The 121,948-nt window shown below is 47.3% G+C and overlaps 19 protein-coding genes across 30 annotated transcripts; 12 read left to right on the forward strand and 7 right to left on the reverse strand.

Annotated features, from left to right (window-relative positions):
- Positions 1 to 5,123: 5,123 nt before the first annotated feature.
- On the forward strand, positions 5,124 to 5,786 carry LOC118505382. Its single transcript, XM_036041084.1, has 4 exons — positions 5,124 to 5,284; positions 5,353 to 5,414; positions 5,485 to 5,599; positions 5,670 to 5,786. The coding sequence occupies exons 1-4, from the start codon at positions 5,250 to 5,252 to the stop codon at positions 5,728 to 5,730; spliced, it is 273 nt and encodes a 90-aa protein (XP_035896977.1). The 5' UTR covers positions 5,124 to 5,249; the 3' UTR covers positions 5,731 to 5,786.
- Positions 5,787 to 6,322: 536 nt separating this feature from the next.
- Positions 6,323 to 9,422, forward strand: LOC118505380 (zinc finger protein 708-like). Its single transcript, XM_036041082.1, has 6 exons — positions 6,323 to 6,536; positions 6,668 to 6,815; positions 6,889 to 7,723; positions 7,792 to 8,211; positions 8,298 to 8,498; positions 8,566 to 9,422. The coding sequence occupies exons 1-6, from the start codon at positions 6,417 to 6,419 to the stop codon at positions 9,119 to 9,121; spliced, it is 2,280 nt and encodes a 759-aa protein (XP_035896975.1). The 5' UTR covers positions 6,323 to 6,416; the 3' UTR covers positions 9,122 to 9,422.
- Positions 9,423 to 9,624: 202 nt separating this feature from the next.
- Positions 9,625 to 12,769, forward strand: LOC118505379 (zinc finger protein 17-like). Its single transcript, XM_036041081.1, has 5 exons — positions 9,625 to 9,894; positions 9,972 to 10,104; positions 10,181 to 11,171; positions 11,243 to 11,863; positions 11,951 to 12,769. The coding sequence occupies exons 1-5, from the start codon at positions 9,769 to 9,771 to the stop codon at positions 12,501 to 12,503; spliced, it is 2,424 nt and encodes an 807-aa protein (XP_035896974.1). The 5' UTR covers positions 9,625 to 9,768; the 3' UTR covers positions 12,504 to 12,769.
- A 379-nt stretch (positions 12,770 to 13,148) lies between these two features.
- On the forward strand, positions 13,149 to 16,277 carry LOC118505377 (zinc finger protein 23-like). Its single transcript, XM_036041080.1, has 5 exons — positions 13,149 to 13,353; positions 13,489 to 13,606; positions 13,688 to 15,242; positions 15,325 to 15,525; positions 15,619 to 16,277. Exons 1-5 carry the CDS (start codon positions 13,228 to 13,230, stop codon positions 16,169 to 16,171), a joined length of 2,553 nt encoding a protein of 850 aa, XP_035896973.1. The 5' UTR covers positions 13,149 to 13,227; the 3' UTR covers positions 16,172 to 16,277.
- Positions 16,278 to 16,781: 504 nt separating this feature from the next.
- On the forward strand, positions 16,782 to 18,486 carry LOC118505381. Its single transcript, XM_036041083.1, has 2 exons — positions 16,782 to 18,058; positions 18,126 to 18,486. The coding sequence occupies exons 1-2, from the start codon at positions 17,622 to 17,624 to the stop codon at positions 18,268 to 18,270; spliced, it is 582 nt and encodes a 193-aa protein (XP_035896976.1). The 5' UTR covers positions 16,782 to 17,621; the 3' UTR covers positions 18,271 to 18,486.
- Positions 18,487 to 18,581: 95 nt separating this feature from the next.
- LOC118505376 (UDP-glucose:glycoprotein glucosyltransferase) lies at positions 18,582 to 24,185 on the reverse strand. The gene is made up of 6 exons (XM_036041079.1): positions 23,583 to 24,185; positions 21,426 to 23,512; positions 20,603 to 21,351; positions 20,397 to 20,517; positions 18,885 to 20,328; positions 18,582 to 18,794 (listed from the first exon to the last, which is right to left on the reverse strand). Exons 1-6 carry the CDS (start codon positions 23,851 to 23,853, stop codon positions 18,760 to 18,762), a joined length of 4,707 nt encoding a protein of 1,568 aa, XP_035896972.1. The 5' UTR covers positions 23,854 to 24,185; the 3' UTR covers positions 18,582 to 18,759.
- A 547-nt stretch (positions 24,186 to 24,732) lies between these two features.
- LOC118503614 (glypican-6) lies at positions 24,733 to 86,600 on the forward strand. Of its 3 annotated transcripts, none has more exons than XM_036037095.1 (9): positions 24,733 to 24,880; positions 26,420 to 26,934; positions 72,729 to 72,896; positions 81,663 to 81,897; positions 81,961 to 82,117; positions 82,222 to 82,488; positions 82,554 to 83,305; positions 83,388 to 83,560; positions 83,632 to 86,600. In XM_036037095.1, the coding sequence occupies exons 2-9, from the start codon at positions 26,616 to 26,618 to the stop codon at positions 84,063 to 84,065; spliced, it is 2,505 nt and encodes an 834-aa protein (XP_035892988.1). In that variant the 5' UTR covers positions 24,733 to 24,880; positions 26,420 to 26,615; the 3' UTR covers positions 84,066 to 86,600. The 3 variants fall into 3 exon arrangements, with proteins under 3 accessions (XP_035892988.1, XP_035892987.1, XP_035892986.1); XM_036037094.1 differs by having other exon boundaries at positions 24,734 to 24,912; XM_036037093.1 differs by having other exon boundaries at positions 24,734 to 26,934.
- A 720-nt stretch (positions 86,601 to 87,320) lies between these two features.
- Positions 87,321 to 88,421, forward strand: LOC118503623 (probable E3 ubiquitin-protein ligase ATL44). The gene is made up of 2 exons (XM_036037110.1): positions 87,321 to 87,683; positions 87,759 to 88,421. Exons 1-2 carry the CDS (start codon positions 87,496 to 87,498, stop codon positions 87,898 to 87,900), a joined length of 330 nt encoding a protein of 109 aa, XP_035893003.1. The 5' UTR covers positions 87,321 to 87,495; the 3' UTR covers positions 87,901 to 88,421.
- Positions 88,267 to 90,253, reverse strand: LOC118503621. Of its 4 annotated transcripts, none has more exons than XM_036037107.1 (4): positions 89,750 to 90,253; positions 89,548 to 89,669; positions 89,427 to 89,456; positions 88,267 to 89,353 (listed from the first exon to the last, which is right to left on the reverse strand). In XM_036037107.1, exons 2-4 carry the CDS (start codon positions 89,631 to 89,633, stop codon positions 89,155 to 89,157), a joined length of 315 nt encoding a protein of 104 aa, XP_035893000.1. In that variant the 5' UTR covers positions 89,634 to 89,669; positions 89,750 to 90,253; the 3' UTR covers positions 88,267 to 89,154. The 4 variants fall into 4 exon arrangements, with proteins under 4 accessions (XP_035893000.1, XP_035893002.1, XP_035893001.1 ...); XM_036037109.1 differs by having other exon boundaries at positions 89,548 to 89,702; XM_036037108.1 differs by having other exon boundaries at positions 89,737 to 90,253.
- A 139-nt stretch (positions 90,254 to 90,392) lies between these two features.
- Positions 90,393 to 94,017, reverse strand: LOC118503617 (60S ribosomal protein L3). The gene is made up of 6 exons (XM_036037102.1): positions 93,875 to 94,017; positions 93,291 to 93,483; positions 92,880 to 93,048; positions 92,008 to 92,143; positions 91,224 to 91,613; positions 90,393 to 90,975 (listed from the first exon to the last, which is right to left on the reverse strand). The coding sequence occupies exons 1-6, from the start codon at positions 93,875 to 93,877 to the stop codon at positions 90,613 to 90,615; spliced, it is 1,254 nt and encodes a 417-aa protein (XP_035892995.1). The 5' UTR covers positions 93,878 to 94,017; the 3' UTR covers positions 90,393 to 90,612.
- A 241-nt stretch (positions 94,018 to 94,258) lies between these two features.
- LOC118503615 (multiple inositol polyphosphate phosphatase 1) lies at positions 94,259 to 96,068 on the forward strand. 4 transcript variants are annotated; one of them, XM_036037097.1, is made up of 4 exons: positions 94,259 to 94,353; positions 94,412 to 94,620; positions 94,697 to 95,654; positions 95,724 to 96,068. In XM_036037097.1, exons 2-4 carry the CDS (start codon positions 94,416 to 94,418, stop codon positions 95,917 to 95,919), a joined length of 1,359 nt encoding a protein of 452 aa, XP_035892990.1. In that variant the 5' UTR covers positions 94,259 to 94,353; positions 94,412 to 94,415; the 3' UTR covers positions 95,920 to 96,068. The 4 variants fall into 4 exon arrangements, with proteins under 4 accessions (XP_035892990.1, XP_035892992.1, XP_035892989.1 ...); XM_036037099.1 differs by having other exon boundaries at positions 94,412 to 94,614; XM_036037096.1 differs by having other exon boundaries at positions 94,260 to 94,620.
- A 734-nt stretch (positions 96,069 to 96,802) lies between these two features.
- LOC118503620 (transmembrane emp24 domain-containing protein eca) lies at positions 96,803 to 97,897 on the reverse strand. Its single transcript, XM_036037105.1, has 4 exons — positions 97,649 to 97,897; positions 97,418 to 97,549; positions 97,112 to 97,347; positions 96,803 to 97,031 (listed from the first exon to the last, which is right to left on the reverse strand). The coding sequence occupies exons 1-4, from the start codon at positions 97,782 to 97,784 to the stop codon at positions 96,882 to 96,884; spliced, it is 654 nt and encodes a 217-aa protein (XP_035892998.1). The 5' UTR covers positions 97,785 to 97,897; the 3' UTR covers positions 96,803 to 96,881.
- A 252-nt stretch (positions 97,898 to 98,149) lies between these two features.
- On the forward strand, positions 98,150 to 99,336 carry LOC118503619 (DDRGK domain-containing protein 1). The gene is made up of 3 exons (XM_036037104.1): positions 98,150 to 98,310; positions 98,378 to 98,877; positions 98,969 to 99,336. Exons 1-3 carry the CDS (start codon positions 98,217 to 98,219, stop codon positions 99,236 to 99,238), a joined length of 864 nt encoding a protein of 287 aa, XP_035892997.1. The 5' UTR covers positions 98,150 to 98,216; the 3' UTR covers positions 99,239 to 99,336.
- Positions 99,260 to 100,680, reverse strand: LOC118503618 (SET and MYND domain-containing protein 5). Its single transcript, XM_036037103.1, has 2 exons — positions 100,175 to 100,680; positions 99,260 to 100,100 (listed from the first exon to the last, which is right to left on the reverse strand). The coding sequence occupies exons 1-2, from the start codon at positions 100,585 to 100,587 to the stop codon at positions 99,341 to 99,343; spliced, it is 1,173 nt and encodes a 390-aa protein (XP_035892996.1). The 5' UTR covers positions 100,588 to 100,680; the 3' UTR covers positions 99,260 to 99,340.
- A 73-nt stretch (positions 100,681 to 100,753) lies between these two features.
- Positions 100,754 to 102,467, reverse strand: LOC118503616 (chitobiosyldiphosphodolichol beta-mannosyltransferase). The gene is made up of 3 exons (XM_036037101.1): positions 101,814 to 102,467; positions 101,170 to 101,730; positions 100,754 to 101,100 (listed from the first exon to the last, which is right to left on the reverse strand). Exons 1-3 carry the CDS (start codon positions 102,362 to 102,364, stop codon positions 100,887 to 100,889), a joined length of 1,326 nt encoding a protein of 441 aa, XP_035892994.1. The 5' UTR covers positions 102,365 to 102,467; the 3' UTR covers positions 100,754 to 100,886.
- Positions 102,468 to 102,770: 303 nt separating this feature from the next.
- LOC118503613 (titin-like) lies at positions 102,771 to 110,917 on the forward strand. 4 transcript variants are annotated; one of them, XM_036037090.1, is made up of 9 exons: positions 102,771 to 103,090; positions 103,173 to 103,483; positions 103,813 to 105,552; positions 105,626 to 105,721; positions 105,802 to 106,479; positions 106,552 to 107,968; positions 108,008 to 108,069; positions 108,141 to 108,233; positions 108,324 to 110,917. In XM_036037090.1, the coding sequence occupies exons 1-9, from the start codon at positions 102,905 to 102,907 to the stop codon at positions 110,764 to 110,766; spliced, it is 7,026 nt and encodes a 2,341-aa protein (XP_035892983.1). In that variant the 5' UTR covers positions 102,771 to 102,904; the 3' UTR covers positions 110,767 to 110,917. The 4 variants fall into 4 exon arrangements, with proteins under 4 accessions (XP_035892983.1, XP_035892982.1, XP_035892985.1 ...); XM_036037092.1 differs by having other exon boundaries at positions 102,772 to 103,090; positions 106,552 to 106,789; positions 107,018 to 108,069; XM_036037089.1 differs by having other exon boundaries at positions 106,564 to 108,069.
- A 797-nt stretch (positions 110,918 to 111,714) lies between these two features.
- LOC118506162 (solute carrier family 35 member F6) lies at positions 111,715 to 114,481 on the forward strand. The gene is made up of 5 exons (XM_036042934.1): positions 111,715 to 112,340; positions 112,423 to 112,570; positions 112,851 to 113,004; positions 113,456 to 113,743; positions 113,811 to 114,481. Exons 1-5 carry the CDS (start codon positions 112,264 to 112,266, stop codon positions 114,293 to 114,295), a joined length of 1,152 nt encoding a protein of 383 aa, XP_035898827.1. The 5' UTR covers positions 111,715 to 112,263; the 3' UTR covers positions 114,296 to 114,481.
- A 284-nt stretch (positions 114,482 to 114,765) lies between these two features.
- LOC118506161 (MMS19 nucleotide excision repair protein homolog) lies at positions 114,766 to 118,212 on the forward strand. Its single transcript, XM_036042933.1, has 3 exons — positions 114,766 to 114,957; positions 115,031 to 117,645; positions 117,705 to 118,212. The coding sequence occupies exons 1-3, from the start codon at positions 114,870 to 114,872 to the stop codon at positions 117,906 to 117,908; spliced, it is 2,907 nt and encodes a 968-aa protein (XP_035898826.1). The 5' UTR covers positions 114,766 to 114,869; the 3' UTR covers positions 117,909 to 118,212.
- A 358-nt stretch (positions 118,213 to 118,570) lies between these two features.
- Positions 118,571 to 120,922, reverse strand: LOC118506163 (MORN repeat-containing protein 4 homolog). Its single transcript, XM_036042935.1, has 4 exons — positions 120,675 to 120,922; positions 119,219 to 119,586; positions 119,129 to 119,148; positions 118,571 to 119,057 (listed from the first exon to the last, which is right to left on the reverse strand). Exons 2-4 carry the CDS (start codon positions 119,402 to 119,404, stop codon positions 118,790 to 118,792), a joined length of 474 nt encoding a protein of 157 aa, XP_035898828.1. The 5' UTR covers positions 119,405 to 119,586; positions 120,675 to 120,922; the 3' UTR covers positions 118,571 to 118,789.
- Between the last annotated feature and the right edge of the window lie 1,026 nt (positions 120,923 to 121,948).

Genomic DNA, 121,948 nt, shown 5'->3' on the forward strand with positions numbered 1-121,948 from the left:
AATGAGAGATAATCAAGATAAAATTAAGGAGAGAAATGAGAGAGAAACGAAAGTGAAATTAGAAAAAAATGAGAGAGAAACGACAGTGAAATTAGAGAAAAATGAGAGAGAATCGTGAAAGAAATGAGAGAGAAGCCAGAGGGAATCGAGAGGGAATTGAAAGAGGATCGAGAGAGAAATGAGAAATAATCGAGAGGGAAATGAGACAGAACCGAGAGAGAAATGAGAGAGAATCGGGAACAAAAACACAGAGAAATGAGAGAGAAATGATAATGAACTGATAGAGAAATGGGAGAGAAATTAGAGAGAAATCAGAGAGAAATCATGAAGAGAAATGAAAGGGAAACGAGAGAGGAATGAGACAAAATCTAGAGAAAAATGAGAGAAACTTGTGAGAGAAATGAACGAGGAATGAGAGAAAATTGAGAGAGAATCAAAAGAGAGTCGCAATGGAATCGAGAAAGAAACGAAAGAGAAATGAGAGAGAAATGCAAGAGAAATGAGAACGAAACAAGAGAGGTAATGAGAAAGAAATTCGAGGGAGAAATGAGAGAGAGTTGGAACAAAAATACAAGAGATTGATTCAAGAGGGATATGGGAGAGAAATGAGTAAAAATCAGGAGAGAAATGAAAGAGAATTGGGAGAGAAATGAGAGAAAAACTAGACAAAAACGAGAGAAAATCGAGAGAGAAATGAGAGAAAATCGGGAGAGACAGAATCGAGAGAGAAATGAGGCAGAAACGACAGAAAATCGAGAGAAATGAGAGAAAAATGATGCAGAAATGAGAGAAAAATGAGAGAGAAAATCGAGAGAAAATTGAGGAAGAATCGAGATAAAATTGAGAGAGGGAAATGATGGAAAATTGGGAGAGAATTGAGAGAGAAACGAGAGAAAAACGAGAGAGAATTAGGAGAGAAATGAGAGATTAATGAGAAAGAAATGAGAAAGAAATGAGAGAAAAACGATGAGAAGAGAAATGAGGGAAAAATGAGAGAAAATCGCGATAAATTAATAGAATAATGAGAAAGAAATAAAACAGAAATCAGAGAGAAATGAGAGAGAATGAGATAGAATTGAGATTAAATTGAGAGAGAAGCGAGAGGGAAATGAGAGAGAAAAAAGGGAAAAATGAGAGAGAAATGAAAGAAAAAAGTGAGATAATCTAGAGTGAAATGAGAGAGAATCGAGAGAGAAATGAGATAGAATCGCAAGGGAAATGAGAGATAAATTAGAGAAAAATTGGAGAGAAATGAAGAGTAATGAGAGAAAATCGACTAAGAAATGAAAAAGAATCTAGAGAGAAATGACAGAGAGTTGGGAGAGAAATGAAAGAAAAAAGAGTTCAGTTAAAATTGATATGCTTTGACAATACGGCATCAGTTCGTAATACTAAATAAAATAATAAATAATAAAAGTGATATGAGAGAGAAACGGGAAAGAAATGAGAGAGTAAAGGGAGAGAAAAATGTGAGTGAACGATGTGGAAAATTACAGAGAGTTGGAAGAGAAAAAAGAGACCAGAGAGGAAAATGGGAGAGAATCGAAATAAATGATAGAGAATCGAGGGGAAAAGAGAAGCAAATCAAAAAGAAATGAGAAAGAACTGAGAGAGAAATAAGAAATGATAAAATCCAAGAGAAATGTGAGAGAAACGAGAGAAGGAATCAAGAGAATAATTACAGAAAGTTGGGAGAGAAATGTGAATTCAAAAAAAGAAAAAACGAGACAGAAATAAGAGAGAATCAAAAGAAAATCGGCAGAGAAGTGAGAGGAAAATTAGAGAAAGATGAAAGTAGATTGAAAGAGAATTAAGAGAGAAATGCAAGTGAAATGAAAAAGAAAATAGAGCAGATTGAAAGAGACTGAATAGAAAAATGATAGATAATTGGGAGAGAATGAAGAATAACCAATAGCGGATCGAGGAAAAAACGAGAGAAAGATGAAAGTGTAACGAGAGAAGGGAAGAGAAATGCGGAAACATGAGAGAGAAATGAGAGAGGATTCGGAGAAAACTAAAAGAGAAATAGAACAGAAATGATAGAGAATCGTGAAATAAATAAATGATAATTGGCAGAGAAATAAGGCAAAAATGGAAAAAAAATACGAGGCTCGATTCCCTCGGCTCTAAATCGTCGTCTGAACATCTCACAATCACTGAAGGTTTGGAAGCTACCTTTATCAACTTCAGTCAATGTTTCAGTCAGCGTACGATGTCTCAAAATTCTAATAGACTATGTAAATGCTATGCATTAATGTAGAGAAATTATTTTTACTTGCCTAGCTTTTTTTCCGAACCATCACCTCCCACCCCTTGATGAAATGTTAAACCTACCAAACAATTTTATTACCATAAGGAGAATATATTAGCGTACCAAATCAATTTCGCCTCACAGTACTATCGTACAGCTGCTCATTGAGCTATTTCACTATTTAAAAAAGAATGCACATTTCATCGCAGCAATTTTCTCTTACGCATCTTTACTTGCAATGAATAATCATCGCACCAAACTTTTGAGCATAAAACTCATCACAACAGCAACAAAAAAGGCGTCCGCTAGAAATGAACGCAAAGTAAGTAAGGCCAGTAAGGCTGGGGAAAAAATGACGAACCCCCCAACTACGCACCGGCACAGTTTTTAAATGCGGCGTGTAAAACATTAACCCACCCAAGACCGGCACGTCATACTTTAATCAACTGGAAGCCTAGATGCATTTTACTCATTCATGGCGGTGTGTTAGCACCGTCTTAACAGTCTTTAGAGAGTTTAATAGTGCCATTATTTCTGCGCGCTCGACAGTATCTTGATTTCCATCGTCTCCCGGACGGTACGTAATCCCGGCGAAAAATACCGCCCCGTACCCCGTGGTTGCATGCAAACCTTCCGAAGGGATCGTACGGTACGGTACGGGTGTGTCGCCCGGTAATCCTCTGCCATATCTCGCGGGAAGCATTCCGTCCGTGACAGCAGAAGGGTCTGTCAAAAAACCGACAGCTTCCCAGGGCGAAGCGGGATTTGGTTCGTCGGTCGGTTAGGTACCGTGCGAATGGTACGCATAAAGCTGCTCGCCCCGCATGCAAATCCTACCCCGCGGCCGTTGGAATAAATGCCCGCCCGGTTGCGCTAACAAGGGCGAGAATCGAGCCCACCAGCGTCAGGGCTGAGCCGAGAATAATATATTTCATTTTTTTAACAGCCATATCATAACGTACACTTTTCTACCTTCCTCGGTAGCGAGCGAGGACAGACGATGGTGGCCTGCAGGCCGTACAGGCTTCTTCCACCGCCCAGCTCTGCCACCCTGGCGTGTGCATCGCACGATGTCTGTACGATGGGATGTGTCCTACGTAGGTGTTACGGCCGGATTCTGTAGCTGGGCAGCAGGGAAATTTCTTTACGCCTGAAGCTTTTCGGTGTTTCTGAGCTGCCTAAGAAACTGCTGTTGAGAACTAAAGGTGTAGGTTTGGTATTCGAGCTATCTGACATAGCTGTCTATTCTATACTTACTTAATGTAGACAGATAGTTTTACAAAATGCTAATGTTTGATAATATCTGTCCCACTTTGGCCACTTCCGCTTGTCTTTCATCCTATTTTATATCAAAACACTCCCGACAGTTCCTCTTAACCACTTCTTTCACAAAAGCGGTACAAAAACTCAAGATGTTCATCATCTCTCGCTTCGCCCTTCCCAACCCGAGAGCTGAAAGGAACGCCAATGAGAAATGAATTCAAACTTGCCTAGTTTTCATTACTTCAGCCCTCAGCCCCTTTGGCACTCGAAGAATGGGAAGTGTAAAGCTAGAAGAATTTCATTCCAACTTTCGGCGACCCTTTACTGGGGCGCAGCATCCTCTGATGGAGACGCGCGAAGCCACCTGACGAAGGGCGCCGTTCGGCCGTACGGAATAGTCCGGAAAGAAGTACGGAACCGCGCCACAAAAAGGAAATAGTTTGAAACCGCGCTCTTTATACGTCATATCCAGGCGCGCGTGCTCGCTTTTACACTGCTTAAACATCCCTGCAGCGTATCCCAACCCAACCAACCGACTCACTTCCGCACTCACTCTCTCGCTAGCCGGTGAAGCCGAATCGTCGTCTGTAGGTCACTTTTCCAAATTAAAATGTTCCACTGGAGAGTTGAAATTCATTTCGAAATTATGTCTCCGTCCTGCTGCAGCAGCACTACGGCCAGGAAGAATCGGCAGTGTGCTAACGCCCCGCAACGGGTGGATTACGACGGGGTGCCATTTCCTTTACGGTTCTTACGGTGGGCAAATCGTTTCGGATTCTTACTCATCGCACCAGCACCGCCACCGAAGGTAATATACATAAAATTTTACTGAGCTTTTAGCATGAGATATGACACTAGTGGTCATGCTGGTTGGTGTGCTGGCGCGCCAGGACGGACGAGTTGAGGAGCTTTCTAAAGCCATTATAATCATTTGCTATTAAACACTGTCGCCAGGTTCGACAGGTTTTACGTTCGCCGGGCATCGATCGTTTCTGGTGCTGGGAATCCTCCAGCATATGTCGGCTTCGGTGAGTGACTGAGGCATTAGCTATTTAATGGAGACTTGGTAAGGCGACACGGTTAAATGGAATTGTGTTCTACCCAGAATATTTTCACTATTAACAAAGAGTAGGTTGCAAATAAGGCAGTTAATGAGTTGGTAATACAGCGCTATCTAGGATTATACTCCCAAAATTGTGCTACTTTAGTTCAAAATTTAGGGGACAGCAGCGAGTAGCCGAAGCAACAGTGGCTCCGATCTTCACAGGGTGGTGCGACCGAGAATCGAACCCCGTCCGATCCGGTCTCCACGGACGCTGGAGCAATTCAAGCGCAATTCAGGTAAGCAATTCAAGCGAACAGGACAAGAATGCAGAAAACACACCTTTTTCCACATTAGAAATAATTTCTAATGCGTTCTCATGCGGTAATGAGCTATTTCGTGCGTTTGATGGTAAAAAAAAATCTCATAATACACAGCTTAAACTATATTTTGAACGCCGGGATAATTTAACGATCAAGTCAAATTTCACCTAAAAATCTATTCTCCTCGCGTATGTTGCCCATCTGACATGTACGCATCTCGGTAGACATTTGTTGACATGTCGTTCGAATGTTTTGTTTTGATTATCATCACGAAATCTACTGCAGGCATTCCACTTGTGTCCGTACTGGAAGTCTGCCGGAGTAAAAGCGAAACAACGATTCTTCGACCACTGATAAGTTATCAAGCGCCATGGAGCATCAGGTAGACAGCCTGCTGGATAAAATGTAAGTGAAATTGTGTCGATAATGTACAGAACGAACTTCCTGAGCGTAAGATTGAACCATCTTTTCAGCATGGATGTACCAGGCAACGTTGGATGTCTGTTGGCGAACAACCAAGGACTGTGTCTGGGAGGTAATTGATTGGCTCTCGCGTAGAATCCTACCAGCGTCCTAAGTAATTCAAACCTTCTTTCCCTCAACAGCTAAAGGTACCGCATCGGAACATTCAGCTGGAATAATCGTGGCCATATCAGATCTAGCCTCCAAGCTAGATCCTACCAGCAGCAGTCCAGTCATTTCACTGGAATCGAATGACAAGTAAGTATCCTTTGCATACTCATGGCTACGAACCACGCTAACCACGCGTACGTGTCATTTATGTTTCCAGAATTTGTATGATTCACAAACACGGAATCACAGGTGCCATTTACAAGCAGAAAGGAACCTAGATAGAGCCTTGGCGCTGGTCGTGATAAATAAATGCTATTTGTTTAACGTAAACGTGCCCTACTTCTTCACGGTTGAAATATACTATCAAGGATTCATGAAAACGGTAAGAAAACTGGCAGGGATAGCTGCCGCAATTCGTCAATTGCGCGGTCGAGTAAAAACATCGCAAAAACAACATCGCCAGAGTGTGCTCGTTTCCGAAGATGATCGTACGCTCATGAAACCTCTTATTACTTCTCTTAATCATTTTTTGTATAGTCACACTTATCATAAATAAGCTTACATAACATCGGCATCGGCCACTATAGTTGCGTCTTTAAATTCCTGACACAGATCGAAATTGAAATCACAAGTGAGTATTCCTTCGTAGCAGCCTGAGAAAAAACATCGCAAAGGATATCACCATAGATTTTGTTTTAATGAATTAAATTTTCCTAGTTTGCTATTAATACAACCTATTTTGGGTATAAAATGAAGCTTTTCCAGCAAATACGAATACCCTCTTGTTATCTTGCCATTTTGCTCTGCGATGTTCTCCTAAAATGTCCGCCACGTCATCCCACCGTGCAGCACAGTGCGCTTGCAACAAACCGTCAAACGTCAAACGCACTTTTCCCGTACCTTTTGTTGTTTGTGAACACAGTAATGCTAAACTAACAAAATAATCGCGTTTACTGGCTAAAAAATGGACCAATTCGTGAAGTGCGTGCTGTGCTTGACCACCGAGCCCGAAAGTTTTCTCAAAGTGTACAGTGATGAGAAACCCAACGAAGATATAGCAGCGATAATAACAAAACATCTTTGGGTAGGTACCACCGTCGCCCGCCATCCCCCTTGCGGCCCACAACAACAGTACGCTGATAGCATTTTCGTAAACACAGACCCATTTTGGCCATTCTACTAAAGCACCCGTACCTTTTGTGATGTGTGTTGCAGGTAAAACCGACCAACGATTCGTACGTCTGCAACGAGTGTTGGAACTGTCTGAAGGATTTCCACGACTTTTACGTCCGGCTCGAGAACATCCACTACACGCCAGATCCGGAGGATGCGTCGTGCAACGCAAAAGACATCAGACAATACCGTAAGTTGCCTGCTCTGGTGCTGGCTGGAGCGAACCCCGCACTCAAACCACCCTTCTGACGGTTCCGTTACAGTGTTCGAATTTCACCCGGTGGAAGATGTAAAAATAGAAGAACTGTCCCAGGACGCGGAACAGTTGGAAGAGATCGAGTACGAGTATTTGGAGGGCGATGAAAGCGTCGAAAATGAGGGCAAGGATCGGGGCGCTAGCAGGCGTCCGAAACGGGCCAGTACTGCGCAGCCAAGCTATAAGCTGGAAGCGGAGGAAGCCGAATGGGAAAAGGATTATCTGGCGACCAACGATGAGTACGAAGATGAGGAGGATGACGCGGACTATGAGGCCAACGTGAAGGACGATGTTGACTACCTGGAGGAGGACAATGATGACAGTGAAGTGATTAACTACGACCAGCAGAACATCAAGCAGGAAGCAAGCGATAAACCGGATGCCGCGACACCCACCGCAACACCGAAGCGTGGTAGAGGACGGCCACCGAAAGTGAAAGCGGATGCCACGGTTAAACATGAACCGCGTAAGTTGCGCCAGCGAGGTCGCAAAAGGAAGGCTTCAGTTACGAGCAGCGAATCGGAGCTGGAGTCGGACTTTGACGACATCATCGACAGCGAAGACTGGAAGCGGTATCGCAAGTCGTCGAAGGGGGGCAAGGCGCGCAAGGCACTCGGCTTTCGGCAACTGCAGGAGAAGATTTTCTCGTACGTGGATGAGTTCATCTGCTACTACTGTCCGGAGAAGGTGGTTTTCGAACGTTTTCATCATGCAAATCTCCACTACAAGAAGGTGCACGACGAGCCCGCCTTTTTGCGGTGTCCAAAGTGTGGCCGCAAGTGCTTCACGCCTGGCGGTTTCGTGAGCCACATGGAAACGCACGAGGATCCGGAAAGAAACAAGTAAGTAACGATGCATGAAAGCAAACGGCGCACGTTAAAATTCCGCTCTGTCCTCTGTTCCGTAACAGGTGTAAGATATGCGGTAAGGTGACGGATCAACAAATCACCCTGAAGAAGCATATGCGAGCGCACCAGGATAAGCTGGAAAAGGACTTCCCGTACCCGTGCAGCCAGTGCACGCGTCGGTTCGAGCACGAGGAAAAACGCGACAAGCACGAACGTCTGCACGGGCGGAAGGTGGTCATCAAGAAGGAGAAGGGCCGCGATTTGGAGCTGCTTAAATTCTACAAACGCATCTACTGCGATGTGTGCGAAGAAATCACCCCCGAATCGACCTCGTTCGATAACTTCTGGGATCTGAAGGTGCACATGACCAACGAGCATAACAAGACGCCGTATCTTAAGTGTCCGATATGCTACAAGAAGAATGCCTGCCGCCAACAGTTGATGGTGCACGTTGATGTGCATGACAATCCGGAAAATTACCGGTTCGTAATGGAAAACCCATCTCAGCTCGGAGAATCGGTGCGAGTGGTAATGAAACCGTCTTTTGGTCCTTTTTTTTTTGTTGTAGATGTGAAGTGTGTAAGGAAATTCATCAGAATCTGGACAAACACATGATCAAAGCTCACACGGCGGAAACGTCACAGCCGGACGAGAAAAATTACAGCTGCGAGCATTGTGGCAAAATGTTCAAATATCAAACGAACCTTCGCAGTCACATCGACCGTGTGCATGGTGTGAAGGATGTGTGTTGTGATATCTGCAACAAATAGTAAGTACTTGGACGTATTTTGTGCCGATTGGCTATTAATAATGCTTGCCCGTTTATTTAACCATAGCTTCAACCATAAAGCGCTCAGTGCCCACAAGCGTTCGGCCCACACGGACGAAATGTTCATGTGCGAACACTGCCCGAAAATGTTCAAAACGCGCAGCGGTCTCGAATCGCACAAGAGCGACCACGACGAAACGTTGCGCAAATCGGTCAAGTGCGAGGTGTGCGGGAAGGAGATGCGACGCGGTGCCAGCATGGCGAAGCACATGAAAACGATCCACTCGCAGGAAGATCCGGTCAAGTGCGATCTGTGCGGCAAGATGTTCCGCACCACGTTCCACATGTTGCGCCACCGGGCCAACACGTGCTCGGCCACCATTAGCTCCCGCCCGTACAAATGTGAAGTTTGCGGTAAAGGATTTGCGATGAAGCTTACGATGACCGAACACATGACGACGCACACACGCACCAGCCTGTATCAGTGTGCGTTTTGCTTCAAAACGTTCGGCTACATTTCGAATCTGTACAAGCACCGGAAGAAGGCGCACCCGCTCGAATGGCAGGAGGTGCAGGCGCGGCCCGAGCAGGGCATCGCCACCGTCATCGAAATTCGTAACTGAGGTGTTTGGTACACGCTTGGTGGTGGCAATGGAACGATTATAAGTACATTTTTTAACAAGTCTGTAGTCGGTTGGAAAGCTAGGCTAAGAGCGATCTAGCTATAGGGTAGAATAGTTTTCTAGCAGTAATGTACGCTCTAAGCTTCCCGGCCCCGAAAGTTGGGGACGTGTAAAGTGAAGGATAGTTTTTCACAGTTTTAAAAATCACATCAGATCTAAATAAACTAAGCTAGTATGTTGTAGAACATATCTGTAAAGAAGCTACACTACTTCAACAATAAAAAAAATGATAAAATTTGAATTTCCATCGGTTCGGGATAATTGTAAAGCCGGAATTTCACATTATTTACGTGAAATTAACGATATCCGCTCGTGAATCGTTCTTCCACCTTGATGAAGCGTGTTTTTGTTTTCAAATTGCCAACGGCTTTCAAACGCTTCAAATATCAACACACTTTGCTGTCAAAATTGGTAAACGTCAGATCGAAACGTCAAATTGTTTACAATTTTCAATCCACAACAAAAGCACCGTCGCTATTGAACAACAAAGCTCAGCGTCTCTGCTGCACTATAAATTATCCGATTTAAAATATTTTAAATGATTTAGTGTCGTTTACTGCTCGCCTCCCACACGTACGCCTCGCAAAATGACGCACAACAACAGTTGCGTGCTTTGTTTAGCGACCGACTCACGATGGGTTATGGAAGTGTTTAGTGAGGCAAACAGGACGCTCGATATGGCATTCATCATATCAAAACATTTGTGGTTCGATGTGAGTTTGTATTTTGGTTGGCATTTTGGCACCCGGCCCCAAATCTATATCCACTCTCCTGTTCGCTTTCCTTCCAGCTTAAACCGGCAGCTAACCCGCGGGTGTGTAACGGATGCTGGACAAGTGTACACGATTTTCATCTTTTCTACACTAAGCTGGAAAGCATTCACAGCGAAGATGCTGAGGAAGAGAACACTATCGAACAAGAGAGTAAGCAACCCTTTTGTACATTTCAAACAGAACGAATTAGCTCATATACCCCGGTATGTCCCCGATCTCAAACAAGGTGAAAACATTGACGAACCGGAGACAACAATCGAGGCAAAGCCGGAGATAAGTGAGCTCAGCATAGCGAGAAGACCGTCTGGCAGAATTACGAGCGTTCCAGTCAGATTTCAACCCGATGCTGAGACAGCAGCCAAGGACGAAAAGAAACATTTTGTCGAGGTGAATGATTACATCAGCAACGATGACGAGTTTGATGACTATCAGCATTCGGAGGACAATTTGCTCGAGGATGATAGCCTCGAGACCGAACATATCGATGATTCGCCAGCGATAACGCAAACGAAACCCGAAACGAATGATAGTGCTCCCGGTCCTGAAGAACAGCCAGCAAAGCGTCGTAGAGGCCGTCCACCCAAAGTGAAGCTGGAGCAAACAACAGACACGCCGAAAGAAAAGTCTCCCCCAGTTGCAGTAGAACCGACGAAGCGACCCCGAGGCCGTCCACCGAAACAGAAGCCGAGCGTACAGAGTATGGAACAGAACGATAATCAGGTGATCGATACAAGTCCGCCGGCACAAACAACATCCACCACCGACACGGTACCTGTTAAGCGTGGCAGAGGACGACCACCGAAAAGATCGTTAGAGGGTACGATAAAGATTGAAACTGTTGATGGAAATCAGTCGGAGACGGGGCTGGTGGTGGAAAAAGCTAAACGGAAAACGGTACGCGCACGGAAGCCAACGTACGAGAGTGAAAGCGATCAAGATTATTCGGATTGTGACGAGTCGTTCGGTCGAAAGAAATCCGGCAAGCAACGCACGAAGAATGATCGCGATGAGCGTATATTCAAGTACGTGCAAGAGTTTTGCTGCCACTACTGCGTGGAGCATGTGTCCTTCAAGCGCTTCATCGATGCCGACCGGCATTACAAGCTGGTGCACAATGAGCCGGGCTTTTTGAAGTGTACCAAGTGCGAGAAGAAATGCTACACACCCGGCATGTTTGTGAGCCACATGGAGACGCACGAAAATCCGGAAAAGAATAAGTAAGTTGCTGCCTCGAAATTCTTTTGCTGATATTAACAAGAAGGGTTGTTTTTTCTTTCCTCTGTTACAGATGTGAAGTTTGTGGAAAAATTACAGACTGCAATATCTCGCTCAAGAAGCATATGCGCGTACATCTCGGACAGCTGGAGCAGGACTTACCGTTCCCGTGCAGTCGTTGTAAGCGAAAGTTTGCTACGGAGGAGCAGCGAAACAAGCACGAAAAGCTGCACGTTCCAAAGCCTCTCGTCAAGCGCGACAAGGGCCCGGATCTGGAGCTGCTGGCGTTCTACAAACGCATCTACTGTGATGTGTGCGAAGAGCAGGAACCCGACTCAACCTCGTTCGAGAACTTCTGGGATTTGCGGGTGCACATGGAGCAGGAGCACAACAAGGGTGCGTACCTGAAGTGCCCGCTGTGTGGCAAAAGAAATCTCTACCGGCAGCATCTGATCACGCACATCGATCTGCATAACAATCCGGAGAAGTATCGGTGCGAAGTGTGTAAGGAGATTTATCAAAACCTGGACTCGCACATGATTAAAGCGCATACGCCGACCACGGCCATTCCGGCGGACAAAAAGTACAAGTGTGAGCAGTGTGGCAGGATGTTTAACTTCTTGGCAAATTTGAAAATGCACGTTGACTGTGTGCACGGTTCGAAGGACGTCCGCTGCAACGTTTGTGACAAATAGTGAGTGCACACACTGCGAACACTTCCGAAAGGAAAGATTTTCTAGAATTTAAAACTAATCCGCTTTTAACCGTTTATCTTTCCCAGCTTCAATCTTAAAGCATTCCGAGTGCACAAGCGAACAGCCCACACGGACCAGATGCTCATGTGCGAACACTGTCCCAAGATGTTCAAAACGCGCGGTGCGCTGGAAGTACACAAAGCCATTCACGACGACAGTCTGATACAGTTTACGACCTGCGAGTACTGCAACAAGCAAATCCGATTAACAAACGTCAAGAAGCACATGATTTCGCAACACTCCCAGGATGGACCGGTCAGCTGTGAGCTGTGCGGCAAAACGTTCCGCACGATGTTCCACATGAAGCGGCACCAGAAAAACACGTGCGAGGCAACGATAGACTCCCGGAAGCACAAATGCGAAGTGTGTGGCAAAGGGTTCTGTTTGAAGCTGACGATGATCGAGCACATGACGACGCACACGCGCACCAACAAGTATCAGTGCGCGTTTTGCTTAAAATCGTTTGGCTACATCTCGAACCTGTACAAGCACCGGAAGAAGGCACATCCACTCGAATGGCAGGAGATACAGGCGCGGCCCGAGGATAACATAGCATCGGTTATCGTTGTACGAAACTAACGTACTTTCGAACCCATTTGTACGTAGCGATAGGGTGTTGAAGGGCAACGAATGCATGGGGATAAAGTTTAATGCAAAAAACAATTCCAGCATAGTTTGCGTAATCAAACAAGTAGCTCATTTTCTTGATTGATTCAACGTTGGCTACGTGTAACTTGAATTACCCACAAATCGGACTGTTTCAAGTAGCTTTTATTGTGTAAAGTAACGAATAATTGTTTAAATATAAAGTAATAGTATTACTAGTAGCAGTACCCAACATCCAATACTTACGCACTGCAGTGTTTTATTGCATCTAAATGTATTTGCATGATAACGAATGACGAACAGACAATTAAAAAAAATGCAATGCACTTTGGCGAAACGCTTAACCCTATTGATTCAAAAACGCTTAATCAAGGTACGATTGAAACGCTTTACACATTCCCTTGAATAATCGGCCTTCACAGTTTCCAAACTGAAGCTACATTTACAAAATTAGGCCTTAAAAAAATTGAAACCATTTAAAGGACAACTAAATATTGTGTTAATATAATTTGATCAACAAAAGTAAACACGAAGCGTTTCATTCGTTGGCAATTTTGCATTAGCTCACGTGACGTTTCTGTGTAGCCGCGACCTATCCGCGCGTCATGGCTGTTTTTGACAGCATTAAAACACAGCAAGCCATTGCCACCCGTATTCCATTATCCAAGCTTGGCGCATCAACAACGAAGCCACGAAAATGACCAACGATAGTAATTGCGCCCTTTGTTTAACAACGGAATCGAAATGGTTTTTAAGTGTGTTCAGTGCGGCGAACAAAAATCTCAACATGGCAACGATCGTACAGAAACACCTGTGGTTTGATGTAGGTCTCGTCCTTAGGCTGGAAGGTTACCCTTTCCCCGTAGGAGACGCCTTGTGGCGATAGCCTTGTTTTGTTTTGATCTCAAGAAAAGCAGCATCGACTACATCTACCTTTCCTGTGCCCTGTGTTTTGCAGCTAAAACCCTCCGACAAACCGTACATCTGCATCGACTGCTGGACCACTGTGAACGAGTTCCATCTGTACCACACAAAGCTGGAAACCATTCACAGCGAAGCCTTTGACGACGACACGGGTAAGTGTGCAGTGCGTGCAATTTTATTTTTTCCTACGGATGGTCCTTCTTCATGTACCCTTTTTCCACAAAACCTTGCAGTCCTGGACGATCATATGACGCAGCTGAAGGACATTGAATTCCTGGAGGAAGATGCCGAGGAGCTTCGCGAGCAGATAGCACAAACATCCACCATGCCCACCAGCACAGAGCGCACCAACGCTAAACGATACGAAATCCGCGCCAAATACGACGAGAGCGAAGGTGGTGAAAATGTGATGGATTGGGACGATTACAGGGTGGTGGAAATTGTGGTTGAGGATGGTGAAGAGCGAGAAGCGGATGCCACCACCTACGACACGTACGACGAAGATCAAAGCGACGGCGAAGCGCACGGATCAGACCGGCGCAGCAGCAGGCCAGTGATCCTGAACGGTAAGGCGCAATCTAGCGGTACGGCGGAAAGTTCAACCATCGCGCTCGATGCCCTGTTGCCGCCGGAACAGCCGGTCAAGCGTGGTAGAGGTCGTCCTCCGAAGCGAAAACCAGAGCAGGAAGCGGCGGCTATGAAATCGGCTAGCGAGATAAAGAAAGAATCCCGCCTAAACGATTCCGGAACGTCCGTAGACTCAACAAGTGGTGGTGGTGGTGGTGGTACGCCGGCAACGGACGTGCCCGTCAAGCGCCGCCGGGGTCGTCCGCCGAAAAATCCAAAGCCACAGGAAGCCGATTCAAACGAGTACACGCCGCGTGCGGTCAAGAGGGAGATAAAACCCGAACCGGAAGAATTGGACAGCAGCTCGGCCAGACCGGAACGAAGATCGACCCGCAAGCGCAAGGTGAAGCAGTACAGCGATATGGAGCAGGTAAGCGACGAAGAGAGCGAACAGGACGAGATGGAGTACATGCTCGGGGAAGGAGATCCGGACTACGAAGCGCGGCTGGAGCTGCAGAAGCAACTGAACATGGACGACTATTCCTTCTACGAGTATCAGTGCAGCCTGGAGTCGGAGCAGTATGCGCGCGACACGAAGATATTCCAGTACGTGGACGAGTTTGCCTGCTACTACTGTCCGGAGAAGGTCACGTTCAAGCGCTTTGCCGATGCGCACATGCACTACCGGGTGGAGCACAACCAGCCACCGTTTCTAAAGTGCCCCAAGTGCGACAAAAAGTGCCACACGCCGGGCATGTTCGTTAGCCACATGGAAACGCACGACGATCCGGAAAGGAACAAGTGTGAGATCTGCGGCAAGCTGAACGATTGTAACATTTCGCTCAAGAAGCACATGCGCGTGCATCAGAGCGTGCTGGAGGAGAATCTACCGTACCCGTGCAGTCTGTGCAAGCGAAAGTTCGAGACGGAGGATCTGCGGGCCAAGCACGAGAAGCTGCACGTACCGAAGCCTTACGTGCCGAAGGAAAAGGGACCCGACCAGGAGGTGTTGGAGTTTTACAAGTGCATCGTGTGCGACATATGCGAGGAAGAGTCGCCCGACTCGACGTCGTTCGATAATCTGACCGATCTGCGGGCGCACATGGTGAAGGAACACAACAAGGGCATGTACGTGCGGTGTCCGGTGTGCTCGACGCGACAGGTCAACCGCCAGCAGGTCATCACGCACATCGATATGCACAACAATCCGGACAAGTATCGGTAAGCTGGTTGAACGATGCCTCGAGATTCGCGGCATTAGGTCGATTCTCACTCATTTCCACTCGCCGCGTTTGCTCCACAGGTGCGAAGTTTGTAAGGAGGTGCATCAGAATCTGCACCATCATATGATAAAGGCACACACACCGCATACCGCACTGCCTTCGGACAAGAAGCACAAGTGTGACCAGTGCGGTAGGACGTTCAACTTTATTGCAAACTTGAAAATGCACATTGACTGTGTCCACGGGCTGAAGGACGTGCGCTGTAACATCTGCGACAAGTAGTAAGTAGAGGCGGCTTTCGTTGCTGGTGTGGTGATGTGCTGACTGTCCGACTAAAGACTTCCATTCCCCCCCCCCCCCCCCCCTTGCTGTAGCTTCAACTATAAAGCCTACCGTGTGCACAAACGGACCGCCCACACCGACCTGATGCTGATGTGCGAGCACTGCCCGCGCATGTTCAAGAATCGGAAATCGTTCGAAGCGCACAAAGTTTCGCACGACAGCTCGCTGCTGCGGATGACGCAGTGCGTACTGTGCGGCAAACAGATCCGCACCTGCAGCATGTCGAAGCACATGAAAACGATCCACTCGGAGGACGATCCGGTGAACTGCGATCTGTGCGGCAAGATGTTCCGCACCCCGTTCCACATGAAGCGGCACCAGAAAAACACCTGCGAGGTGACGATGGACTCGCGGTCGTTCAAGTGCGAGGTTTGCGGCAAGGGTTTCTCCACCAAGCTGACCATGGTGGAGCACATGACGACGCACACGCGCACCAACCAGTATCAGTGCGCGTTTTGCTTCAAATCGTTCGGCTACATTTCGAATCTGTACAAGCACCGGAAGAAGGCGCATCCGCTCGAATGGCAGGAGGTACAGGCACACCCGGAAGAAAACATTCCGTCGGTCATTGTGGTAAGGAACTGAGTGCTGCTGCCGTTCGCATAACCGTTTTCGTATCGTTTATTTCGAAATAAGACGTTGGTGGGTCTTGTGTAGCAGATCAATTTTAAATATACGTTAGCACCTGGCACATTTGGCGTTGGGACTGTTGGGGCTGTTGTCGGAGGGCAGAAGGTAAAATATGAGAAAGTTTTTAAGATCAGCCAGTGCCACACCGTGTGCCTAATGTCCTTCCACTCATTGGCGGCTAATAATCCATCTTTGTTTTGTGGTGCAGTTTCGGCTGCTGGCTGTAGAGTAGCGATGGGTCACACGGCTCTTTTCACTGGTCGATCCGAAGTCGAGTTTGTTCCTATAGGAATCAAGCCCAACCCGTGGGTGCAACAAGTTCGGATCGGCCCGTGGGTGCAATCAGTTGTCTCGTAATGATTTCGGAACGACTCGATGGATTAAACTGAACTCGTTCGGCCCAACTCACTGCACCCACGGGTCGAACACGCGTATGTTTTGCTGAACGATTCCAGGGTCGCTGACGGATGGCTTCGACCCGGTAGGTTAGGATTGATCCGACCATCACTACTCTTTCTCTCTCTCTCGCTCTCTCTCTCTCTCTCTCTCTTCTTGGCCTAACTAATGATACCACACAATCAGTCCTCACTACGGGGGAACAGTCCGAATGAGATTTGAACACCGGTGCTACCGTCACCAGAACTGTAGAGGCTTAGTTTGAACCGTTATGAAATCTCCCCTTGTGTGCTCTAATTGTACTTTATAAGCTGTATTTTTCTATACTATAAGCTGAACGGGAACACAATTTAGAGGAAAGAAAACATTAAATTCAATGCTAAATTTAAAAAAAAATTGTTGAATTTAATATACAAATAAGAAATTAGTTATGTAAAAATCGAAACAATTTCATAAACATTTTCCTTCAAAAATGCATTCGGTTCCACTGTGCAAGAAGTGCATATTTCAAATACCAACGGTCAAACCGACGGTTCGCCTGTGACGTGCGGCGCTTCGCACACACCAACGCAGAGCCTGCTTTATCAGTAGCGTCTCGTGTCCGATATACCTCCACACTCGTACAGCCACGGTACACTACACACTATTGGTTGTATTTAGCTTACGAACCGTGTCGAAAAGTCGGTCGGTAATCCTTCCGCGATGCAGTTGCGCCTCCGAGGGGTTGCAGTAGGCAGGGTTGGCATGCTAGTCGAATTGCTAACCAGTATTCGTGGACTTGCCAAAAAAAAACCGTTCGACTGAGAATACTGATTTAATACGAGAAACATGGATAAGAACGCAAGGCTATTAGGCGATAAGACTATCGGAGACGACCGCCGACAGAGCTATAGTACGCTCCCTTTATGCCCCCTTCGATTGACCTAATCGCGCAGTCATTCGGTTGCTGTGTGCATTTCGCTGGCAAGCCGCACGTTAAGCATTATATTCCGTGTGTACCACATCCCGAATGTCGTCAAGCCACCGCGGTTTGATCGTCGCCAGTGAAGAGATCATCCGTGTGTTCATCCCAGGGGTAGAGAGAGAGAGAGAGAGTGGAGTTCATTCGCAACGAAAAAAGTGCATACAAAGAGAGAAGGCATGCATGCAGCGGACACAACATCCTACCCAGCTACTGTCGAGGGTGGTTTGTCTCTGTGAGCTGCTACCTGCGGACAACAACAACCAAAAAAAAAAGGGATTCCCTTCACGGCAGCGAATCCTTACCGGCCAGCAAATCAATGCGAAGATGAACCGAAGGGATGCGTTGCTGAACATGTACGCCAACGACGGTGATGATGCGCAAAGGCAGCAGCAGCAGCACAACAGCAACTGGTTGGCGTGGATTAGTGCGGCATTTTTGCTACAAACAAAGCACAGCACCATTATGCCTTGCCTGGAGTTGAGGTAAGCCTGGTTGAGTTTGGTTTGCAAAGAAAAGGTCACTAAACGCACGCCCGCTCCTCTGTTCCAGACGGAACGAGTGTTCCATTTGTCAGCACGCCATTATCGAACGGCAGCGGCTGGAAGCGATCTGTGGCCATACCTTCCATCGGCACTGTTTGGTGATGTGGATGCGCACGTACGCCTTCTGCCCTGACTGTCCGCGAAGGATGTAGCTTGTTACGAGACGCGCTTCATTAAGCTGAACGATGATTCAACGAGGGCAAACGATACGAGTGGACGACAGCCGAACCTGCTTTCTCCTGGCCGCCGCATCAACAGCCTTTCCGTTGCAAGTGTTACGTCCTACCGTACCGTTGAAGTATTACACGCGGGCTATTAATATTATTTACAGTGTACGGGCGAGATAATAAACTACATGACAAACCATTTGCCCAACGATTCATCTCCCTCAAAGGGGTTTTTTTCGCGTGTTGCTAACACAACCGATTGCAAGGTCTCCGAACCGAACAGGGACTCCAGCGTGTCAGCAGTATTTGTTCGCCTTCATTTATTCCGTAAAACATTTGCCTAGATTAGCTGTCTCTCTCTCTCGCGCACACACACACACACACGCTCACAATCTCCGGATGCGGATGCTTTTTCCCCTTTTCTGTTGACACGATCGACGGAATGACACACGATCGGCGGGGTCCATCCACACATCACAGCTCGGTGTGTTGCCTTCCCGCATTAGATTCTTTAATTCAATAGAAGAGGGGGAAAACCGGCGAAATGCATTTAGTAAAATACTTCCCTGCACCGTACCAAGCGCCAGAATGCCACTTACCTTCGGTGGAATGTACATTGCTCGGGACGGCATCACGCCCCAGTGCTGCCTCCTCATGCTCACTGTCGTCGACCTTCGCCTGCAGTCGTTTAATTTCCGCATCGTAATCCTTCCACTCCGGCACGATGCGCTGGGCTGCGGTTAGCTTCGCCTCCTTCGTGAGCGGATTGTTGCACAGGTCGATCGTTTTGGCGTACGGCAGCGTGTCGCTGCTGCACCACGTTTCGCACCACAGCCACTCCTGCGGCAGCGATTTGATCGCCACCTGGTGGATCATATTGTTCGGCAGATCCTGATCCAGGTTGGACAGACTGTTCGGATCCTGGCTGAGCGCCTGGTACTGGCCGCGGATCCGATCGCCGGCAGCAATTTTGCGGAACCGCTTCAAGTCCACCACGTACAGCGCGGAAATGTGGTACTTGCGGCCCTGCAGATGGTTCTTCCAGTAGCCCTGCTTCCAGAACCGGAAGCCCTCCATCTCCTGGCGCGAATCGCAGAACGGCGTGTACCCGTACGGTGCACCGCCGAGCTCGAAATCGTTCAGCTCCTTCATGTCCGCCCGCACAATCTGATCCGCGTCCACGAAGATGATCTTCTTCACGTCGAGCGGGAACAGCACGTCCAGGAACAGAATCTTGTAGCCCCAGATGATGCGCTGCTTCTCCGTCTGCTGATGCAACCAGCGGGGCCATTTGTACTGCACGAGCTCGTACTGGAACCCGTACTCCCCGGCCATATGCGGCAGAAAGTCGATAAACTGCGGTGACAGGTAGTTCTTCAGGAACCAGAACTTGACCGGCGTTTTGGTGTGCTTCAGCAGCGACAGCATCATGATGCGCAACAGCCGCTCGTACAAATGGCCCGAAGCGACGGAGAAAATGTTCAGCACGTCTGCTTCGCCCGCCCCGCCAGCCGTACCGCCGCTATCGCCACCGCCGGTACCCACGATCGAGCTGATCGAGTCCCAGATGCCACCGCCGCCCCCAGCGCCATCCTTTTCGTCGCCCAGCAGATCGACACCGGCCATGCCCGGCTTTTTCGTCACCCGCAGCTTCAGTACGTGCGAGCGCAGCGAGCTAATGATTACGCGCGTACTTTCCGCCGTATGTACCGTGTTCGGTCCGTCGGCGCTGGTGATGTCGTACAGTTCCGCGCTCTTTCCATGCCGTAGCTTCAGAATCCAGGCGCCGGGGTTCGCTTTCAGCTGGAAGTAACCCAGATTGGCCATAACGATCGTATCGACAATGATCGGCCGATCTTCGGTGCCGAGTGTGATCTGTAGCCCTCGGGGCGGTGAACCGGTCGTGCTGTCGAAACAGTGACCCTCCAGCAGCAGGTACTCGAGCTCGTACTCCGAGTGGACTGGGCCGTTAATTTCCGACAGCTTTATGTTGTCCAGATCGTACACGGAGCGAACGACTTCTACCAGCCAGTTTTCAGGCACCTGTCGAAGGAAGGAAGGAAGAAGAGAGATAAGGATCATCGGTGTGCCGTTGATGGTAGAATGCTTACATTTAGGCTTTGTGTGAGTAGCGGATTGGCGGGTAGTCCCACGAATTTCGCCGACGGTCCAGCCGATAGTCGACCATCCTTGGTGAAGTGCAGTTCCGGCTCAACGACAAAGCGATAGAATCTGCAACAAAAAAAAAACGAGGCAGCAATACATCATTCATTGGGGGTTTGGGTTTCTGGCGATCGTTCGCCTTCGCGTTTCGTACGTTTTAACCGGCATGTCGCTGTGCTTATCGATGGCACAGAAGAAAATCTTCATCTGACAGTTAACCACATCACGCAGCAGCAGCAGCAGCGACGAAAGCTTCTGAGCACCGCGGGACGCTGGATCGAGCACGGCCACCACCTCGAAGTACGGTTGATCGGTACGCTTCGGTGCGAGCTTCACCACCGTTCGGCTGTCCTGCACCTCCGACGGGATTGTGTACCGCGATTTGGACTGTTGCCGTGGCACTAGTATCGAAACCAGCTTCATGATGGTGTCGCTCGTGATGGCTGGCGTATCGTCCGCATCGGACTGGGCCGCTTGCCTCATGGCGGACCGTATTTTGTCCGTGTACTGTAGGGCGTTAAAGCTTTCCAGCAAACCGTAGTCTTCCGTGTCGAAGAACTCTGCCGCATCGAACACACCGAGCTGCCGTCCGTTGGCCAGCACGGTGCTGGCGGATGCCCGCAGCTTCAGCACACGCTGACAGTACACGCGCAGCATCTTCAGATGCATCTGGGTGGCGGGTAGGAAGCCTAGGACCGAATCCGGCACGGAAGAGGCAACGGTGGCTGGATCGGCTTCGAACGCTTCAAGCAGCTTCATCACTAGCTCGTACGATTCGTCCGCTTCCAGCGTGTTAATGGTGGCCCACACTAACGCATTTAGATCCCGCTTCAACTCCGAACGAGCCGCATCGTTTCCGTCCACGTTCGGGATAAAGGCGACCCGGGTGCCGGACGATGATTTCTGGAAGGTACAAAAGAGCACAACAATCTTATCGATTCATCTGCAGTAGCTGGAAGTGCAGCGGGAAAACGTACCATAAATTTGAGTGCATTCTTCAGCTGCTTTCTCGAGGCCGCTTGCCGCAAATCGCCAACAACCCACACGGTAAGGAAATGTACCCGGTACCCGAGGAACTTTTGGAATGTGGACTTGCCACCGAAATATTTCAGATTTTTCATCAACGTTGCCGTAAGATCCGGGTTGGATAGTTGCCCGAGGGCAGTGATATCCTCCAGGTCCGGATGCGCTCGGCCTGACATGTCGATAAACTGTGGCTCGTCCTGGGCAAGGATGCGCTGATTCAGCCGAGGCATCACGTGCGGTTGCTTCATCAGATAATCAATGACTGGTTCGCCCTCGTGCAGATCACCCATATAGACGGCCTTCTGCAGGGTTGGCGTTTGCTGCATGATTTCCGTCAGAATCGTTTCCTCAAACTCATCGCTCGTGAGTGCCGTTTGGGGCAGCAGGACACCGTTCAGCAGTGCCTGCGGTACCGTTTTCAGCCCAAGTCGATCGATAAACTCCTGCGCCAACTGACGGCCATAATCGAAGTCGGAATCTTCACCCAAAATTTCATCCACCTCTTCCAGCTTTAGGCGGTTGAACTTTTTCTTCAGCACCTGACGCACGTCCGCGTACCGGATAACTTGCTGGTCGGCGGTGGCCGCGTACAGGTCGGTCAGAAAGCCGAGCGCTTCGGTGGACGATTTCTTTTGCTGCACATAGTTAAATCCACACGCCAGTGCCCGATAGTCCTCGCCCTCGCCCGTCTTAAACACCAGCCCGATGCGAACCGGTGCCATGTGGACGACGAAGCTTTCCGCCAGCTTCACAATATCCCTGCCGGCACTGTCGCCCTCCACCGGATCGACGATCAGCACCAGGTTGAACAGATTCTTGCGAATGTTGCGCAGCATGCCGGGGAAGGTTGGGCGAAGCAAATCCTTCAGGCTGCCCGGCCACCGCCGATACTGTGCATCGTTTTCCAGATCGTTGATCCACGTAATGGCCGAATCACGGATGTCGATCGCAAACTCCTTCGAGCTGGACGAGAGATCCAACCCGAGCAGTGGCGTAGCGCTTCCGCCACGAATGTTGATGCGGTTCAATCCCTCCAGCACGCGCATCTCGGACCGCAGCGTATCGAGCAGCGTTACCGTGTCGATCGTTTCGGCGTCGAAAAACAGCCCGTTCAGGAAGAGGGCCGAATCGGGCGGCTGAAGGTTGAGGTTGCGTCCAAACACTTCGATGTTGTGCCGCATCTCCTTCTTAAAGTCTTCCGGCACCGTTTGCGTGAGCAGCGATTTGGCTTGCGTGGGGAAGTTCTGGGCAATGAACTGAAGCATTTGCAGCGCTTCATCGCCCTGCATTTCGGCGATTCGCTGAGCCGCCTGCAGGCCAAGCTCCTGAAACTCCCAAGCCTTCAGCGGGGCAATTTCTTCGTGCTTCTCCAGCAAAGCATTCCGGAACCGATCTAACGGATGGCTGAGATGGGGAAACCGTTTCTTAAGCTGGGTAAAATCGAATCCTTCCACCTCCACCTCGAGCTCGTCGGTAGCATCCGAGCCTCCGTCCGCGCTGGTCGATGCATCCTGTGCCCGGGGCGAATCATCTTGACTCTTGTACTCGGTCGACTTAAGGTGCAGCTCAACACCGTACCCGGAGAGGCGTACCTTACGCGAAGACACCTTGCGCACGTAATGTCGCAACACGTACCGCACCGTACCGCGTTCCGTTTCCGGTTTAATGGCGTCGTGAAATTCCTTAAACTCTCTCGTACCGACCTCACCGTACAGTACCACGGTGAGGGAATTGTTTTCCGACCCGGGGTAGATGTGATCGATGGCAAACGTTTCGACGGCGGGCGCATCCTTTGCTCCCGCCCGCAAAATGCTCACCAGATCGTTCACCTCACACGCGACCTTTCCGTTTACGCTGGCAAATATCGTTGTCTCGCAGTCACCCTTTGCCAGCACCTCATTGGCCACCTGCAGATGGGCCTGCACCTTGGGCGAGAAGCTGTGCAGCGAGAGTGCCAACTTTAGCAGCCCGATTTGTCCATCGCCGAGAATATCGGATGCTAGCTCGATTGACTTTTGGTAGCGTTTTTCTTCCGTTTCTGCACAAATAAAAATCCGTGTAAGATATCTTTTATCCAAAACAGGTCTACCCGCACAAAGGATGCTTACCCAAGTGGTACAAACCGGCCGGCACTTTGTTCAACAGATCCACGTAATCCCAGAACGAGTTGGCACTTTCCTCGTCGATGAATTCGGCAATTTCTAGCTGCACCGGAGTGATACCCCATTTCGCCGATAGCTGCGTAGTGATGGGATGGCTTTTCGGTTCGCACTGGACGAATGCGATCCCGGACAGGCACAGGACGCCCGCGACGGCTACGATTGGCCCGAACGAGGGGGCCAGGGAAACCTTACGCATCGTGAACGGCAACGACACCATACGAAAAGCCGTAAGTAAATAGCCGCGCACGCCTATGCCGTGGATGCCCACGTATTCTCTAGTCTTCCGCTCTTCCTGTCGCCTCCTCAAGCTAACCTCAAACGTGCCGGACTGCTACGGGACCACGTAGCACTTTATTGATTACTTCGAGTGTACATGCTGATAAAAAAAAAACGGATGATCACGAAACAACCAACGAACAAGCTCTTCTGCTTTATGCTGCCCGTTGTTTGGAAAAAGGAAAGCAAAATGCACTTTATCACCGCCGCGAATATTGTACGCTTTGTTTCGTTCCGGCAAACGAAGAGTTCTTTCCGATTGTTTTGACACATAAGCCGAAACTTCCAACATGAAGGAATGGCAGGTTAGAACATCACTACACAGGCATCCAACGTCCGCCATATTGGATTGTAAGCTAAAATTTGAAAAAGCCGGATTTTGGTGGTTATGTATGTGTTATTTTCATTAAAACTATGTTTTTTGAAGAGCTCAGGAGTGTTTACAAGAGCAGTTCATAAATATATTGGAAAATGAGCTACAATTTTCTTAAAATAAACGTGAATTTTGTTGCTTTTTTAACATTTTTTCGGTAAGATATTATTCCGTTTTCATCAAAATACTTTCGGTGAATATTTTTACTCGTAGCTTCATTTTTTGACTTAAAGAAAATAAATCAAAATAAAACACTAAAAACATAAAAAAATATCCCCAGCCCTTGTAGCACCTCTAAACAGACCTTTACCTTTATTTCTCTCTCTCACTCTCTCCCTCTCTCTCACGTTAAGCCAATATAGAGAGCGTACAGAGAATGGGAGAGAATCGCCATGCTGACAGCCGCGGAGCACGGCAAACAGCATAGCAAAGCATAAAACGTTTAAAAACCATTTCTCTTGAACTAATCGAAGTGTGCGGACGTGCATCACATTCGTTCGTCGTGGTTAGGTGTTCGGTCGGACGTACCATCGGAACGAGCGTACGCCGTGTGGCCGTATGCGGCTAGTTGCATTTAGTTTGCGTCTTTTGTTGAGTTAGTGAAACGTTCCACACTTTAGTTGTAAGGTTGGTAGAAAGTGCCGAATAGCAACGGCCACCGTTTGTATTTACACCTTATCGTCCCCGAACCATCGTGTGTAAAGTGTTGGTTTCCCCGGCACACCGCCGTAGGAGAGTGAAACAAAGTGGAAAATTGGCCGGTGCCAAATTAATAGCAACGGCAACAGTTTACATACGGTCGTAAAGTGAACAGTAACCGCACAAAAACCGCAACCAGAATCTCGCCGCTGCGCCGGAACCCTCGCCATTCATTGATCGAGAAGCAATCGAAAATCCATTCCATCAAAGGCTGCTGGGTCGGCAAGTGCGCGAAAGAGAAACAGGAAACGAATCCGAAAGACGCGCACGTGAAAGAGTTGGCCGACGACGACATTCTTCGCTATAAATCGTACCTCCCGCGAGACATACACAGATATCCCAACCACTTTGCCTTCACCCAGCTACCCTTATTTTTCCCTGCGCGAAAAACGAACCGCCGCCAAGAGAGCAGCAGCATACAGGCAAAAAAAGTGAGAGCGAGCGAGAGAGAGCCGGTTTCGCTCACATTCGGAGAAAATATTTGCAAGGTGTACTTGGACGAAAAAAAATCGGCAGTGAACCACCAACACACAAAGAACCAACCGCTAGCGGCAGCGACGGCGGCGGCGTCGTCGGTGAATGTGTGTGTGTGTGTGTTTTTAGTTTTTTTTAATCGATCAGGAAGATAAACCGCGAGACAAAACCAAACATTCGGTCCGCAGAGGTAGACGCGACCGAGTAGCTGCATTCCCTCTGTATCAACAGTCGGCGCGTGTGTGTGTGTAGTGGTGCGCGATTGTGTGCGTGTGGTGGTAAGCAAAACACCATCAACGAAAGCGGCAGCATTTTAAGGGTGAAAAGTTCGTGCACCTAGTGCCGGTGTCTTTCGAATGCTTCTCGCCGATAACAACCCCATTTTGCGGATGGTTCCGAGTTGATGGGGATGATGACTGCTGAGCCCATTTGCCTGACCGTTTGATGTCGTGGTTTAGTGCCATCCATTCAACACCAGTACCAAGGGAAAAGAAAGCATAGGAATAAAAAGGAAAACCCCCAGTAAGAAAATCCACCGTTTCCTTCTAACCGACAATATCCAGGTTTTGGACACGGAAGCTATAAGGCGGTGTTGTACTGTCAACGCTGTTTTTTTTTTGTGTTCCAAGGAAGAAGGTCATCCTTCTCCTGCATAACGCGAAATGGTCTAATATCACAGGCACAAAAAACGGAAATGCGGTATTGCATGTGATATATGACAGCCAGCCAGCCACCAGGAACACAGATATCCACAGGACGTGCCGCAGATACCGTCGCGCGCAGTGCCTGGTATTAGAAAACACCTCAGCAGGTGGAGAGAAAACCAAGGTGGGCCTAGTCCGGTGGGTTCGCTGAGGTGTGCTGTGGTGTCGCAGGATATGCGAGAATCCCTGATATTCGTCTAAAAGGTGTGCATGCTATATAACAGTGAATAATAGTGGCAATTTTTGTGTTCATTTAGTGTCCTCAATTTAAAGCTGGCATCTGGTGATACTTCAAGTTGTTTCATTTGTGTTGATGGCTTACGTTTGAGGAAGCCACAAGTGTCGGTCCGTGTTGAGCGCGCGCGTGTCTGTGTGTGTGTGTGTGCGAGTGTTTGGTGTGCAGATAGTTCGTAGCGCGATTTTATCGACGTGCGAATTAACGTCCAGATCAGAATGCCTTCAACGAGGAGCAGTACGACGGTGGCACCAAGCCAGCGGCGGACGATGAAGAAAATAATGGCCACCGGTCGTGTACCGGCCGGTACGGTCATCAACTTGTTGCTTACGGTCGTGTGTCTGTCCGGTGCCTTATCGGGAGTCGGTATGGTCAGCGCCCTCCCGTCGGCATCGTTTCCATCCAACAGTAACGGAGTACCGAACAGTGCCTCGGCGGACGGCATCGGCCATCGGCGCACGTCCTGCGTTGCGGTCCACCCGATCCTGAAGCAGCGCGGCGTTGACCCGATTGACATGCCAATCGATCCAATTCCAGGTGAGTGTGCTATATTTTTCTTCCAACTTCCTCATAGTCGGACTGGCCACGGTCAGTCAGTCGCCAGCAAGCGGCGAGCGGGTGTACACATTCCTGACGCCTCTGCCATCGTTGGCAACACGCGTCCACTTCAAATACCGGTCTGCCGATCATGTCTGGTGTTTATCTTATCACCAGACTCGCGAGTACTGCTGGAGAGCACGTTACGCCATAACCCCACAAACACATCTAAGGGGTAACCAGCTAAAACCGAGGTGAACATAGGGCAGGGAGACTTTCATTCACATTCCCCATTGATGACAAACAACGAGTCGTTTGAGGTGGGTGCAAGAACATGCATTAACTTCGTCAGAAGGCGCACCGTGTTTCACAATGTATTGATGCGCAATCACTCAAAGTGTGTGCACTGGAGTGAAGGTGCTTGGAGACAGCGTTTGTTGCGGTGTTTAAAGACCGATCGACCGATGCTCACGTTCTGCGGGACCTGTTTTAGCTTGTCCAATTGCCCAATTGCCGTGCGTCAGTGTCGAACGCCTGTCTCCAAACGCTTCTTGCCACTACCTCTCAAACGCCGGTGCCAAGTGCCTGTTCGTCAATGCGTGTCACGTACTTACAGAACGGCCGGGTGACGGTGCATTAATTCATCCCGGGGAGTGATTTATGCCTCGGCGAATTGTGAGTACTTGCACGGTTACCGGAGAACCCCTGGCGCATCATCATCATCATTCGATATGCCGAAAGACGCGTACCGGTACCGGGCTTATTTGTATGGCAATTTGAACGTTTTCCATCATTAACGTTTGTTAAGAAGTAACGAAGTGCTCACGCAAAATCATCATAAACCATCAACACAACACGGGAGCGGTTTTCTGATGTTCGTGTACTGAATGCGATGCTCGACAGGCCTGAGGTCACAGAACTGCTCATTCATGTTGGTGAATGATTCTGTCCGGTTGGCTCTTTTTTGTTGTTGTTGTTGCAAGTATAAAATTTACATTTCTGCTAGATCAAAAGATGTAGCGACTAGCTCCCTTTCCTCCCTGCTTCTGCTGCTGCTACTCCCTATAACACCAATTGCGGTCTCCTGCAGAGTAGTTCACCCCGTAGGTTGTGGTGAAGAAGGAGCAAAAAATCACTCTCCGCAAAATGTCACAAGAACTGAAAATGACTTGGCCAGCAGCTATTTGCTCACTCAAGTGAATCGGCTGTGCGATGTTCTCTGCCAGGGATGTTACAAGTGGGTAAGCTTTCTGGTCTCGCAGGGCAATAGGGTATTTGTAGGCTTGTGTTTTTCTTATACTTCGCCATGACAAATTCCTACCCTTGATGGGTCCCTTTCAATGGTGTTGTAGCTCAGGTACGTAATGAACTCGATTAAATATTAATCGCAAGCAAATGGCCTATTGCCGATGGCGTCGACATACGAGAAGAAGCAAACAAAAAATCATTCTAACCTGTAATTTAAAACTTTACAGCCCAACACTGGCTGACTTGGGGGAAACATAACTTTGCTCACTGTTTTTTTTTGCTTTTTGCTATTTCATCTTCGCCGAAAAATTCTTACCAGACAAGAAAATTGATTATGATCGATTGTATCAACTTTCCTTTAAATAAAAGGACCCAGCCAGTTGTTTTTTTGTTGGTCATAAAATTATCTAAACTGCTTCTTCGCACAGCTTTATGTGCTATACTTGACCGATCTCTCTCGATTAGTTACCGTACCATTTTTCCGGTATCTAACTTCGTAAACACGACTTTGCCACGGACGGGAGACAAAAAGAAGGAACGGTACCAGAAGCTAAAGTATCTATTTTCTTCGGGGCAATCGAGATTTTTGGTAATGTCAAACGATCCGTTAAAATGTGTTTTATTTTTCGGGAAGCCCCTAAAACGCACTGTCATTTGGCAAAACCGATGATGATTCGGTGGACATTGGTGTGAAATTTGATATCGGTCGGAATGGGCGGTAGTGGACGTGGACAAAGTTACACAGGGCTAGTGCTGGTAAGCAAAAATCGATTGCCACCCGAACCGGGTTTTGGGTGTCCTCCGGGTCGAAAAGAAGGGGGGGGGGGGCGCCCAGCGAACAGGAGAAGCACAAGCTGGGCACAAAATCTACTTACGTTCCAAAAAATTCTTCAGGTGGAAAAAATCGTGTCATATAAATCGTAAAATAGCGTTTAGACACACTTCGTTAAAGGTGCATGGGCCTATGACTAATTTCAATCCCATGTGAATGTATGTTGGTCCTTCGTACTCTTAAGACTTGTGTTTAAATTAAACATTTAAAGTTATGCAATAAATTGGGTTTGACTATTTTTACAAATAAATACCAAAAAATTAGATTGATTTTTAATTTCCCACAACATTTTCGCTTTGATCCAGCGGATTAGACCTAATTTGTCGGGTAATTGTAAAGGCTTTCAGCAGGCTCTTAATAAGAAGGTAGAAACAAAAATCATCCACCCTTCAAATCCAATCCTTCGGCGACAATGCACTGTACGAATCGTTTGGTAAACTTTTGCAGGAGAGTTTCCTTTAAAACAGTTCAAAACAATTACTGCAAAGCACACTGTCATCATCACCATTATTCTGAGGCCGTTTTGTCGTTTTGTGCGGCATGGGTCGGAAGGATTAGCTGGGCAATTTAATGGTGGTTGCATGTGCTCGGGACACATTTAAAAGCTTTTAAACTTTTTTTTTAAAGTACACCTTAAAAACCCTATTAATTGTATCCGAAAATAGGCTCTTGAGGATTTCTGACCTGCGGGATTTACGTCTGAAGAACATTTGATCATTCAACATAATGCACTGACAGCATTTTGTTTGTTCTCCTTCTTAGGGCCTTATCTCAGGACGTATTAATTCATCCTTTGTTATCATTGTAAGGGTGGGAGTGTTTCTTTTGAAGCTTTTTCGAAGGAGAATGCCTTCCTTTAGTCAGTCACGCATAAAAGCTATCGTGCTCGGCGTTCTCAAACTCAACCGCACTGTGACCTAGTTTAGGAGAGATTCTTATGTTTAACAAAGACATCTGCTGCGCCTGTTGATAGGTTTGATGTTCTGGCAAAAAAAAACGAAGTTTGCTAAACAATCACAACAAACAGTTCTGCTGCATATTACTTTCGCTAATGGTTGCCTTAAACTAGTCCCTATCCGCATGCATGCGACATTTGAAACAAACCTCCACCACGTCAAACATCAAACGATTCTTTCTTGGGGTTTTTTTTTGTATCCTTTTGATTCTGCTGGCGTTCCTTTCGTGTCTCTGCTACATCCGGTTGATTTAAGTGATAAAAAACTTTACTACTTGACGCAAAGGGATCTCATCTATTGGGCTAGCCACGATACCCTTTTTTTGTTGCAGACTTTGGGTACGTCTCTGTGTGTGTGTGTACGTAAGAAGCGATTAACTTTCCACCTTGCACTGGACCCTACCCTGGTCCCTTTTGGCTCTGTGCGACGACTCCTCTCCACGGTGGTATTGGTAGCTAAAAATAATAATTAAGAGATTTACCACTTCATCTGTGAACGTTCGAATCGTGTCGAGACGTGTCGATTCCACCAATGGGCAATAGCCACACTCGGACGGACTTTGTCCCTTTCGCTGTCCCCTTAGTTCGCCCTTTTTTCTCTCTCTCTCTTCTCCCTTTTGATTCCTAAAAAATTCTTACCATTCACGAAACAACAAAAAAAAAACACGTTGGCCCACCACTGCATCACAAACTAGACGCTTGGCCCAAGGCTCAGGAAGGTATGGCGTGGCCCCGTTGCGTGCGATCTCGTTCGGCGTTGGTAATGATTTTTCGAAACCCATCCATATATATATATTCCTTTGTGCAAACGGTCCGAGCGAGCAGGCCGGATAGAAAACGGTACGCCGCTTCCATTATCGGCCAAGACACTAAGAGACGTAAAGAGGTTTTCCTTTCTATTTGTCTCTTCACTTCCATCCCATACTATGTTCCTTGATCGGGAAGGCGGTAAGAAAATAGAAGAAACACAAAAACATACGCTTCTTTTCTTCTCGGACCATTCTCGAGTGATTTGAACAGCAACGTTAAGGCGCCTTCTCAATACTAGTTTCCCTTGGGGTCAGGAGGCATCAAATCGGTTTGGTAGGTAGGTGCAAAAGAGGTGGGCAACACCAGCAGTAGAGAACAGGAGAGGCCCTGGAACGCGCCTGTATATCATAGGTGTGGTGTGCGTTTGCTTGTGTGAGGAACATAATAATCACAGTATAAAAAATCCTTGAAACATTTCACATCGGGACCCAAAATCTAAATAAGCCAAACGAAGAGAACGAGACAGATCAGTTCGGTGTACCATTTCCATGGTCCGCTGATGGGATTGAAAGTGAAAGAATGCGTGGGAATGGGAAGGAATGTTGTGGTGGAAATTATGAGAGAGAGAGAGAAAAATTTATGATCATCATTCGTTCATCTCCTTTCCAGCATCAGCTTCGAGAGCCGAATACGCTTCCCAACCCAGTACCTGTTTCACACTAATTTTCACCAACGTATCCTTGGTGGCAAAGAATGTTACATGCACACACACACGCACCCCGTACCTGGTTTACCTGTGTTCCTGACGGTGGACCAGCGCTTTATGAACCATTTTTCCTAATGTGGTTGTTCCATTTTTCCTCCACCCGGAGGACGCTGCTATCGAAAGCTCTTGCCTGGTGCTGGAGCGAGCAAGATGGAGATAACATGTTGGACAAACATAGCAAGGGGGAAAAATAAACAGCCCTAAAGTAAGCACCAGGACGACAGCATCCAATAGACAGAAAAAAACGGAAAATCCTTAGCGCGCTAGGTCCTTAGCTTAGCTATGATTAAAGTGGCACAGGCCGTCTCTCCTCGGGTGTTCCCGAACGCAGGGCGCACAGGACACTGGAAGCTGCTGAGTTGCTGGAACTGCACTGATTACGACATAGTGCTGCCGTTGACACTCTCGTGCTGTATGTTGGGAACCGGGAGCTGAATGCAGTTTCGTTGGGCTGTTTAGTCATCTCGTGATTGGAATTCTGTCGTTGAATGTGTTTTGTTTCGGATAGTTTTGCTTTCGCGAACAGAATGGAATGCTATGCATAGGCTCTTAACGCTATGTTTGTGTGCTTTTTCATGACTTTATTGTGATGCACGTGGTTCTAATACTGTGTTGTTGCTATTTATACCATAGAGTCTACAAGCTAGCTGGCCACTGGAATAGGTTTGTTTAATCTGGTGTTTTAAATTGTTTAAATCGAAACTTAAGTTTGTCTATTCTTTTTGCAATAGCTAGGAGTTCGTTTTGTTAATATCTTATGATTAGCCCAAAAATTTTCATGATGTTTAGCATTCCAATTAACATTCCACAAAACACTTTTCTTGTCTTCAAATTTTATTATCTAATTTCATTACACCCACTTTTCTTCCTTTCCCTTTCCCAAATAAGCTACAATCTATTTAAATGCATGCAGAGGCTGGTGGTTCTCTCCCAGGGCGAAAGCTTTTCGCAGCGCAGAAACTAGCCCTCTGTGTTATTGTCTTGCTGCACGTTTAACCGTTTATCTAAGCGATGGCTATTTCTCTCGCGAAGCCTTTTGGCTCTGGCATTTGGAGTCGCCTGTTCAAGGTTATGATTTTCTTTCCAGCAGCACCACGTTAAGGTACAGCGTACGTCTAAAGTGGTAAATTATGTTTAATCATCGCCGCCGTACGTTCACACGAAAGTCGCGGAAAATCACGGGAGTCGATAAGTGAAGGGAGAGGGAATAGGAGGAAAATCGTTTTGTACAGTAGCCTACGGTTAAACAGATTTCTTCTGGTTTGTGTGTGTGTATGTACATCTAATAATTGTGTCAACAATGTTCGGATTCGGAACACACAGTCACAGCATAAACAGTTGACGTAAAATTCTCCTGCTGCTGGAGCGCTACACAAACAGGGCACTAAAGATGCTGCGTGGTGCATGAAAAGTCACGGTTCTCTCCCCCTCCCACTGACACGTCATGCCGGACGGGTTTAAGACATTCTTCAAGGAGCCAGCGCATGCAAAGAGTTTGCCTCGACGCCCGAATAATGAGCGCAGTTGCAAACGTAAACACCAAAGCATTTCCTCGCTCTATTTTTATCGTTCTCTTTTCTTGCTGCCCCTTTCAGAGCGTGCATTAATTTGCATATATGTACTTGATGTCGTGGAGATCATTGGAGTATATGTAAGACTATGTACGGCGTTCGGATTGGGGGGTCTTCATGAGGTCTTTGAGTATTACTCTGGTCAGAAAATTCAATGCGGAAAAGTGAGGACAGCTCATGCCTGTTTTGCAGACATCAAAATAAACATTTAACCGAAAGTAAAAACACAAGCGCGAGAAAACTAGTGATCTAGAGAAGAAAGATCGAAAGCTCGTAGTCAAGATAATACTCTAAAATTCGGACGCGTATTTTTCGACGCAAAAACGCCATTATCGCCATTCGTGTGGGCGTTCTCTGAGCGCGTCAATGCTCACATTATTATGCCTTATTTTTAACCGCATTCGTAAATATTTGTCTGTTGTTTTAAACCTAGCCTCTTAACTGACGTATCTCCTTGGCTGCCAGGGTTTATCACACCCAAGAGATAATGGGTCACTTCAGACTCTGGTCTAGTGTGCACACTAGCAGAGCGGGTGCAAATAATTGTGGTAATTAAACGATACGTTGAGCTTGCCAAATCTTCACCAGTTTGAGGATGTTTTCGCACCACGAGTTGACCCGTGTTCTGATGTTGCCAATCATACTTTGACCCGTGATCTTCTTCACGGCTTATAATCAATTGCAACATTCTACTGATCGACTGTTGGGGTTAGTAAAAGGGAAAACCCTTTCCATTACATAAAAAGTCCGCAGATGCTGTGCTCCATAATCGTAGCGTGAATTCCTCGTGAAACCCTCCACATATCAAAATAATATTTGCCATAACCATAATTCCCCCTTGCGCATGGGATGTTCTCTTTTGCCTTCTGTTTGTGCTACCTTAAACTCGCCTGATTACTGCATCTGGGTGGGCCCTCGTATGTCTTGTGCCGGGGGTCGGTCGTTTGCAAACGTGCATAAATCTTCGTGGTATATCCCTCCTGTCTAGCCGTACAGAGTGTGGCTATAAGAAGGGTAAGCGACTCGTTTTGCATCGACCAAGAAGAATTCAAAGGAATTGAAATTACTTTCTCTCCCTTGTTGAAATGTTTTATTCAACTAAATCAAACGCCTTTTTGTGGTTGGGTTTAGGTATTTTGTTTTCTTTTCGTAACCCCTTGTAACCTTTATAACCCCCGAGCTGATCAGATTTCAATATTTTGTTTGTCTCGTAAGCATCGTACTATCGATCGCTCGTTCACGTTCAGTGTCTGAACCTGATATCAAATTAATGATCGAATTATCCGTGTTGATATTCACATAAAGCATACCGTAATCGCCTGCGTCATGCCACTAAGAGAGGGAGAGCGAATCATATCAAGACTGGTGGACACTGATGCTGAAATCGTGTCATTGAAAGTATTAAAATAAAGAGTTCGATCACGAACCCAGCAGAAGATCTTACTGTTCTCTGTAAGTCGCTTTTCCCAGATATTCCCTCCATCTTTACGTCACCAATGTATGGCAAATGCTCCTGTCGATTCCCAAACCTTCGTATGACGGACGCTGGTCACTTCTTAGTCAGTTTCTCACTTCAAATCAAAACCGACACTCTCCTGGCACGTCTCCCGACATTTAAGGCAGAGTACACGGAATGGGCAACGGGTGGTGTTGTCCACCAACTTCACCGCTACATCTTTGTGGTCGTCGGTCTGTTTAAAATGAAAAATGAGATCACATTAGATCGATCGATGACGTCCATAAACGACTGGTGTCCTCCAGCATGTTTATCGAGACGATGCGTATCTTTTTTTTCTGTCCGTGTAGCTTTGTTAGTCGCGCTTTAAAGCCCGTCCGGTCCCTGTGGCCCGCCGAACGGCGGGGATTGGAAGGTTCGGAGTTGCTTTATTGCTGGTGGCAATATATCTCTTCAGGTCGGATACTTGATTCGGGTTTTGTTGGTCGAGCAGAAACCCAATATTCCGAAGTGGAAAGTAGCTTCCCACCCGTGTAATCTAATGCATGCGTACCGCAGTATCTAAAGAAGGATTATGCTAATGAACACGCAAGAAGAACACGGTAAGAAGCGTGTGAGCTCGCCCGGGCTTTGTGGGAGCTCATTGTGGGGTTTTGATTGTATTGGCTTTTAGTTTTGCAGTACGACTGTGTGGCCGTTGTCGAATAAATATAAAAGGTGATTATTATGAACGTATAACATTAAAATTTATTCACCCACGTGAACAATATTCATACATCATCCTAACGACGCGTTATGAGTGGGGCTGCAAATCAAAATTCGGTCACAGAAACACTACCGGAAAAGAAAAGCGTCCAATATTTTACGGAAAGCATCAATAGAACAAACGACTTACAAATCATTTTATTCTGGGCCGAGATGTTGGCAGAGAAAGTTTGACGGTCCACTTCATTGGCCAGCTTCGCCGCGCGATACACTGCGTGCGTCCGACTGGCTGGCCATGAATGGATGGATGCCGCATGGAAGAATTCCAAAAACCAGTTAATGCGACTGTTCTTTCCCATTCTCTTCAACACCCACCAGGTTCGGGACGGTTGTGCAACGCTTCAGCGAACATAAACATGTCGAGTCTCTTAATTTTCACCTCTTCCGGCCCAGGGCTACAGGGCAGATCTTCCACTTTCTTCCACTTCGCCCCCTTCCGTCCCACATTTTCGGGCCGATAGTTTTGTTGTCCTTTTGTTGTACGATCGGTTGGCGCTTTGCTAAACACCAAAATTGACCGAAAACATCCGAGACAATCCCGGGCGGGCGGCAAGCAAACAAGCACAGCCCAAAAAGGGACATTTTTTTGGTATTTCTCTTGGAAGTTCTCCAACTATTAAGCGAAGGAAAGGAGACCGAGAGAGTTCCACTTGCACGCTGTGTGCATTCAGGACAAACAAAGTTGGAAGGGAGGAGAAGGATATCGGGAGGACATATCGGGAGAATCACGGAACCTCCGAATCGGTACCGTTTTTAGTGTGAGAAGTTACTGATGCAGTTGAACGGATGGACCTCCTCCGAAATTCCTTACATTTGCTCACATCCATTTTGCTCACTTTTTTTTTGTCCGTTGATGCCCGTTTCCCATTCCTGCGTTATTCTTCGTGTGTGTGTGTCGAGACGTTCTTTTTTTGGTGTTTTTTTTTCTACCACATTTGATCTGGCCTCTCCGTTCACCTCCGGGTGATGATCAGATATCGGTGTTTCACAGAGGTATCGCCGGGCTTGCAGACTCCGTCCTCCGTCAAAGTTCTGCTGAGTCGGCTTCCCGTCTCCCGTTGAGTTCCGGTGATTTCTGGTTTCCTAGACGATCGGAGGCCGGGCACCGGTGAGTCTTATCTGAACACTTGATCGCTTGTCTCTGCTCAGTTCTTTAACTAGTTCTGGATAAACACCGCTATCTTTCGCCACAAAGGTGAAGTATTCGCTTATGCGACGGGCTGCTCTATTCATGAAAGTCATGCAATCGGTTTCGTTGGGGAAGATTTCGTAGGTCTTGAGATAAGAACGAGCAGTCTTTTGGACAATTTGTGTATTTTAAGGGTGAATTTTTGAATAAAAGAGTATAATCGCGGCGTTTATAATAATACGCAACCAATATGAGATTGCTTCTTGGATAATAAAAATAGGATTAACAATACGCACGGGGAGAAACAATACAAAGCCTCAACCACCAGCTGAAACGTCATTAGCCCCGAAGGATACGGGAAGGAATTTCTATTGACAGCATTTCATTCAACAGAACGGTCGGTTGTTTCAAGACCGGGGGGTGCGTACGAAGAATTTATCAATGTCCTAATGTGCTCCTTCTCCGGTCCGGGGAATATCGGGAACACAGGATCACAAGAAGCTCATCATTCGGATCAGGAATTTCATGGTTGGCACCGGAGAATTCTCGCCCAGTGCCTGACTTTGTTTTGCCGTCAACATCGTCGACGAGATATCCTTTGAAGGATCTATTCCGAATTCCGATACATGAGTCCTGTTTGCCGCTCGGGGGACTTCATCAGTTATTGAAGAAGGGCTGGCTGCAGATACCACCTTCATTTGTCAAGTGTGTGTGTATGTGTGCAAATGCGATTGTCTTTCCTTTCGCTGTCCGGTTTTGTACGGTGTCCTTTTTGTTCCTTTTGCTCCTTCGGTCACCCATAGCGCTATGGCCAGTTTTTGTTTTTAAAGCTCGTTTTCGTAAGCTGCTGTACTTCGGGTTTTTTGTATTTTATTTTAATTTCTGTTTTACCACCCGGCCAATAATAATACTCGGGCAGGTGCTCGGTCGGTACGATGATCGGTTGTTCGCTCACCCAGCCAGCCAACCTTCCAACCAGCCCTAGTGGACCATCGGAGCCGCCAATGTCAAGGGTTTGGTTGTGCAGCTTTGTTTTTACACGCATCCGTTTTATGAGCTGGTTTCAGGAATTTACATGCCTGTGTTAAACTTCTCACACAATAAATTGGTGCCCTTCTTTTGCTGTCTCCATCGGTGTCGCTTTGCCTCCCGTTGCATTCATAAAAAAGCAGTCAAGTGTAGGAACTGGCCCTATGCACCAAAGCGCCTTGAAGCAGGAAGTTAAGGTAAAGCAAACAAGGACATACGAGTGGTGTGTCGGAATCTCCGTCCGAGAATAGGCCATAAAATTGGTAAGTTTTCCTCTGCTCTGTTCTTTAATTATTACATTCCACTGTTTTCCCATTAGAAACGGTGTTAAACAGATAATTGTACCAAAAATGCTGTGCTTTTTAATAGTTTGTGTGTGTGTGTGTGATTTAAGCACAAGGAAACATTTAATAAAGCTAACAAAGTCAGCTTTAGATGCAAGTTGCCAGGAGCAACTGTGTTGGCCACAGCCCCAATAAAGCATGTGGGAAAATTATGCTTCACAGCCAAGCCTCGTATATGTATGTGTTGTCTTCACCGCATCCCATCACATCTTGCCACATCGGGCCAGCCAAACACAACCACCACCGGCCGATGCTGACGCCACCGATGGTCAGTGTTCTCCTTTTTTTTTGTCTGCCAGGCTCGCTGGCTAGCTGGCTGGCTGGCTCAACACCATTCAACACAAGAAACCGTGTGAATGCACTCTTCGAACGTGTCTGCATTCAAAAGAAGCCGCACTATCTCCATCCTTGTCCGACGCTGGAAGCGTGGATGTGTGAAAGAGGATTCTTGTAGTTGTTGTTGTTTTTTTTTCCTTTGTTTTCTTCCCTCTTTCCACCCCACCCTCTATCCCTCATTACCTCTACCATCTCATTTTCAGGATTCTTTTCCTTCGAGCAGTATTGCACCCACTATCTACACGCGTACTCTCCGGCCACAACAGCGCAACATTCATTGGCGTACTATCATCATTCATTTGCAGTTGATTCCTTTTCACGTACGCTTTATCGTTCGTTCCAACAAAAAAAGAAAAACACACCAGGCATCTTTTTCCGCCCTCTTTTTGCTGCGCTTGCCAGCAGCACATTGACGGGAAGGTGCTTGCAGCGCGGATTTCATTCACGTTCCGACATTTTTCCCATAGATCGAACGAGATGGAATGAAAATAGCAGCAATAATGACAGAAACAATAATGCCTATGGGTTCGTGGCGACGGCGGTGGACGGCGAGAGCCAGAAACCGCAAAAAAAGTCATCCCAACACGCAAAGAGCAACCAAGGCGCCACCAAGAAGGAATAAGGAGAGTTTCACACACTGGTCGAAAAAATAAACCAGCCAAATCAAGTATCTCTTACAAAAGAATCAGCCAGGAAAAAAAGCCTCCGGGCTCCTGTTGAATGTCCGAGGACTCCCTCTCTCGTTCCCTACCCTGACACATCTCCTGACGAGATTTACAGTTTGTTTTTGAACCGCAGGGCTCGTCGCCGGTTCGGCGAGGTGCGCCTAAGATTTTGAGCAACCGATTAGCGCGCATAGAATGCAATTTTCGTCCTGCGGAAAAGCCTTACCGCTTGTGTGTGAGTTTAAATGCGTGCCGAGCGTTGAAGAAACTGTCGGGGCCGGTGCACCCAGGAAATCGTGACTCTGCCGGAAGTGATGAATGAAAACGGCCGCAATCACCTGTTTCCGGAGTAGGTGAAAATCGTGAAAATTGGATAATGAAGCGGTCGAGGCGAGTGAAGGATGGTCGGTGCAATTGAAATGTGGAGTGTGTGTGTGTGCAGTTGTACAAAATTAGAGGCGCAACAATCAGATTGTTCGAAAAACTTTCCTGTATCTGTGTCTGGTGTTGGTGGGAAAATTAGAAACCGACTTGGCCCCTCAATTATGCGGCGGAATGTGTTAAACTTTTGTTCCAGGTGAGTAAGAGAGAGAGACCGAGACCCTGAAAGCTCAATTTTACCTTTGATTATTTCTTTTACTGGCTGCTATTAAAAGCAAATGGTTACTGTGAGGAAGTTAACTAAACATTCTGCAAAGGAACACAAACAAAGCAAAGGAAGCGTATCAAATGTAATAGCGAAAGGGCGAATAACAGCTTACCGATCTGCACAGCCACACACACACACACACACACTGCCATTAGCCGGCCGGTAAAAGCGTTCATCAGTCACGGTGCTCACCCTCGGCGAAGGTGTGCCAGCGAGCGTTGCTGCTGTCGAGGGCGGTCCGAATGCTCGTGTTTGCGGTGCAAAAAGGATCGCCGTTGACTTCGAAACAACTGCTGTCAGGATAAAATATCGCCCAAAAAAGCAACCTCAACAGCAGCAACAACAAAAAAATGCTCAAAACCAGGCCTTGTGATGAAAATCTGTGTTAATTTTCGGTTCTGTGCAGATTTTCATTCCTTTAATCTCGATGCCCTCTACGCCAGGTCGGAAGAACGTGTTTGTGTTGTTATTATTGTTCTTGGTGTCCCTTTTGTGTGTGTGTGTGCCTCCTCTCAACCTGGCGGCCCTTTTCGGTGCACCCTTTTGATTTGGCAACTCATCGTGTGCCACATTTATGCTTCGTTCATTCGTTCACCGCCCTCTTCACCAAGCACGCGAGGACGCGAGACCACCGCCCAGTCTTCCTGCCTGCCTGCCGGCCATCATCATCTGGGAAAGGAATGCTCTGGCTCCGGTCGGCCACAACAGTTGGCTGGTGGCGCGGGATGATCTGTGTGAGTGTGCGAGATCGCGTTTGGGCAAGTTTGGTTTGTGCTCTTCCTTTTTGGCAACAACTTCACTTTCCCATCGAGAATCGGTTGACCGCAGCAGCAGCAGCAGCAGAACTGCGCACGGTTGTTTCGGCCCCGTTCTAAAGCTGTTGAAATTTGAGAAGTTGTTGCTGTGGTCCAAGGGTCCCAAGAAAATGAAGAGGCGAAGAAACTGCAACTCTCGCGAAACGCTGGACGATGGAAAACTGCTTCTAGCCGCGCACGCAGAGCATTGTGTGGTGGTGCCGGGCCAGCCCAATTGGTTGGAGACCCGATCGGTCCGGACGTCGGACCCCGGGAGTGGTGCGAAGCGAGTCGAGCTAAATTCCATCGCTTACCTTCTTTTATCATTAGCTTCTTTCCTTTCTGGATGCTGTGGATGCTGCTGCCGTTGCGCGCTGTGATGCTACCTTGCTGGCTGGCTGACTGGCCTTTCTCATTCGCTGCCCTCCATGCTCTGCATATCTCCCCCCGGGGGTTGGTTTTTCTTGGGAGGGAGTGGTAGTTGGTAGTCGCTGCCTTTCTCGCTCACTCGTCGATCCATTCTCTTCGGTTCGGTGTGCGAAATGTCGATGGAATTCGGATACCACTTTCGCGAGGCCCGGTTTTCGCAAAACCACACATGAATCTCCACCAGGGGCCAAGCAGCTTGGCCATTCAACTAACCAACCAACCAACCAACCACCAAACCATGATCGGGTCGGGTCAGCTCGATCGATTCTTGTCGCTACAAGAGCGAGAGAGAGAGAGAAAGGTTGAAGGGTCGCACGAGAGACATCCGCAAATGGGCGATGAAAGGAGGATGGAGCTGGGAGGAAAAAAGTTGTTCGTGCACAAAAGTTCATTCCCATCAGTATCTCAGCCCTCTTGATTTTTTGTTTATTTTTTGGTATCTGAGCTGAGTGTTGCCGACTCCTTCTTTCGCGCATATCTATGCGGTGTTGGTACTATTGATAAGTACATGTTCTTTTATATCGAAGCAATAAAAAATATATGGATTACCTTTCCCTTGCTGGAGACTTTGGAGACATCAGCAAGTTCTTTTAAAATATCAACCAATCTAATGCTAGGATTCTTTTCACAGCTTATTGGTGAATCATCTGTAGTTTTATCATTCACTCACTACACTTTTTATTTCCGTCGAACCAGCATCATCGGCCGGAAGAAGCGCCATTTTTAGCCGTTGGAGATGAAAGCAAAGTTTCCCATATCCTCCTGGGAACGGACGGGGCGATAGAACTGTTTGGAGCTGTACATTCTCAGATTTCTCACATTAGTCAGCATTTGTTTGCTGGCGCGCGCTGGTGGTGGTTCCCAACAACGGCAGGCAAATTTCCGTCCGTCCGGGTTCGGGATGAGTAACAGCGCGCCCTGGAGACAGGAAGGAAGCAACCTCCGAAAAATAATGTACCAAAAGGTTTCAGCACAACAGCCAGGGAAGCCACGAGGGCGAGGCAACCACTCCGTTATCCATATCCCTTTTACCTACCAACAATCTCCTTTGCGTCCGGCGATAAATGGGTGGGTTATTGTGTGTGTGTGTGTTTTTTGTAGTTGTTGTTGTTCCTGTTCTGCCTGCCGCGCGATGATGATGCTGGCTGCATTCCGATCCTATTGCGTTTTAAACTCCCACCGATCCTTCTCTTCAGAGCGAGGTTTTTTTGTTCGCCTTCGATCGTCATGTTGATTGGGCCTCCCCCTTGTTTCATCTTCGGTCCGTTTTGCTCAGTTTCTTCTTTGCAGCAGCATTTGCCAAATTCCATCCCAATGACTAGGAACATTTTGTTTCGCGAAAGCTTTATCAAGCCATTTTTTTTTTTGGTGGCTGCCTACCCCGGCTAATGCTAGTTGTGCGCGAAGAGGATGCCCTCTACTCCCTGGCTGACGGATGCTGTAGATCAGTTACGGCAAAAGGGCAGCGGCTGCTCCGGGTAATGGCATCGGTGAAATAGAACGAGATAATTATAGCCTGTTTAACTACACACGGGGCCACTATCAGGGGTTTTGGGGTTCGCGAAATCTAACGATACAGCACTTTCAATCATGCCTTCCATGCGTTCCTCACAGACTGCGTGAAGTTTAGCGAAGTGATCATTTTATTTTAATTTTAGACCTCGGCATATTTTTTTGGTTAGTGAGGCCTCCACTCCATCCTCACACACTGCTTTGAGTTCTAAATTAACTGAGAACTAACTGCGCAGCGCTGCTAATGCCTGCGAGCGAAACTGTCTTAAGATGTCTAATCTCAGCGATCCTCCTCACCCTGCCCCCGGGGAGGCGGATAAGCCGAAAGGAGGCGAGCAAGGAAGCTGTGTTGAATTAAGTAATTATACTTCCTGTCGATTGAGCACCGGCGTCACGTCCAACTCGGTGTTGGGGGCTGGGAGCTCGACCAAAAACCAAACACCGCTCGTCCGGTGGTCTGGCAAACCAGCCACGAATTCAAATGTTTCGGATGGTAATTGAATTTCGATTTGGTATTTCGTTCGATTATTATCTCATCACATGGTGTTAAGGCACGCAGGGAGCACAAGAACGATGCACACACCTTGCCGATAAGTATACGGTCCGAAGATTCTTCGTTGGGATGAGAACCGGCTTCGATGTTTACAAGGAAAATGGACCTCATGCCGCGAATTCCAGAGTGAAGCGCATTTATCAGCTCGCTTATATTAGTTCGGTTTGTTACATTTGAAATCTGCACATTAGTTTGTTGAATCAATGGACTTGAGCATCTGCAAGAAAATGATATTTGAATAGTCATTTAATTCCTCGATTCCTTCCGTGGCAATTGAATAAATATCGATGAAACAAATTTGGACCTCTGGGCCATTCCTTATTCCTCCAACTCGCGTTCGTTTTCTTTGTAGGTTCGTTTGTATGATCGTGTATTATGTCTCACCAACATTGCCTCCGTTCCGAATCGAATTCCCGTGCACGAAAATGAAATCCATTATAATGGCTCAACGAATCAACTCAATCGGCAGTCGGACGATGGTACCGTGGCGCTGGCGGTGGCAGCGGTGAATGTAATACGTTCCGGGGGTTTTGTGGCCGCTCGATGAAGAAGTCATGAAGTCATGCTGCAGCAAATCGATACGCGATGCGTTACGCGCCGGCATTTCATGGTGCGTTAGCACGCTGGAAGTAGCTTCTAAAATTAATTCTAAACCAAACACTCGGCCAGCGCTAGCGGAACCCGCAGTGGATCACAAACACAGCCGCGCGCAGTGCAAACACCTTAATGTTTGGCTGGTGAAGAAAAAAAAAACGAACGGACCAGAAGTTGACCGCGGTCCTCTCATCAACATCTCACCATAGGTACTGGCTTCTTTTGACGTGAAGAAACCCCGCTCCGACATGTGACTCGACGCGTGTAGAGTTTCGGCATGGCGAAGGCAAGAGCGAGATGCAGTACGAGAATTTGAATGAGTCATTTGTGTTGGAGCACGCCGCTACACACACCGTTTGAAACGTTCTGGTGGAATTCTTACCGCTCGAGCTTCAGTTCTCGGGATGTACGGGGAGGGTTGGTTAGGCCATTTGACCGGCCAATAACGTTGGCCACGAGAAGCGAATCAAAAGCACTCCAAACGTTCATCAGAAACGAAATCGGAACAGAACGAGAAGAAAGAATTAAGACATTCCTGCAAGCTAAGCAACATCCGCAAGCTGTGGTGCGTCGAGGTAGAAAGGATATCTCGCATCAATACGATCATCACACCATAATCGACGCGTTGATTGAACGAGCAACGCATTACGTTGGTATGGCAAAGCAATTTGATTATTTTCCAACCGCTGGTTTCCGCTCCCAACCCCTATATTCTCATCGGAGAGCTGCTCCGGACGCTTTATCCCTATATCCGTGTGCATCGTATCCCACCAGTTGTCCGAACGATCGATTCCATTCGATTAGTTTCACAAAGTTTGCAGAGTCCACATAAATTGCGATAGATTATGGCATTTAGCGGTTCCGGGCATCCTTAAGCTCCCACAAACGGTGTTCCCACTCGGCCATCTTCACCATCCAGATTACTCGGATACGACGAATAAACAAACACGGCCTCTCGGGAACTGCATTCCTTTCGGTATCCATCGGGGCGGTAGGGAAGTGGGCAGCAGGGAACCAACCCGCTGGGAATATTCAGTTTGCTAAGTCATAACCATTCGCAACGCTTGCGAAAACCCCCATTCCCGATGATGTCAGTGGCCGGAGTTTTGCAAATTCTTTTTTTCTGGGAGAAAAAATATTCGAAGCACCAGAAAAAAATGGCGTTTGGCAAAAAAAGAAAACAATTTTGCATACACAACTTAAACTCGATCGCACTCGATCAGTGCTAAAATCGCAAAACACTGACCAGCTGGTATTGCAAAACTACCACCAAAAAAACCCCGGCTATCTCTCTCTCTCGCTCTCTCGCTATCCTCAGATGCTGCCAAATTGGATGTGTTAATTTATTGCATAAACTTACCTCGCTTACCGTGGAGTGTGCGTTCCTGCTGCCAGCAGCCGCATGGGCGCAAGCAATCACGGCAGCCGAAACCTGCTGCCTCGTCCATTTTGTTTACACGATCGCATTAAATGATTTATCTTTCGTTTTTTGGGCTGTATCAATAAATAAGCGCAGAAATAAATAAATATAGCCGGTCCGAATGAGCCGATCTTCAGCCGCGGGAGGACCACGCGAGAATTTCTGGCCAAAATGTCTAATTTAGTGCTAATTTAGGGATGGCAGACGGGGACGCGCGTGCACGTTCGTGATAAATCCAAAGATTAAATGTTTTTTTGCTTTTCTTTTCTTTCGAAGCGTTTGCTTTTGCGGGATGTCTTCCCTAAAAAATTTGAATAAATTTGATAGTCTCGAGCAAGCGAAGCCTGTGTGCCGGTGGAGATTTGCAAAATTTTTTTTTGGTGGCTGTATTTGGTCATCACAATCTCGAAAGCAACGGACGATCAAGTCATTTTTTTTTTTTGCTGCAAACAATTATCAAATAAAGTCGATGACAGCCGCTTTTTTTGTGTGTGTATTCGAACGTACCCCACTCCCGTACATCCCGGATGACGCACCGTTTTGCTGTTATCGAGAAGATGGCGTCACTGCGCCATGCTGCTACACGCTCGTAAGTCACCGATTGGCCGGTATATCATGGGTGTACTAATATGATTGATAACCGTTTTACCTCCTGGACAAAGGAACAACCGGTGGTGGCGTTCTGATTACGGAAACGCATTATAATTGCCGAGGGGTGTGTGTAATGAGAAATTGATGATAATTTGGCACATGAAGCTCTCGAGATTAGACCGAGGTACAGCAAATGATCGATGTTGTGTGTGTGTGTGAGTGGTTCTTTTACACCACTCTTTACTCGAACGCTCTCTGATAACGTTCAACCCGTTCGGACCTTGGGCTTAGATTACTTGTGTTTGTGGGAATCATTAGTCAAACTTTTTGACACATGCGTTATGTCTGCGCCTAATTTCTTGCATCGAAATCCGCTCCCAGGCGCTGTACATCAAAAGCACAGCGTCGTTCTTATCAATAGTTCCCGTACGGAAAGTGGGTTAGTTCTTACTGCATCGTTATTAAATTTTTATGTTTAATAGACATCAATTAATGTTTAGCTAAACAACCACCAATTTACTAATGGAAACTCCCTTTCTTTCTTTTATTTTTAGGTGAGGATTAAACTGCCCCTTAAAAGGACCACGAATAACTTCAGCTGGCAGTGAAAAGCTGTAAAGGAGATCCTTCTTCTCTACTGGAACCTTTTGTTGAACGAAGATGTGGGTTAATCCAGGCATCTGCAGCTTATTATCCTCTTTTCGAACCTCAAACTTTAATCCGGATCTAGCCATCTGTAAAGATGACGGTAGGGAAAGGAAATGTCCGATGTTGACTTTTTACTTCCTTCTTTCCATACTCCAACTCTACAGCTTTATCCTGCCCATAATTCGAATAAGCAAAAAACTTTCCCCCAGCCGGTTGTAAGCCCAGGAAATACGAACGGCTGGCTAAATCTGGTGCTTTTAATCATCGTGAGAACCACAATACTTCGTCACCTTAATAGCGATAGAGCCGCAAGCATCTTAGCCTACCAGACCTTGTCTGATCCCTGAGCATTGCAAATTTGGGTTAGTAATATGAGATCATTTTACGGTCAGCAGCGAATGTGCTTTGTGTAACCGCACACATACCCCTGCTGCTCATGCAATCAGTGTTGTGATGCATGAAGGCCACCGAAGCGTCGCAGCCTTACCGTGCACTAGCTGTTGAACATGACCCAAGAATGAAGAGCCCTAGAGACTCGGGGACTCGTGTCATTTAGTAGGGCAAAGTGTTTGTTTTTGCTCATTTTCTTTCTCCCACCTGCTGAAGTGCGGCCTGTGGCCCCCGGTTTATGCAACATAAAGAATTTATGCTTCTACATGCTCGCAGCAGCTTAATTCACTCTGGTGGTTGCTTTCCTTTCGCTAATGTGTTCTCGGTTGTTGTGCAGCGCGGTATGGTCCATCTTTGCTTCGCAACTCCATTGCGTCATCACGGACCAGCACCACCACACTGGCCAGCAGCAAAAAATCCACCTTCACGAATTCGTGCCATTCATGTGCTTCTTCTTCGGCGGTGCCTACCATCTCGCCCATTGCTTGCCAAGGCAAAACCCTCCCATCGGGATATGCTTTTGCACTCCAAGTATCACATTCCACAAGGCTGGTGTTGGGGTGGAGGACGGTGGTCAGTGATGAAGCAAGTGGCGAGCCAATGATAAAATAAAAAGCAAATCAAAAGTGAATTAAAAAAGCAGTAACAACCAAAGGAAAAAAAACATAAAAGAAACAACATTCCAGTAGAATAGAGCAAAAACATCGTTAAAAGCACAGCGCTCTTGTTTTTTTAGTTGTTGGCTGCTGCTATACCAAGCCACTGGCAGGACCCAGCACTTGAGGTGGGAACGCAAGTTCTGCAGCAGAAAAGAATGCGGATTTTTCTCTTTCAATTAGGATGCGAAAAAAGCGAGATGGAGAGAGTGTATATGTGTAAAGAGGCTGCATTGATTTAACCTACAGAAAAATGTGAAGCAAGCGAATTAAAAACCCAGTTTAGCTGTGTTCGGTGGCGGTTGCAGAAGTGGCAGACAAGAAAAGGAACGATAGCACACACACACACTATTGCTTTGCAATAATTCTGTAAGAACTGCAGTAAGATAATATCGTGAATACAAGAATGAACCACCTATACCTACTGATGTACCGGTTGGCCATTGCAATGAAAGCATACCCTGCCGGTGCTGCGCTAGGGGTTTGTCATCGCACCTGATGCAGATGGGGACAGACGGTACAGCGCGCAATGCTTCGGAAAAGGAAATAAAATCTCCCAGGAACGTTCTAGCTGAAGATGAAATAAACACACACACACACACACACACACAAAGCCCACTGCACACGGGTAGGAGGGCAGTGTGCTGTGGCACGAACGTCGAGAGGCACAGTCGAGTCGAAATGCATTCTTTGCTGTGTTCCGTTGCAGCGCAACTGCATTTCGCGGACTGGTGGGTGTAATGGAAGGTACACGGGCGGACTACTTGTCCTTTCCGGAACGTGAACCAGTCCAGTTTCTTTCTTTTTTTTTCGTTCCGTTCCGATGTGAAAAATCCTGAAACACCCCTCGTATACCACCGGCGAAAGGGGGGAAATTATGTGGGAAATGATCGGCATCTGGAAGCGAGCATTGCCAGCAGTACCTTTCCGTCGGTGCTAGAGTGAAAGGCATGCAGTAGGTTCTTGGCAAAAAATTTTGGCAAAAAAAAAACTCTCAATCATTCACCGATGCAGAGTCGCTGGAGTATTAAAGCGAGTAATATGAATCTGAGCCCTGTAAGAGCGGCTGCATCGGATTTAATTAGCGGAATGTAAGAGTTTTAATCGTTAACCCCTGCTGACGTCCACAGAGGGTTTACCCAGGCTGGTGGTGTGACCGCACAGCAGCAGCATTATTGGGTCAGTCAATTAAGGCTGGAACTGTTGGTTGAATTTCTCCGTTTGGTCGTGATATTATTAATGTTATTTTTCCCTCTTAGTATTTTTACTGTGCTCTCGTGCATATTGCTGCTGCAAGTTCGCCAAGCGAAGCAAATGGCGCAAGCAATCCGGAAAGGGGATATGTAGCGTGTGTGTTTGTGTGGGGAGTAATCATTGCCAAAAATATGTACATATTTCGAAAACTTGTCTTACCGACAACCAGCCCGAGATCTTGATAAACGTTTCACAATGGTTCGATGGTAGATTTTTGAAAGGCGAACCCTCGTTGCGTTCCTCTCCAAGGTGGAACGATTTTGGGGGCTGTTTTTGCTTGGGTGGGTTAAATCAACGCTTCGATTTTAATTATGCTCGACCCCGTACCGCCAGGGGTCAATGAACCGAGGTGAAGCGCAATCAAAAAATGCATTCTTGTGGTGCAGTTTTTTTTTCTCGTCGCTTTCCGTTTTCCGTTTGCGTTGTGGTGCACCTTTCGTTTCCGTTTGGTGTTGCTTGAAGCAATTCGCAACAGCGTGGCAACATTGTTGAAGTAGCAGCATCCACACGCTACTCGGGTTTGTTCCCGGTTTGCGCCAGTAACAAGCAATAAAAAATCCAAAAGGATTGGGAGTGGTGATGTACGAAGGGAGGGGTTTGGATTGTGGGGGGGGGGGGGGGGTGATAACATTTTATGATAGCTATAATACTTTATCGATTCACCTGGCTGCATTTCGCGACATTAATGAAACGAGAAACGCACAGCAAGAATGCGAAGAACTCGTTTTATGGTATTTCTATGACTTTATTAGTGCTTTGATCAGTGCGAGAGATGCTGGCGTTGCTGGAGTTAGGAGAAGATTGATCGATCTATCTTAGAGAAAAACTCAAGATACAGATGTACAGTTTAGTTATTGCAAGAATTTTCTATAAGTTGAGGACATTTTACCAACAGTTATATTTTTATGAACTCATAGATTAATTTTATATCGGGAAGTAATTATAATAAGAGCTAAATTTTACCGTCGTTAGGTCGCATTCCTTAAGCTCGCAAAGGAACAAGCGAATCCAAAGACACACAGATACAGGACTAGCAGATGGATCGAGAGAGAAGAATCGAAATGGAATACGATCCGGGTGATTGACCAGCAAAAGGAGAAAACAAAAACCAGGTGACTAAGAAGCACCCAAACCTATGCAAATTAACCGCATGCCGATGAGACCTCGGTTCGCCACAAAAAAAAAAATGTGCAAAAGAATCCGAACAGAAAATTGTTCGACTCAATTTGTCCAATTATCTAATATATGCTCCCTATGTTCTCTTTTGCCAATGATGCATCTGGTTTGAGCGGTTTCTCGGTTTTGGAAGAACGCTTTGCTGGAAAAGATTATCGAAGCAGCTCCCATAGGAAACCTGTTGTCAGGAATTGCAAATGTCATTCTACTCTCTATCGCGCAACGCACATTAGCCGTGGCTGGCGAAGAAGCGGAACGCTCGGCTTTTGGGGTGTGATTTACTCAAAGGATGCTCCGAACCCCGGACCGAGTGTAGAATTTGCTATGCGCTCTGGCCGATCTGGCCGTTAGTGAAACGATTTTGCTAATCGACCGCCCGGTATTCCGAAATGGGCGAATCGGAAGATCGTGAACCGACGTCTAAAAATCTATCCTAATTAAGATAGCGCAGTTGACGGCAAAGGAAAGATAAAATGCCAAAAATCTAAATATGTAAGCATCTGGACGTAGAAACAGAAAAAAACCGTCTGACGCCCCAGCACTCATTGGGGGTTCTGGGAGGCGAATGTGTGTGTGTGATCACTTTTACCACCATTCGCTTAGGTTTAGCGATGTTCGGTGTCGCATCAGGTTTCGTCTTCCCGGTTCTGGCCCTCCTGCGTGCCGGTTGCGCTGTACCTTTTCCGTTTGATGTGGAGTTAAGTTTATTAAATTATAAAATTATGCAAAACCCGTCGCTTACAATCGTTGCCCGGGATCAGCAAAGAACGCCCAGGGACGGTGGCTGAATAAAGGGGACAAAAATATGTTTTTAAACTAACTATCAACAGTAAAGTTGCGACAAATATGCGATGGGGAGGCAGCAGAGGGATGGTAGAATTTTTGCCACAGAAGGATATCAACATTATTCTTTGTTTTGCTATCTTAGGTATATCGGTAGATCTTGATGTGATCGGTGGCATGTTTAGTTTGATAAAACGTTTTTCAAACTTATAACTGTCTAATTTGGTGAGCCGGTGTGATCTGGAATTGTTTCACGCTTTTTATGAGAGATCAAACCGCATCTCCATAATTTTATTGTTTTAAGCAAACATTATATGTTTAGAGATTAATACAATTTTTATCCTCAAATTGTAGCAACTGCTAACTAACTCTGGTCTGTGAGATCTCTAATGCAGAAATGAACATCTTGTTGAAACATTCAAAAACATCAGAATTTTACACTAAGCAAAGCACCACAACAGCACCTCCAGCATAACATGAAGAGCAGCCGGAATACAGACATCCGGTGATTGCTTCCTGTGTCCTACTGCCGCATCCGTGCGCTATTCGCGACAGTGAATAGGAACACGATTGACACGTCATGGAAGCGGCACCGAAACCGTCTGCTCGGCTCTCGTTTGTTTACGGCTTTGGTGAAACAAAATAAAACAATTCCGAAACGGCACCAGTTCACCCGTGCCGGAAGTTAGTGTCAGATGTGTCGAAACCCAGGATGTTCGTTTTGGGTTTTTGGTCCTCTTCCGCGGCCGCACGCCTCTCGAAAAGCTGTCAAGTACCCCCCGAGAATCGTGCACTTCAAAGCTGAAACCGAGCCAGTACCGTTCCGAAAGAGATGTACCTCTCACCGGCGGACATCGTCTTTCAGTTGCTTCGTATGGTCTTGCGAGTCTTTTTTTTCCGCGTCAGAAGAAAAAAAACACTTTACCAACACCCAAAAGTTCCGGTCGAGGATACGACGGGAACTTGGCTATTTATGAGGCGACCATTTCGGAGTGAGGAATGCGATCAACAAGCATTAAATATAGGACGGCTAAAGCAAAAATGTCAACCGGAAGAGGGAAAAAAGGGAAATGGCACAAATTGTCAACGTAATCTGTTGACAGATTTGTATTTCTTTTTTTTTCCTTTGCAGTTGGTGGCTTTTCTTCTTGCCGATACGAATCGATTTCGTAGATAGAGTTTTATCGGGGATTATGCTTTGGTACTGGTGCGCAATAAGCGGTTTTTTTCGGCAGGAGCAGCTGGTATCGGCAGGGTATTATTAAAGTATCAAATGAAACATCGATAATGTATGTTTTTATTAGACGCGGAAAAAAGGAGAGAGTATAATAAGAGCTTCCTATATTTAAATGTTTTTTAACAAAAGTATAAAATATTGTAGAGTTAAGGTCCCAGGATGTTATCATGCGCTCGCATGCTTGATTGATCGGTTGTACTACTTTAACAGCGACTGATCGACCGATTACACCCTGTGTCGGGCGTAGGCGGTGACGAAATCCACAAGTTATGTTATCCCACCGTTAATCTCCCACACTCGCCAGGTCGCTCGTTCGCTTTACCACCAACGCGTATCATTTCCATCTGTGGACTAGTTCCAACCGCCATCATCAACAGCCGCGTTATACCCGAGTTAAGATACGATCCGCTTGTTAATGAGACAAAATCATTGTAAATCTGCAACTGATGCTCGAAATGAAATCATTAAGTCTCTCCCGGGCTCGGACCCAAGTCCACCAACCACAACCCGGCCCTGCTTCACCCAGCGCGAGCACATCAGTTTCCTGTGGATCTTGCCAGAGGCTTACACTTTGAAGGCTTTATTTCTATCGAGCTTTAATCTAGATTAACACGCTTCGTGTCTCCTCGATCCCGATCTTGCGATCCTCAGCGTGTAGACTCGTTCTCTCCATCGCGTATCTCGATAAATATTAATCACTGTCGTTTTCGGGCGGTCGGATATATTCTAACCGAGGGCAGATGTGAGCCGCGGGACGACTAGAAGAGAAGTATGGGGTTTTAACATTCTTTCGTCTCCACCAAAATGCGCAATGCGTGCGGAACGATCGTCGAAAGTTTAGGAAGGAGAAGGAATTCCGTGACCACACACGGTCACCACAGCATCAGCGTTCTGTCTGAAACTCTGTGTGTGTGTGTGAGTTTCCCCTCACAGTGCATGGTCGGGTCACCCGGTTCCCGAGCGGTTGAGAATTCCGGCGTAACGATCACGAACTAAGAGGCATCTTCGGATGGGAAAAAGGGTAACGGGGCAACCCTTCAGTACACACACCTTTTAGGTGCATTCTTTACAAGGAGATCAATGATTCGTGGAGGAGGCAGGGGGACGAAACAGAGCGAGATAAAGAACAACGAGAGCGAACTCGGCTGGGGAAGGTGGGCAGCTATCGCAGCAGGAGTAGCCGGGGAAACATGATTTATTTGACTGTAGGTCAGCAACGAAGACTCCCGGGGATTTTGAAGAGCGGTGCGGCAAGTTCGAAAACGCATACCTTCTGCCTTGTTGCGGCGCCCGCACACACCTCTAAATCACCTAAAGTGGACTCATTATTTAGAGATTAGGTCGAACAAAAAAAAAGTTACAACCCTTGGGCGAGGAATAACCCGCGCGACGTGCGGGAAACACCGTCATACGCCCATTGTGCTCCAGTCCTGACCTATGGGAGTTTATCGTCCAGGATGTTGGAGAGCTTGAAAGCGATGTATCGGATTCTGAAAAACTGGTGACTTTTTCCCCGTCCAGCTGACAACGCGATGCATCTTCGCGGCAAGCAACGCCAAGAATAAATACCTTGGGGAATGGGTGATCCCACAAAGGCAACACCCGTCGGATGTGCGGCAGGTGCAGTCTCTGACACCTCTGTGTCTGATGATTTCTCCAAGCGGGCGCCAGAGTGAAAAGTGCGGCCGTACCAAAGCCCACCAAAAAAAGACAGAAGGTCCGTAATGGTTCCGGAAAAAGAGGCAGAGGATAAAAAAAAGTGGAATTGAGCACCACCTCGCACACGAGGTGCGCTTAACGATAGCCAGCTGGCGCCAAGAAAATTATCACCCAGTTTTTCCGTGACACATGTCGTTTCTCCCCTTTGGTGGTTGGAGAGCTGACTGACGTTTATGTTGATGCTAGGCGGCACTCTGTTGTTTCCTCGTCCAGTGTCCATTCTCGTGCGATCATTCTTATCGTAATAGAAATGGAGTTCAAATATGGAAAAAAGATAGCTAAGACCATCTTAAAAGTCAATATACTGATATTGATTCTTTATTGCCAGGCTTGAAAACTTTAAGTCAATTTGCATCTTGATTGTATCTCTCCATAGACTAACGATTAAGTCTCAATACATATGCTGCTTACATAAAATAAGCATAATTTATTAATCGAACCGTTCCAAAATCAGCTGTAGGAGGGAATGGAGCACGGCAAGTCGCACATAAAAACACCCGCTCACAAGAAGACGCACTCACGAAACAATTTCACCCTGTGTTTTTCATGGTGGTCAGCAGCATGATCGAACCCGAAGCACTTTACGAACACTTCAGAAGTTGAAGGCAAAAAAAGCGCAGCCTCTCTGAGGGCCATAGAGAAAGATCGCTGCTCTGTACTTCTCGCTGCCCCGAGACGGAAAACGGACAAAAACGGGCCATGATCGGACAAAGCGGAGGAACCATCCAAAAGTCTATCATGATGACGAGATAACCGAAAAGTAGTGTGTTCACAGAGTAAACGGGTTTGGTCGTTTTTTCTCTCTCGATGTTCGTCCGGAATTTTCACCTTTCTTTGTGTGTTGTGGAGCCATGATAGTGGTATGGCGCATGATCTCTTCACCATTTCGTCCAGTACAGTAGCGAACAAAAATGTTGTTCAAGTGGTAGTTTAGCTCATGCAACAAGGCTTTATATTCAAATACGCGTCTTTTAAAACATAAACATCCCCATTTACACGATATCATTCAATATCGGTAGGCACCTTAATAAACTACCTCAGTAAAATACAAACTTTGCTTTAGCTGCAGTAAGCATCGCGTACGTTGAAACGCATTGTAACGGAAGCGAACGGACCGCGGCCGCTCTCGATCTTCACTGCTGCACGCTGTTGATTTTGAGCAAAAGCGGGATGAAATAGGGTGGAGAAGGAAGAAACTGGGGGTTGGGAATATGTTTGGCTTTGATTGTCGCCGCCTAACATGAGCGGCGATGATTTATCTTTCGAGGTGAGTGTGCTGCAAAAACGGAACGGCAATCGCCATCAAGCTTCTTTGTTCGTGACGGTTTGTATTTTTTTTTGCGCAAGGGAAATTATCGAACACTTAAAGAAAGCACACACTGCAGTGAAGTTCAAACTCGGGTCGAAGATCGAATGCTCGTTTGTTTTTTTTTCGATGGGTTTCATTTTTATGCCTTATTTTTTGGTTTAACCATCAACTCAGCATGCAATGATTCACTGAACTGTCTGTACCTCACTGGATGTTGATCCAAGTTTAAGATATAGCAAGCTCAGCATTTTGTAGCTGTCATTTTGATTTTTTTTATCTACAAATGAGACCCACTTTGAAGGACTGATGTCCTCAAATTTCTTCCCAATACAACCAGATTGCAAAATAGAATTCTGTCTCTATTGACAGTCCTGTCGCATAATTTGGTTTGTCGAGATTTACTCTGCAGATAAGCTTAGAATTTCCTCCTATTGCTTCACATTTGCTATACAAACAACGTTTTGCAACAACGTGATCATAATGACCGATCGAGAGCTGTCCACAAAGTTCCGCCACGCAGACAACGCACCAAGCAAATGAAATGCAAATTCGAACCGAAGCAGAGTATCATCACATTCCGGCATTAAGAGAAGAGCGAACAATCAAATGAATATCAAAACCCAATTCTTCCTTTTTTTGGCACGGGAAAATGCGAGATCTTCGCATACTTTTTTTTTGCCGAACTTCGATCATCGTTCTGTGTGCTTTTTTTGCGCATTAGTGTTAATTCTTGCTGTGCCGCATATTCGTGCCGCGGACCAGGAATGGACAAGGTACAGGGAAAGGAAAAAAAAACATGCCATGCCAAATGACCGAAGCGAAGAGCCATGTGGCCGGAGAAGGAGGTACAGGATTGCAAATTAAATTTTGGATTCCACAAGAATCCACAAATATTTGCACATTGATTGAGTGATGGCCTCCTGTATTAAGTGGTGCAATTATGTCTGTGGTCGTTTTATTCAAATGGGATTTGATTTGATATGCGTGTGCTTTTTCTTTCTTTTTTAGAGAGTGGTGGTCTTTTGATGCTGAAATCAAAGAATGAGGCGGTTGTTTCACGATTGAAAACAGATACACACACAGAGCTGTCATGTGAAGTTGTCACACGATATGCTTCCATGTATATTTCTTTTTAAGGACAAAAGGTGTGTGAAGTAAAGTTTGGTGCATGGAGTTATTTACATGCATTCTACTTTACATATGTTTTTTTTTTATAACTATTGTAATCTTGCTGTAGTCTCTGTGAGCTTTTTCTTCTGGTTTGTAACAAACCTGTTTCCGTTACACTTCCGCTCCTGATTCCACACACACACCAGCAAGACACGATGATTCACGCATTCACCAAAACACGCTGGTCGCTTGGCGCCCGTTTGGGATAAGAAAATAATGAATGAATATATGTTGGGCTGCCAGGCACGCCAATGAACGAAAAAAACGGGGAAAAAGCAAAACAAAAACAAAACAAAAACGAAACAATGCTCGAGATGAAATGAAGACGATTGGGAGCGCTGTTGTATGCTCGCGAACCTGGGGCGAACCTCATCACGGTATGATCAGCACTGATGCTCATAAAACCAGTACCGGCCAGCAAGCCATGCAGTCGAGGTTGCGTTTTGGGGTGGGGGCAAATGCAACGGACTGAAGAATGAGGAGAAAATCCGGATCTATCTACCTTACCGCCCCACCCAAAACGCGCCTCCACCCTTAAGCTATGAACATTCAAAATTCCTCACCCATACACGCACTGGCGCAACAGCAGCAGCAGCCCTATCATCCCGGGGTCCGATCTTATACGATCGTCCATACGATCGACCTCCGTCAGCTCAAGCAGAGAATGGTGCTGCTGCTGCTGCTTCCCGTCGATGAATATTTCAAATCGTTTATTCGAGCGCACACACACGCACACACCTTTCTCGATCGCCGTAATACGCTTGTTGGTGGTGCACAGGGGTCACAGTCCCATCCGGGCCAGCAGCGGAGGATGGGCCATCGAAAAGGATGATGAAAGAATTTTTATTTCCCATGGTCGTTACTTAGCCGCCTGCTTCTTTTGCGCCCTCTTCGCCGGTGCCACCAAGCAGACCATCCGCGATTCCGAGCCCGATTCATATCCCTGCATTCTTGTGTGGTGTGCCGTTCACGTTTCGACTTGATTCGCGATTCCACCGGGCGCTCGGCTGAGTCGGCGAGCGTCTCGAGCGGCTAATAATATATATATCTTCCACCCTGTGGAAGATCAAGACCACGAGCGATTAGTGAAACGGTTCACAGCCACGATCGATTTCGAACCCGTTGGGGCCTGTTTTAGCGCGTTCGAACCTGTTCGCAGCTATATCTCAGGCCTTCATTTACACTTCTTCCAGATGAGCTCCATTGCTCGTTGCATGGCAGGAGCGATTGTTTGGCTTTTTTGGAAAAGGAAAGAATTTGGTGCAATCCTTAGTACATCCTATCTTTAATCCTTACTTATTAATAGTAAAGACTAATTTATAAAAAAGTTTACATCGATTAAAGTTTAGCCTGCAACCACTACATTAAGCCATTGAAGCTCCCAGAAGCACTATATTACCTTTGCCAGATTAACTTAACGGAAATCATGCCATCGCTAAGCTTTACTGTACAGCGTATGATCCTCAAAACGCAAAATCCACCTCCAGTCTTTCGATGCATTGCTCCGATGCTTTTACTGCTGCTGCTGCTTTCCATTTTCCCAGCTCACCAAGCCACCGAAACCGAGTGGTTTCCCCCTCCTATACTCGGAGGTTATAATAATCAACGCATTATTAGGCACTTTGGATTGGGCAAAAGCTGTTGGGCTCTGGAGGAAGTTTGTTTGATATCTGCGGGACGGCGCACCAAAGCTGGAAGAAGATGGGTCAAAATGAATTGGGCCTTTTTTATGGATCTTTGCGAACGATCGTGTCGAACAACGGGACCGAAACGGGGGACCGCACTCTGGGAATGGAAGAGTGAAAAACCAACACGAACAAGGAAAGGCAAAAAAGGCGGTTAGACAAAATTGATGCGGCTCAAGGCGCAGACGATGCGCTGGAGGAGGTAAGATAAGATGTAACTCGCGCGCAACTTACAACGTTTGGATCCGAAGCTTTTGGGTAGAAGCCTCGGAAGAAATTCTAGAGAGAAAGAAAAAGGTGTAGTAAATACACACAATGGTACGAATTTATGAACTAAGAGAAAGAATAACATCAACACCCACCCAACCTTGGACGGGGAGAAATGGTATGGCTAAAGGGGAGCGAAAACCACCAACCGCAACTACGCGTTGGAATTAAATTGAGCGAATAACAGCTGCACAAAAGGGTCAAACCGATCCGGCCCTTTGTCGGAAGTCCCAAGGTGTGAGATGTCTGCCGGAATGGGCGATGTGCCACATTCTCTATCCTCCGAAGCTTAAAGATCACGGAAGGACACATATGGCTTGTGCAGCGAATAGATCTCTAATGTGGTCGTAGTGAGCCATAGGTATAATGTAGCTATAAAGCTGTAAACATGATCCATTTCTCAGAAACTTTTCCTGATGCACCTAACCGTGAAAGGGATGTTGATATTTTGAACTTTTTGTTCCCCCTCACAACTTCCCCATCACCGATCTTTCGACGTTGAAACACTTTGTCTATCGCTCGGTACTTACAGTTTTATTGTTTTATTAGTTGCGGTTGCTCGTTTTTTTTTTGGTCGGTACTTGGCTACCTTAATAAAACAAGGCCGCGCTCCGAGCTGGAACACATCCAGTAAATCGGTGTTCGGTAGCGGTGAGAAAAACTCGGGAAGAAACAGACACTCCAAGCACCTGAACCGTTTGTTATCTTTATTATGATGCGCAAAGTATGGAACAAAAATACGAGAACCCTTTAAGCCTGGTGGAGTCATCGTCGTTTCGTCCCAAAGCACAGTAAGTCGGCTCGACCAGTTTATTCTATGCGTCCCAGAAGAGCCTCACTCACCCAAAACCGTGCTTGGGGGGCGATTATGAGTTGCATATTTTTCTAGCATTAATTCGATCGGAAGATGATTTTTGACCATCGTTCTCATCGTACTCTGCTGCAAGCAACACAAGTCACGGTGGGAACGTTGGACGAGTGAAAAGAAGACGAACTCTCTCCTTCTGCTTCATCCTTCACATGATCGTACCAAATTTCTTTCCTACATTCTCAGTTATCCCCACACAACATAGAGGAGTGTGCTGGTATATTATTTTTTATCCTCTTCATGGCAGATCAAGATTTTGATTTCTGATACATCATAACCATTGTGCGGTTGCGCATTTAGCCTGTGGCTTATTACGCACTCCTAAATTGTTGGCCCGCCTGCAAGCAGTACGGAAGAGTACGAGCAGGGGATGGAGGGGGGGGGAGCTCCAGAGCTCGTTTTTATACAACTTTACACCTTCTCACCTGCTTCCTGCTTCCGATAATTTCCTTCGTCTGTGGAATGCCTATCGTACCTAATATCTTCATTAGGAGCAAAAACCCAAAATCTGAAGCAAAATGGGGTAGGAAACAAAAATTGTGAGAATTATGTGTGTGTGTGTTTACTCTGGAAGAAGGGAAAAGAAAACCCTTGCCCCGTGGCTGACGTCATGCGGCTTCATGAGCGTGGAAAATTTGGCTGCCCCGGCGGCCCATGAGCGCGAACCACACCACCATCACCTATTCTAGCAGTAGTCGTTCGAACCCAATCAAGAAGTTCAATAACTTTTCGCCAACCTTGACGGGTGGGCCGGATAAAGAAAAACAAAATGCAACACATGGTCTCTCTACTCTACACACACACACACCCTTCACTCTAGACGAGCACAGAAGGGTAGTTCACGAATAAAAACTAGGGGACCGACTCCTCTAGGTACGGAATCGGTTCAAGTGGTCACCAGCATAAAAACCCACCCCCGGCGGGGGGGGAAATACTTTTCCGGCGGACGCTTTTCCTACCAAACACCGTTGTACAAAAGAGGACGCTCTCCTTTTCGATTTTATCATCCTTCAAAAGTCGATTATATCGTGAGTGTTTGTTGAAACTGTTGGGTGTTGCAAATGGCCGATGTTGAGGTGTGATTTTGTTTCCTTTTTTTCGCATTAGCGGCTCTCAGCAGGAGTTAAGTTGATGGATTTTTTATTTGAGGGAACTGGGCTGTGATTATTTGCGTTAATGTGATTAAGATTGTACTGTGCCCGAGAGGAGTTCAATTTTATTGATTTAACTATTTAAATTGCTTTTCTCAGTTGGTTAAATATTCTTCTTCTTCTTCGTTGGCACTACAACCTCGAGAGGTTTCGGCCTACCATTTTTGGCTTTCTGTGACTTAATTTCTGGATCTGGTCTGGATGGGATTTGAATCCGGGTCTTGCCATCTGAAGACCGGGGCCGTTATTGCCTCGTCCACCGGACCGCCCCAAGTTGGTCAAAAATTTTTCCAAAATATTCTTAATTACATGCACTTTGCATTCTGTAATGACGTTTGCTCTGCGCAGCATCGGTAATTTGACATCTCGATTGTTGCCATGTGCCACACCTTACAGTGTCCCGATGTTCGAGCGCCAAAAATTGGAACACCGAAGGTGGCAAACGTAATTGCACTCTAAACGCAGTTTTTCCTCTAAATTTAACAATCAATTGTAAATGAGTAACGCTCTTTCGATGCGGGCCGTGCCCGACGTCCTCACCCGGCCGCCGGGCACCGGGGGCACTATAGGCACACTGTGTGGCTGGTGTCCGACCGGGGACTGCCTGCCTGCCTAAACCGCACACCGAGCGTGTCCAATTAAGATTTGTAGCCAGTTTTATTATTATTTCCCATTGTGTACGATTCGTTCCTGTCCCTCTCGATTTCGTTCTCCGTGTTTCTCTTTGCATTCGGGGAACGATTCGTAAGCACAAGACGCTCCACGACAGCTCACAAAGCACAGAGCTATTCCCTTTTTTTTCGAAACGCACCGATTTCAACCAACATTTCAATGCACAAAGTCCCTACCATGCCTGTTAGTGTGTGCGTATTTTACCTTTAAGAACAGAAATTCCACCAACGGATTTTTGGGAGCGTTTTCCTCGTCTCTTTTTTTTTTCGACAGCTCCGCTCAACACTGTTCCTCTTGCTGGTTGTCGCTTCGGTTTGCTTAACCTTTCTTCGGGGAGAGGACCACCCGCACCACTAATTTCCGCAACGGATGATGAGGCTAGAACTGACTTCCGATTCTTACCGGGGTTTTGCTTTCAGTCACGCCGCCAGTCGCCGACTAGCGTGTCAATTACGGCTGCCGTTGTGTGTATGTGTCCTCTGACACCTGAAGGTGTGGAATATTTACACCTTGGCAGCTCCGGAATTCGAGGGCAAGATCTTCGCTCTTTCTTTGCCCCTTGGAAGAAAGTTCTGTTCTACCGAGCAGCCGAGGGTGCAGCTCGCATAGGCACAGGGAAGCAAAGCTTAATTATTAACAGCCCAAAGGTCAACCGGAATGATCGCTAATTATTACCTTGCCTCGCTTCGGTTGGTCAACGCGCACCAGCCGACGGGGTGCAGAATGCGTCCCACAATATCCCTGCTGCCGGCGGATGTAGGTTCGCCTCCCGGTGCATATCTGTAGCTGAACAGGATAATTACCTCTCAAGGTGTCATAATCGCACGTAAATACACAGAAAGGTGACAAACCTCGAATTTTCCCTAGTTTGGCATAAAGAAAGAAGTTTCCAACTTTCACTAAATATTACATGGACCACCCATTATTTCCTACCAGCGAAGTAAAGATGTTGCGGATGATTTATTTCGCACAGTGCGGGTTCTCAAACAAATGTATCCACCGAAACGGGCAAAATTGACTCATCTTTAACGCTTCTCAACGAAAAAGCACTTGTGCGTGGGTAGAATAGACCGGGCGAAGAATAAGCAAGGAGAATATGTTGGTCAGTGGCAAGATGGCAACCAGTTGCACATGACGATGTTGTCCAGTTCCCGGTGCTCTGTTCCGCCCATCGGCGAGTGAGATCGATTTGTGGAGACCGGAACGAAATTCTCAATGGTGCGTTGCGCACTTTACATTTTCGTGCTGCCGAAAGACACTGGAACAGTTTTCCCCTCTTTTTTTGTTGCTGTCCACCCCAAATGGAGACCTACCAGGTGCCAGATGTTCAAAGGGGTTTTTTTTTTGTTGTACTTCGAAATTGTATTTCATGCCAGACTAATTGCTCAGTGAGCACGGTTGCGTGTGGTTCTAGGTGTAAAATAATCCTTAAAGGAAGACAGAGCGCGCGTCAAGTGTAAATTTCTAGCCCAGTTACGATCTGTCGTTTAGTGACGTGTAACGTATAACGTATTAAATAAAATATTTTGCCTACAAAACGCACATGCCCCCAAACGCTTGCACCCTTATTAAGAGTTATTAGCTTTGACGTCATTTTTACAATAAAAATGAACCCAAACCCAACGCTTGGTTGTGGGTCTACGCTTCTTGTGGCCGGCTGGCGTAATGATGTAATGATGCGCGCCCACTGTGCGTTTGCAAATGCCGACAAACGGCGATACGCGAGCGAGCATCGTTTCCTGCATCCGTCGATCAATCGCCGATCAATCGCCGAATTAATCGAGCCAAAGATTGCTCCACGTACGAGCTCCGGCGGTCGTTCAGCGAGGAACGGCGAGAAAGCAAATGTAATTTTGTGGGGCCTTCCTTCCTTCACTGGCCGGCAGCAGCAGCAGCTGGGCAAATGGATTGTACTGTGCGAGAGGTAGAAGCAAATGGAAGGCATCATGATGCTCGATCAATTGATTGAAAGCGAATAGCTGCAGATTCCAGCCCAGCCAAACCGCGCATTCCGTTCCTGAACTAGGCCGACCTCTCGGCGGGGCATGACTGACAGCATTCAAAATTCCCACCGAAAGTATATGCCGCAAATAAGGCCGCCGACTGCCGATGAAAACGCAAATGTACGCACCGGAGTAATTTTGAAGGTATGATGTGTACTGTGCTGGCCGCCGAGACTGCGTCCATCGCCAGCTGCTCGGTACCGATTTCACCTGGACGCCCCCGGCAAGCTTAGGTAGCATAATTGACGAAGAGATTCCACGGCAGCTCATTCGTTCTTCTATTTATATCTTCCTGAGCCTAATCGTGCGCTTTACTATTAAGACCGTTGAACAATATGAGTTATCTCCAGATTCAGAAGTTACGTTAGGCAGTGGTACAACACTGGAAAACCTATTTCATAAATTATTTCATTAAATATCGAACTAACTCTAAGCCTTATCTCGCTACGCAAACTGTGAGTCGAAACCAGATAAAGGTATTTAAAGCCAACAAACTAACATTGGCAACCTGTTGAATTTGGATAATTAGTATAATTAATTAATTTGCATGAAAATATTTTGAATTGTTATTGCATGAAAAATAAACAACACTTGACAACACTACGAGCAGAGAGTATAAACCAGACGCCAATGTAAGAAAAGTGAACTAGAGTAATTGAATTATGTACAAATCTGACGGTTGAATAAACATTACAAAAGCAACTTCCAAACGCATAACACATATTCAATTATCCGCTCCAGTTTTAGAAATTCCCAAATATCACAAGTTTCCTCCCTTCACGACCGGTGTAATTTATACATTTGGTCCTTCGAACCGGATCGGTGAAAGGAAGCATTACGTGCAGTGAAACTTGCAGCAGGACACTACGTGTTCACAGATTTGGGAATAAACGGCACTACGTACCGTTTATGTACAGTGGTGATTCAAAGTGTGATATTTCTCCGTTTAAATCCGTTGTGTTTATCATAACCTTTGGTTGCCCCGCTATCACGGGCAAAGGAGACGTTTGTGAAGTGTTCGTGAAGATTACATCGTGTCACGAACAAGGAACAGAAAAGCGAGTTGTGTAGTTCGATCGGAACGCGTAAGAAAACCGACGCCACCCACGCCATTTCAAATTTGGCACCCATAACTGCAACGACACCCATTGCGTTTTCAAATTTGCGCCATTCGAAATTTGGTTTTGCGTACAAGTTGCATCCAAGTTACAGTGAGATTATCCTACGCGCCAAAAATTCAAAGAGAAAATGGCGAAACAATTAAAAACGTTTCAACTGAAAAAACGCCAAGCTGCCGAGCTAATTAAAACCGTGGAACAGTTCACCAGTGAATATACCGATGATAGAGTGAGTGAAGTATCAGTGTGTCTAGACCAGCTGGAAAGGTATTACGAAGATTTTCTCCAGGCAAGCGCGAAAGTTTCGGAGCTAGATGAGGATGGGGCGGAAACGTATGTGGCGGAACGTTGCGAAATGGACACGCGTTACCGACGCGTGAAGGGTTTCCTTCTACGAAGGCAACCCTCGAACCCGGGTGTGAGTGATTCGGTGTTGATCGCGAATTCAACGATGAATACTACGGGACGATCGAGTGCTGTGAATGTGCGTCTGCCGAAAATCGAATTACCTACGTTTGATGGTGATTCTACCAAGTGGCTTACTTTCCGGGACCGATTTGTAGCTATGATTGATTCTTCCGCGGACATTCCTAACATCATGAAGCTGCAATATCTGCTGTCGTCGTTAAAGGGTGATGCTGGATTGCTCTTCGAGCATACCACCTTAACAGCAGATAATTACGACGTGACGTGGACTGCCTTGCTGAAGCGATACGACAACCCGCGTACGCTTGTTCGCGAGTACTACCGGAAAATTCATCACCTACCGACAGTGAGCCGTGAAAGGGTGGATGAATTGGCGCAGCTCGTGGATGAATTCACGCGGCACGTGAACGGGCTGAAGAAACTCGACGAGCCCGTTGAGTACTGGGATACGCCGCTCGCCAACCTCTTGCTGATGAAACTGGACACGGCGACCATCTTGGCTTGGGAAAACCATTCAGCACAGCACACGAAAGATAAGTACAAGGAGTTAGTAGATTTCCTTCATAGTCGTGTCCGAATCCTTAAGTCAACGCGTGAGTTTTCCCATACTGAACTAAATACGAGAATGGTGGCCGGTAGCAAAAAAATATTCGAACATAGACCAAGGTTGGTGGGTAACACAGCGACGGCAGGAAGAGCAATACCGCATATGTCAGCGCCACAGCCACCACAACCACCGTGCATTTTTGGTTGCACGGAGGCTCACCATTTGCGGGTTTGTCCGGAATTCGCAAATAAGGACGTACCTCAACGGCGGGAAATCGCAACACGAGAACGGCTGTGTTGGAATTGCCTGAATCGTCATCACCAAGTGAGGGATTGCCGCTCGTCGTACCGGTGCACTACGTGCAAGGCACGACATCATTCACTACTACATGTGAATTCAGCGGTGACCATGGCTGCGCAATCCGATGAGGAAATGGTTCTTCTGGAAACGGTCCTTCTCCAGCTCGTGGATGATCACGGCAACACGTATGATGCGCGGGCACTTCTCGATTCGGGATCGATGTGCAATTTCGTTTCCGAAACCATGGCGCAGCGATTGCTGACACCATTTTCAAAGGTAGACGTTGCCATATCTGGTATAGGGCAACAGATGCAGCACGTCAAGGGTTCCATTACAGCGGCCGTTCAATCGAAAGGGGCTGACTTCTCTACAACAATGGAATTCCTTGTACTAAAGACTCCGTCGGCAGATCTTCCAACCACACCGATAAACGTAGAGTCGTGGTTCCTCCCGAATATAAAGTTGGCTGATCCTACTTTCCACGTCCCCGGAAAGGTAGATGTGGTTATTGGCGGAGATACATTTTGGGAACTACACACTGGAAGGAAGCGGTCACTGGGCGAAGGAAAACCATGGTTGTTGGAGACACCGTTTGGATGGGCGATCTCTGGGAATACTTCCCGTTGTTCTGGGCCCAATTTGCGGTTGTGTCACCTGGCAACCAATGAAGGTGACATTGCAGCTTCGCTACAACGGTTCTGGGAGGCTGAGAGCATTTTAGAAGGCCCTGCGTTGTCTTTGGAAGAAGACCTGTGTGAGAAGTATTATGCTTCCACGACTACGCGAAATGCTCAAGGTCGCTATGTCGTATCGTTGCCGCGAAATGCCAAACCGGAGAAAGTCCTGGGTTTGTCAAGGGATATAGCAGATCGGCGTTTGTTGGGAGTTGAACGGCGGCTAAAGGCCAATCCTGTAATGGAAAAGGAGTATAAAAGGTTCATGGTAGAATACGAGCAGTTGGGACACATGGTGAAACTCACCGAACCTGTCGACGATAGTGAGCCGCACTGCTACATCCCTCATCATGCCGTGATTAAGGAGTCGTGTTCTTCAACCAAGGTTCGTGTTGTTTTCGATGCATCCTGCAAAACAACATCGGGCTACTCCTTGAACGACACTTTACTCATTGGCCCAACGGTACAAGATGATCTGCTCACAATCATCTTGCGATTCAGGAAGCATTCTGTCGCATTAGTGGCAGACGTGGAGAAGATGTACAGGCAGATCCTGCATTATGATAAAGATCGAAAACTGCTACGCATTCGATATCGGGAACGTTCAACCGAACCAATAGCAACGTATGAGCTACAAACGGTGACCTACGGTACTGCATCAGCTCCGTTCTTGGCCACTCGTACGTTGCAACAAATCGCGCATGACAACAAACAGGAGTACCCCAAAGCCGTAGACCCGGTTCTGCATGATTTTTATGTGGATGACTTGCTGACTGGTGCAGCAAGTGTTTCAGAAGCCATCGAAACACGTAAACAGATATCATCGATGTTGGAATCAGCGGGCTTCTCACTAAAGAAATGGGCGTCGAACATACCGGCTGCGCTTGATGGTGTTCCAAGCGCCGATTTGGCCATCAAATCAGTTCTAGACTGGCAAGAAGACCAAGCAGTCTCAACACTGGGCTTGGTTTGGGAACCATCCAACGATATGTTTCGGTTTCGGGTGGATTTGCCAACCCCTGCAGAAGAGCTGACACGATGCCTGGTGTTATCATACACGGCCAGAATCTTCGATCCTCTTGGTCTGTTGGGACCAACGGTGATACTCGCCAAGATGTTCCTGCAACGCCTATGGGGATTGAAGCACGAGGGGAAGACGCTGGACTGGAATCGTCCGCTACCAGCGGAGATTCAGGAAGAGTGGAGGAGGTTCCACTCAACGCTCTATGTGTTACGCGAACTGCGAGTACCTCGATTGGTGGCACATAGCAATCCGGAAAGGCTGCAGCTGCATCTCTTCGCGGATGCATCTCAAGGAGCCTATGGAGCATGTTGTTACGTACGCTCGGATTCGACACGGGGCTCGACGATTAGAACTGTGTGCAGCACGGCTAGCAGTACACCTGTTCCAGAAGGTGATTCGAGCACTCAACGTTTCATCGTCGACGGTTATCTGTTGGACAGATTCCATGACCGTCATGCATTGGCTCAAATCATCACCTCGTCGATGGAAGCCGTTCGTCGCCAACAGGGTGGCGCAAATACAAGAGGAGACCCGAATTTCATGCTGGCGTCATGTTCCTGGTAGCGATAACCCGGCGGATGATATATCGCGTGGGTTGAGGCCCGAAGAGTTACTGCAGTGCGAGCGATGGTGGCAGGGGCCACGTTGGTTGTCCTACGGACAGGAAGAGTGGCCGGTGGAACCAGTACTCGCGAAAGAGAACGAGACGGACATCGAGGAGCGGTTAGCGGTGTCCAAAATAGTCATCACCTCTACGACGTGTGACTTTAGCAACACACTTTTCGCACGTTATTCCTCGTACGGCAAGTTGCGAAGGGTTGTTGCTTATTGCTTGCGAATCCTCTCCAACCTCAGGGCGAGCAAGTCAACGTCGATCAACAGCGTCAAGCGGAATACGGACATGAAGACGCTATTGAGTTCCGTTCCACCGCTTACAGCGGCGGAGTTGCAGGATGCGGAACTGAGGTTGTGTCAACGGGCACAACATGATTCGTTTGCGGAGGAGATGGACGACCTGAAACGAGGAAAGCTGGTGAGCGGAAGGTCGAGACTAAAGTGGTTGTCTCCATACCTCGACCCAAAGGGTGTGTTACGCGTCGGTGGCCGGCTTGGTAACGCCAACATACCAGAGTCAACCAAACATCCGATTGTCCTCGCTGCATCACATCGGCTGTCGACACTACTGGTCGAGAACACTCATCATCAAAAGATGCACGCGGGGCCACAATTCATGTTAGCAACAATCCGGCAGAAGTTTTGGTTGATTGGGGGCCGAAACTTAGCAAAGAGCGTGTACCATCGATGCCACACATGCTTTCGGAACAAGCCAACGCTGGTGAAACAGGCGGTAGCTGATTTGCCTAAGTCACGAGTGACACCAACGCGACCGTTTGCCGTCAGCGGCGTCGACTACTGTGGGCCGTTTTTGTTAAAGTCGACCGTCCGCAACCGAAGCCCAACGAAGGCATACATCGCGATATTCGTATGTTTCGCGACAAGGGCAGTCCATATCGAGCTGGTGAGTGATCTCACATCGACTGCTTTCCTATCAGCACTACGTCGCTTTGTCGCGAGACGTGGTAAAGTAGCCGAATTGCATTCGGACAATGCAACGACGTTCAAGGGCGCGGCACACGAGTTGCATCGCATCTATAGGATGCTGAAAATCGATGAGGGTGATAGGAGAGCGATCTTTGATTGGTGCGCAGAGAACGAACTGGTATGGAAGTTTATCCCCCCGCGTGCGCCTCATTTTGGAGGACTTTGGGAAGCGGCAGTTAAGTCCGCTAAAAGGCATCTGTTAAAGACGATAGGAGTTAGAAGTGTGACGCAAGAAAATATGCTTACCCTTCTGGCACAAGTTGAGCTTTGTTTAAATTCGCGTCCATTGATACCAATATCAGATGAGCCAACAGATTTGGAAGCACTAACCCCGGGCCATTTCTTGATAGGGAGTAGCATGCAGGCGGTACCACAAGTAGATCTTAGCAAGATTTCTCCGAACCGTTTGAAGGAGTACCAATTAGTGCAAAGGCAGATGCAAGAGATTTGGGCACGGTGGTACCCAGAATATCTACAGCAGCTACAGGCCAGGGCAAAGCACGCGAACAATACACCGGTGAAGCTAGAAGTGAACCAATTAGTGATCGTGAAAGAAGACAATACCCCACCTGCAGTTTGGCCAAAAGGGCGAATAACAGCTTTGCACCCAGGAAAAGACGGTGTAGTGAGAGTAGTAACTTTACGAGTGGGCACAGGAAAAGAAATTGTTCGAGCCGTCAGCAGAATCGCGTTACTACCCAATCCAATCGAACAGAGAAGTTAGAACGGAAGAAGGATACACGTGGGAAATAGTAAACAACCGTTGTTGACATTTGGGACGTCAAGTCAAGTTTACACGTCGATCACATAGTTTCATGCATTTAAAAGAATTCTCTTTTGGTGGCCGGAATGTTGAATTTGGATAATTAGTATAATTAATTAATTTGCATGAAAATATTTTGAATTGTTATTGCATGAAAAATAAACAACACTTGACAACACTACGAGCAGAGAGTATAAACCAGACGCCAATGTAAGAAAAGTGAACTAGAGTAATTGAATTATGTACAAATCTGACGGTTGAATAAACATTACAAAAGCAACTTCCAAACGCATAACACATATTCAATTATCCGCTCCAGTTTTAGAAATTCCCAAATATCACAAGTTTCCTCCCTTCACGACCGGTGTAATTTATACATTAAATATTTATAATTAAATATGCAAATCGCAATTGAAACTTCTTCCGGCGGTGAATCATACGTTCAACGCTCTACATTGGACCATCGTTTCGCGCGTAAGCTAAAAATATTTCCTTTCAAACATCCCGCCATGCAAAACGTGTTGCTGAAGATGTGCAAAAGAAGGGTTGTTGGTCTGTGCAACAGTCAAACTCTCCGGACGACTACCGTGATACTTTCCAACTTTCCTTGCAACGAGTATCACGGCTGTCGGTACGGTTTTGGCTCATTGACCCAAAATTACTGCGCTTCCTGATTCGAAAATAGCTTCTGTAAAGTCTGTCACAGGGGACAACTGAGAACCGAAATTGATGTGCCAGCACTATTCTGAAATGGATTAAAATAAGGGACGAGTTCTCCAAACTAGCTCTGCGTACACCATGACTTTATCAACTCGTTTGGGGAATGGCTGGGACTATACCTGGAATGGCTGTATTTATGTTGGAGATGATTGTTATAAATAGTAAATGCACCATGCTGCACCACATGCATTATTGGGAGTACGTCCGTTGAGCAAGATTAATGGCGATAAAACGATGGTCAAGACATTTTGATTCTAATGGAGAGGATTTTTTGTTTTTTGAATCTACACATTCCCAAAGCTAACTAGACGGAGGTTTACTTAACCGACCAAAAGTGACCCCGATCGGGTATCGGGATTCCTGGCCCAGTGTTTATTTAACACGCACAACGTCTGGCATCTTCCAGTGGGAAAGACAAGACTCACACACAGCAACCAAAAAAAAAAAAGATAGACTCGCTGAATACTCCAATGTTTCTGCTGTCTGCCTGTTAGTCCCAAGGCAGACGGAACCATTTCCCCATCATTCTTGTTTAATTTAAATTCCCGGAAATTACTTTCATCTCGCTGTCCTGCTCACCTCTTACCAATCTTCGCTTTCTTGCGTGCTTGCCCGCGCATGGGTGCTGCTTCTCAATGCGTAGTTAAATATCATGATAATCATACTCTTGAGAACCAACAACAACTAGCAGCCTAGATACACGGCATAGACCCGGAGAGTCCGGGTGCACCACAAAACCGGGGAACATATGTTGCGTTAACAAAACTCTTCGTCCTCCGTCTTGGAGTATCGTATGGAACGGGCGTGCAGCGGCTGTGTGTGCGAGCAACATAAGACAGGTGTAGCGCGAGAGGCTACATACTGATCTCGAACTGATCGTAGCTGGCTGTGTGATAGCTTTCCTTCTGTATATTTTAAAGCCACTTTCTGGCGTTCGTTTTGCGCACCGTAAGTTCCGATCATAAATTGGTAAAAGCTTATTTGGGTCCTGCTCCCGGACGGAATCCGTCTCCGTCTGTGACATTCTTCCCTGTAAGTGGGATGGATTAAGTATGATAGATTTGTAGCACGATTTTCTACGTTAATTTGTCGTACTCTGAATGCTGCTGATGTAAATTGGGCTGGCGCTGTCATTGATGCTGGTATTGGGGGTAATTTTCCAATCTGATCAGTGGTCGGGATTAAGTAGAATTTAAAACAAGCTTAACGATGACGCATCTGTGTGGGTTGCTGTGTGGCAGAAATAACGACTCTATCAACCCTCTTTTTTGGTAAACCCTTCCTAATCGCAGTGTGGACAAATCCTACCGAACGAATGACGAGCGTCCAAGCTTCCCGGCTTCCTGGCTAATCGATCGATCTTTCTCTCCAGCCGCATATGTCGTAAAAAAGAACGCTCCGGTCGAGTAGTTGGCGCGATATCCGCAGGTTCCCACCAAATTCCAGCGCATACCGGCCTCCCGGGGAAAAAGGGATGGGAAAAATATGTTGCCGCTCCATCGGGTTTCTGCGTGCGGGCGATAGGTTTGTTCGGATTGCCTCCCCCCGACACTCAACGGCCAGGTGTTAATAGGTGCGCGCTGACTTTATTAGGCACACTATCGCCGAAGCTTGAAGTGGTGCACCACTGCTGTCACACACTGGTTGTGCTGCCTTGCCGAAGAGTGTCGAGATGAGTTCGTTTTATACTCCGTCGAATCGAACCGAGTTCTGTGACCACCAAGCGGCGCGAGACGTACGTTTTGGGAGGATACCACGGTAATTATAACCACTTAATGAGGACAACAATGGAGAACTGCTCGCTCGCCACAGGGACGAGAATGGCGCGATGATAGCGCTACTACTGACGGTGGGTTGTGCGTGCCGTACTCCACGAGATGTCCCAGTCACCCTTAAGGAAGCCGTTATCTTTACGATACATGACGGAGAACTTTTAATGGGTGGCGTGGATGTTTTTTGTGCTCTTGCGCCTATGCTAACCCCGTACGCCGAAGCCTTCCGTCTATCGGGACCACCTCACCCGACATGCGTTCTCGTGTGGGAATTCTGTTCATTAGGCAGCTCATAAACACACATTAGACCGTCCGACCGACGCTCTCCGCAATACCTTCCGAGTTCGGCGTTCGAAGATTGCGATGAGTCTCAAAGATTACACTGCCAACCGGTATTTTTGTTTGCGATTTTCTTGCAGCTCCCCAGCACAGTGGTCGACAACCGTAAACGCGCATGTCGTTGCACTTTCGATGAGATAATGCGTGTGGTTGCAGCGCATGTGATAAAAGTCTTTCAACAAAGATTAGCCGTCTGTTTTCTTGGACAGACGTTGCCCGAGGTGTCTAGCTTTCCGAAGCACTTCTTTCCCTTTCGGGATCGACACTGTGCAAACACTCACGACACACTACGACTCCCGGCAACTTGCAACCGCCTTAAAGTAGCCGCCGACAGCACGGAATGTACATCCATTCAAAGTGCCACATCATTACACATGCAGCGAAAAGTGTTGTCTCTAATCCGCCGGCAGAATGAGCATGAATAAATATTAAAAAACGGGCCGCCCCACATAAAATAACGGAAACACTTGCCGGGAAGAAATAGTGCTGTCTTTTGGTGCGGAAGAAGAACATTTCCCTACCGCTTTTTCCCGCTGGCGAGAAGTGACTCAAAAAGGTGACTAAACTAGTAGGAGAAGGTGGCCAAGCTTCTCAAACAGCCGGTACCCTAGTTTATCTAGATGCCGGTTGGGGGGGGGCCGTTACACATTAGCTGGAAGCTTGCACGGGTGTCGTTTCCGCCTTCCGGAGCTGTTTGCACTATGCCCGTTGGGTCGGCGTGGTCTCGTTTGAACGGCAGCATGTTCAGCTGTTGCCGTACACTTACACTTCGTTTTTTGATCGGCCGCTTAATATACCGGCATCGGCATGTGCACCAATTACGGTCTGGCAATGTAAATTGTGTTGTAGATGCCGGCCAAATCAGGGCCGCAACATCCAAGAACGCCGGTATCGTTATCTGGTGCCGGTACGAGATTTGCGTTCTCGCTATTTGCTCTGAGAAAGGCCAGTTCTTGCCTCAGTTGTTATACCAAAAAAAAAGAAGAATCTAAACAACGCGAGATAAAAGCAACCATATTACTTCCCCGCCGTGTAGTTCTCGTTCTTTCGCAGCCTTGTTGGGCCGACGATAATGTATGTTAATTATTAGAGAATGATGTTAAATAATGCATTTCTGTTTTGTGCGCTTTCAGATCTTTCCCTCCGACACTGCGAGGTGCCGCCCGGTGGTGGAACCTGCTGCACGCAGATGACCGAGCACAAGCTCGCTCTGCACGCTAAAACGATGCTCGAGCGCAACACCAAAGACAACATCTCGAAGCTCTCGTCCGTCCTCGGCACCCGGGCCCAACGCTTCAACGGTAAGTCTGCGTGCGGAAAGTCATCATCACTCGAACCCCGCTCCAAAAAGGCTTCGTCGTGTGTGTCCCATATTTGCTCAATGGCACGCGTAATTAATGCACCGGGATGGGGGTGACACTGCCGATGCAACGTATGTGCCACCGGGGGTGGGCATGCCGGTCACATTCCGCCGGCATGTACTTGCTTGCCAGATGGTAACGCTTGTCTCTTTCAGTCCGACATTCCTGGACACGGAACAAGTAAGGCAAATCACACCGTTTTTTATCCCGCGTTAATCCAGATAAGGCACGCCTCCTGCCGTCTCGATACAATATGTATCCAACAGGTGTCCTGATACGCTACCATACCAGCCCCCTTTTGTATCGCCCTAGTTGGAGAAACAATTAATGGCAACCAAATTTGTACAGCGGACACAACGACGGACACATCTCTACGCCGCCCAGTACACTTGTGCCGACAAATGCAGCATGCATGCAAGACATTCACGTCGACCGGAAACAGATGTAGGGGTCGTTTGTTGCAACATGCCCCGCGGTAGTTGCTACCCATAAACGTCAGCATCATCGATCCACTCGAGTCGAGATCAATTGCGGACTAACTGCTTGTTTCGCTACGCCCCGGGTCTCGCATTTCCATGTGTTTCCTTTTTAGTCCACTAATGGCTAAATTAGCGAGCTAGTGATTTCGCATCGCACATGGGAGTGTCTCTGCGCACAAGACAAGGGCGATCGCTTTATTCCTTTTACGACCACATGGACGACGGCGATCAACCTCGACAAAAGGGAAAATCGATCGCGCAGCAAATAACACTGAGCGTGTAGCATCTACAATTTCCATGTCACTTGTACGTCAACCAAGACAACCCAGACCCAGACAGCGGAGAATTTATTCTCCGTGTTTCATCACTGCACTGCACACCGATGAGGAATGTTCTGCCGAAGTAGATAACTTCTCCGGAGGTTGATCTACATTCCGTATCGAGTAACATCTGGTTGCTTGGGCGCGCATGTACATGCAGGATGGGTTCTTTCATCGTGCCTGTCCAACCCGTTACGGTGATGGACGGTCCAGCATCGGACAAGGCAACGAAGATCGCTCGAAGTGTAATCTGTGTTGACATGTTGGCTCACAAAATGGGCACCACAAATTTGCCTGTCAAGCTTGACACCTACCCTGGGCTTTTGAGGATTGAAGGCTTTCGTGCACTTTTTCCGTCGTTTGCAATCGTCCATTGTTAGCTGTCTGGGTGATGTGATCTTGCTTTTCATCCTCTGGTAGATGTGTTACTAAGGAGCGGTTCTGTGTAGATCCGATTGCAATTGGTAGCCTCGTGTAGCGCACATCAGTTGAAGTGTCCGCGAACACTTTAACCAATTCGCGGACCGGATTGCTTCGGGTTGGTGTTTGTCAGCTTCAACGCAGGCGCAGGGATACTATAATTACCGGATGCGCTACGTGAGACAATGAACGTCCAATATCAATCTGTACCGAGCGCGTAGTACGGATGGCTACAACTTAATCCACAGTATCCGTTAACACTTTACGTGGGTCAAGAAGCAGAAAGAGCGTGAGCTGGAGTGGACATACAGTTTGTCGCGTAGTTCGATTTGCTTATCTCAACAACGTGGCCACTACTCAAGTGCCCGTTCGGTCGTGGTTGATCTTCTTCACGGAATTTTGTCCGTCCCTTTGCGTGTGTGTGTGTTCCCCACTGCCTTCGTCCTCTCCTGCCACATATTTGTCCACATCGAACCGTTCGATGGGTGTGTGTTGTTTATCCAAGTGGCCCCTGTAAACTGCACAGAGGAATCCGTTCTTGTGTAATGTTTGGCATTCTACATGGCGTTGTAAATTCTCAACCACCATTATCGCCCGTCAGCAGCGGCACACCTCAACGTACTCGCGCTTCGCTCCCTGCAGGCGGCAGATTTCACCGCGATCGGATGCGATCGACAGCATTCCCGTACAGTGGTGGAAGACCACCACCATGCATAAGTGGATAAGCGAGTCTTTGGCAGAACGGAACGCTCGCACACACACACACACACACACGGGTGAGGTGCCCGTCGACGACGGGAAGACGACTGATCTAAAGTTTGTTTAGCTAACCGGTCGTTGTCGTCTGCCGGTGTGTGGTGTCACCGTATCGTTAGAATAGTCAGGAATGCGGAAGATCGAAGAGGAACAAAACAGCTAGAAAACGGAAAGGAAGTTTGTGTTTTCCTGCACTGATCACGGGGGGCATAAGGAGACTACAACAAAAAAGAACCAGGGAAAAGTTAACCGTCTTCAAAACCAGCAGTTTGTCCAGCATCTCTGTTACATGTATGATGCTCTGGTGATCATATGATCACACCTTTCCGAGTCATCCTTCAATACTCTCCCTCATCTGCTTTGTTGATTCCAACTACGGGAAATGTTTACTTGTTCCTGGTGTGATCGCTCGAAATCTTGCCGCTAAGTTGCATAGTTTTACCAACAAAATCGTACATATGCTCGGAAGCTCAGAACTCCTGCTCTGAGATCTGTCTAATGCGAAGGGACATACACACACACTCATACCTATATGCCGTGGTGACAGAAATTTGAGCATGTGAAAAGAAGAGTGCACATCAAACGCGCCCAAGACACTGGATGGGGTGGGCACCCCGGCGATGGGGTTTATTTGTATTTGGGTGTGCGAGCGAGGAGTGCTGCCACCACCAACCTTCTCGATAACCCGATCCCCCCCCGATTGCCCGAACCTGCATTCCTGCTGCTGTCCATGCGCTTTCCTCCATCGATCCTGACGAAAGATTTATCATTTACTTTCGCCTGGGCGGGCCGGCGGAACGCTTTCCTTCTCGATGATGCACATGTCGGGTTAGCGTTTAGGGTTAACCGAGTTTCTGTTTGTACAAAACCATTTCCCGTCTGCTCGCCTCTCTTTCTCGTGTCCGCACGGGATGGATGCGCCATTCGGTCGTTGTGGTGGGGCGCAGAACGGACACGCTGGGTGTATGCTGGGTGCGTTCACAACGCCTCCCCTCCTCGACCGTGCTTGCGTGCGTGGTCATATAACACCCCCCCCCCCCCCCCCCCCCAAAACACCACTAACCACCGCTGGATGATGCAGTCTTGGACGCGCACAGCAGTCTCTTTGCAATCCACGTGCTTATACGGGTATGGTGATGGGTTGGCATTGTTTACTTTAAGCAGTCGCATCGCGAGTTCGACGGCTCCCGATGCTTCCCGAAGCGATGGTCTCGACCGGAGCCAATTCATGAGCGGTAGCTGCCGCCGTATAAACCAATCGCCATACTGTTGGGCTGAGTGGAACGAACGCAAAGCCATCGCTGCTGCACGTCCAATTTCCTTCTCTCGTCCATGCTGCTGCGTAGGGCGACTGGTTAGGAGGGGGGGGGGGGGTGCGAGTGGTATCCGCCGAACTGGCGACACTCGGATGTCTATCCAAGATTCCTGACTCGTCCTCGCCTTCAACGCCTCCGCGTGGCGAAGAAACTGGGTAGCAGTGCGCTAGGCGTTCGTACTATGGAAGTTTACATTTTCCATGTTTTTTTTATGGCTTCGGTGGAGTGCGCATCGAGGTTCGGGACGGATGTACAGGACCTCCGTCCGCCGTCCAGTTCTGGTTTATATAGTGGTCGTGGTTTATTTATCTACAGACCTCTTCCTCTCCTGCTGGCAGAGGTGGCAGATTCAAACACTTCCCATGCACATAATTACAATTGGAATATATTTTATTGTTTTATTGTCAGCAAATGCTGTGTGATTTAGTAACCATCAACAGGAGCTTGGGAAATTGTTCTTTAAAATTCCTGGCTTGCATTTTAAAAGCTACCACGGCGCACCGATGACACAAAACTGTGTCACCAATGCACTTTTACCGCTGTTTTAAGTCTCTGTATCTGCTGGCTCTCGATGGGTTGGCCGTTATTTCATACCCAATTTATTCATAGCCTATCGTGGTTTTTTTTTACACACTCCGTTTTAATGACATTTCGATCGAGGGCTATTAACCTTCTCCGGGGTGTGTGTGTGTGTGATGCACTTTTTTTATTATTGTCATTTTCCGAACGATGCACCATCGTGTTCCGCGGGATGTGTGATTTTATTATCTGCTCGCCTACTGTCACCGTCCCTCAGTTAACAGGTTCGGACCAGACGGTCTTCCGATAACCTGTTGAGAGTGATGGGTTTTGCTGATGATGCCACAGGCATCAGAGAAACCTGAACGCGGGGGAATATGGACGCCTACGTTCTGCAACATCCGTCGTGCAACGTGTCTTCCCTCCACCAGTGAAGCTCCAGCTGAAGCCACGGTGTCCTACTATACCTCCACCCCCTGTACATTGTACCTCTCTCGGTGCTGGATCATTTGCATCCATCCGTGTAGCGTCCGTTGAAAAACTCGTTGGTGTGCAGCCGGTCCTCCCAACATTACGGTGTGTCCTCGCTCTCTCTCTCTCTCTGTAGCGGTGGTGGTTTCATTTATCCTTAAGTGCATGGCTGGCCGGGATAAATGATTGCCAATGGTCAGTGGATTGCCTTCGAAAGAGGCGGTGGCATCATGTGCACACAAGTGCACGAAACACCGTGCGCCTGAATGCATATTTTATAGGCAATGAATATCAATGATTTAATGATAATGAAGATACTTCTGGGGCTGGTGCTGAAAATTGGCCGTCCAGAGAGACTGGAAGCAGGAGCAGGAGAAGCGAATGAAGTTTGGCCATTTTTGTGTTTTGTTGCACTAGCCTCCATTAAAGATTAAGGACACAAGAGGCCACAACAGCAAGTTACACCCATCGCTAGACTACCAGCAGTAAGGTAATTATAAAATCGCAAAAAAAGCTAGTAAAAATACCTGACGACACTGGAAAGCAAGAACAAGTTCTTCTGAAAGCAAAATTATTCGCATGTCGCATGATTCTCTGGTAATTAAACTGCTTTATTATTTTTGCAGCTGAGTTTAGCTATATCAGGAAATTATTAGCGTACCTGATCAGTCCAAAACAGTAATGCTAAATGTTAACGAGAGCTCTTCATCTTCGTCGCTGCAAACGATCCCAGCGCCACTTGACTTGACGATATTCCCTTCAAAGTCAGGCAAAAATATTAGCTACCCTTGAATACCCGGGCAGGAAGATCTCCCTTGCCACAGGCCTAGGTACGAGGTACACAAGTTTGCAGCTCTAGCGATCGATCGTTAATTCCTTTTGCGTCTTGTGAAGTCTGTCACCGGGGCTTTCTTGGGAAGATTTCTCATTAACGATGATGTCCAAAATCTACGTTTCTCAAACAACAAGCTGATGTCGATCTACTACCTGCACTCCTCACCCTGTACTTCGTTGCTATCACGCACTTGTTGTTGTTGTGCTATGGCCGCCAAACCTTTTTTGGGCCCGGGCTTCCGTTTCGTCGGCAACAGGTGCCTTATTGCCCATTCCTCAACCGGGTCCAAACCGTTAACCAAACCTGACTGACGAGAAACGATGACGACGGCACGGACGGCCAGGCAGCGACGAGCAGCAGCAGCGTTTGTGTTGTAATTCTTTTTTGCCCCTTTACAGAAATCACCATAAAACAAAGGACGGGAGCCCAACACCCGAATCCTCTTCCCGTGCGTGCAGACAAAACCGCTCGCTAAAGAAACAATGCCTAATCTGCCCACACTGCCTCTGCTGGCCTAGGAGGCTACGGTACGGGTCGAATTTTGTGCTCTATCATGCCTCTCCATACTCTCCACCCTAGCGGACGGTCCGTGGACGGACGGTCAACCCACAGCCGTGCCACAGGAAACGCTGGGAAGCGTTTCGTCGAGTCTGTTTGCATATTTCATCCGGATAATTGAAATAATATGTTAATTTGGTTGCTAATAATGACAAACGATGGGAACCACTGTGCGTTGAGTTGTAGCCCGGGCTTCACGCCGCGGCTCATTTCGGATAGATGGTCAACTGGGCCAGAAGGACCCTGCGGGCATACCTTCTTCGTTGTGCGTGTGTGTGTGTGGCTTAGGAATCTTGGATTGCTGCTACGACTCTTGGCCGTGGACCTACCTGCCGTCCTGCGGATCGAGAGAGGCGTTTATCTTGGATCGGATGGGACGCTGTCTCTTGGTTGATTACAAAGTGCGAAACTACGGCCTCCTACGATACCTACGCTAATTTTATTCATCCAACGGTCCCGTCAACACGGCGTTCGTCGGCGAGTTCTCCTCAAGGAAGCTTCACCACTGGACACACCGAATAGCTTTCCATTGGCACAATTGCTGTACAGTTGCATGATCCGTAAACCGTTTCTTTTCGCTGTCAATCAAAACCGATCATATAATGACGGAACAAAATTCGAGTTGCAATTTAAAACAATCAAGAGCATCCAATTTGATCGTCCATTCAGGCAACCAGCTTTTGCCGGAGGGGTCCCAGGGTGTTCCCCTTGTTTTGTTGTAGGTAGGCGTTTTGGAAAATGATTGACCACGACAACAATCAGCTAAGAAGTGGGCATGATGCCTCGACTGCTGCCACCCTCTAAATGACGTCAGATTCGCACAGACGCGCGGCTCCCACCGAAATACGCCGTGGATGTTGCACATTCACGCCCCTGTCACCAAGAAACATGGACGTTGGTCCAGCGCGTCCAAGCGGTTTCTTTTCTTCTTCTTTTTTGCGAGTCAAAGTCGGTTCACAGCTTCAAATTTATTTATCTGTGTGGGAGAACTTGTTTATGGTGGCGGTGTTGGATCGAGCGGGAGGTGGGGGGGGGGGGGAGGTCCTGCACCGTTTGACACTTTGCGAATTCGGTGATGTCGGTTCTTAATTTGTCTCTGTCGCAGCATTGCTTCCCATCGCGCTTCTTTCGCTATCTTTAAAAGCATTTTCGTTCGATTTGTCATCAGCAGTCTGTGAAGTCTGAATGTCATATCAATTTATCTGATGGGAATAATGGTGCCTATCTCGCTGGCAACGGGTGGCTCGCTGTAATGGTGCTTAATATGTGGGATGGTAGCTTAACAAGGACAACCTACACGCACTGTTCCTTGGACGTGCCTGTCTCTGTTGAACGTTTGGTGAATAGCTAATTTTTCCGCTCCAGAGCCGTTGGCCATCTACAAAAGCAGCACGATACGGTGTGGCACAATGTCCAGCAATGATCCTCTCAAAGATAGAATTCTTTGTAAGGAGCCCTTAGAAAGCTTGCTCAGAAACGGACTGCAGTTAAAAGTATGTAGTCAGACGTCGCGCTAATTGTGTCCCCAGAGCCTGGTGGGAGATTCTCCCGTCCACCGAAGCATCGATGGAAAATGTATGCAAACTAAGGCTGATCGAGGTTATCGATATGCGTACATGCATACGCGAGCATTAGCATTATGTTAGTCTGGATCGCGCAGTACGTTCCCACTCGGCCATCCAGCGGTCGTAAATATTTTTACGATTATACGGTCGTGCGTAGAGGAGCGGTAGTCTAGCCGCACACGCAGATAGACACCGCCAGATGTTTTGCCAAAGACACTGAACTTTGTCCTACTTTTACCACGCCAGAGCTTGGGATGTGCTCCAAACGAACCGATCAATCGTTCCACCAACCGACCTCAGCAACACCAGAAACCAGAAGATGAATTAAAACATTTCAAAAAATTTCCTTCAAATGTGCAACACCACGCATGTCAAATGTTAATCACTTCTTAATGATTGAAGAAGCGATAATGCGATATAATTTCATTTCCCCCAACAGTTCATAATGTCACTCACGACATGCGGGATGTGTGATCTTAACGCGTTTGAGAAGCATTTAGCGCTTCCCTGAACTGCCTCGATAAATCAGAAATCCGATACAGATCCGGTGCCGGAATCGGCTGATCGTGACAGATGGTGCCGCGTGCCACTAGGGGTGCTATTAATTAAATCTTGATATGGAAAACGGTATCCCCCGGCGCAACGAGCTTCTTTGGAACACATTGAAAAAGAAATGGAACGCAACGGGAGTTACACCAACGACCGATCCGGCGACTTCGACTGTTGAAAGTCGATAGATATCTTGCAAATGAGCGATTCCGGCTATAACACCCAGTTCTCCCTCTCCAGTCTCAGTCCAGTCTGGACCCCGGCAACGGAACGCGACGGATGAAACGACAATTTATTTCTTTATTTTATCTAATAAATCCGTTCGAGCTGTGCGTGTCTCCGGGCTGTGACTAGTGGTTGATCGCAAGATGATCAGCGCCTGCTCTGCACCTAGGGCCTTCGCCATCGCTAAGAAGCTGCGTACTCCGCGTCGGTGAAATCAGATAAACAACGCGCAGCTTATGTTTTGGGCCCTGGGCCTCCCGCGTGAACCGCGATGAGATCATGCCCCAGCGGGATGGGTGGCAGCAGCATCTTGATGAGTTTTAATTTGCTCCGAAATCGCACATCTGTAAATCAGTTGATCAATCTAAAGCGATGACGAAAGGGGGCAGTGATCGGAAGGAAGAGCTGTTGGAATTTTTATCCAGCGAGCACACACAATCAGAAGAAGAGCGGAGTGCGATTCGATTTATTGCCATTTGTTTTTTGGGCAGAGAAGCTAGACACAGCATTGTGTGTTTTTTGTGTTTTGGGGGTCTTAATGATATTCAAGTTTGCAAGCTATTGTATCTAGAAGAACGACAGACTATATTCAACATATGGGGGGGTCTAGGCTCATCTGCAGATATCGAAGTTCCTACTACCCAACGATCACTAATTAGTCGTCCATTTGCCATTCCTCCTTTTCTATTCCAGAATTCTTCGAAGAGTTGCTCGGTCAATCAAAGCACGAGTTCCACGCCATGTTCAAGCGCACGTATGGTACGATCTATGAGCAAAACTCGTACGTCTTTGCCGATCTGTTTGCTGAGCTGGAGCGTTACTACGCACACGGCAAGGTCGACCTGTCCGAAACGATGGATCACTTCTTCAACATACTCTTTCAGAAGATGTTTACCGTGCTGAACGCCCAGTACACTTTCGACAACAAGTAAGCAATATCTTAATCTTCGATTGGTTGAACATCACTAACAGCTGCCTTTGCTCTCTACAGATACCTTGGCTGCGTTAGCGAGCACATGAAGAACCTGAAGCCGTTCGGTGACGTGCCTGATAAGCTGTCGGTGCAGATCAAGCGTTCGTTCGTGGCAACGCGTACGTACGCGCAGGCTCTAGCATCAGCCGCCGATGCTGCCCGTAACATGATCAATGTAAGTATAGCGCGGCAGTACACCAACTCCTTCTCTAGAGGCCCCTTTCTCTAATCCGCTCCGAACTGAACGGTTCGTTCTTCTCACCGTCTTGATCCCGGCAGGTGCGACTTTCTGCCGAATGTACGGCAGCACTTACCCGCATGAGCACGTGCAACGTATGCGCCGGCCAGACGAAGAAACCGTGCGAAGCGTACTGCGTGAACGTGATGAAGGGATGCTTCCCGAGCTACGAGGAGGTCAGCACCGAGTGGGACACGTTCGTCGCTAAGATGGAGCGCATTTCGGAGCGTCTGCTGGGCCCGTTCAACATCGTCATGGTAGTGCAACCGATCGATATCAAGATCTCGGAAGCGATCATGAACTTCCAGGTACGTACACGGGAGCAACGTTCTCTCCCCGCTCTAGCTTGCTGACGAGAGTGGTTCATTCACAGGAAAACGGTAAGGACATTTCGGATCGCATTTTCCAAGGCTGCGGACAACCCGCGCTGGGTCGCATGCGTCGATCACTGGGCGAAAAAGCGGACACACTGTTCGAACAACCGGCGACAGTGAACGGAGTCAAACCACAGCCCCGGTTAATTACAACGATGGAGCAGCAACAATTCCCGCTCGTGGAAGGCATCACACGGCGCTCGAACGTGCTGAGCGATCCAGATGTTGCGTCCGAAAACGATTCACAGTTCACGTTCGAGGACGAGGGTGTCGAGCAGCAGGAGGAAGATGCCAGTGGCGCTGAAAAGCATATCACCAAACGATCCGCCGGTAGTAATGCAGGTGGCGGTGACTCTACTAGCCGCGAGCTCAAGTACGAACCCCTGCAGTTCTCCGACGGTGACGTACAGTTTACGAACAGCAACGGTCCACCGGTGAGTGGGCTGGCGGCGGCAGGTACGGGCTCCCATCACGCACCATCCGGCAGCAGCAACGTAGGCTCCAGCGGGAATGGTGCCGGAGGGCGTGCCAACCGCCGCAAGCATAAAGGTGGCCGGAAGCAGGCAAACGACCAGGACGAGCAGGACAATCAGGAACCGATGATAGACCGTATGGTGAAGGACATTCGCCAGAAAGTGAGCAACTCGAAACGATTCTGGTCCCAGCTGCCGTACATGCTCTGCAACAATGAGGACAGTGCGGAGCAACCGACGAGCGAAGCTAGCTGCTGGAACGGGACGGCAGTTGATCGGTGCGTGTATGATGTTGCTGCCTGCCTAACCTCCATCCAACCATACTAACAACGTCGTGTTCCCCGTTCGTTTCTCGCGCAGGTATCAGCCGAAGATTGTGACCGGAGAAACCGACAGCAATCCCGAGTTCCCGAACCGGGTGTTTCAGTCGCGACAAAGTACGATCGTACAGCAGCAACTCTTTATTCTCCGTACAGCGATCAGCCATCTCAGCAATGCGTACATCGGTCACGACGTAGAGTGGAACGATCAGGGTAGGTAGAACTTAACTCCAGCTCCCAAAAACACAACGCCTTCAATTGCTTCCTCTCTTCCCATCAACCAGAGGATGGCTACTATGGTAGCGGATCCGGACAGGGCAGCGGCATCGATTACGAGGAATCGGCCGGCTCCGGCATGGGTCTGTGGGAAATCGATGTGCGGAACGAGCGACGACCACCGCTACCGGGTTCAGTCGACCCGGCCGGCTCCCCGTCAGGTGGGAGCAGCATCGACGATCCGAGCAATCCGATCGGTGGCAATCCGATGATATTCCGCGAACCCGTTCACCCCAGCTTCGATAACACGGACCCACGCTCCGGGGTGCCAACGGTTGTGGGTGGCAGTGGTGTGGCGGGTAGTGGCGGTGGTGCAGGCGGTACCAGCACTGCCGGCAGCTCGCACGCCGCACCTGAAATGTCGATCCAGCGTGCGCTGCTTCACTTCTTCCTGCCCATCGTGATGGCGTGGTTTGGCGGGCTGGTTACCGATTTGCTGTGATTTGTGATCTAAGCCTTTTATCGCCCGGGCTACCAGGCTGCTCCTATCACATCGATTTCCGCATCCGCGAGCGGCCAACGACAACCACCGGTTGTCCGTTCGTTCACCGGGTTTGCTGTGGCGTGACGGGGATTCCGAGACCTACGCCTATTGGGGGTCGCCTGGTTTTGAATGTCTCTATTGTACATTATGGCGTTTTGTACATGTATATAGCCGTCTAAATGTTATATTTATTATTACTTTACTACCATTTTTTCGAAACATTACCCCCGGTACGATGCGCGCAACACTTCCAGCTAGCTTGTTCGGTAAAGAATCATTCAATTTAGAGCGCGTGCGCGGCCCCGTCTACTTAACTCTCCTGCTGTTTCGACAGGCCGGGGCAAATGCATATGGGTTCAATGCGGCATGCAAGATACAGGGAAAGGAGGGAATGTTAATAGGGCAGTAGATTTATTTTGGCAAACCAGAAAATCCTCTTTCCTTCCATCAACCCGCGTGCATCATCATTCCTCTTGCCTAGTGTGGCCTGTGTTGCAAAGCAACCAACCGTACACGAGCGATGCGCAACTAACTGTCTCCCCATCAGCAATATTATGTAGGCGCCTCAGTGGCTTGGACTCACAGTCGCTGAAGCCTCAGTGATTTCGCACCCCATGAGCAAAGTGTGACGGTATTACACCCGTTCACAATTCTGGGCACAAAGCTATTCCTCCGGGTCAAGAAGCCAAACACAGTCTTCGTCTTCTCTGTCTTTGGGCTTCTAGCTTCCCGTGGCTTGTGATTTTACCCGTAAGCTGTCACAGTCCTGCGTAGGATGGGATTCGAACTCCGGTCCTGTTCGCGATTCTGATGTTTGACGCGCTCTCACCAACCACCAACCAACCAACCCCTATGCAACGGCACATAATCCTGCTGCAAAAAAAAAAAGAAAACCGACCGGCATCGGATGATCGATCGATTTCATTACTAATATGCGTTTAGGCCTTATATACGTTTTCCCCCAGCTCTAGTCAAATTAAATAGTTTAAATGTTCCCCGATTGCCGGTTGCCGGTTTGCGCGGATGCTTTCCGTGTGTTGCAAAACAAAAAGGGGGGAAGAAGGTTGAGTACGTTGGTGAACAAATCAAATGAAAAGAAAGTTTTAATTCTGATGATGGAAAAGCCGTGTCCGTGCCGCTTTTTCTCGCACTGATCGCTAAAGAAGGATCACGGGCGAACATGATGTGCATTTACACAGCCAGCCTCTGGCTGGGCCCATATGCTTACGAAAAATGCTTCAATGTGACTAGGTAGTATCTAATTAGTGTGTGTGCGTGTTTATTTCCATATTCACTCTTATCGTTTTCTGTGTACATACGTATCATTAGATATACTTAAGCGTTGGTGAGCTTAGATAGGGACTGAGTAAGGAATAACAGCAAACAAACATATATACATACATGGACGGTATAAGCTAATTGTGTTTAAGCTAGTGCGAACAAGTTCGAGAATGACATATTTCTATGATAAGGATGTGGGCGTAATGTTGTGGGCGGTAAAAGAAAAATGCGCGCATGGAAAGTAAAGCACGAGGACAGTGTGTGCGCGAGTAGAGCAATCGGCAAAGGTATGCTATTTATCGTTGTGTAATGTATAATATCGCTTTCATTTTTACACACTATATCACACACACTACCACACACACGGAATCGCGCTCCATTTGTAGAATACACACACAGAAAGAAAAGCGCTCAAATGCCAGATTACACGTTCAGGTGTGTGATCAACCAATCAGTGGCGCTTTTACCACCGTAGCTGTGATTCCATTTTCCGGAAGCCGTGACAGGATGGGGCGAACGCGAATATGCATATCGTGGGCATTCGGGTGTACTACGGGACGGCGGAATGTATCGAGCCTACCGCTTTTTCTTCTTCTTCTTTCTTTTTTTTGTGGCAATATCAACCACACACACACACAACCAGAAGCACAAAACAGCAAGCAAACGGGGGAGAGGGGTTCTCAATCTTGCAATTTGAGAATAAAATTGCCAGCAATAATTACATTTTCGCGCGGGCTGATCGGACCCGATCGAGCGGGAAGGTGATAGTGATAGTTGTACATAGTAGTAGCCGATATATATAGATACATAGTGGTACGACCCAGCAAAACTCACCAGGTTGAGAAAGACTCCACTAGAGAAGCGTAACGGTCAAAAGCTGTGAAGGGACAAACACACACACACAAACAATCAATCAAGCACCATCATAGTTGGCGAGCAGTGATTCGCTGCTGATGTGTACAATAAATGTATGATAACTACGAGTAGTAACGGAACAAACCGAGAGCGCACGCGCGCACCTGTGTGGTTGCCTACGCGATCGGCATACTAGACTGTCCGAACCTAATTGAGCCTTTTCCCAACAGTATACCGGAAGTTTGCGTAAATAATGTGAAGCAAGGGACAGGAAAACAGAAAGGTATCCGTGTACGGTAGGTGTAAGCAAGAAATATGAATCAGGAAAGCAGTACGCGCATTTAGTGTTTCTCCTCCCCCCCCCCCCCCCCCTCCAGGGCCGAGAATGCTAGCAAACGTGCAACGCAAAGCCCCTAGATAATAGTGTGCGGTGAGAGCGAGTGACTGAGAAAACAAGAAGTTTAATTAAATTGAAAATAAAAGCCCTTTTATACGAAAAAAAAATACGCTCGCTAAGAACGGAGCATTACTTTATTACATGCGAGAAAAGGAGATGTTAAGTGATTTCCTAGCCATATCATCATGAGCACTGCACATGTTCGCACCTCGGAGTTTCGGATGGTCTAACGTCCAGATTGAGGCAGTGGCTGACCCACACACTTGAGAAGGCTGGTGGAAGAGAATAAACTCTGGATGTGTGGAACGACGGTTGGCCGGTATTGCAAACCAACGCCAGCTCACTGTGTCATATCGATGGCACAGGAGAGTGCAGCTTTTCCGCATGGTTAACCTTTTTTTTCGAAATAGATAATTTTCACGTATTTTATTTTTCTTCTAACAATATATAGAATAATAATAGAAGCGAATCTGAAGCACACAATCCATACGATTGACCGCTTAATTGAACCACTCAGAGAAATAAAATCATCCCATTTATCTGTGAGTTTTCAACAATAGTAATAGAGACGAAAAAAAACGGTCGAAATTTGAATGACGGGCTTCTCAAGTTTCCTAGCAACGGCTATAAACGTTCTCCACGCATCTGTCAAAATTTCAAAACATATGTTTTGTTTTTTTTTCAACGCCATTTTTTCACTACGGTGTACGTTCACACATTGCGCGGATTGTTTGCTTTTTTCGTTTGTTGATATTACGAAAGCAGTGAGACGGAGCTTTGGCTGAAAACAACGCATATTAGCGCAGCTCACTGAACTGCCACAACACTGTCTGGGGAGAAAAAAGCAGCAACAGGATGGTCTTTCCACAGATATTTGCGTTCGCCACCACCGTAGGGGTCATGACGCTCGCCGCCATCGGTTTAGTGTACTATCTGAACAATCAAGCTCAACCGCACCGGACGTACGAACGAGCCAGCAACAATCATAGTACGGGCAACCGATCGGGTGATTACAGCCGATACAATCCCTCAGATAGTAAAGAGTAAGCATGAAGTGGTGATGTCGGGAGTGAAACGGTATGCCTTGATCGATTCCCTTTTGTGTTTGTTCCCCTTAGCATCTACTGCACTATCTGCCTGGAGAAGATACAGCCCGCGGTCCGATGGTGCCTCCCCTGTGGGCACTCCTTCCATGTGGAATGTCTCAGCAAATGGATAGCCAACAAGCAAGAGTGTCCGAACTGTCGAAAACAATTCTAACCCGTCACACACACACACACACTTTTCCGGAGGGAACGTGTTGCCGGTTTTGGATAAAGTTTGCTGTCTCCGACGCTTTACTCATCTGGCGGCGGGATGACGCCAGTGTGAAGGTGATCGGTTCTCCCCCTAACAGAGTGGAATGAGCTTAGGGATCTTAGATGAATTCTCCATTCGAATAGTGGAATGATGCCTTACGGGTGTAAATCCCGACATTTGGTCATCCAGTTTGTTTTTGACTAGTGAGCTGATCCGACGAGATCTTCATTTGTACGCGTGAACATATCGGGGGAATGTTTGCCAGCAGCGCTGCATCACACACCCATTCGAATAATACGAAGCAATAATGAGCGGAACACAAGGAGCAAACGTGAATCCCATGTTTAATCAGAAAATCTTTTTTGTGTTTGTTTTTTTTTAGGAAGATAATACTACGCCGTGCCACAATCGGTTGAACAGTGATAATATACTTTAAAACAATAAACTTTGCTTCTCGACGACTCTATTCTCTACCAAGTAAAGTTGTATCGTTTGCTTTACCTTTCGCTTGCTCACTTTATAGGGCATGTAGTGAAGGGGTCATGATATGAGAATGGTACCGGACAATCCGGAACAAACACCGGTTGTCCCATTATAAACCCCCAACGAGGGGATCATCGATTCCATCGATTGTGATAGATAAGCAGCTATTAGCGATCAAACTTACCGAGTACCTTATCGTCAATGCTGCTCGTTGAATAAATCTCTCTCAGCCAAAAAGCCTTCTTAGATCATTGCACACAGTCATGACCTAAGTAGTGTCTTCTACTCTGTTGCCATGCCAACAATTGTACAGCAACTGCTATGTGTACTATGCTAACCCATTTTCGTTCCTCATGCTATGATTGCGGGTCAAACCGGTCCATCCTAGACGCTGGATGGACGGCCAGTCTGGATATGTATAATTGATGAGATTGTGCCAAAGATAGAGAGAGAGAGAGAGGGACTTCATTAAACCGTGCCCACTGTTGCGATTGGCAGCCTGTAGACTACCAGGTCCCTTCCATGAAACAGTTCCTTGAACGATGAGGTCCCGTCGATCCATCAAACACGGTGAGGCTTGTCGCAGTGTCGACCCAATTCACTACGCTCACGAAAGACCGGATTTGAAATTCATATATTATTATTCGTATTCTAAAACGGCAAACAGTTAGCTTTCGTGATAAGCCCCAAAGTGTCACTTGGTGCCATAAGCCACACCAGCGTTAAGCACCGTTAACTATCACCCATCCGCCGACCTGTGGCCGCATTTTGGACTTCACACTCATAGCAGTTTGGAGAAGCGAACAAGTTCAAACAGCGCTGGTGATAGCAATGGCCACATTCAAACACTTTCCACGCTGATGCATCGCCAATCTGTGGTATATGGCAGGTTTCGCACAGCACTGGTTCTGGCTCGTCCGTGTTGGAAGCACTGCAAAACAAAAGCAACGTCGCAATAAGTGCTATTGGATCGATTGATCTAACACAAACCAGTGATCACCTACCGTTCTGCTCCTGGGTTGTTCCGGTGAGGGCTGTCATTGAGGAAGACACAGAAAATCGAAACAGAAAGTGAACGAAAGTTATCGATACAGTACACCACACTTCGACCGCAGTACGACTTACGAATTCCGCAGCTTATTTGTTATGTGTATTGCCGCGAAAATTCCTACGATCGCAGCGATCGCCGTTGATATCATTGCTGTGTACATGGTTCGTATGGTTGGCTAGCCTTAAAGTTGAATGTCCTGTAAGCAAAAAGGATTCGTTTTTTTCGAAATCTTTAGTCCGACTTTCGCTTTTTTACTTACACACTTATTATTAGCACCTGTTAGCCCAGCTAAGTTCTAGCACAGTTTTCTGCTCAGCAATTGGGACGATTATGTGTTGGCGTGCGTTGGGTGCGCGTTTGTGTTGTTGTCAAGCGAGCTGTTTTTATCCGGGCACGGTTTGTTTTGTTTTGTGCATGCCCCTTGCTTCTGTTTACTTCTTCTAGTTGATTTCTTTCCCGTTGACGTTTAAATTTAAAATCGATTTTTTGTAGATTTTAGTGCAAGCCTTTGCATACTCTTCCAGTTTATTAACTGCAAAAGACTAAATATACAAGAAAGCTCAATAGAAGCACTGGGCACGTGGCAGGATGTGAGTCAATGTAGAGCGCGTGGTAATCTACAGCAATCTTATCATTTGGCATCATCGCGATAAGCATTCCACGAGAGCTAATGGCAAATGAGGTCTGTCGAGACCCGAACCCTCTATACAAACAACAAAAACGAATCCTAGCGATGGAATTTAGTTGAAATCGAAAGGAGGCGTGCAGATGTTCAACATTCCTCTAAATTTTTTAACAAGTAACGTCCGGAAAGAACTACTTTACTGGGCTTTCCGTATATGTTTCTCAATTACGTTTTGCCACACACACACACACCGCAATTGTACCTTCACTTTAAATGACTAGACGACAGATAAGGTAGATTTGTATTTCATTCCTACCCAAGCAGGTAGTTAGATTTTTTTATATTTGCGGCGTTCACGAAAAAAAAAAACATTCCCAGCTTACAAAAATACGAGGCGCCATCTTTACAGCGGACGTCCAGGCGTCTTTGCACTCTCTGGACACCTTTTTTCGCGACCGCACACAAGCCTTGATGATGACGACGGCGATGACGACAACGAGAGTAAAGGGACACATTATGCCGAGGGCTTGACAGCAGCAGCGGCGGCAGCGGCAGCAGCCTGAGCCTTCTCCTCGCGGATGCGATCCTTCTTGAGCACGCCGTAGTAGGCGCGCTTGTCGGCCGGCGTCTGGAAGCGACCGTGGCCCATCTTCGACGAGGTATCGATGAACTTGAGCTTGATTTGCTCGAGCGCGGAACGCTTCGTGTGCACCAGCAGCGATTTGCGGAGCGTGATGACACGGCGCTTGGCACCGATGCAGCAACCCTTGATCATGACGAAGTCCTGGTTGATCTCACCATAGAACGGGAAGCCACCCATCGGCGTGATCGACTTGTCGGTCAGATCGTACTCGGTGGCGGCACTGTTCTTGATAACCTGATATGCAAAGGAAGAAAGAAATGATAGCATATTAGCGTGTTGGTCCTTTTCCGTGTAAACAATCCACCACGCAAGCGACCCGTTAGAGAGAGAGAAGGCGATCAGTCCTATCATTATGTACACACAGTGGTGTTCGTTTTGCATTGATTGATGTCGGTATAATGGTAAGTTTTCATCATAAATCATAACCTATGACGGCGAAATTTCGCAAGCGGTAAAGAATCGAAAGGGGATTTTCCTCTTACCTTGCCATCCTTGGTGTGGATTCCGGCACCGAGACGGTAGATCTTCTTGTTCAGCTCCGTACGGTGATGGTAACCCTTCTGACCGGCACGGGCCACGGTGAAGGCGACACGGGACGGATGCCACGCACCGATACAGGCAACCTTGCGCAGACCCTTGTGCGTCTTGCGCGGCAGCTTCTTCGTGTGCCAACGGCTGGTCACACCCTTGAAACCCTTACCCTTGGTAACGGCCACGCAGTCGATCATCTCGTCCTGCGAGAACACCTGCGACACCGGGACCGGCTTCTCGAGGTGCTCCTTTACCCAGTTAACCTTATCCTCGATCGATCCACCGTTCAGCTGGATCTCGATGATGTGGGCCTTCTTCTGGCCTTGCTTGATCAGACGAATCTGCAGAGAGAGAGAGCGCGCGGAAATGAGGGATATAGATCGATTAGACATTCGGTCGCACATAACCATTGTACGAACAGGAAAGACGGGACACGGGAAAAGGAAATGTGAGCGGTATGGTTTATCTCCGTGATCATCGCCCAAGGGGACGGTGGTACAACGAAAGTTAAGGAATATACCGTTCATCGCCACGCGTCCGGAAGAATGCTTCCGGTGGGGCAATTTGTTCTGCGACATCGAGGAACAGCCCTGGATTGAACTACCATTGCCGGCCCCCGAACGATGGGGTTTCAGACGAGCTGAAACACCCCCGTGAGGTAACGGTCATGTCGCGCGTTAACTGAAGCGTGCTGAATTTAACATGCACAAACGGGCTTGAACAGACGGAACTTACCTGCGAGTGAGCGATGACGCGGATGAACTTGCAGTAGCGCACCATCTTCTTGAAGGTACTCTCGATCGACTTCTTGCCCAGATCGTCAGTCCACTTCTTGGAAGCCTTAGTAAAGGCCTTCTTCTTGCTCGCGTGCCTTTCAAGAAACGATATAAGAACATCCATGTCGCACAGTTGTAGACATTTTGTCTTTTACGCAACGCATTCACAGGGGAGAGAAACGACGAACGTATGCCGCCGCATACCGTCCCACATATAGTGGACACACCGGAACCATGGTTCAAAGCCGCCTTTCATTTCGATTCGCCGTAAGCGTGAAAGAGAAGAAAAGGGAACCGGCCTCATCGTGCTTGGTAGCATATGGGGTTCTGTATATCGATCACGTACAAAACCATGGGCTAGTGGCGCCGCATGCTTCGATCGAAAGATATACCCAACACCATTAGGCACCGGCAGAGCGGAGGACAACATGTTCCCTTCGGCATGGTCAGCCAAAATCTAAAACCAGAGAAACATCCGGGATGTGGAAGCACCCCTTCCATTCTCGGTCGAAATTGGCTTTCATATGACCAACCGATACAACCCTCTTGCAGTGATCGAAGGGCTTTACGATATTCGGAGATTAATAATAGCAGCAACCATTTACTTTTACAATGTAACCATGGGAACGCGCGTCGATCAACGTATGCGACACAATCCACGCTTTCAACACGCATCAGTAGGAAGGCAACAGATATGATGTTTCGAACATGAATCTTTAGACGGAGTGCCGCGTAGGCTGAGGATCATCATAAACGTATCACGGAGCGTGGATATGCATCGTCGCATGCGTCGTCGATTTTCAACCTCCAACCATGAAAGTAAGGACTTACCAGTTCTTGTAGAAGCGACGACGGCACTCCTCCGACAGATGCTGCGCCCAGACATTGCACAGGGCACGAGGTCCGAACGGCGTTTCGATGTAACCGACGGCACCGACCACGACTAGCGGAGGTGTCTCGAGAATGGTGACCGCTTCCACCACTTCCTTCTTGTTAATTTCTGGAAACATGCAATACAGAAACCAAATGTTAGCGCGAAAATGTACTCTCACACTGTATATCGGCGCCATTGGCCACTCCCGTATGTGTGTTTCGATCAGCCAGCCCTAGTTCTAAACTGGTTTGTCTTTCATGAATTGTTCAGAAATCCGTAAACGATATTAAATGTTCATCATATTGAAACACACATGGCGCAGAAGACGCGCTGCTTAGCTGCAGGAAAATGATTGCTTTCCAACTTACTTGAACCCGGACGATCGGCTTCACGGACGATGTGCGTCATGCCAGCCTTGTAGGCCAGGAACGCGGTCAAATGTACCGGCTTCGAAGCATCATCCTTCGGGAAAGCCTTTACGCGGCCCTGGTGACGAGAGGCACGCTTCTTCGGGTAGAACGCCATGGAACCATGGCGAGGTGCAGAAAACTTACGATGAGACTGAAAGCAAGCAGAAAAGTGAGGTTAGATTTACCACACATCAACACGCGTTTTGGATCGAAACGTGGCATTTTCGCAGATCACAAAACATTATTGCTACATGAAACGAAATTGTTCTAGTTCGCATCGAAGAACAACACCACAGAACAAAAGCAAGAATACATTTCTTCAAGTGATTAATCGCTAACCCACACGTGTGGTTTTCTCTACAGCAAGAAAGCTAGGTTAAGAGAACTGGCCAACACGCGATTTTTTTCATCCTTCATTGACACACTCGGGGTTATTCGGGAAAAAACGCCTTTAGCACAACAACTAGTTGCCTTTTCGTTTCGCATAGCTTTATCTCAACTTGGGTAACACATTTTATTAAAATATTCCAGCTTTAACTTACCATCTTGAGAGACACAAATCCTGCCTCCTTCCTCGGCGAAGAGCAAATCGGAAAAGAATCTTGAAACGCCGTGCTCGTGGAGCAAAGGTTTTTGACGCACTATACAATCATCAGGCTCGCCCATTGTGCAAAGCGTTGACAGCAACATCGCAATCGAAATCAAAGCGTTGACAGTTGCAATCGAAAATCAACAATGGCATACCGATCTCAGAATAATTGTATGATATCGCTCGTTTTATTCAATCAATATTTAAATGTGATGTGAAATGTAGAAAGGCTATTTTTTTACTAGATAATTCATGCGATTCTGAGAGTAAAAGCATTCCCAAAAAAAAGTGAGGATTTGAACGCGCCCTAGCTGATTTCGTTGATGTTTGGAGCTGTCAAAACAATCGTGACAAATTCGTCCGGGGGCGTGTAATTCCACGAAGCACGACGCAAACGGTTTATTTGTTTATATTTCTCTACAAGATGTAGAAGTACGTGTGGCCAAACCACGAAACTCCGCTCTTCGATCATAGTTTTTGCAATTTTCAGCACTATGCCACCCCAAACTTTGTCCCATATTGTTTCACTACTAGCGGTACTTGTAAGCTTCGTCCTCGTCCTGCCGTCTCCGGCCACTGGTGAACGATGGTGTGCACACAATCCCAAAGATATCATATTCCGCCGGCTAGGCACTAAAACTCCCTACCGGCATGTACAGAACAAGGATGTGCGAAGCATCGCTACAGTTGACGGTACCGGTACAACCCGCTGAAAGCGTGCGATGGAAATGCAGGCCCCCATTCATCATACAATTTGTTCTGGTGCTGATTACAGGATGTTCGGTGAGCAAAATCTGGGGCCTATTTCGTCACGGTACGCGAAACCCATCCAAAAGCATCATCGATCACATGCTTGGAACGCTACCGGAACTGCAGCGTGACATCGTGGAACATGGGCAAATGTGCCGCGATCAGCTGGAACTGTTCGAACAATGGCAACCCCGGATAAAGGCAGAAGAAGCCAAGCTACTGGTGCGCGAAGGCGGGAACGAGCTGTATCAGCTGGGCCAAAGGATGCGGAAAAGATTCGGGAGCCATCTCCCCGAACGCTATGATGGTAACGCTTTTCGATTCAAATTTACCAAAACGGAGCGAGCCGAACACAGTGCACGCAACTTTACCCGTGGCCTCTTTGGTCGTGACGAACCGATCGATTATCCCGAGGCACTGAGCCGTGATCCGGTGCTTCGGTTTTACAAAGGGTGTGAAAAATGGAAACGCCAGGTGAAGGAAAACCCTTACTCGTACCGCGAAATGGATCGTTTCGCTAGCTCGAAGGAAATGCGAAGCGTTATCGAGAAGCTATCGAAACGCATCGGTACGTTCGTTAGTCCGGAGGAAGCGCACGCCATTTATCAGACGTGTGCCTTTGAGACGGCCTGGAGCGAACGGAACATTTCTCCCTGGTGTTTGCTGTTCGACAAGGAAAGCATCTCAACGATGGAATACAACGAGGATCTGAAGTATTACTGGATCGATGGTTACGGGTATGAGCTCACGTACCGTCAGGCATGCTCGGCATTCGGCGATATGTTTGCCAGCCTGGATGACAATGGTAGGGCAAACTTTACGTTCTACTTTACGCACTCGGGCACGCTGCTGAAATCGATTGCTTTTTTGAATCTGTACAAGGACAACGAACCGCTCACGGCCCAACACTATCGTTACAAGCGAAAGTGGCGCGTCAGCCACATCGATGCGTTTGGATCCAATTTATACTTTGTGTTGTACAAGTAAGTTGGTCGCATTGCGTGGTACAGAGGTCGTGGTTATGTTGTTACTAATTTGCTTACACGTTTCAGATGCCCGAACGGAACGCACTCGATAGCACTGTACCACCAGGAAAGGCTTACACATATTCCCGGCTGTCCGGACGACGCACTGCTTTGCAGCTATGATCATTTTAAGCAGCTGTACGCTGAACGTATGCAACAGTGTGATTTGAATACGATGTGTTCCGAACCGCATGTGCCTAGCTTGGAGAAAGACGAGTTGTAAACGTACATGTCGTCATATGTATAGCTAGATTTTATTTATTTTACATTTTACCAAACGACGCCTTGTTCTGCTGCTTGGTAGGCACTCGCAATTTTACAATGTTTCAATACACACTACGCTCACATTGCGATAAAACGAATGCTTTAAACCCCGATGCTCCTTTCTTGTTTTCTTCCCGATTGTGCGGCGCAAATTCTATCGCTCCTCCGTAATCAGCGAGTTGTTGAAAAAATCGGTTTATATTATCTTATCTTGCACGAAACAAACGATTGGTCGATATGTGCATCGCGCACATACGCCATATTCTGGGGCAGTATGTGTTCACCGTCCGCCAGACGGCAAAAACGATGGTATAAACGAAGCTTGAAAATGAATTTCACAAATGTGGTGCTGGAAACACCGTTGATAGTGGAGAAATCAAAGTTTACATCAACGGCAATTCTGTTCACGCAACGACAAAACAGCCAGGAGGAGTACGGCGACGTGGTGCATTGTGTTGAAGATCATTTTCGACCCAACTACGATCGGATCCGGCTGAAGCGTTTATCTGTGTTGGACTTGTAATGTTTTGCAACGCTATTGTGATGTTGACGATTGCAGGTATAATATGTGCTTTTTCTCTCGGCCAGATCGATGTGCGTTATATGCCGCTGTGATATCAAGTACCACAGCCAGCGAAAGACTCTGAAATGTGAGCACGCCTTCCACGGGAAATGCATCAAGCAGTGGACCGCATTCCAGAACATTTGCCCAATTTGTAGAATTGAGTTGCAGTAAACACCATGGCGGATGACCCTGATTTCGCAATAAAACAGTATGAGATGTGATAGTGCATGAGGTGGTAAATGTTGGTTAGCCGTTAGAGGAAGCAGAGACACGCAACTGTCGGCTGTTACTTTACTTTATTTCCACAAAACGTTGATTGCTGCTGCACTGCGCCCCGTGCGTTGTGCTACGCTCGCTTAAACTAATTTCTTCGCTTCGAAGAAGCTCTTAAGGTGCCTCATTTGCCAGAATCCCATTATCAGTAGCACCAGCGTTTGGGCAAGGGACCACCACAGGACACGTTGATTGGTGCTGTCGCTCGTTTGCCGGAAGCGCTCTTCGCGATACTATCGATAGAAAGAGGAAGGAAACCCCCGAACAATGAAATCTCAGCACGGTGCAGCCACCGCCCAGTAGTATTACTTACTCTCTGGTAGTTCTGTTCCTTAGTAATCTGATCCACCTGGTCCAACAGTTGGCGGATGCGGAGCTGCAGTTCGCTTAGTTTCTCCTTCTGCGCAACATTGGCATAATCGATCGTGTGCTCTCCGACCTGAATATCCAGATGCACCCGAAGCTGAGATCCGCTGAACCACGCGGTACTGTTAGAATACATGCACAGTACGTGTTCTCCCGGTATGTGGGAGGTGAAAGAAATCCGGCCTGAAATTCGCAAACCATATGGTAAGAGATAGCAACCAAAAGGTTTTACCGTTTCCTTCATTTCATTCACCTTCGGAGCTGTATACACGGGATAGAATCGTCTTGTCGTCAGGATCCTTTATTTCGACGTGCATTCCGATGCCGGGAGACGATGGCATAAATCCACCGGATCGGGGATCAAACAGCTCTACCTTGTAATTAGCTACAAACGAGTGTAAACAACATTATCAACCCGGAACGTAGCGCATCCTCCGCGATAACAAACGCCAGGGGTAGGGTTCTGGTGCAGTGTTTGGCTTACCTACTACGGTCGTTTCATCCGGAATTTCTTCGATAAAACATTTCCGTTCCGTTTCGCCGATGTGAAAATATAATCCATTTGCCAGTGGGACAACGACTAGTGTCGCCAGCACCACAAACAGTCGGCAATTTAACATTTTACCTGCGTTAGAGATGGATTTCAGTAGAAAAGGTACCAACTTTTTACATAGATTCGAGAAACGGGGCAGCTTTTCTGCCGACACGTCAATAGAAAGCAGCTATTTGACAACATGCAACGCAACTGTCATTCGAATTCCCAAGATGTACACAACCGTAGGTGGGGCGTGAAACAAACAAACAATTGTAAAAAGATTAAAAGCTAACGAATTCAAAACAAAAAAAAAATACACAAACTCACATTTAAACGAATATTTATAAACCATTTTTACAAATAATACACCAAACACCTTTCTTCCAGTGCTTGCATGCATCGATGTAAAATCGAAACGGTCTCCCACGCCCAAGGTTGCTCTATGTCTCAGCACGAAACAGCAGTCTTGCGAAAGAGAAACGTACACAAACATTGCAGCTTTCCTTGGTGCTCGGAAATGGATTTAATACTGCTTGCAGGAATCGCAACTGCACTGCTAGTTGTGTTAATCACCCTTCTATTCCTTAACAAAAGCAAATCAAAGAGTGATGGTACGGTGTTCCCCCAGGGATTTAGGTAATCGCCAAACGTTAATACAATCGTTCGTCCTTCTCCTAGGGTCTGCTGCTGCAGCACAAGCACCACCAGCGCAAGTTGATGAGAATGTTCCACGTCGCGCACAGGTGGTGCGAAACCAAAGGAATCGGGCCCGTGTTGCTCAGATAGCTGAACCCGTGGGCGATTCGGAGGAGGAAGATACCATACCCCCGGCACAGCATGACTACGCGGGTGAAAAGATGGGCGCTAAAAAGCGGGCCAAGCTGGAAGCCAAGGCCCAAAAGAAGACGGAACGCGAGCAAGAGCTAAGGCACCGCGAAGAGCAGAAAAAGCGAGAGGCTCTGCTGGAGGAGGAGCGCCGTAAACAGGCGGAAAAGGAGGAACAGGCCGAAAAGAACCGGGAAGAGGCGGAACGGCTCGCGCGCGAAGAGAAAGAGCGCAAGGAACACGAGGAATATCTTTTGATGAAGCAAGCGTTCAGCGTCGAGGAGGAAGGCTACGAGGAGGAGGATGCAGATGGGCAGGAAAATAGTCTGCAGGAGTTCATCAAGTTTATACAGGTACTTGGATCACGGGTTCTACACCTTTTCGAACAATCAAGGGAAAGTGTCTGATTAATGCCCCTTCCCCTTGTTTGAAATCTTAAACCAGGACAACAAGGTCGTCGTGCTGGAAGATTTGGCAGTGCAGTTCAAGCTGAAAGTGCAAGCAGTTATCGATCGCATTGGTGAGCTGCAAAAGGAGGAACGAATCACTGGTGTGATCGACGATCGGGGCAAATTCATTTACGTGTCGGAAGAGGAGCTGAAATCGGTGGCCAAGTTCATCAAACAGCGGGGTCGTATCTCTATTACGGAGCTGGCGGAAAACAGCAACCAGCTGATAAACTTGACACCGGTCGTTGCTTCCGAAAGCGCCTAACAAGTGTGGTGATAGGCAGAATGTATCATAGATCATTTATCTATTTGTTTCCTTCCAAGCCGCCAATATATTGTTTCATTATCATACAGCTCGGTAAACGCCTCAATCAGAATCGTCCATATCATCGTCATCCTCTTCCTCGTCCTCGGATGTTTCGTCCGGATCATTGATTTGACTTTCGCATTTTTCACACTGGCAGACGAATAGATAATATTCTTTCAGCATTTTCTGTCGGGTATGTCGGGACCGCTGGGCGTTGCACTCGTCAAGGTAGGAAATGCAAATTTCTTCTCCCGGCTGTATGTCTCTCGTAGCCCGCAGCGCCAGTATGTGATTCGAGTTGGGAAACACAGTTTCGGCGTTCGGTGAGCAGCTGTGATTAATTTTACTCTGCCTAGCGTACAGCGCTGAACCTTCATTGTTCAGGAACGTTCCGACGACGTCATCCATTTTGCTGTACAAATCATCGATCAGCTCGTCCACTGCCTGCCGTTCCTTGTCCTCCATCTTGGCGGCCCCAACGTTCTTTACCCAGTCACCGAATGAGCTTGTGCCTATGCCTTGCCCATTTGTTCCCACCAGCGCAATTAGGCTTCTGAAACCATCGGGTGTCAACCATCGAAGCCGATCATCCGAATCAACGTTAAAGGCGTCACAGAACAGCCGGTACAGTTGTTCGATCTGCAGCGTGAACTTTTCGCCAAGCATTTTATGAAAAATAAGAAGATCTTCGTTCACGGATTTGTGCACGAAATCTTGCAGCTGCGCTTGCAGTGCATCCAGATCTGCCGCCTGCCGGAACATGCCAACAATCTTCACGAACAGCATAATGCCACACGTTTCTGGTGGATAGTGCATCTTCCTGCAAGGGGAAACGGGAAACAAGTTTTACTAATAAATTCACACTCGACCGTGTGCCACAGTCCAGCAACTTACTTCCAAAACTCCACCAAAACGTTTACCGGATGCTGTTCGTTGTGCGCCTCAGCGCCCAAGCAAATTGCAGCATGGTACCGTTGTTGAGCCTCACTGAGGCATTCGCTGCTGCAGTACAAAACTCCACACTGGGCGCACCTTGTGTGGTTGAGTAGATTGGCCTCTACCGTGCAGCATTCTGCCCTCGGTAACATTATATTCGGATCATTCGTTAGCCGCTGTACGTTGCGTTCGGCCGTTTCCAGCGGACGAAGACAGTACTCGCACGCCAAATACCCGTACGCAGCATTCCACGAATATTGGCAGGACACGAGCGGCTTCTCTTCGAATATGGTCGTTCCGTCTGGGATTAGTTCGGTGGCGTATAAACCGCGACCCTTCTCTCCGGTTGACTTAATTACTACTTTATCCATCGTCTACCACCAAACCGGAGAAATAATGTGCGCAAAATGTTTCACGCGGTCAGTCTCGGGATCTGTTTTGACGTTCGAACAGTGCAGCCAGATGGAGTGGCAGCAGGTTGGCAATGTTGCCAGCACAGGCTAGAAATCAAAAAAGGAAAACAAACATCGTTGACGGTTGTGCATTCTGCGTAATTCAATATTTATTAGATCAGTTCTTTATTTAGTGTGTTTAGTGAAACAAAAACTTCTACCTACTTACAACTACAATCGCGCAATAAGCCACAAGAAAGTATGTACCACTTTTAAGCCTAGCTTTTGAACACCGGCAATGCGACATTTTTCCAGTTTTCTGTCCATCTGAGAGCCTGAAATTGTTTCAAATGTTTCTGCATGTCCTGCTTCATGTTCGCCAAGGCAATGTTACTCGGGAAGTCGTAGAACCAATGGCCTATTTGCTCTGCCAGTTCCTGATGGTGCTGGAAAACGAACCCATTCTCACCATGCTTCACCAGTTCATCAATGCTGCGCGAAAGAAGAAACCGAGATTGTTAGCCTTAGTCGGGTCGATATACCTGTGCGCATTCTACCTACCAATCGAAGTGTACGGCACAAACCGGTAGCCCACAGCCAAACATATCCACCACCTTCATGGGTAAATCAAGTCCGCTTGAGCTGTAGTGTAGGCATACGCCTAAATCGCTGCTAGCTAACAGTTTAGGGTAGTCTTCGTTTTCCAACCATGGCATCTCGAGCTTAATCTTTTTCCACGACTTGGAATGCACAATTTTTCGATAGTTTTCCTTGAGCGGCCCTTGGCCGGTAATTATGCACACAATATCTGGATAGTGGGACGGTTGCTCCAGCGCGTCCCGCTCGTACTGATCGAGCGCACTGATGAGCATGCTAAAATCCTCGTCCGGCGTCCAGCTAGTGCTGGACACCAATAAGCCAGGCCGCGAATCGCGCAGCCTGACGTCTCCGTTACGATACTTTGCGGTGAACGCCGTACATTCTACGATGTCTTCACTTGCTGCATCAGGTTCCGTGCGAAAGGCGCTTATGCTTTCAGAAAGACGTAGAAAAAGGTTATGCTTTTCCTGTACGGAGATGCTTTGAAATTGTTGTGGAGGGCGATCATACAACACGGTTGCTCTGTGGATGGTACATATGGGGAAAATAATATTACGATTACTGCAATCACGATGCGAAACACACGCAAACAAACAATTGATTACCTAACATTCCACTGGGTGTAGAGATCGTTCTTCATTGCTTTAGTTACACAAAAGCTGTCGGCCGCCCTTGCCCCGAAGAATTTTTCTATCTGCTTGGCAATGCGTACAATCGGCGATTCTGGGGACGACTCAAGAGCCAAAATCGAGTACGTGTAGTTATGCCAATCAATTATGAGCCTGGAGCGAACCAACAAGCAATACAGGTACGCAACAATAATAGCAGGAATGGCCGGAGGATTCTGGCATAGAATAAACTTCGGTTTCGGTATACTGATGAGAGTGATCAGTAGTCCAAGCGCTTGCCATACTGTCTTGAAAAGGTATTTCAGGACGTTGGGCAGTTCAAGCTCGGGAAATGGGTTCAACTTGTGTATGCGTACATTGGGGCTTGCTCTGATTTCCTCTAACGGCGTCGTATGTACATATCCGATAAAGTCTACCGAAAAATCATTCTCCGAAAGGCTCTTCACATGGTACTGCATGCGAGGACTGCGACCAATATCTCCCAGCACGATAACACACGCGTTTTGGGCCTTCTTCCGTTCGCTCATGATATCTCTTATCAAAATGCACTTCCAAATAAATCAAAACATAACTGGCTTGAACGTGGCGCAACAAGCTGTTGTGTGTTTTGGTGTCAAAGTATTCTAGCTTTTGCTTGCTAGAAAATGGCTCGCACATATTTGCTTGCAGAATACAGAGCCCAAGAACGAATAGCAATAAAAATGGCGCTAAAAATGCGATATTGTCTTGAATAATTCGGCATGCTTCTTTATCTTTTTTTCAAATGTTTTATTTTTCGTAACTGAAGTAATTTAACCTTTTCTTTTTAATGGAAATTTACCGGTTGGCAACTGCCAAAATTTGCACAAACACTGTGCGACGCAGTCGGCTGTCAACTTACAGTTATTGTAGTTACATTATTGCAGTTTCATACTGCAGAACTCAACGGTTTTCGGCATTTGCAGTTGGTATCATTCGAAGAAAGCACGTCAAGCTTCGCATCAGACATTTTGTGAACAGAAGCGCAGCTGTGAAGAGTGGTGAAAGGAAGATTTTGTGGCGGTATTTGATTGTTAAAGTAAACGCCCATGATGTATTCCGTAAAGGGAGCAACAATTTACATTCTGTGCGAAGAAAGTGGTAAAATACTTGAAAAAATAGCTGTGAACACCAATCGGATCACATTTGGTTCATACCCGCTGAACAACGTCCGCTTGCATACGCCAAATACCGAGCGGCTGCACTGTAAAATATTTGCGGATTCGTCCAATTCGGTACGTGGAATTAGTCGAACCATACTTCCATGTGATGCTTGCCTTGGTGTGGTGATATTAATTGCGTTTCGTGACTTTTCAGGTGACTATCGTCAATTATTCACAGAGTAATCCTGTGCGAGTGAATAACACCCGTGTGCAGAGTACAACGGATTTACATGACAATGATAAATTCGAAGTGGCCGGCTGCTTGTTTTTGTGGAATTTCAATCCTGCAAACATCAAAGCAGTTCCCAAGCCGAAAAAGCGCACAATCCAGCAATGTAGGCGGAAAACGATCACGTTGAAACGGGTGCGAAGCAGCGGGGATATTGAAAAACAAAGCTGCGCGATAGTACCACGGTCGGTTAGTTTGATGCTGAATGCCTATAGGAAACGGCGAACAATTCACAGGTAGGAGTTTGCATACGCATTGTAGTTTGGTAGCTTCCTAAAGCAGAGCAGTCATCGGTTCCCTCCTAGGAATATATAAATAATGGAATGAATAGAAGGCGTCATCAAAACTGTCCCCGTGGATGAAAGACACCCAGGGGTTTTCAAGCTAGATCATCAACGTTCTTCGAAACACACTTTCCTTAACGTTGCAAAGGGTGAACGGGTTAGAATTGCATGTATTATTTATTTATGGGAGAGTCGTTCACCGTTGCTGACAGTGTTACGTTATTGAGCTGGATTCAAACCCCTTTTAAAACAATGTTTTGTATAACTTTTTTTCCCTTTAGCAATACTGTGTTCAGACAATCATCCTTATGCGATGCAAACATATCAAACAACCGGTGCGAAGAAAATAATCTATCCGAGCACGCTAGTAACGCACTCGTTGAAACGAGTACGCCAACAACCGTCAATATTATGCGGCCAGATTTATCTCCCGCTATTACACCGCTCATTGAAAAGGAAAACATCGTGCCTGCAAACATTCAAGAACTAATTACTGGCGATCTTATGACTAAAACGCATACACCCGTATCTAAGCGACGACACTTGGCCTGCCATACGCCTGTGTCTCATTTAATTGATTTAACGACTCCGCCGGCCAAAACTCGGGCGACAAGCTCGGCGCGAAAAGCATTATCCAGCAAAGCAATTCAGTCTCCACGGCTACTAGATGTTGTGAATATAGTAACACCTAGTCCAAAGAAAATCAGCAGAACGCCAATTTCGTTACGAAGCACTACATCAACGCCGAAAACTACATTATTAAAATCGGCCATCAAAAATTCACGAGCACACGAGCCGAGTCCTAAGAAAACACCCCTTACTTCCGGTTTCGCGAAGAAAACTCCAAATGTAAAATTGAACACGCCGCGTTCAAATACACCAAAACTTGCGCCGGTCTCTGGCAAGAGTTCTACGCCCAAAGCAAGGAAGCATTTAATGTCGTCTCTAAACGAGAAGAAGGGAGTTCCTATGTACAAAACGGATTCTCCAGTACCAATCATAAGTTTGGAAGAATCAAGCAAACATTCAACACCAACGCTCACAAAAAGACAAGGCACTGCTGCTACGCCGAAGCGAACCGTTTGCGGTACTCCGAAGGGCCAGCTTCTGGAACGATGTAATATTCAGCAACCTGCTAGCGTCGTAACTTCTGCAAACACTGACAATATTGGCGAAGTAGAGTGTCCCAGCGTTGAGCCGATTATTGATGTGCGATCAATAATAAAGAAGCCGAATCGGACTACACAGATACGATCGGCCAAATATTCCGATATAACTCCTCACGAATCTTTTGCTGACGGACTGATGCCAATTGCTTCTATACCTCCAGAAGAAACTGTGATAGTGTTCCAGGCCGAGAGCAGCGTGTCAACGCCATCTAACATACTTCAGGACGAATTGAAATGTGTGAGTGACATGCCATCGAATGTTAACCCTAATCGCAATTCTTGTTCATCGGCCATAGCCCCCTTTTTCTCCGACGCATCTCAGAAGACACGTAAAACTATGAGCGATTTCAGCAGCAGACTACCGGCGAGTCCTTTACGGCCCTTGAGTCATTACAAGTTGATTCAAAGCAACTTAGATTCGATCGATGTTTCAACAAAAGACACGAAGGCACACCCAGCAATTATTGTTTCAGAAGACGATAACGATGAAAATGAATTGCTGGCAGAAAGTGGCATGACCCAATCTCTACAAAACGATTCGATTCCCACAACTCCTGAGCTGAGACATTCATGGCGACACACTCGGAAATGTATCGGCAGCGCGTTTACATCTTTGAATACTTCTCGACCACAGTTGGATTTGACCGCAGAAATAGACGAAAGTCTAGTGCTAACAGAGGATGAGGAAGCCGTACCCGAAAATAATCAGCTTTATAACTTGGAATGCTCTAACCCAATACCTTCGTCGGATGTAGAACAATTGGTTTTACATAATGCTAGCAGCAATAATCGCCCAGCATCCATGGTTCCAGAAACGACCACTGAAATATCGTCGGGTTTGATGTCTCACAGGTAGGACAGAAATCTGTTTATTAGTGATTTCTTGGCGTATGCTGTGCACTAACATATATGTTGCGTATTTTAGTTTTGATAACGAGCCACCTTTACGCGATTCTGACGATATTGCTGAATGTTCGATAACTGAGCAGGAAAAGGTCCAGGAAGATGCAGTGCATCAAGAGTGAGTATACGATAAAAACTAAATGTACGTAACAAATCAGTGCAGTATTCTAATTTTCATTTGTTAAATAATTCCAATAGAGCCAGTTATTCCACGAAGATCGCATTACACTTGGAAATACCAGAGCTCATTTTCAATCATTTCGACGAGGACGAAAAGGAGGTGGAAGCGATTTCGGAATCGAAGACAGGCGACAACGAAATGGCAGAGATTACCGAATCTCAGGCCGACGACGAGGAAGTGGAAGAGATTTCTGAATCGCAGACTGGCGATAAGGAAGTGGTAGTGATTTCCGAATCGCAGATTGACGACAAGGACGAGGAAGAGATGTTCGATTCGCAGGCTGAAGACAAGAAAGTGGAAGAGATGTCAGAATCGCAGACTGAAGGCCAGGAAGTGGAAGAGATTTCCGAATCGCAGACTGTCGTCAAGGAAGAGGAAGAGATTCCAGAATCGCTGATTGAAGACAAGGGAGTGGAAGAGATGTCAGAATCACAGCTTGAAGGCCAGGAAGTGGAAGAGATTTCCGTATCGCAGTCTGTCGACAAGGAAGACTCACAGATTGATGACAAGGAAATAGAAGAGATACCAGAGTCTCATACTGACGACAAGGAAGTGGAAGAGATCCCAGAGTCACAGACTGTCGACAAGGAAGAGGAAGAGATTCCAGAACCGCAGATTGAAGACAAGGAAGTGGAAGAGATTGCAGAACCCCGGTCTGAAGATAAGGAAGTGGAAGAGATTTCTCAATCACAAGAGTAAGTATACGATAAGAATTAAATGTTTGCTTTGCAACAAAAAATACAGCATTTTAATTTAAATTTGTTTAGTAATTCTCGCAGATCCAGTTATCCCAGCGATACTGTATTAATTATGGAATCACCAGAGCTTCACAGTAACTTCGACGAGAAGGACAAGGAAGTAATTTCCGAATCGCAGATTGACGACGAGGAAGTAAAAGAGATTTCAGAATCGCAGTCTGAAGACAAGGAAGACCCACAGACTGACGACAAGGAAATAGAAGAGATACCAGAGTTACATACTGACGACAAGGAAGTAGAAGAGATTTCCGAATCGCAGACTGTCGACAAGGAAGAGGAAGAGCTCCCAGGATCACACCCTGATGAAGAAAAAGAAGTGGTAGAGATTGCAGAATCGCAGATTGACGATAAGAAATTGGAAGAGATTCCACAATCACAGCCTGAAGAGAAGGAAGTGGAAGAGATGTCAGAATTGCAGCAGGAAATGGAGGAGATCCCTGAGCCACAGACTGACGACAAGGAAATAGAAGAGATATCCGAATTGCAGACTGTCGACAAGGAAGTGGAAGAGATGTCTGAATTGCAGCCTGAAGACAAGGAAATAGAAGAGATTCCAGAGTCGCAGGCTGCCGACAAGGAAATAGAAGAGATCTCAGAGTCACAGACTGACGACAAGGAAGTGAAAGATATATCCGAATCGCAGATTGACGGCAACGAAGTGGAAGAGATGTCAGAGTCACATACTGTCGACAAGGAAGAAGAAGAGATTCCTGAATCGCAGCAGGAAATGGCGGAGATACCAGAGCCACAAATTGACCAGATACCAGAATCCCAGTCTGAAGATAAGGAAGTGGAAGAGATTTCCGAATCGCAGCCTGAAGACAAGGAAGACCCGCAGACTGACACCAAGGAAGTGGAAGATATATCCGAATCGCAGACTGACGACAACGAAGTGGAAGAGATTTCTGAACCGCAGCAGGAAATGAGGGAGATCCCAGAGCCACAGACTGACAACAAGGAAGAGGAAGAGATGTCAGAATCACAGCCTGAAGTCAAGGAGGAAGAGATTTCCGAATCGCAGATTGACGATAAGGAATTGGAAGAGATTCCTGAATCGCAGCCTGAAGACAAGGAAATAGAAGAGATACCAGAGTCGCAGGCTGCCGACAAGGAAGTGGAAGAGATATCAGAGTCACAGACTGACGGCAAGGAAGAGGAAGAGATTTCCGAATCGCAGCCTGAAGATAAGGAAGTGAAAGAGATTCCTGAGTCACAGACTGACGACAAGGAAGTAGAAGAGATTTGTGAACCGCAACAAGAATTGGAGGAGGTCGCAGAGCCGCAGACTGACGACAAGGAAGAGGAAGAGATGTTAGAATCGAAGACTGAAGACAAGGAAATGGAAGAGATCCCAGAGTTGCAAGCTGTCGACAAGGAAATAGAAGAGATCCCAGAGTCACAGACTGACGACAAGAAAGTGGAGGAGATACCAGAGTCACAGTCTGACGACAAGAAAGTGCATGAGATTTTAGAATCACTGGGAGAGATTCCAGGTTCAGAAGTTATGTCGGATTCGCTTTCCCAAAGGTATGGTAAAAAATTGTCGGCTCATTAGTAGTTAAATGTTGCATACTGAAAAATATTGTTTTTTATTGTAGTTCGAATGAAGAAGCAACGTCTCGCAATGCTGAAAATAATGAACGTTCAGTAATCGAGTCGGAGCTAGCCTATCAGCGAGCAACGGTGCAAGCGTGAGTATTAGATAAGCATAAATATGCATCTCTGAAGTGTGCAATATGTAATTAATATTAATATTTGTTTTGTTTGTACAATGGTAACAGAACGTCGGAAAAGGCGGATGGAAATATGCTACAACTGGGAACTTCCGTGCTAAGTGTCGATAAAAACGACAAACCAGTTGAAGCGATTTCAGGCATAGAACCTAAACAAATGCCAACAACTCCAAAAGTCTCTAAAAGGCGCCTCTATTCCAAAAGCAACTATAACAGTGAAACACTCCTAACGCCGAATAACATTGTAGAATCTCCAAGAGCAGTGCAGGTTACATTCTCGGAAGGCTACCCGAGCTTAGTGAAAACCATGCAACAGCACAAAAATGATGCTGAAAACCTAGTTCGTGACAATCGTCCAAAGCGCTCTTGTCGGCTAAAGATAACGAATCTTTCGGAAGAGTTTCTTGCAGGCAATTCCCCTGCGCCGAAGTTTGTGAAACCGAAGCCCGAGGCTTCTGAGCACCACGACTCGTTTGCTGTCAATGAGGGAGAGTCTGGTGATATCCAGAATGAAAAATCCGATACCAGTATCATTCAAAATTCGTCACAAACGTTGGATGGAGCGGCAATGGAAGACAGTCGAAAAGACAAAGATGTGTCAACCGGAGCTAGAAAGGGTCGTACGCAAAAGAAGGTTATTCTAGAGGAGTCTTCAACAGTACAGACGCCAGTCAGAAAAGGTCGGAACCGTAAACCTGTTGACACGGTAAAAGAAACGGATGCTACCAAGGAACCACTGGGCGATACTGAAGCAATTGAGCAGGAAGACAACCAGAATATGGATGATGCTGAAGCCGATTCGCTGGCAACAGACGACAAGGAAGAGCAAAAAGATAAACCACAAGTAGCAAGAAAGGGCCGGGCGCTCCGAAAGATTGTTCCTCAAGAAGAGCCTTCCAGCGTAAGGACGCCAATCAGAAAGGGCAGAGGCCGAAAAGTTGCTGACGCGGTAAAAGCGATAGATCCTAGCAAAGAACCACTGGTCGAAGCTGAAGGAATCGAGCAGGAAGAGCCCCAGAACATGGAGAATGAAACAGAACTATCGCTCCGGGAAACCAAGCAAGCTGGTACACCCGCTGAAGCTGCCGATTCCATGGCAACAGACGACAAGGAAGAGCAAAAAGCAGAACCGACAGTATCAAGAAAGGGTCGGGCGCTTCGAAAAATTGCTCCTCAAGAAGAGCCTTCCACCGTAAGGACGCCAGTCAGAAAGGGTAGAGGCCGAAAAGCTGCTGACGCGGTAAAAGAAGTAGATGCTGCCGGAAAACCACTGGCCGAAGCTGAAGCAATAGAACAGAAAGATAATCAGAACAAGGATGGTGCAACCGAACTATCGCTCCAGGACATCAAGCAAGTTAGTACACCCGCTGAAGCTGAATCGATGGCAACGGACGATAAGGAAGAGCAAAAAGGTAAACCAAAAGTAGCAAGAAAGGGCCGGGCGCCGCGAAAGATAGCTCTTCAAGAAGAAGAGCCTTCTAGTGCAAGGACGCCAGTCAGAAAGGGTAGAGGCCGAAAAGTGGTTGACGCAGTAAAAGAGGTGGATGCTAGCGAAAAATCGTTTGGCGAAGTTGGAGCAATCGAGCAGAAAGATAATCAGAAGACGGAGGATAAAAAGGAACTGTCGCTTCGGAGAACCAAGCGCGCTGCTGAACCTGCTGACACTGATTCGATGGCAGCGGACGACAAAGAAAAGCTTAATGCTGAACCAACAGCAGCAAGAAAGGGTCGAACACGAAAGATAGCTGCTCTGGAAGAGTCGTCTTCTAGTGGTGTAAAGACGCCAGTCCGGAGGGGCCGAAAAGTAGCTAGAGTAGCAGAGGAAAACGTCGCTCCGGAAACTCCGTTGGGCGAAACTGAAGTGAGCGAGCAGCATCGTATCACGACACCGACACCTAACAAAACAGGCAAAAGACGTTTGGTTGATCTGCGTGGTGATGAAGACGCTCAGAGCGCGGCTGATTCGATGGCAACAGGCGACAAAGATGAAAAGCTTACTGACCAGCCAACGGGAGCAAGAAAGGGTCGGGCGCCGCGAAAGGTAGTTATTCTAGAAGAACCTTCCTCAATCGTAAAGACGCCAGTCAGAAGGGGCCGAAAAGCAGCAAAGAAGGCAGAAGAAATTCCCGCAACCGAAACAAACCCTCTGGACGAAACTGCGGTGTCTGAGCCGGATCTGGAAAAGCCGCCGGCCAGAAAAGGAAGAAGGCGCAAAGCAGAATTAGGTGAGAATGAAAACGATCACAAATCGGACGATATGAATGAACGGACGAAACGGACTAGACGGCCGCAGGCGCAGGAGGTAGTGCCGGAAGATATAAACGTTGAAGCTACGGCTGAAAAGACAAGCACCAGTCGAACGAAAGCGAAGAGGACGGCCAAGAAAAACGATGAAAGTGTTTCGGACAATACGGATGTAGCAAGTAGTGCTGCTGAAAGTCCAAAGCTGGAAAAAATACCAAGAAGAACACGCGCTAAAAGGAACTGCTAACTTTGAAAAGATGACTGTGTGCGATGATTTTTTCGTATGAAACACAATTCCATGTTTTGAGATTTTATGTCTTGTCGTGTTTTGTCATTATTATAATGTTATTTCGTTTGATCGTAATGTATAAAATAAATATTCTTATTTTACAAGAGTACGCTCCTCTGTGCAGCCACCTGCATCTCTTCTTCTTCGACATTATAACCTCTATTGTTCTCTGCCTACTATTTCTGAGTTCCTTGACTTGATTACCCGTTAATATATATGGTAAAAGACTCGAGAAGGCCCCCCCCTAGAATATTTTGTGTGCAGCACTGTGGCCTGTCATTTTTATAGCACAAAGGGAATTTTGTATGGTCAAAAATCGTTTGATAACAACATTGTGCATTGTTCCTTAATACTGTTACTGGACAGCGAGTAGAGCATGATAATATACATTGTAAGAAGTGATTTGAAATGTTATTATTCTTATTTTTCGTTCTTTTCTGAATATCTATGCCCGATAACAAGGATCCATCGAACCAATGTTCCGTTACAGTCTGGGAACACCGTGTATGTTGTAAGCCTGATTGGACGCTCCCAGCGTGACCAAAAATTATAGCTTAGTTCCTGCAATCCAATATAAATGGTCAGGATAGAGGGAAGGGGATTTAATCGAATAATAAGCAATATTTCATTCGACTTTATTCAACCATTTTTGACCACACTGAAAGCAATACTGTGAAGCTTTCGCAACGTGTGTACTGCGAATTGCATACATTCAGGCGTAAATCCTACAGTGCCTAACAATTTCAGGGGGGCCTTCTCGAGTCTTTTACCCACAATGTTTATATGAAAAGAGTTATGACCATACAAAAATCCTACTGTGCAATAAAAATGACATGCCACAGTACTGCACACAAAAGATTCTAGGGGGGGGGCCTTCTCGAGTCTTTTACCTTTTTTCCTATTTTTGCCTAGTTCTGTCAACATGACAACTGGATGCCCCATCTGACGCTTATTTGACGTTGGCGATTCATTTTGTTAGTTGGGTGTGTAGGGAACGAGTTTGCATTTGCGTTGTGATCAGCTGTGAGTTGCGACGCGCACCAAGCAAGTAGCAAGTTGTTTTCGTTTTCCGAACGCGCCTACTGCGAGGACAGTGAAAAGTGGAAAACAGATCGATTCGCTTACAGTGGCGAACGGTTTCCGGCTGGGTCAAGTGCATGGAATAGCGGGGGGAAAGAGCTGTACGCGTATAGTATTCGGCATAGCAGGCGCGATTGCCCCCGTAGCTGGGGCGTTGAATTCCTTTGTCATCGTGCGTGGAGATATGGCCATGGTGTAGGGGCAGCAGCAGCCATTTAGAAGCTCGCTTCTTCTTGCCCGTGTTTGTCGTTGTCGTTGTTCGTCTGCTTTCGCGCCTTTGGTTTATTGCAGTTGTTTGTTTATCCTATTGTGGCGCAGTTGCCCACAATTTCCCATCCGTGTGTGATCTCCGCCAGTTCCGAAAGGGGAAACAAAATGGCCTGGTCGCAAAAGCAATTCATATTTGCCCTCACGATGGTGGTGACGGGCTCGATAAACACGCTCAGTACAAAGTAAGTGGACATGTTTTTTTGCTTTTGTTTCGCGTAATCGATATCCAATGCTTATGCGTTGTTTGCAAATTGCAAATTACAGGTGGGCTGATAATATAGAGTCCGAAGGCTCGGATGGACAGGTACGACGGTTCGAGCATCCGTTCGTACAGGCGTGTGCAATGTTTCTCGGCGAGTTTCTTTGTCTACTGGCATTCAAAGCCGTTTACTATCATCTGCGTCGCAAGAACGTAAGTTGTCCTGGATCTAGCTACCCTACCAACCGGCACATATAAACCGTTTCATAGCAATAAGGGAAAGGGACGCCCACAGTCCACAGTAGGCATGGATTGAAAAGCTCCCGATGACGGATTCAAAATCATGGCCCACACTGTACTGTGGTTATTGCTACGGAACAGCTTATCAGCATGAACGCATCACTCGTGCTACTGTACCATTACCATACACTCCTCCTTCTGTACCACTCATACTGTTTTTTTTTTGCTTTCATTGCTTTTTGCCCCTGGACAGAATGGTGCTGAAGATCGGCATGATCTCGTACAGGGCAACCGTCAGTTCAGTCCCTTCATCTTATTTGTACCGGCTATGTGCGATATGCTGGCGACCTCCATTATGTACGTCGGGCTCAATCTGACCTACCCCTCTAGTTTTCAATTGCTGCGAGGTAAGTAAAACATTGAACAGAGTTAGGGACCCGCGTTTTACTACACTGCCCAAGGTACACAGTATCGCAACCGATTGCGCAAAACAGATCAATACCGCTTAAGCGTCACGTACATAAATATTTCTTTGTTTAATTATATGCAGAGTGGCTGCAACAGTGGCGAAAACGGATGACTCATCCCACACTTACATAAACTAGAACTTTTTATCGCGGATGAACTGTTTTTTGAAAATCAAAAATATTTATTTTTCAACTCCAGCTAGTGCAATCATAATTTCTCCTAGGTGAACAAAGCACACGAAGCCATTAAAATTCGATCAAATCCAACGGCTACTAGCTGCGATCACATAGTAACCAGCATTGAACCATTTTTCACTCTCTCTCTCTTTCTCTCACTCTCTCTATACATGTTCTATTTCTCATTCTTTCTTGTTTTTGCCTTTCCACACAGGGTCCGTCATCATCTTTGTCGCTATACTAAGTGTAGCGTTCCTGAACCGCACGCTGGTGAAGCGCGAATGGTTCGGCATTGCCTTTATCATGCTCGGTCTGGTGGTGGTCGGCATGTCCGATGTGCTGTCGAACGATAATACGGGCTCACAGTACACCCGGAACAATGTGATCACGGGCGATCTGCTCATTATACTGGCCCAAATTATAACCGCGGTGCAGATGGTGTACGAAGAGTACTATGTGACCGCGTTGAACATTCCGGCACTGCAAGCAGTAGGATGGGAAGGTAAGCACGGCTTCGACCACACTCGGGACGAGCAACTGACAAACTTTTTTTTTCCGTTTGACCGTAGGGTTCTTCGGCTTTTCCGTGCTCGGTTCGCTCCTGCTGCCCATGTACTTTATCCACGTGATGTACCCGTTCAACGGCAATGCGCACGGAGTGCTGGAGGATTTGCCCGATGCGCTCGCCCAGCTGGCGAACAACTATCAGCTAATCATCGCCATCTGCGGCATGATCGTGTCGATTGCGTTTTTCAACTTTGCCGGCATTAGCGTGACGAAGGAAATATCCGCTACCACGCGGATGGTGCTCGATTCCGTGCGCACGCTTGTCGTGTGGATGGTGTCGCTGCTGCTGGTTTGGCAAAAGTTCCACTACCTGCAGCTGATCGGGTTCGCGGGGCTCCTGTTCGGCATGTGCCTGTACAATGATATTTTCGTGCTGCAAGCGTACCGGCGCGTCAGGGTGGCACTGTTGCTGCGCATTGGGCGTCAGTCGGCTGATGGGATGAGCGAGGTGATTATCAACCGGCAAGCAGATGAGCCGGACCGTTAGACTGAAAACAAAAGCAGGGGCAGCTGGTGCAGCAGGTTGTCCCGAAAATTCGTTTCCTGTATGTTGTGTAATGTTGTAGCTCCTTGAGCTGGTACTCTCCGATGTGCGTATCATCATACAAAAATATCTCAATCCATAATAACTCTTTACTGGTAGAGGAATAAACGTGAAACCAACTGAAGCATGTGTAAGGCTATGCAGAGAAAGGAGGTTCTTTAGCCACCTGTGCATTTGATAAAGATGATTAATGTGATGGCATGAATCGCAATGTGTGAGTGTAGAAAAATAAGCTGTTTGTTTTAATGAAATTTGTGTGTTTTTTTTGTACGAAAATAATAATAAGCATTTCCAAATCAGCATCTTCCAACGGAATTTTTAAAAACTCGTCATCCACGCGACTACAACCGCACCACTTAACACCGCTGTGACAATTACCACAGTCTGTTTGTTTTGCTTTGTGACAGTTGCCGATCGTCCGCTTTGTTGTTATCGCCTCATATGTTGAAACACCATCACCGTGCATCGTGCACAGCAAATTTCACGTGAATTGTGTTGAATTAAAACGGCCTGCAAGATGAAATTCCCCTGGTCGCACACGACGATAGTGGATATGATACAAAATGACCACAAAGTGGAGGAAAAATGTGACCAAGTTACAAAAGGTAAGTAGTATTGTACGCGATTTCTTTGTTCGATTGCCCCGCATTGTCTTTGTGCCTCCTTCCTCGGTTGTAGATATTGTTGCTGGCAAGCTAAACATTGCAGAATTCGTTGAAGAGCTAGGTCCAGCACTGACCCACACCGATGCGCCGATACGCGCCAAAGGAACGACGCTCCTGTCCAACGTGCTGATGGATCTGCCCGTCGACTGTCTCAGTGCGAGTCAGGTGGAACTGTTGTGCACGTTTTACATCGATCGTTCGCTAGATCACAACACGGTAACACCGATGGTGCTGGCTGGCATTGATGCATTGACACGCATGACCCACTTCCCGGACGGTGCGGCCGTACGCTTGCTGCGAGCGCTTTTCGAGCGCGTTCCGTGCCAGAGTCAGAAGAAGCCGCAACGCACCCTGTACTTCCAGCTGTTCCTCCGGCTGGCCGAGCGGAAAACTTCCGAGCTGAAGGAGTGGGGAGTGGATTTCGTGTACGGAGTGATCGGTGCGATGGAAGGCGAGCGCGATCCGCGCAATTTGCTGTATTTGTTCGAACACATGCCACCATTGCTCCGGACCTTCCCGATGTACCATCTGGCGGAGGAGATGTTTGAAACGTTTGCCTGCTACTTCCCGATCGAGTTCCATCCCAATCCGAACGATCCGGTCGTGATTACGCGCGAAACGCTGGCAGAACTCTTGGCAAACTGTCTGTGCGCGACGGCCGAGTTGGCGCAGTTTGCCGTACCGCTGCTGCTGGAGAAGCTCGATAGCAGACTGATTGTGGCGAAGCTTGATTCGCTTGCCCTGCTGACACGGTGCTTGGAGTTGTTGGACGTGCCAAAAATAGAGGAACATCATGACGAGCTGTGGACGGCACTGAAAAAGGAGCTGCAGTCGGTCGGGACTAAGTCCGCCTCGGAGAAGGAGCTGGCAGAGGCAGTTTACACCGCGATACAGGCAATGGTAAGGAATGCGTCCGGCAGCGAGCCATCCGCTAAGGCGTTGCTCGATAAGATCCTGCTTAGCGTAATGGGCGGTCTGATGGATGCCAGCTCCAAGCAGTTCGAAACGAACCTTCGCGTGGAGCTGAGCTGTGCCCAGGCGAGTGAGTACTGTGCCGTGTATGTGATAGAAAAGCTAGTTCCCATGCTGCTCGGTCAGCTGCATGCAGATGGACCGATGGAGCCGCGCACTGCAAGCGTGCTGATCGACGCGATACAGCGTCTGTGTGCCGTTTGTGCCCATTGGTACTGCATACACAAGCTGGACCCGGCAATCGTGGCTCAGGTGCACAAAAAGCTTATCGAAATACTGCTGCAAGAAGCTGACGCTTGCGAACAGAAACGGTCGGCATTGATGGCCCTGGCTGCCGTACCGGAAATGGTAACGAGCGAAAACCGATACGTGGTGTACGGTACGATAGTAAAGATTTTGCTAGCCGCTGGAGACAACCCACCGCAAACGGTTGCAGCGGTCCAGGAGTGCTTGTTCTCGTTTGCCATCCGCTACCAGCAGGAGGTGAAAACGGTCGTGCTGGAGAAGCTGATCGCGCACGAATATGCCACAGCTAGTCCGGCGCTAGTGAAGCTTGTGTTCGAAACTCTCGCCAAATTCATCCTTTACCATGGCTACGTGGATAAGATGATCAAATTTTTCCTGGCCAAAGTGTTTGACACCGACAATGAACAGCTGGCCATCGTTGCCATGGAAACGTTGACGGATGTTGTGGAGGGTGGCAAATCATCTCAGCTAGCTAAAGGAGAACTGTACGAGCAGTATAAACTAATCGATCGATTCTTCGACTATGCAGCAGCGAACGACCGGCTAAGCTCCGAGTATCTGCATGCCATGGCACAGCTGATCGGTGCCATCGTAAAGCAGCTGTCCGTGGAAGATCAGAAAGATTTGATACTGAAACGGTTGCCAACGCTGCAGCTTCAACTGCGGGCCAATCTTTACCTGGCTTCCGGATTGCTCGGTTACCTCGATCAAAGCGTGCCACTGGTCGATCACTTTGAAAATCTCGTCACCGACCTAAGCAAGCTGGCACTCGAATCGGACGATGAAAAGGTACGGTCCGTGTGCAACCGGTTGCTCTGCAGTCTGTTCAACCGAATGCCCGATGACGAACACCACCGTGGGGTGTTGAAGCGGCTGCTCAAAACCATCCGCGGGGAGCTGAAAAAACACAACCATCAGGCCGTAATCATACTGGGCTGGATTGGCAAGGGACTGATTGCACGCGGGCACGCGGAAGCCGGTGAAATCGTGGACGACATTGCGGATCTGCTCGACCATCCCACGCTCGGGCATATCGCAGCCCTTGCGTTCGAGATTCTGTCGATCGAATTCCCCCAGCTGCATCTACCCCTGTTGCGCAACCTGTTCAAGCAGAAGCTGTTCGTGTGGGTGATGAAAAAGCTCGAGCAAAAGCTGGAGCACTACGCCGAGGCGCATCTGAAAGCGTTGGCGTTTGTGCTGGCGGCCACACCGCACACGGTGCTGAAAATGAACCTGTCCAAGGTTGGCCCGGTGCTGCTCAAGTGTCTCGCACAGGACGACGACAGAACGATACTGGAAGCGTTGGCGATCGTGGTGCGCTTTACCCGCGATCAGGATCCGTTCGTGCAGGACCATCTGCAAACGTTGATACCGTTGCTGCTGAAGCTGACCGTACGCCAGTCGTCGATGGTAAGGAAACGGCGCTCCGTATCTGCCTGCCATAATTAACCATGCTTTTTCTTTTGCAGAAAATACGTATCGCTGCCCTCGAATGTTTGCTGTACGTGTGCAAATATCCCACCTTTCTGCTGCTACCCTTCAAGCAAAGCACACTGCTCGAGCTACAGAAACCGTTGGATGATCGGAAGCGTTTGGTAAGGAATGCGGCCGTAGCCACACGGCTTCAGTGGTTCGTTCTGGGCAGCACGGAGGAAGCAAAAGGCGACAAGTGAGCTGCCTCACACACACACACACATACACACCCACAAACAGGCCTACCTCGGGAAAATTGTCCTGCCCAAAGCAAACAAGTACACGCGATCGTTCCACAAAAACCGTGACGCATTTCTGCCCAGTGTGTTTTACAGCCCCGGTTGGCTGTGTTGCTGCCGGTGTCAGTTAGCGGAAGAAATCAAATTTCATTCGATAACGACACTCCTCTTTGACACTTTTCTTTCACTTATCTTATTTGCTCGTTATATTTAGTACCGAAGCATATCGTTAGAACCAGAATAAAGAACGATTTACAACAGAACATATCGACATATCGTCTGCAAGCCTTTCTCTACCGGATACAACAGGATCTACTTGATACCGAGAGACTCCGAAATAGAAAGTTCACCAGACTGGCTTTTTGTGGTTTGATGCACTGGATGGGATTTAAAACCCGGTCCTGCCGTGTGAAGAAATCAGAGGCTGAATTGAAACTCAGAGTTGGAACCTACGTCGACTAAGAAATCATTTCAGGAGAGGTTTGAGGCTCTCAGTTGCAACAGCATCTTGGAAGTCGTCAGAACTTCACTTATTTTGGATTTCAAATCATCACCAACGCCAACGCGCGCGAGGACTTCCGTTCTGGCTGTCCAAGACCACCGATTAAACCGAACAGAAGAGATAGAGGTAGTTAGATTTATTCGATGCAAACAATCTCACGCGATTCACTATCTCTAATCTCTTGGTTTGATGCTCTTATGTACAAGCACTTAATTGTCACAACGATAAAAAAAAACAAAACGAAAAGAACCACTAACATACTACTTAACAAAATGTTCAAAAAAACAGAACAAACATACGACGAACGGCAAAGGTTGCGTCCGAATGCCACGAAACCAATCTAACTACCCTGATCGCACTGGGCGCGCGCCATTAGAGCCACCTTCTGCGCCCGGTTAATCACATCCGGACAGCGCTTCTTCCGCACCAACCGGCAGTCCTGGAAGAAGCCTTCGTTGCGCGGGAATCCGTGGCTCTGGTCGCTGAACGTAATCAGTCCCAGACCCCAGATGCGTCCGCCCCGGAACTCGCCCTCGTACTTCATGCCGTCCGCCCGCCAGAACACACCGTGCCCGTGGAACCAGCCCTGCATAAACTCACCCTCGTACCTGTGCGTGGAGAGCAAAAAGGGGACATTGAAACAGTCTGCAGCAAAACCACGTAACGCACGTTCGCTCACTTGGCACCATCTGGAAAGCACTGAAAGAGGAAGCACGGGCGAACGGACGGTTAGGAGGGCAATTACGATTGCGGCCGGACAGTTGCTTACCATTACGCCGAGCCCGGAACACACGCCATTGCTGAATGCTCCATCGTACCGGGTACCGTCGGAGAACATCATCGAACCCATGCCGTGCTTTTGGCCCCGCTGGTTCCAATCGCCAATGTAGCGCGTCCCATCGTCATACCGATAGCCGCCACATTTCACCACTCCCGTCTGCATGCTGTCCATCATTGTTGCCGCCCTGGTGTGGTCTGACTGGTTAGACTGCCGGTTGCAAAGTTACTGTCGTCGTTGTCGCCCGCGTAGTATCAGTGCTCGCCACTGCAGCCAGAACTTGAAAGTAAATCCGATTTACCGAAACCATGCGCGGTGGATGGTGTTGGGAAATGGATTTCTTTCCTTTGTACGGTTTCCTAGATCGATAATCGTGGAGCGTGGTGGAACCAAATTTAATTAGTGTGCATGTTGTTGTTGGTGTGGTTTACACTATCTCGCAAATATTTCTCGTGTGGAAGTGGTCGATGGCAATTGAATGCATACTCTTAACCAAGGATCAGGATGACAAGACAGGACGAACCCGCTAGCATGAAAATGCTTTAATTCCCAGCAAAATGGGGCTTGGATTTCAATAACGAAGTTTTCATGGGGGCGGCACGGTAGTAGTAGATGCGACAACGGCGCCGATCTTCATACATCAGGACCGGGGTTCAAATCCCATCTGGGCCGATCCCCCATGTGACGGGGGGAGATATGCGAGCTGAGATTCGATCACTCCTCGGAACGAGAGCTCATTTCAAAGTGGTAATCGTGGTAGGCCGTTGTTTTCGAACAACCAGATTTGGTATACTACATCAACTTTCGTTGCTTTCGATGCCCGTGTCTTTGGTGTCCATGTTGAGGGCGACTGACTTAAAAAATGAAAAGGATCACTACAATCGCGGGCCGAATCATGGCGTATCCTATGGTAAGCGTGCCATCGACAGAAGGGACTTCCTGCTAGTCCGTGGCATCGCTCAATTTCAATTTGCTGAGAAGCTGAATTATGTCCATCCTTTTTTTTATCAACTTTAACCTAAAGCTAGCCTATTTTATCACCCATCACATTTTGTGTCACTTCCAACACACTTTTCTTTTCAAATTACACTGTTAATAGACGCTACTGCGGTGAATGCTCATGTAAAGCGATCGTTGCTGCCACAGCTGGTGCACTCACTCAAGCACACAGACACACACACTGCATTTAAACCGGTTACAATGCGAATCGCGTCTGCTCCGGTTATGTTTCACTGAGTAGCATAAATGTGTGTTACTACTACTGGTTAGTTGTCCGCTTTGGCCACATGTACCCACACTCAGCTCCGTTTAAAGCAGGGAGGTTCTTGCGGCTTGCCACCATCGATAAAGCTGCACTACAAACGTCCCTAATCACAAGCGGGCAGTTTTCACTTTCATCGACGCTCCTTCACTTCAATCCGGTTAGTAGCGCAACAAATAGGTGTACCTGGCGTTACCACGGTGACTGCCAGCAGCCTTCCGGAGCAGGGATGTTGTTCGACGTTCCGATGTAGCCTGGCGCGCGTCACTGTACCGAGTGCGTGGTGGATCGGCAACGAAACCACGCACCACCAGTCCACTATAACGTAGTAGGCGCGATGATCGTCTTCGCTCCCACCACACCAACGGCTCGAAGGCTCGTTTATGCCATACAAGGAAAGGCTAGCGCCGCGCACACACTGGAACGGAATAAGATACATGCGTAGCGAGCGCATCACAAGCAACACAAGCAAGCACGCCACCCGGAGCAGCGCATGCTTTGCGTTGTAAGAGAGTGTGTGCATTTTTCGAGCCGATCAATCTGGTACAGATTTTAGGCACGGTGGGATATGGGGTGGACGTTTTGCGGAAAGGAATTTGCAGTATAATTATTTTTCAACCTTTTACTAAATTGCTTAATCAGTTATTTACATATTTGTGGATCGAAAATTAAAATATTCATTCTAACATCTCCCATCTTAGCCTAATTTTAGGTTTCGATACGCTAAACCACAGGCGTAATAGGGTACAAGCAATGTTTGTTGCTAGCCTTAGTTTAGGCAAAACTGACGCTGCTTATCTTTTTTATCCTTCGTACCTTTTTGTGTTCCGTGTCTTGGACCTTAGATCTCGTGATCCTCTGTATCTTCAAGACCACTAGTTTCCTGGGACATTTCAATTTCAGCTTCGCTATTTTAAATTTTATTTCGTAAGCCCTGTTTTTCTCCTCATATCCTCTAAGCCCGTGAAACGCGCGTTTGCCCGACAATATTTCAGCTTTCGGAGCTACACACTTTTTTGACTTGAAGTATGTACCTTCCTTTTCAAATAAACTGTGAACATTTTTAGCTTACGTTTCCTATCCTAGGAGTTTTAGTATTAAATCACGCTTTTTATAAGAAGAAACAACGAGCTGTGATAGGTGATCGTGGGGTAGACCGACGGTGTAGGTGTTACAGGCACGAATCTGTGACTCGACAGAACCGCTAGCAATTCCAATTCGGACATTGTTACTACTACGCCTACGAGCTAATCGATTCAATTGCCAATGAGCGAACAAAAATGAGATGGAATAATAAAAAAAGTCATGTTATTAAATACAAAAAATTTCGACCGTTCTTCAACAATTCTGATAAAATCGTAAATTGGATTGTTAAAGGTAATAAAATAACAAAACGCAATAAAACAATAAAATTCAATTTCCAAATGTTTGCCCATGGTCAGCACCATAGTGAAATGTAT

The sequence above is a fragment of the Anopheles stephensi genome, chromosome 2 (genome assembly GCF_013141755.1).
Source record: "Anopheles stephensi strain Indian chromosome 2, UCI_ANSTEP_V1.0, whole genome shotgun sequence".
NCBI lineage: Eukaryota > Metazoa > Arthropoda > Insecta > Diptera > Culicidae > Anopheles > Anopheles stephensi.

What these genes read in the sequence shown, in the direction of transcription:
- LOC118505382 (XM_036041084.1), top strand. Translation starts at nt 5,250, where the DNA reads ATGGAGCATCAGGTAGACAGCCTGCTGGATAAAAT. An exon ending in GACAGCCTGCTGGATAAAAT is followed by an intron (nt 5,285 to 5,352) that starts GTAAGTGAAATT and finishes CCATCTTTTCAG; the next exon opens with CATGGATGTACCAGGCAACG. An exon ending in TCACTGGAATCGAATGACAA is followed by an intron (nt 5,600 to 5,669) that starts GTAAGTATCCTT and finishes TTATGTTTCCAG; the next exon opens with AATTTGTATGATTCACAAAC.
- LOC118505380 (XM_036041082.1), top strand. Translation starts at nt 6,417, where the DNA reads ATGGACCAATTCGTGAAGTGCGTGCTGTGCTTGACCACCGAGCCCGAA. An exon ending in GAGGATCCGGAAAGAAACAA is followed by an intron (nt 7,724 to 7,791) that starts GTAAGTAACGAT and finishes GTTCCGTAACAG; the next exon opens with GTGTAAGATATGCGGTAAGG. An exon ending in GACAATCCGGAAAATTACCG is followed by an intron (nt 8,212 to 8,297) that starts GTTCGTAATGGA and finishes TTTTTGTTGTAG; the next exon opens with ATGTGAAGTGTGTAAGGAAA.
- LOC118505379 (XM_036041081.1), top strand. Translation starts at nt 9,769, where the DNA reads ATGACGCACAACAACAGTTGCGTGCTTTGTTTAGCGACCGACTCACGA. An exon ending in GAAAATCCGGAAAAGAATAA is followed by an intron (nt 11,172 to 11,242) that starts GTAAGTTGCTGC and finishes CCTCTGTTACAG; the next exon opens with ATGTGAAGTTTGTGGAAAAA. An exon ending in TGCAACGTTTGTGACAAATA is followed by an intron (nt 11,864 to 11,950) that starts GTGAGTGCACAC and finishes TATCTTTCCCAG; the next exon opens with CTTCAATCTTAAAGCATTCC.
- LOC118505377 (XM_036041080.1), top strand. Translation starts at nt 13,228, where the DNA reads ATGACCAACGATAGTAATTGCGCCCTTTGTTTAACAACGGAATCGAAA. An exon ending in AGAAACACCTGTGGTTTGAT is followed by an intron (nt 13,354 to 13,488) that starts GTAGGTCTCGTC and finishes TGTGTTTTGCAG; the next exon opens with CTAAAACCCTCCGACAAACC. An exon ending in TGTAACATCTGCGACAAGTA is followed by an intron (nt 15,526 to 15,618) that starts GTAAGTAGAGGC and finishes CCCTTGCTGTAG; the next exon opens with CTTCAACTATAAAGCCTACC.
- LOC118505381 (XM_036041083.1), top strand. Translation starts at nt 17,622, where the DNA reads ATGTCGTCAAGCCACCGCGGTTTGATCGTCGCCAGTGAAGAGATCATC. An exon ending in ATGCCTTGCCTGGAGTTGAG is followed by an intron (nt 18,059 to 18,125) that starts GTAAGCCTGGTT and finishes CCTCTGTTCCAG; the next exon opens with ACGGAACGAGTGTTCCATTT.
- LOC118505376 (XM_036041079.1), bottom strand. Translation starts at nt 23,853, where the DNA reads ATGGTGTCGTTGCCGTTCACGATGCGTAAGGTTTCCCTGGCCCCCTCG. An exon ending in AGAATGCACTCAAATTTATG is followed by an intron (nt 21,352 to 21,425) that starts GTACGTTTTCCC and finishes TGTACCTTCCAG; the next exon opens with AAATCATCGTCCGGCACCCG. An exon ending in AGCGACATGCCGGTTAAAAC is followed by an intron (nt 20,518 to 20,602) that starts GTACGAAACGCG and finishes TTTTTGTTGCAG; the next exon opens with ATTCTATCGCTTTGTCGTTG.
- LOC118503614 (XM_036037095.1), top strand. Translation starts at nt 26,616, where the DNA reads ATGCCTTCAACGAGGAGCAGTACGACGGTGGCACCAAGCCAGCGGCGG. An exon ending in CCGGGCCCAACGCTTCAACG is followed by an intron (nt 72,897 to 81,662) that starts GTAAGTCTGCGT and finishes TTTCTATTCCAG; the next exon opens with AATTCTTCGAAGAGTTGCTC. An exon ending in AAGCGATCATGAACTTCCAG is followed by an intron (nt 82,489 to 82,553) that starts GTACGTACACGG and finishes GTTCATTCACAG; the next exon opens with GAAAACGGTAAGGACATTTC.
- LOC118503623 (XM_036037110.1), top strand. Translation starts at nt 87,496, where the DNA reads ATGGTCTTTCCACAGATATTTGCGTTCGCCACCACCGTAGGGGTCATG. An exon ending in AATCCCTCAGATAGTAAAGA is followed by an intron (nt 87,684 to 87,758) that starts GTAAGCATGAAG and finishes TGTTCCCCTTAG; the next exon opens with CATCTACTGCACTATCTGCC.
- LOC118503621 (XM_036037107.1), bottom strand. Translation starts at nt 89,633, where the DNA reads ATGTACACAGCAATGATATCAACGGCGATCGCTGCGATCGTAGGAATT. An exon ending in ACAAATAAGCTGCGGAATTC is followed by an intron (nt 89,457 to 89,547) that starts GTAAGTCGTACT and finishes CCTCAATGACAG; the next exon opens with CCCTCACCGGAACAACCCAG. An exon ending in AACAACCCAGGAGCAGAACG is followed by an intron (nt 89,354 to 89,426) that starts GTAGGTGATCAC and finishes TTTGTTTTGCAG; the next exon opens with TGCTTCCAACACGGACGAGC.
- LOC118503617 (XM_036037102.1), bottom strand. An exon ending in CGTCGCTTCTACAAGAACTG is followed by an intron (nt 92,144 to 92,879) that starts GTAAGTCCTTAC and finishes GTTTCTTGAAAG; the next exon opens with GCACGCGAGCAAGAAGAAGG. An exon ending in TCCACACCAAGGATGGCAAG is followed by an intron (nt 90,976 to 91,223) that starts GTAAGAGGAAAA and finishes TTTGCATATCAG; the next exon opens with GTTATCAAGAACAGTGCCGC.
- LOC118503615 (XM_036037097.1), top strand. Translation starts at nt 94,416, where the DNA reads ATGCCACCCCAAACTTTGTCCCATATTGTTTCACTACTAGCGGTACTT. An exon ending in CGCTACAGTTGACGGTACCG is followed by an intron (nt 94,621 to 94,696) that starts GTACAACCCGCT and finishes TGCTGATTACAG; the next exon opens with GATGTTCGGTGAGCAAAATC. An exon ending in TTATACTTTGTGTTGTACAA is followed by an intron (nt 95,655 to 95,723) that starts GTAAGTTGGTCG and finishes TACACGTTTCAG; the next exon opens with ATGCCCGAACGGAACGCACT.
- LOC118503620 (XM_036037105.1), bottom strand. Translation starts at nt 97,784, where the DNA reads ATGTTAAATTGCCGACTGTTTGTGGTGCTGGCGACACTAGTCGTTGTC. An exon ending in GGATGAAACGACCGTAGTAG is followed by an intron (nt 97,550 to 97,648) that starts GTAAGCCAAACA and finishes ACTCGTTTGTAG; the next exon opens with CTAATTACAAGGTAGAGCTG. An exon ending in AGGAACAGAACTACCAGAGA is followed by an intron (nt 97,032 to 97,111) that starts GTAAGTAATACT and finishes TTCTATCGATAG; the next exon opens with TATCGCGAAGAGCGCTTCCG.
- LOC118503619 (XM_036037104.1), top strand. Translation starts at nt 98,217, where the DNA reads ATGGATTTAATACTGCTTGCAGGAATCGCAACTGCACTGCTAGTTGTG. An exon ending in AAGCAAATCAAAGAGTGATG is followed by an intron (nt 98,311 to 98,377) that starts GTACGGTGTTCC and finishes TCCTTCTCCTAG; the next exon opens with GGTCTGCTGCTGCAGCACAA. An exon ending in AGTTCATCAAGTTTATACAG is followed by an intron (nt 98,878 to 98,968) that starts GTACTTGGATCA and finishes ATCTTAAACCAG; the next exon opens with GACAACAAGGTCGTCGTGCT.
- LOC118503618 (XM_036037103.1), bottom strand. Translation starts at nt 100,587, where the DNA reads ATGGATAAAGTAGTAATTAAGTCAACCGGAGAGAAGGGTCGCGGTTTA. An exon ending in GTTTTGGTGGAGTTTTGGAA is followed by an intron (nt 100,101 to 100,174) that starts GTAAGTTGCTGG and finishes TTCCCCTTGCAG; the next exon opens with GAAGATGCACTATCCACCAG.
- LOC118503616 (XM_036037101.1), bottom strand. Translation starts at nt 102,364, where the DNA reads ATGAGCGAACGGAAGAAGGCCCAAAACGCGTGTGTTATCGTGCTGGGA. An exon ending in TACACCCAGTGGAATGTTAG is followed by an intron (nt 101,731 to 101,813) that starts GTAATCAATTGT and finishes TACCATCCACAG; the next exon opens with AGCAACCGTGTTGTATGATC. An exon ending in TGTGCCGTACACTTCGATTG is followed by an intron (nt 101,101 to 101,169) that starts GTAGGTAGAATG and finishes TCTTTCGCGCAG; the next exon opens with CATTGATGAACTGGTGAAGC.
- LOC118503613 (XM_036037088.1), top strand. Translation starts at nt 102,905, where the DNA reads ATGATGTATTCCGTAAAGGGAGCAACAATTTACATTCTGTGCGAAGAA. An exon ending in TTGCGGATTCGTCCAATTCG is followed by an intron (nt 103,091 to 103,172) that starts GTACGTGGAATT and finishes GTGACTTTTCAG; the next exon opens with GTGACTATCGTCAATTATTC. An exon ending in TCGGGTTTGATGTCTCACAG is followed by an intron (nt 105,553 to 105,625) that starts GTAGGACAGAAA and finishes TGCGTATTTTAG; the next exon opens with TTTTGATAACGAGCCACCTT.
- LOC118506162 (XM_036042934.1), top strand. Translation starts at nt 112,264, where the DNA reads ATGGCCTGGTCGCAAAAGCAATTCATATTTGCCCTCACGATGGTGGTG. An exon ending in TAGTTTTCAATTGCTGCGAG is followed by an intron (nt 113,005 to 113,455) that starts GTAAGTAAAACA and finishes CTTTCCACACAG; the next exon opens with GGTCCGTCATCATCTTTGTC. An exon ending in GCAAGCAGTAGGATGGGAAG is followed by an intron (nt 113,744 to 113,810) that starts GTAAGCACGGCT and finishes GTTTGACCGTAG; the next exon opens with GGTTCTTCGGCTTTTCCGTG.
- LOC118506161 (XM_036042933.1), top strand. Translation starts at nt 114,870, where the DNA reads ATGAAATTCCCCTGGTCGCACACGACGATAGTGGATATGATACAAAAT. An exon ending in ATGTGACCAAGTTACAAAAG is followed by an intron (nt 114,958 to 115,030) that starts GTAAGTAGTATT and finishes CCTCGGTTGTAG; the next exon opens with ATATTGTTGCTGGCAAGCTA. An exon ending in CCGTACGCCAGTCGTCGATG is followed by an intron (nt 117,646 to 117,704) that starts GTAAGGAAACGG and finishes TTTCTTTTGCAG; the next exon opens with AAAATACGTATCGCTGCCCT.
- LOC118506163 (XM_036042935.1), bottom strand. Translation starts at nt 119,404, where the DNA reads ATGATGGACAGCATGCAGACGGGAGTGGTGAAATGTGGCGGCTATCGG. An exon ending in GTTCCGGGCTCGGCGTAATG is followed by an intron (nt 119,149 to 119,218) that starts GTAAGCAACTGT and finishes TTCCTCTTTCAG; the next exon opens with TGCTTTCCAGATGGTGCCAA. An exon ending in TGCTTTCCAGATGGTGCCAA is followed by an intron (nt 119,058 to 119,128) that starts GTGAGCGAACGT and finishes CTCCACGCACAG; the next exon opens with GTACGAGGGTGAGTTTATGC.